We start from the raw sequence: 144,179 nt of genomic DNA on the forward strand, positions 1-144,179 counted from the left end.
AGTCAAAGCTGTAGAAGAGCTGTATGGTACTGAGCAAACTAATCAAAAGCACCATTTTAGCAGCTAAAGGGAGAGTTTTAACCTCAAAGCTGCAGACAGCGTTAGATAGTAGCCTTCTACTGACATTGGAGAGCTGTGTAATCATAGAAAACTTGAGCACTGAAGTAGTCTCCTCTCGCTGTTTTCTCTGAACTCTGTATTCAAAATTCTCAATACAGCCTCTCCCTCTGCTGTAATATCCAACCAGAAGCATGTTATTGCTCTTACAAAGAGCAGAGGGAATTTGCTGTGATGTTAGATATTGGCACCTAATTTCAGGGGGAAAAAAAATCATTCCTTATCATCCTTTCATTTACCTTTGGTTTGGATAGCGGACCAAATTGAAATCTAGGGGGAGATTTAGCAGTGGTTCATCTGCAGAAAACTGCAATATGTTCATGAGGTGTGATTGCAGGATTACACCACGTTCCAAATTATTATGCAAATTATATTTATCTCTGATTTTCCTAAATGATCATTACAAATGTATAATAAGTCATCACCCATTAGAGTATAAAATGAATTCTATTGAGCGAACTGCCCAATGATAACATAATAGTGTTCAAAATTTAGAAAAAAACCTTCATGGCATTTTATAGGTTGTAAAGAACTGAAAATGGTAATTTTTTGAATTTGTGTCACATTCACTGAAATCAAAAGTTATTTCATAACAGGCCAAGTTACATGGTAACATAGGAACCCTTCTTGGATATCACCGCCACAATTCTTGCATTTATTATACTTGTGTGAGTTTGGAGAGTTTCTGCTTGAATACTACAGTGTCCAAGAGCAAATTCCATCAGCTCATCCAGAAACCCTGACTGAGAACTCTGCCGAGTTCCTGAATATCATCCACGGTAGCCATCACAGTTGAAAGTCATAACATGCATTTGGCTGAAACTTGTCCAAAACCATCAGTTCCTACATCTTCACGATATACGCCATCTCTGCTGCTTACTTCCCTCTAGTCGGCCCAGAATCAGACCTCCACAGCCTCGGCACGACCCTCCTCACAGCCATAATATAGGGCCTCAAGAGGCCTTGTTTGACTCTATTATACGCCGCTGGGAACGAGAGAAGCGATATCTCTGGGCAACAGGGAGCCGTTATAGCTGCGAAGCGTTCATGCAGGGCAAAAACTGTCACCCAATGCACCCGGACCCCAGGATATTCCCAACAAATGTGTATCATTGATCCCCCCCCGATCCCACACCTCCAGCAAAGATTATGTACCAAGGGATAGAAACGATGCAGGGTCTCAGGTGTCCTGTACCATTGGGACAGAATCTTGTAACTTGTCTCTAGAAGCTGACAAGAGATAGAGCTCTTATGGGTAAAGATCTTCGCCCTTGACCACACCTGTTCCTCATATTCCCTTCCACACGCCCCCTCCACGGAGCCCAAAAACTGATCCTGGAGCCACGATAGTTGAAATTAGAAGACTGGGGGGAGGGTGTTCCACACACCACCCTTCAAAGGTAGTATGATTTTTGGAGACATTCAAAAGCTGCTTAGCGGCTGTTGAGTGAGCCATCTACGACCCTGTGGAACTCCTGGGTAAAACAGATCCCCAAGCGGGTGAAGGCTGGTATCAGACATCATATGCTGAGCCAGTATTATAGGGAACTCGGACACCATTAGGAAGTTAGGATCTGCGGGTCTGAGAGGGAACTCCGGGTTAAACGGGAGGGGGGGGGGGGGAGTGGACCTGGTGGGCAGAAGCCAAACCTCTACCCACGACCCTATCCCAAGTACGTAAGATAGCTTAATATATGGGGAGGATTGTGATCTGCAGAAGCGAGGGCCCAGGGGAATCAATAAAGATGCCTGGAGAGGAGCGTCATTACTGCCCACTTTGACCCCCGAGTCCCTTGTACAATATTCACTATACACGTCAACACTGTGGCAGCGTGATGCAGGAAAAAATCCGGGAGACCTACCCCCCCATCCCCGGAGCCCGGAGAAAACAGAGTAAGCCAAACAAGGTCTCGAGGTCCCCAAACAAAGTGAGTAGCCATAGATCTTAACCTGCACAGATAGGCCCCCGGTACCACCTAGGGCAGAGGTCCCCAACCTTTTTTGCACCAGGGACCGGCTTTAAGCTAGACCAGTTTTCCATGGCCCGGTGGGGGCGGGGCTTTGGTCATATGGGGTGGGGTTATGGAGGGGTGGAGCTTAGTGCATACTTATCATATAATTATGACATTTATAATGAGAATGTGATTCAACTTACCATAGGTTCAGAATGAGTGGGAGCACCAGGCTTGTTTCCCTGAATCAGTGGGAGCAGCATTGTACATTGAGCGTCAGTGTATACAGCACTGCTGCTTAGCAGCGCTACACACTGAACACCGGTACCGGGAGCCGTGTCACTGAAGCCAGTCTGCTGCCCCAGCACGCCCCACATAACATGTTCTGCCGGGGGCGTGTCAGTAAGGAGAGTCTGCCGCCCCACCCCGTCAGGAACACACCATGCTGAGCAGGAGGACCGCGTCACTAAGACCCACCCCGTGCCGTACAACAGGTACTGTGCTGTGGAGGGCTGCGTCATTAAGACCCGCCCGACGCCCCACCCCGTCCTGCATAATGTTCTCTGCCGGGACCTGCGAGCTGTCACGGCTATGGCAGAAAACATTATAAATCCACACAGCGAGCTCTGACCAGGCGCAGGGCCGCGGAGCTAGCTGTCAGCGGTGCCGCTGACCGGCTGATAAACTCCAACGGCCCGGTCCTGGTCCGCGGACCGGCGGTTGGGGACCTCTGACCTAGGGGACTGCCTGGAAAGTGTTTAAAAAATTTTGGCAGAATGTCCATTTTCCGGGCGTTTATTCTGCCCATGGGAAGCTTGCGCCAAGATCTTTTTCCACTGAGTGAAGGATGCAGAAGTGTCGGCAGGGATGGCGACATCCAGCATAGACCCCTTACACCATTTGAACGAGAGGGCCACAGACAAGGCAGGAAGCACTCGGTCTGGGAGGTTGACATTAAGGAGCTCCAATTTTAATAATTCTACTTTCCAGTCACTGATGATGACGTCTTCCCTACTTACCCAGTCCTGTCTATATATTTTCAGCGTGGATGGTCCATCACACACCTGATAAAGGCATTAGAGGTCCGGTGTCCAAGGGATGAAATCCTACAATCTTTGCCACTAATGGCCATGTGACCGGTCACAATACCAATTAATGCTTCTATGACCATCATTAAGGATTCCTCTGAAGTCATGGTTGCTTTGGCCATGGCAAAAAGAGCTGTATGGACAAAGCTCTTGAATACGGACGCTCCAGCAAAAGGATTATTGGAATTTTTCAATGTTTTTTGGCAGTCTAAAGTATTTATCGCACCATTAGGCAAGATCCTGGTTGCAGGCCCTGTCATTTTCAAGATATATAAACTCAAAAATCCAGGAAGAACAGGAAGAGTTTGTCGTTCCATCACAGGGACTTCGTAAACAGGGTCGGTTCAGACACAGGCAACACCTTCCATGAGTAGGTAAAAAGCCACTTAACTCAAAACCGTGGGATTGGTGCATCTGGCCTGGGGTAATATCAACAATAAGAATACGGAGGTCCTTCTCTTCAGATTGGACAAAGTCTTTATCAGACGCCTAGTGTCCTAAACAATACTTCTATAACCTTCCCACCTGACAGGTCCTCACCACCAATCTGCTAGTTGTACATCTCTGCCTCAGAGGTATCACTATGCGGTATCAACTGTCCTATCAGATCTTCATATACCCATCCTGCCTCCACATCAGGAGAACGGATCAGACTCCAGCGCGCTGCATTGCCAGTCACGTCATTAAACGTTCCATACCTGGAGACCTGGTTACTTCCATGGACTTCTGAATATTCAACTTCAAATTTGAAGAAGAATAATGAAAGTCTATAATGTATTTTTGGAAATATTTCCTCTGACTTCAGCTAACAAAAGTTAGTGAGTGACAAGAGCACTGGCCAAATGCCTGTTATCATAGATGTGATTCAGTGAGCAAATATCTAACTTGTAGGAACCAGTCCCAATAATTCATAGCAAGGAAATGCCGGATTCTTCATCCTCACACATTAACCAGAGGGATACCCTCTTTCTGAGGCTGGGGTCCCATGTAGGAGATGACCAGGATCATAAGTCATCGAACACTCGAGAAGATATTGTCCTCTATTCATCGGGAGCTGTGAGCCAATCAGACCAGTGTTACAATACTTCTGTCTTATTTTATCTCTTTATGTTATTATTCTAACACGTCTATCTCATCTGCAGCAATCACAAAATGCTGCTGCCTGCATAAGTAATTTACTTTCAAGAGGTTCTTGAAGTCCCCAACTTACAAGAGAAAGCAAAACCCTGCTCTAAGCAGAGGCGAATCTTCAGCTGTTGACATTTGATATCCTTCGTCATATTTCTGACATCCAGAATACTCGCTATCAGTGGCGTTACTACTGCCGTACCAACTGTAGCAGTAATGCTGATGGGCCAGCCTAGGACCCACGGCTGAACCATAAATTATGCGCATCGTGTACCCAGGCAGACTTGTCCCTGTTGACCATTGCTGACGCAGCTGCGATGCTAAGGGGGACCAGGAGGCGCTGTCGAGTCCTTCTATGTCCCTGCAGCTGCTGCCCGTCCCTAAGCCTGCCTCACCTGGCCAATCCACCTGTGTGTCCATGCGGCGGGTTGTCCTATCTTCTTCCTGCATGAAGACATGTGACGTCACATGACACATCCCGGCCAACCCTTAGTGGAGGTCCAGGGCGTCTGCTCACAAAGAAAACATCTTCAGCCTTTACTAAGGGCCTAAGGCCAGGAGAATCCTCAAACCAGCCTATCTGGTTCATGCTAGATGGCCACGATATCTTCCAGGATGACTGCAGAACTCCAAGCACAACCTTAACATTCTGCCAGAAAGCATCATGTTATTTTCCTGCTCAGCCTTCATCCAATGATTTCTACAGTCTTCAAAACTATTCTTTCAAACATTACAATTTCAAAGAACTTTAAAAAGGGGGCAAATTGTCCACATGGATCATGGACTCCATTAGATGCTGTTGAATCTCTCCGGTCAAGAAGCTCCAGACCAGCGGAGAGCCAACTCTACATCAGCTTTTTCAACTGAGCTCTGTCCCGTCTGACAGTTCTACAGAGCAGCCACGTGGTCTTCTCCATCCTCATCTATAAATCTCTGTAGGATGGACTTCTCTGCCTCCTAAGGTTTCAGCCTTCAACAAGGCGGTGCTGCAACAGGCAACTAAGAAACTTTATTGCTATATACGATACAAGGGTTGTGTGTGCGCTCCGGCCTTATATAGGTGGAGTCAGCCAAGACACTAATTGTTTAATTTTCTACTACTGCTTGTTACCTGTTCTCTTCTGAGTTGTACCTAGGGGAAGAATCCCATATGTGTGCTGCCTCACGGACTAAAGGAAATGGAAATTTCGGTAAGCAAATTTCTTCAATTTGTTGCCTCAAGGACACAAGATGAGCATGCTTATCCTTGGTTTGGTGATGCTTATTGGCCTCCTGCAACGGGGATCTTAGATTGGCCGATCTTTCCCTTCCAAGTCGCTTCCCGTGGCGCATAAATAGGCTCCACGATCTGCCATGAACTATGGAACAAAGGACAATATGACCTGCCTTATCTCCTCCCCATACACCATATGGCGGAGAAGATTATCATTTAGGCGCCAGGACTGCATCTGCTGCGGCGCACTGAACTGCAAAGACCCCAAAACCATTGCATGGCTCGACCATAGGATCCTGTCAATACAACATTGTGGAGAGAAGTTAAGCAGGCCATGCGTCACAAACAAGTAGTCCAGTCTACCATAGGACTCTCCAGAGGTCAACGAGCCGCAGATGAGAAAGCTCCTGTTGTAGTCTATTGGTTGTTGCAAACAATACAGATGACCTACCTGAGGTGCTGTCCAGATCAGAATATAATGGGGGACCTAGCTGCGAAAGCACGCAGCTTGCTCAATTCCGTAATTCGAAGGCAAACTGCACTGTATTTGGAAAATATAGATTAGCAAAGGTTAGTAATCTGCCAGCCCAATTTACTTTCACAAAAAGTGACCTGCCCTCCGATCCGGGCTCATGTTGATTAGTCGGGGAGAAAATGAGTGGTAAAAAGCAATGGACACCTCTTGTATAGGGCTAGTAGAGTGATGCCATGTACTATAGTACCGATTGCGTCCAGTAGGGACCGATCCAGTCTTATAATGTGTTTCCTGAAACTTTGCTACCATGACTCGCTGTCGGTGAAAATGATAGAGCATCTGACCACGTTTACCTGGACTATTGAGGCCTCTGGCTTTGAACAAGCAACAGTTCAAGGTGGACATATTTATGTTAGAGCAAGAACAACTGTGGACACTGAGAATTCAAGGATGGACACATTAGGGAACACTTACAAACACTCAATCAAACCTGATACACACCCCACACTCAGACATACACCCACAAACTAGCCCAACCGACACACAAACCCCTTACGCTGGTACGGTTTAACTAAGTGGACAACAGTCCAAGCGGATATAAGAAATAGCCAAACAAGTCGGCCGCCCCAGATGCTACCTCTAGCAGAAAATAACTAGAGGTAACTTTAGCAGAGCTGATTCCCTGTACGACCCGCAAATTAACATTGCAGAGTCTGACACAACCAAAACGAAATCCTAAAATAAGAATCTTCAATACTTTTACCAATTACCCACAAATGATGGAGGCATTCAGCCTACAGAGCTTAAACCGGCATGAACGGGAAAGGGAGTGCGTGTGGAAACGCTGATGCAGGGCCTCCTCTGTGAGTTTTCTGTGGATGTTGTTTCTGGGCCACCGACCATGCAGTCCGCCACAGAATAGGCGGTAAAACCCGGAGTGCAGGCCAGGCAAGCAAGGCAATTTGTGGCAATCCAAATGTCTCCAGAAATGCAGGCAAGTCCCCCAAATCTCTGAAAGAGGCAGCCTTGACATCCTTTCTAGTGTGTAGTTTTAAAGGAAACCCTTATTTTTAGGGCATCTCCTTGTCGCGCATAGCCAGTTCTTAAACGAAATAATTTGTTTTCCTCTAGCCTCTATTAAATAGGCCTTTATAAAAGTGGACCCTGCAAATGATATCTCTAGGCCGTACCTGATCCATCCCCTTAGGGCCCAGGGGCTCAACACATCTAAATCTTGGGCAGGAATCTCCTCCAACAGTCCCCTGATACATAGGTTGTTCTGTATCTCTTAAATCTGAGCTGTGTGTGACTCAGTGGCTTGCTCTAGATCAGGGGTCATAAGCCATAAGCGCCACATATTTTAAAAAATAAAGCCAGCCTCCCCCAGTATACCATCCAGCCCACCATTTAACAGACAGCCTGACCACCTGTATATAGCCAGACAACTCCCCCAGTAAACAACCAGCCCCCCTGTATATAGCCTGCCCCCCAGTATATAGTCAGCCTGCCCAGCCAGTATATAGTCATCCCCCCTCTATATAGCTAGATAGCCCCTCCCCAGTATATAGCCAGCCAGCCCCATACTTGTATACAGCCAGCCAGTCCCCCACCCCAGTTCATACAAATGAAAAAAACATTCACCTTACCGAAGCTCCCCTGCAGCTCTGGTATCTAAAGCAGTTTGGTCGGCGGTGACAGCTCCGTTCGAGCAAGCAGTTCAGACTATGACGTCAGCTGCTTGCCGACATCATGGTCTGTGTGATGACGGCGCAAACAAAGCTGTCGTGGCGGCCGGACTGCTTCAAGTAGCAAAGCTGTGGGGGAGCATCGGAAAGATTTTTTTAATTTTTCCATCCCCCCCTTCCCCCACCAGGAGCCTGGTCCGTGAAACAGATGTGGCCATGAAAAGACCCACATCTGGCTCACGGGCCATAGGTTCCCAACCCCTGCTATAGATCCTCCACCCGCCCTCCTACGTGTGCCACATCATGTCTCACCTCCTCCAGGGCCTTCTTGTGAGAGAGTACACTGTATGAAATCTTCCAGGTCCTGGTGTGTCATGATAGCTCTGAGGTGCTCCTTTAAGTCCCATGCTCCTTCTGTGGGGTATGAATTAGAGGGGTATGGGTGAGCGGCTTCCTCAGTGGTGCCGCCATGTTGCTTTGCACGGGGGACGATTGTGTGTGTTTGAGCTGGTCCGGGGTATCATAGGCACCGCTTGGTTGCTGGAGAGGCGTAGGATTCTGTTCTACCTCCGGGTCTTGCAGGACTTCCTTTTGTGTGCGTCCTACTGTGCCATGCGCTAGCCACCCCACCCCCCTGCCATGAAGATGATTATGCCCAAAAGGCACAACTCTTCTTTTTGTACCATGGAAGAAAGTGGTCAGTCAGAAACTCTATATACTTTGCCGAGGTCATTTTTATACCTAAAAGGGGCCTACCAGCTATCTCCCCATTAGTCCGACCCAAAACGTGACTCCGCCACCTCCTTACCAACATTGCAGCCTTATTGGGACATGGTGGCCAACCACAACCATCCACTACTCCATGCATCTGAACCATCCAGGGTTGCATGACACTCATCAGTAAACAAAACAATGTATGTCTTGGCCCACTAATCCTACCCCTAACCCCATCAAGAAAAAGATCTATGAGGGTGGGCGCGGCAGTTCACATCCCAACAGCAGCTCTGGGTGGCTATTCTGACATTATGCAAAGAATTTCTAGCAGAAACTCCAAAATCTCATCAGTTCAGTGGATTCAAGAATTGTGAAGGTGATATCAAAGAAGGGTTCCTAACATATAATTTGGCCTGTTAGTATGTTTTGGATTGAAATGGCTTTTAAATTCAGTGAATGTGATCTCCTGATGAGGCAAATTCAACAAATGACCATTTTTAGTTCTTTACAACCTATAAAATGTTTTGAAACTGCTGTGCATAATAATTTGGTAATGTGCATTTTGAGTTTTACATTTTGAATAATAAACGGTTATCTTTGGGACAATGACAATGTTTACCACAATTGAAGCTCTGCATCATAATTTGTGCATCTCTTTAAAATCATAACCTGAAAATGTGAGATTCTGACATCATGTAGCCACCACTAAAGGGAGCTTACAGCAATAGTGCCTTATGGTAGTTTTAGGGACATCTAAAATTACTTTATTCTCTAATATAATGCTATATATACATACATACACCATACACAATAAACGTTCCATTCAAAAGCTATTGGCATGAATAAGGACTTGGTCCACCTCCTCTGCAGCTGAATCTTCTGCTCTTCTGGGAATACTTTCAACAAAGCAACTTTACAAATTATGAGAGCTCCCAAATCATATATCATATTAAAACTCACAAAATGTATTGGATATGCATTAAAAATTCAGTTACCCGAGTGATGGGCATGTCAATGCCAAAGTGACTAAAACATTCCACTGACCAACAGGAATCTCACAATATAGATTGTATGAGGAAAGGAAAAAATTTATCTAACCACTCCTGACAGTTCAGTATATATCAAGGTGGGTAGTCCAGGATGTTACTCACGGGATATCAGGTACTCAGTTGGTGGTAGCTCCATTTTAAGTAAATGGATTATTGTCCCTAATATCCTCAAGATGTTGACTCCCGTCCTTACAAGGGCAGTACCGTGTACTGACACCTATAAAAACCCTTCCCGTCCTGACCCGTCTCTACCTTAGGCCGGATTCTTCAGAGGGTCACCAGACAAACAACAAACTTAGAATGTCAAGATGATCACAGATGTGTGAATCATCATGGGGTTTCTACACAGGGTCGGTGGTAGTGACACCTCACCCTTAAAGAGGACCTGTCACCCGAAATTTCGGCACTAGGAGCTGCTTACTAAAGTAAGCAGCTCCTAGTGCTTGAACAAACGCCACAGTGTTAGAAGGAAAGCGTTACCGGAAACCTCCGGTAACGCTAGCTAACACTGCGGCGGGGTACAATGTAATCACGGTGTAATACAGTGCTGCCTCTTCCCCGGACCACCTTGCTCCCTCCATAGGCCGGCAGTGACTGCCACGCCTCAGGCGGCAGTCACCGCTCCTAACCACACCCCCTCATGAATACGTCGGACATCTTTGTGAGTGGTCCGACGATTACACTGTACCCCGCTGCAGTCTATCCTTCTAACACTGCAGCGTTTGTTCAAGCACTAGGAGCTGCTTACTTTAGTAAGCAGCTCCTAGTGCTGAAATTTTGGGTGACAGGTCCTCTTTAAGGTGTACCTGGTGTTGGTCACCCTAAATAACTTAATCCATAGTATGGTCGCTATCTCAGTACAACATCTGAGTGCCGTGTTATAAAGTTAATACCACACCCCCTCTCCCTCTTCTCGCATTACCTGAAAGCCAATTGAGTCCATGCTGCTTACCACGTGTGGTCGCACCAGAATGACGCAAGCAGAGGTGCAGTATGACGTGTGACCGGGAGGCGGCTTTACTGGGGGGGGGTGGTGGTTTATATCGTGGTTGCCTCAGCAACCAGTCCGTGATCTAGTCATGCACAGACCGCAGATTATAAGACAGCGTTTGTATCGGCTGGATGCTCAACTAAGTCCATACAGGGCAGTGTTCCAACATGATTGTGCCTTATACTGAATCTCGTATTAATTAAAATATGTGCAGGAAATATGTGCCTTAAGTCATATGTACAGGATGTCTGGGACACAAATATAGGATATAAGTTGGATATATTGGAGATAATTATCTCATACTTCTTTTGTTAACCAGCTCCCAAGACCAGTGGCGTAACTAGGAATGAGTGGGCCCCATAGCAAAGTTTTGGCTGGGGCCCCCTCCAACCAAACGTCCTCAGTGTTACATGCGTTTCCACTATCTTTTTCTATAATAGAGGGGAATAACAGAGACCGGCAGTAGATGAAGCTCTGCAGAAGGTTTCCTTATAACCCGTCTCCTGTATTAATAGCTGTAATAATAATGCTGATTGCTGCACATGTTTTTCTGTTATAAGTAACGGTATCAGTTCTGGCGCTGGGGGAGGGGCTTCTATTTACTGCCGGTCTCTGTTATTCTCCATAATGGAAGAAGATAATGGAAACCCTTGATGGTGGTGAAAACCCTTCAGTATGGCCGCTCCTGCTCAGTACCAGTGTATGGGCCATGTGTCCTCATCCCCGGCTAGTCAGGAGGTTTAACCCTTACACTGCTTGTCTGAGTAGCCATTAGCCGCAAGAAAGCAGGGTAACAGTTACATCTCTGGACTTCTTGCATCATTTTACTAAAGTCACTAAGAAGCAGGAACAGGAGCAGCAGAACCTTCCAATAGACGCGCCATCTGCTGCAGAACCCCCCGATACATGCGCCACCTGCTGCAGAACCTCCCAATACAAGCTTCAGCCGCTGCAGAACCTCCCAATACAAGCGCCAGCCGCTGCAGAACCTTCCAATACAAGCGCCAGCCGCTGCAGAACCTTCCAATACAAGCGCCAGCCGCTGCAGAACCTCCCAATCCAAGCGCCAGCCGCTGCAGAACCTCCAAATACTAGCGCCAGCCGCTGCAGAACCTTCCAATACAAGCGCCAGCCACTGCAGAACCTTCCAATACAAGCGCCAGCCACTGCAGAACCTTCCAATACAAGCGCCAGCCGCTGCAGAACCTCCCAATACAAGCGCCAGCCGCTGCAGAACCTCCCAATCCAAGCGCCAGTTGCTGTAGAACCTCCCAATACCCTGGCCAACTGTCACATTGGTGGCTGCTCTGTGTCCGACAAGATAGAAAAATGTCACATGAAGGGGCTGTTACTGCTTAGTCTGAACATGCATCAAGTTTCTTCCTGACTGCTCCACATTTATCACTGACTGCACCACATTTATTACTGACTGCACCACATTTATTACTGACTGTACCACATTTATCACTGACTGCACCACATTTATCACTGACTGCACCACATTTATCACTGACTGCACCACATTTATTACTGACTGCACCACATTTATCACTGACTGTACCACATTTATCACTGACTGCACCACATTTATCACTGACTGCACCACATTTATCACTGACTGCACCACATTTATTACTGACTGCACAACATTTATTACTGACTGCACCACATTTATCACTGACTGCACCACATTTATTACTGACTACATCACATTTATCACTGACTGCACCACATTTATCACTGACTGCACCACATTTATTACTGACTGCACCACATTTATTACTGACTGCATCACATTTATTACTGACTGCATCACATTTATTACTGGCTGCTTCACATTTATTACTGGCTGCTTCACATTTATTACTGGCTGCTTCACATTTATTACTGACTGCTCCACATTTATTACTGACTACTTCACATTTATTACTGACTGTACCACATTTATCACTGACTGCACCACATTCATCACTGACTGCACCACATTTATTACTGACTGCACCACATTTATTACTGACTGCACCACATTTATTACTGACTGCACCACATTTATTACTGACCGTGTCACATTTATTACTGACCGTGTCACATTTATTACTGACTGTACCACATTTATTACTGACTGTACCACATTTATTACTGACTGTACCACATTTATTACTGACTGCACAACATTTATTACTGACTGCACCACATTTATTACTGACTGCACAACATTTATTACTGACTGCACCACATTTATCACTGACTGCACCACATTTATCACTGACTGCACCACATTTATTACTGACTGCACCACATTTATTACTGACTGCACCACATTTATTACTGACTGCATCACATTTATTACTGACTGAACCACATTTATTACAGACCGCTCCACATTTATTACTGACTGTACCACATTTATTACTGACTGAACCACATTTATTACTGACTGAACCACATTTATTACTGACCGCTCCACATTTATTACTGACTGTACCACATTTATTACTGACTGAACCACATTTATTACAGACCGCTCCACATTTATTACTGACTGAACCACATTTATTACTGACTGAACCACATTTATTACTGACTGAACCACATTTATTACTGACCGCTCCACATTTATTACTGACCGCTCCACATTTATTACTGACTGTACCACATTTATTACTGACTGAACCACATTTATTACTGACCGCTCCACATTTATCACTGACTGAACCACATTTATTACTGACCGCTCCACATTTATTACTAACCGCTCCACATTTATTACTGACTGTGTCGCATTTATTATTGGCTGCTCCACATTTATTACTGACCGTGTCACATTTATTACTGACTGTACTGCATTTATTACTGACCGTGTCACATTTATTACTGACTGTACTGCATTTATTACTGGCTGCTCCGCATTTATTACTGACCGTGTCGCATTTATTACTGACTGTACCACATTTATTACTGTCCGTACCACATTTATTACTGACTGTACCACATTTATTACTGTCCGTACCACATTTATTACTGACTGTGTCGCATTTATTACTGACCGCTCCACATTTATTACTGACTGTACCACATTTACTACTGACTGTACCACATTTATTACTGACTGTACCACATTTATTACTGACAGTGTCACATTTATCACTGACTGCACTACATTTATTACTGACTGCTCCACATTTATTACTGACTGTACCACATTTATTACTGACCGTGTCACATTTATTACTGACCGTGTCACATTTATTACTGACTGCTCCACATTTATTACTGACTGTACCACATTTATTACTGACAGTGTCACATTTATTACTGACCGTGTCACATTTATTACTGACTGTACCACATTTATTATTGACCGTGTCACATTAATTATTGACTGCGTCACAGATGATGCAAAACATCATATTAATGTAGAAAAGGTAGAAATGTAGTGGTGGGGGAAGGTATGAGGGGATGATGCAGGGGGTGTCTGTATGTGCTGTAAGGCAGTGATTTTCAACCAGTGTGCCGCGACACATGGTCGGGTGTGCCGTGGGGAAAGTTCCCCAAACTATGGTGCCCCCTGTGTTTTGTTTCCCTGCGATGTGCAGTCACGGCTTCTTACAATGTAGGAGACGTGTACAATAACACATGCACAAGCTTTGAACCTCGCGCAACAAAATTACGTCTCCAAGGCCGGCGATTCATCCTGAGAGCGGAGAGACTCTCGCATTTGCCCACCACCAAGGTAATGCCCACCAATAATGCTGACTATATGAGCTTTTGCCTGAGTATATGAACTGTTGGCAGCATATGAGCTGGTACTTTTGCATACTGCATATAACAATGAGAAATGTAAAATGAGAAATACTATAGTCATGAGGCTGGAGTACTACAAGTACCAGCTCATATGCTGAGTATATGAGCTGGCACTCGTACTCTGGCCTCATGGCCATAGTACTTCTCATTGTACCCCTTTATTTTGCAGTATATGAGCCACATAATAATCAGCACCATATACTAAAAACAGGGAGAAACTGAGAACTGTTGAGGAAGAGCTTCGTGTGTGTCTTTCCACCATTCCTGCCAGGATATCCCTTTTGTGTTTATCAAAACAGGTCCAGGTTTCACACTGAGTGAGTAAAATAAATTTAGAATCTATATTATTAACTATATGTATAATATGACTGTTTTAGTGTCATTTTGTGCTGTTTCGGTTGGTGGCGTGCCCCAGGATTTTCTAAGTATAAAAAGTGTGCCGCGGCTCAAAAAAGGTTGAAAATCACTGCTGTAAGGGACACGCAGGAGCTTCTTAGCTGCTCCAGCACACAGGACACTAAGGGGTTAGGCAGAATGTGAGAAGACACTGGAGGGAGGGAGGACTTATCTCTGGCTGATTCCCAGCTGCTATGGAGGAGGCTGCTGCTTCTCTTCAGGTGCTGACTTCTCCCTCAAGTTGAGTCTCCCACCCTGCTGAGAGGCAGCGCAGGGATTGGCTGAAGGCAGTCCCCTCCCCTACCTTTCTCCCTCCTGATGCTACACGGAGCAGAAGGATGGTGCCCGCCCCTAAATCCAGCGCTGCATCTCCGCGGTACCGCTGCGCTGCCCATTACAGGGGCGTAACTACAGCCAGGGGGAAAGAGGAGCCCTGGACATACGACCAAGTATGGGCCCCTGACCCTGCCAGGCCCGTAGCAACTGCTACATCTGCTACGGCAGTAGTTACGCCCCTGACATCACGAAATGACCATGAGGTACATTATAGGGAAAGGTGTGACACATTCATATTAACGGACTCAAATGTTGTCAATGGCCACAATGTTAAAGAAAACAGGTAAATTGTAACTGCTCATTAAGGCCATTTGGTGACATTGTTCCTAGTCTGTAGATCCGCCAGTCCTCTCCCCTTTAAGGGATGGGTACCATCGCAATCCCCACGAATCTGATGACCTCTGCATTGCCAGCATGATGCATATATATATGTCTGGTCACTGGCTTGTCTCTGTTATTGCGAATGTCCCCAAGGTGGTCGCCTATTCTCCGTAATTCTCTTGTGGTCATGCCAACCTACTCTAAACCACAGATAGAAGTGGCTTTATAAATTACCCCTACAGTGAGACGGTTGAGAAAATCCTTTACTTAAAAGACTTCCCCAGTCACATTACTCTTGAATGTCTTAGATGTATGTATGTATGGACATGACACACAGTTAACCCCACATTTAAAGCAAGTTTTTGGCTTGCAATCCAGCTATGTGCCTTTGATGCTTGAAGGCACAAAGTGACTGCTTACCTGTCTGCTTAATCTGTCTCTCAGTGAACGTTTGCGTCTGTATGTTACGAGAGGTCTAGGGCCCATCATTTTCCTTATATCATCATCCTGCAATATATGCCAGTGTTGTTGTAAAATATCTCTGGCTCTATCCGCCCCATTATCATATATTGCAATGATCCAACATAACCCCTCAACCGGTTATTTGTTCAAAACCTGCTGCATATTGGAAGGCTGTCTTAAGGACCCTATCTGGATATGCCCTCTGCTTAAACCTTAGGTCCCTGGATTGTGCTTTAAACTCTTCTTGGGTGCTACTATTCCTCCTTATTCTAAGAAACTGCCCCCTTCAGGATCCCTCTATGGCAGGGGTTGGGAACCTATGGCTTGCGGGCCAGATGTGGCTCTTTTGATGGCCGCATCTGGCTCACGGACCGGGTTCCTGGTGGGACCGGTGGGAAAATAAAAAACCACAGATTATGACGCCGGCAAGCGGCTGACGTCATAGTCTGTGAAGCACCGACCGGACTGCTTCAAGTAGCGGAGCTGCGGGTGAGTGTCGGAAAGGTGAGTTCATGGTTTTTTATTTGTATGTACTGGGGTGGGAGACTGACTGGCTGTATACAGAGGGATGACTGTCTGTATACTAGGGGGAGGTGACTCTGTACTGGGGGGACTGGCTGGCTGTATACTCGGGGGCAGGGTATATACAGGGGGGCTGGTTGTTTACTGGAGAGTTGTCTGGCTATGTACAGGGGGGTCAGGCTGGCTGTATACTGTATAAATATACTGTACGGCTGTCGCAGAATTATATATCTTAAAATATGTGGCACTTATGGCTCTCTCAGCCAAAAAGGTTCCTGACCCCTGCTCTACGGAGTGGCTGGGGATGGTGACTCTCCCATCTCAGTAGTGCATTTGTCATAGTCGATTTGCGGTATATTGACATATTTAGAGACCCATTTTCTGTTTTTACTAAAAGCACATCCAGAATGACGTTTACTGAGAGACAGATTGGTAAGCAGTCACTTTGTGCCTCCAAGCATCAAAGGCACATAGCTGGATTGCAAGCCAAAAGGTTGCTTTAAACGTGGGGGTAACTGTGTGGCATGTGCATACATTCATTCATTTATAAAGCCACTTCTATCTGTGATTTAGAGTAGGTTGGCATGACCACAAGAGAATTACGGAGAAGAATAGACGACCATCATGGGGACATTCGCAATAACAGAGACAAGCCAGTGGCCAGACCTATACATATGCATCATGCTGGCAATGCGGTGGTCATCAGGTTCATGGGGATTGCAACAGTACCCGTCCCGGAAAGGAGAGGGGACTGGAAGCACAGGATATTGCAAACTGAGGCCCGGTGGATCTACAGACTAGGAACAATATCACCAAAAGGCCTAAATGAGCAGTTACTGTTTACCTGTTTTCTTTAACATTGTGGCCTCTGACAACATTTGTGTCAGTTAATGTGAATGTGTCACACCTTTCTCTATAATGTACCTCATGGTCATTTCATGATGTACATCCTTCTTGGGTCCTGGTTCACGACGTAGTATGCAAGTATGCGATAATTATCTTACGATATATCCAACTTATATCCTATATTTGTGTCCCAGACATCCTGTACATATGACTTAAGGCACATATTGCCTGCACATATTTTAATTAATCCGAGATTCAGTAAAAGGCACAATCATGTTGGAACACTGAGCTGTATGGACTTGAGAATCCAGCCGATGCAAACGCTGTCTTATAATCCGTGGTCTGCGCATGACTACATCACGGACTGGCCACCCTCCCAGTAGAACCCGCCTCCCGGTCACACGCCATACCGCGCCTCCGCTCGTGTCATTGTGGCACGACCACACGTGGGAAGAGGCGTGGACTCAATTGGTGTTCAGGAAATGCAGTGAGTAGGAGGGCGAAGAGGCGTGGTATTCATTTTAGAACAGGCACGGGTGTTGTACTGAGATAGTGACCAATGTCGATTAAGTTATTTAGCGTGACCGACACCAGGTACGCCTTAAGGGTGAGATGTCACTACCACACACCCTGTGTAGATACCCTGTGATGATTCACACATCTGTGATCATCTTGCTTTTCTAAATTTGTTGCATCCTTTCATCTGGTGACCCTCTAAAGAATCTGGTCTAAAGAAGAAACACCTCAGAGCGGGGAGGGGGGGATGCGGGGTCTTTACTGGTGTCAGTAAGGGCGGGAGTCAACATTTTGGGGATATTAGGGACAGTGGGCCATTTACAAAGAACATGAAATGGAGATACCACCAACTGAGTACCTGATATCCCATGAGTAACAGCCTAACAGGTTTAGGTAGGCTCTGTATGGGACAGTCAAGTTTATTCGCACCTAACTACCCAAATCACAATACTTTTTAAAAAAATTTTAAACGGGGGAAGGCCACTCCTAGTATACTAAATTGTTGTGACCGATTCATGCCTTGTAGGCCACAAAACTATTGTAGGCATGAAAAATATGCCTCAGTTACTTCAGTACTGGTCTGTATGACTCTCTGGGACTTGAGTAAATTAAGGTAAGCACATATAGTAGAAGTACAAATGCAATACACATACAAATAACTAGATGACCCTAATCTGTATCCAGGGCCTTGAATTTCTGCAATAGGAACCTTTGAACATGGACAGAGAAACAGAGTCACTTTAATGTAGGCTTCAACAGCTACTGTTCATACAAAATGTGCCCACATTACAGCAAATGTTTGGTCAGATTACATAAACAGGCAATAGTCATGTATAGAATGTTTTATCAATATATAAAAGGTCTGTTGAGATCAGTTATAGCCATGTTATATCAGTGTGCATGTACTGTATCAATACTCAAACAGGTGAAGGCATTTATAGTATGCACTAGTTATGTGTCAAAGTGGTCCCAAATATGATTTAGAAACGGATGTCTCACCCGTCTTTGACATCTACAGGTAGGCCTCACCTGTCTTGCCAATGGTTCTTGTGCTGCCGTCAGTCCCGGGTCAGTGAATGTGCATGCACTGGGTGGTGGTGGTCAGCTGTATGGATCTGTGGATACCTATGTTTCCTGGCCCCCTGATTCTCCTCATATTTACTCTAGAACACGATACTAATAGTGGTTATGCTGAGCACACATGTATAGAATATAACCACTGGGCAGGTGGCACCTGGTGACAAAGTGGTCCTGTGTAGTATATCTGTCTGGCTATAGACATTTCAGAGCACTGAGCTCCTTCTTCAGTAACACTTGACGTGTGAACCCCATATGGTCCGATTTTATAACCTGGCCTGGATGTTTCTCAAAACAAGAAATGGTCTTTCTATTCCTTCTATATTTGTTTTTACATATTATTCATGTATCTTCTCTTACATGTTAAAATCTTAGTAGATACAGGCACATGTGATTCAGAAATAACAGTATTTTGTATTGTTTTGAATGCCTTAAATATAGAAGGAATAGCAAGTCCATACCTTGTTTTGAGACAACATCCAGGTCGAGTCTTATGCATTACAATATATAGGTTTTGGCCATATGAGGTTAAAATTTCAAGTACTTCTGAAGGAGCTAAGCACCATATAGACAGAACGTCATACTATACAGGACTACTGTGTCACCAAGTGCCACCTGCCCAAACCATATATTCTGTTCATATGGGCTCGCCATTACCAGCACCATGTTCTAGAGTCAATCTGAGGAGAATGGGTGACCAGGAAACATAAGCAGCCGCATCTCTCTACTGCAGCCATCCATATAACTGTTCAATGATTTGGGTTGCAAAGTGAATGTGTTGCACAGAGACCATTAGCAAGACAGGCGAGACCTACCTTTTGGTCTCGAAGACAAATGGGACATGCTTCTAAATGTTATTTGGTGGAATATTGGCTAGAGAGTACTATATGTGCTTACACCTGTTTGAGTATCAACACGGTACATACCATTTACCATCAACATCCATCATGATAAACCAGAGACACTTCCTCATAGATCCATACACTGTCACTGTGGTAATCTTCTTATATTTGTTATCCATGGCCTCCTCTTCCTTCTAACTTTTTAAATTATGCTAATGAGCCTGAGGGGCTACCCTAGCCGCTCTGTTATCTGACTTTACAGGTTGTTACACTTCCTCACCCTCCCTTCTGCTGCCTCACCACTGTGCTCACTGTAAGGGGGGAGAGCGGGGGTGGAGAGTTTCCAGATTTCCTTTAAACTAATAGAACTCTACTATTATCAGACTATAACTGATCTCCATAGACTTTAGAGCTATTCCAAAATGGAACTAATATCTGGCAATAAAACTTAAATGGGTTGTCCAAGTTTTGAAAAAAAACTATATGTGGCCGGGAGCAGGCTGCTTAAAACAATAACGATGTAAGTACATCTTTATTGTTTTAGGCAGCCCGCTCCCGGCCACATATAGTTTTTTTTCAAAACTTGGACAACAGCTTCAGACTATTGCTGGATTATGTAATGTGGAGAAGGTAGAGGATGCTCTTTCTTTCCCTGTGTTTACAGCCAGGTTCCATGATTTTCTTTGGAGAGGGGCAGGGTCGAACTGGGACAGCGGAGGACCGAAGTCACTGCCCCCTCTGGCAAGGAGAAAATGTTTTTATTAAAAAAAATGTCAGCAATGACCACTCGTGCAGGGTGACGTGGATGATATGCGGGGAAGGGGTGGTAGGGTACATGGATGTGATGCGGGGGGAGGGGGGGGCAGGGTGACGTGGATGTGATGTGGGTGGCATATAGGAGAATAATTATGATCTCCAGGGGAATAATCTCAATGGGAGATGATGATAAAATGAGGAACTTAACTTTTTGTGTTTCTAAACCTTTAGAGCAGAGTTTTGGCTGCTAAAAGCTGATGGATCCTCCTGATAGAAGTATAGAGAAAGACCAGAGAATTCCTCCAACTATAGACGTCGTGTGTGAGTTGTTGGATTTACAGTAATTGCTGGTATTACACATTAGGGCTCATTTACTAAGGGTCGCGGAGCGCACTTTTGTCAGACTTTGCAGCTTTTTCGAGATGAAAATGGGGGGTAAGTACAACTGATTTTTTTTGTTCTTACACCCCCAAACCCCTTGAATGATGGAGGGCACAGTATATGTTAGTGGGTCAGTAACTAAGGGTTAGTGGGGCTGGGTATATTTGGCTTATTGGGTTACTTACTGGGTTATTGGCGACATTTAGCTTCCTGATGGTTGCGTTCACACACTGCATTTGAATTGCATTTAGAAACACAATTCGGAGTGGAGTCTCTCCCTATTGCATGTGTACAATCCACATTCCTGATCGCAAGTGTTTCACTGTAAACGCAAATGTGATTGGGAAAATCTCCTCCGCACTGCGCTGGAATTGCCTTCTTAATGTAATTCAAGCACAGTGTGTGAACAGTCAGAGGCCACATTCTGATGATACGTTTGCAATTCAAATTCTATGGACATCAAACACATCTGTGTTCTGCAAGTAGTAACATGTGCTTTATCTTTTAATATGACTCATGGCAACCAATCAGAGCTCAGATTTTATTTCATAAGCTGCTGTGGGAAAATGAAAGCTGAGCTCCGATTGCTTCCCTTGAGCACAGTTATGCTCTTACATTTTTTTTTATAAATCTTCCCCAATGTGTTTAATACTGTTCAACGTTATCTGTGTGTTATACACTTCCATTAGTATTCTTTCTAGCAAAAACATAGGGTCGGTCCAAGCTACTCCAGTCTGATCCATCAGTATTGCAGAGTATTATCATGAACATCAGATGATTACTTGTTCATGTCCCATGGTGGAACTAGTAAAAAAGTGTAAAGAAATGTTATTCAATAAAAAATAAATCAATAAAAATGTCCATAAGCCCCATAACATATAAAGAGACATATAATGTGCAAAAAAAGTCTAAATCATAACACAAACCCCACATATATAGTATCACCGCGTCCATAACAACCCGTAGAATAAAAGTGAATAATTATTGAACCCGCATAATGAACGCTGTAAAAAAAAAAAAAAACCTACCAAAAATTAGTTTTACCTTTTTAGTGATGCAATAAAGAGTGATAAAAAAAAATGTACTCCAGAATGATACTTTTGCACAATACAACATGTCCCGCAAAAAACAAGCCATCAACCAGCGCTGTGCCACAAAAGTAAAAACATTATGCCACTTGGAAGATGGCAGTGAACAAATGATAGATTTTTCCCCACATTAGGGTTTTATTTGGCAAATTTTGTAAAACGTAAGAAAAACGTAATTCTGGCTATACCAGTACAGAATGGATGCTTTTCTACTCCTGCCCTCAAAAAATAAGTTCATAACCACAAAATGGTAACACTGGAAAAATCATCTCATACCGCAAAAAAATGCCGTCACATGGCCCCAATAACGAAAAAGCTAAAATTTTATAGCCTACAAAAGGGGCCAATGAGAAAACTAAATTCCTGGCAGCTGCAGGGCGCTTCTTCCCTTCTGCGTCTAAATGTGCTTCCATAAAACAAGTAACGGCTACATGTGTGGGGTCCCTGTACTCGGGAGAAATTGCATAACAAATTTTAGGATGGGTTTTCTCTTTTTAGCTTTCGGAAATGTGTAAATTTTAGGGCTAAATGAACGTCACAATTTGACCATTCTAAATTTCACCTCTATTTTGATTTAATTACTATGATTCATAATTACTATGAAGATCTCAAGGGGTTAACAATCTTCCTAAAAGCTGTTTCTGATAACGATATTCGATTTTTAAGCCATGTGACACCCAAAACTCATCAGCCAAAACCACTAAAATTAAGTACATGTGGAGAAAAAACAAACAAACAATCTCAGAATCGCTTTGATAAGTAACAGTGTTCAAAAGTTATAACCATAAAGTTATAAAGAGCCGCAAGTCAGAATCCAAAAAATGGGGCTGAGCCTTAAGCTACAAAATGGCTGCGTCCTTAAGGGGTTAATAAATTAAAGAGTTACTGTATATTCATATAAAGTGACATCAGATTTGGAAAAATAAGGCTGTGCATTGAGCCTCTGTCTGTGTCCTTAAGGAGTTACAGAATGTTCCTTCATGAAGAGAGATCTTCCTGTGCTGCGGTTGTGCGGCCCCTGGAATACAATAGACACCTTGAGGTAGAATTGGAATATGACAGCAGTTCCGGCTTCTCTAGGTGCCATTCCCACTTCCCTTACACCTTACCATAATTTTACTTGGCCATAAGCTCTGACAATATTGTAAGTAAAATTCTTACAATAAATTACTAACGTAACCTCAAGTAACATTGAATGAAGAGGGAATATGGAATAAGCACGGTCACTCTGCATATAAAGGGTTACTGCCAAGTCTTGCAAAAAGACAGCTGTGGAAGCTTCTTCTGACTAGGACAACATGTTATGACTCCAAAGTTTTCATCTGAAAACATATTAGTAATGTTGGACATACCGTGAGTCCAGGCATCTATCACCAGTATCTGTACAACATGTGGAGGATTCTGCACCCAAGGCAGGCGGCATTGTGTGAGGTGACCTAGTTATCCTGACCACACTGGAATGGCACAGAGATGGCTCCCTACAGGTTCCTCATCCTCGTGTACGAGAAGTCTCACCTCTGAGGTTGGTTTGGATGAATGCATTATGCATAAGATAATTTCATATGGAGCTTCTCCATAAAGAAAACATTCCGCTTTATAATGCAGCCCCTAGAACAGCTCACTGAATATAGGTGATATCTAGAGATGAGTGAGCACTAAAATGCTCGAGTGCTCGTTACTCGAGTCAAACTTTTCCCGATTGAAGTCAATGGGAGACTCTAGCATTTTTCAAGGGACCAAGGCTCTGCAATAAAATGTGTCTGATAAGTTAGCAGATGTATGGAAACATCTGCAATGTGTTCTTCACCGTCTTCTTCACTTATGATCATTAAAGGGCACCTACCACCCCGAATCTACCTACAAAGGTAGAAGGGGGTGGTAGGTGGATGAATGGGACGTGAGGATAGCCCTTTTTTCGATGAATGGGACGTGAGGATAGCCCTACTCCACGCCCCAGTAGCCACGTTACTCCGCCTACCATTTAATCTTCGGCGCGCAGCTCCTCGTAGCTGGGCGCCCTCGTCCTGCACATGCGCAGAATGCAGGCCTTCGGCTGCGTGGCAGCGGCCGAAACTACTGCGCATGCACAGAAGGCCGCAGATGCCGGGCGACTCTGATGAGGGCGCGCAGCTACGAGGAGCTGCGTGCCGAAGATTAAATGGTAGGCGGAGTAACGTGGCTACTGGGGCGTGGAGTAGCCGCGACTAGTAGCCTCATGTCCGGCTACTCCACGCCCTAGTAGGCGCATAAAAAAAATTTACATATGCCTGCAATAAAGCTTTCTAAAAGACACCCGGGACGTGAGGATTAGCCCAAAAAAGGGCTATCCTCACGTCCCATTCATCCTCCTACCACCCCTTCTACCTTTATATAGGTAGAATCGGGGTGGTAGGTGCCCTTTAATGATCCTGTGTTCCTCACTGTTCTTCACTGTGTTTTGTTAAATGAAAGGTCGTTATCTAGCAGGCGAAATACTTGTCCGAGCAAAGAGCCGTTTCGAGTACGCTAATACTCGATCAAGTTCGGACGAGTATGCTCGCTCATCTCTAGTTATATCACAAGGAAATATTTCCATAGTGATGTATGGATGGGTTTCCACATATATTTAGAGCCGTAGCTTTCATTTTATAGTAGATCATCTTCTACACTTACCTCAACTTTAAAAGGGGTATTCCCACAAAGACAAGATTCTGAAATATAATCAGGACAAAATAACACATTGTCTAATTCACTCTTATTAACCCCTCAACGACCAGCCCTTTTTTTGTTTTTGCATTTTCATTCCCCACCATCAGAATTCTATACCTTTTTGTTTCTGCTAAACATATTGCACTTCATAGTTACAGTATTTAATATTCCATGCCATGTACTGGGAAGCGGGAAAGAAAATTCCAAATTCAGTGAAATTGGTGAAAAATGGCAAAAGTGGCATTTTCAACATTGGGTGCTATTTTCTGTTACAGGGTCAATCGCTGGGGAAAAAACTTTATTTTTATAGATGGGACATTTTGGGATGCGGCAATACCTAATATGTTTATGATTTTCACTTTTTATTTCTATCAGTTCTATGGAAAGGGGGCGATTTAATTTTTTTTTTAAAATTTACCTCAACCCTAGGTTGTCTTAATTTTCTTATCATTCATTACCATGTGCAAATCGTACACATTGTTGAGGGGTTAATAGAAATGCAGCATTTCACAGATATAAATTTAACCTGTCTCTATCAGCCCTGGTGTACACAATTTTGGTACAACTGTATATCTTCCACTGTTAGGGGTTGGGCATGGCAGATTCTTCTCATGAAAATCTACTTTCTACTCCCTGCATTCCAAGCTCACATAATCACTTCCTGCTGGGGCAAGTAGCACAAGGAAACTAAATCTACAAGCTACAGGCAAGTTAAGATCTTTATAACAGGGGGCTGTGTATTTTATAGCTTAGATGTAGTAGAGCTGAAGTGTGTTATTGTGTATAATATACATCTCATGGATCTCTCATCTGCCTCATCTCTCTATGTGTGAGATACTAGTACAATGTTCAGAAGCCAAATAAAAGTGTATATAAACCCTGGATAACCCTGATAATCTTACCACACTGTATCTCACAGCACTACAGGGATTATAATATGTCTGCTTAGAGTCCCCGTCCACACCCTGGGCTTTTACACTGACCATCACTGAACAATAGTTTTATTGGTATTTTAGCACTATTATAATAAAATTGTAAATTAAGGAGTTAAAAATTATCTTTATTGTGTAAACATCACTAAGGGATTGAAATTTGAGAACTTTCTTTCATGGGAAAACCCCTTAAAGAAAACTGGTACAGACTTAATCTCACTGGATGCAGTAGTTGTTGGTGAGTCAGCCATGCTGGGCTCTGGTTCTTAGCTTTGGAGGATGGCATAAATCTGCAGAGTCGGGAAAGGGGGGGTCGCTAAAGTTTATAACTCACAGTAAATATTCTTTCCCTAGGTGTTTGAAATATGAAGATTCCTATCCGGTGGTAGTAAGCGGATAAAGAAGATCTACATACAATTAAGATCTGGTTTTAACTGTAAAAAAAGAGAAAAAAACTACACTGCTCTTCTGATATTTTTATATTGTAACATAAAAGCCGCTGCAAGCAAATAGTTAACACTGATTAAACGTTTATTTTTATAAGAATAAAATTCAGTAATTGCAGTAGCCAAATCACAAGGCATCCTGTGATGGCAAAGGCATCTGAAATAAAATAAAAAAAATCCCTGTTCCTAGCAGCCAGGCTCAGCCTAAAACGCACTCCCATGTTCCATACACGTGAGCGAGGGCTCCATGCTGCGGCTATGTGCACACTAGTGTTTGGAGAATGTCAGTTTACAACTGTATTAAGGGATTTCGATAGGAAGAAGAGAACATAATTGACATAGTCCTTTTATTACAGTGATAGTATCAGTCTGTCCCTTTTTGGCCATTCTATTAAACATACCTTTGTAGCCCTGGAAGAAAGAAAACATGCCGTCAATAAATATATGAGGTCAACAGCTCATTGCCGGTCCTGTTTAGGCCTTTAGTAATCTCTGCCTCGAAGTTCATCCCGGGAGGTTTCAATATCAAACTTGGGTATTGGAATTGGTGCCCTACTGCACATGTGCAGTCCCAGTGCAGATTTCAGGGGAGGAAGCCATGATATTAAAGGGGTTGTCCAGAGGATGAAAAACATGGCTGCCTTCTTCCAAAAACAGTGCCACACATGGCTATGTTTTGTTTGGTATTGCAGCTGAATAGAAATGAATATAGAAAAGAATGTAACTTAGTTGCAATGTTTCAATCCTTCTAGTCACAGCTGGAGCATGCTGGATTTAGTGCATAGAGCTTGAGCAGAGGTTGGACTTAGGACTGTGCAATGAACTTTTGGACCTGATTTGACCAATAAAACAATGTTTTCTGTCCAGGGCTACAAAGTTAGATTTGCAAAACTGTCTTAATGCACTTCCCAGGTAAGTAGTTAGGTTAATGTGCAGAAAGGGACAGACTAAGTATCTGTTTCTCATTTTCATATATATTTTTTTTTTTTTAACTATCCTCACTTTCTTCATGAAAAATAGGTCAGCGATTCATGGAAAAACTGCTTTGGCCGGCAACACAACACACTGCTGGTGAAAAACTGGATCAACTTGAGATGCTACAAAGATACCAAACACAAACATGGGAGTAAATCCTTATCCACACACAGCATGAGTACAGGATGCTCTGCGCAAAACAGATATTCCTGCATTTTGTGGAGTAAAACATGACGCAGATCTCTTTGGTGTTATTTTACTTTCTAGGTCATGCCAACTACCTGCATTAAAGGGGTATTCCAGGAATCAGCATAATTCATATACAAGTGGGCACTCAAAATATAAGCCAATGTGTAATTTTGCTCCCCTTAGCAGAAAATGCTGGTGACATAGACTGTAATGAAGAATTAAAATGCTACCGGCCCTTTAATCAGTCCGTTAATTTCCTCCGCGCGGTCCGTCGCAGAAAAGAAGATGGCCGCTGGTCACATGTCCACATCACATGTCCTGTACCTGCCGGGGCAGGGTCATGTGATCATCACTATGTTTAGCTGTAGTCGGGTGGTTGCAGTGCAGCCAGTATGGCCAGTGTTGTGGTGACGGCAGTTACACATCATTACTATGGTAACAGAGCAAGAAAACCTGTTACATCATCACTGTTAGCAAAGCATAAGTGAAAGGAGGAGTTACTGAGAACTAAAGGATCATGGAACTTGTAGTTTCCAGTGGCGGCCATCTTAGTGATAACTCCACCTACTTTAGAGAGGCCATAAATTTTGTAAATCATAAAATCATATTATTTTAGCTCCGTTTTGTGACTAATGACATTGAGTATTGTTGTATTCATTTATTTATATCATGAAGGGTTTTTGTGTCAGACGTTCATATTCCCGGAATACCCCTTTAAGCTTATTCATAGTGTATCTAATTTGCTGATTGTATTATTCCAAGGACAAGTTACATGTCTTGTGTCTCCTGTAAGCGATACAACAACGTATAAAGCTTATTGGCAAAACTATAAAAACTAAATTTTTTGGACACACTGACAAATGTATTGTGTTCTGCAGTGATCCATGCAGAATACAAACAGCGATAAACAGAAAATAAGAAAGTCATTTTGTTCATATGACATTCCAGCTTACACCAGACAAATTACCAGAAGTGACCCAGCATGAGCATAGGGCCAGGTCCATGCACACAAACCAACTGCTCACTAGCTACTTACCTGCAATCTTAAACACCTCTGCTATCACTATTTTGCGCAAGTTGCCATACCCAATATGACTGAACATTGCAAGATATTGCCATAAAGCACAGAAACTCCTCAAACACTTGTAAACACAACAGAGTGGCAAATCATGATCCAGGACGTCTTCACTAGTGTCACATCTCCAATACTCCTGGTCAGGATCTAATGGACATGCCTGGCTCGCTTTTCTCACCAAAGCAGGACGTGACAGCTTATTAAACATATTTAATCTGAAAAAATTGTAAACACTATGCCATTGTTCTGGGACAGCCATGCGTACAGATGGCATAGTCCTCATCTACAAACACTGCCAAAATGTTAGTTGCTGCTGAGAAAATGCATAAGAGGACGGGAATTTTTCTTTTTGTTATGATCTAAAGTCCCAAGAGGCTTCTTCCTCTGTCTAAAATACTGTCAGGTTTCTCCCTCAGAGACTGGTCAGACGTTTTCTTGGTGGAGAGACCTATCAACCTTAGAGATCACCATAGCCCAATATTAGCCCCTGTTGTTCTAAAAACAAGCCCTGCGAGGAAGAAAAACAATAGACATTACAAAAGCAGAGTTCTGTCCATCGAGCTAGTGCAGCTCTTGAGGAAGGTGCTGGGTCAGAACAAGTCTGTGTGTGCATCATGAGCACAAGGGTCAAGGCCTAGTGATGGGTGCGCTCCAATCATTACTGAGGCGGCTGCAGCAACTGAATCCTGCGCTCAGCAGCCGCTGCCAGCATACGCCGTCGGAGGGTGACAGAGTCCGAAACTTCGCCTTCTGATGATGTAGAGGAACCATCGTCTGATGTTCTGTTCAGATAGCGCCTAACAAAACATCCCCAAAAGAAAGAGGAAGAAATTTATGTAGGTACCAAGTGTTTGTAATATTAGACTAGTTCTTTATGCTCATCATTGACATTCTAAGTAACAACACAAATATATAGCCCCTAAGACTTGCTTAACTTTAGAGGTTAGCTATAGATGATATAACTAGTATATAAAAATGTAATTTATCTCATTTTACCATCCAGCAAAGCAAGAAAAATCTCAACACAGCTTTACAATTTTCCTTTCTTTATCCAAACACTCATACGCCTATCTCATAAATCCTCACAGGGTGGTACCTCTATGGACAAGGACATAGGAGATACATCCTGAATTCTAGGAGCCATAACGAATTTTTGGGAGTTTAAATTAATTCTTGTTGAGGTATATTTAAATCTGCTCACTGATTTATTACACATGTTCATCTATTACATTTAGGTGATGTGAAGTTAATTATTTTCTGTTTGGGGCACAATTTGCATCATCAATTTTTGTGCATTTTCTATTTTAAAAAATTGCATGGAGGGGCCTTTGTCCAATGCAATTTTGAAAACGCGGTAAGTTTCTGCTTTCAGAAAATACATGGTGTTTTGGTGCGATTCAGTTTTATTTGTACATGTCAAAATTGTAAAAATTGGAAATAACAACATTTCCACAAATGCCTGGCAGGGAAATTGTTAAAAGTAACTGTAGGCCATCTACAAAAACACATGCATGCCTCGGCCACAAGGTGGAAGCTCTTGCATTTATGGATTTCCTGTCACTGCAGTGTAACATTTTGATTAATATAAATAACAGTTATGTTCCAATGCTACCCTCTACAGCAGTTGTGGTGAACCTATGGCACTGGTGCCAGAGATGGCACTCGGAGGCCTCTCTGTGGGCACACGGGCTGTCTCTGAGGCACAGAGTTTGCAGTCTCAGGCAGTCCAAGTAGTGCCCTGCTATTTTAAAGTGACCCATCCTGTGCTGCTTTGTCCTGTCCAAAGAGTAAAAAGGTGTGGACAGGGTCGGATTGGAGCTCAAAGATTCTGGTAGCAATAAGTTTGTTACTGCCTAAATTGCCATGTTGGCACTTTGGGAAAAGCTAGTGTTTTATGGATCTCATTTTGGGCACTTGATCTCTAAAAGGTTTGCCATCACTGCTCTACAGTATTCTGGGAAGAGGCTGATGTAGTGGACATAAATGACATATTAACAGATAATGTCTTCATAGTAAAGTGCAGTCCAAATTTTATTTAAAGGTTTCAGGGGGAAGTTTCAAATATTCTTCCCCAAACCCCAGTATGGACATTCTGCATCCTACCTTATAAATTCTTGTATTTAGTGGGCTAAGCTGACACCAATAAAATATTCCACATTTTGGTGCCCATTTGAACTAGCGTACATCCCTTTTATCATACCAGTTTAAAAACTGTGTAAAACCCTCGTACTTATGGTGCAAGGATTTGTAGAGAGTTTATTTAGCACGGAATACAGCATTATTTCTGTTGAAAAAAGGCCTCAATCTATAATATTTGAAAGTCTGTGGTTCTATTTTACCTTCTTGCTAGCTGCACCATATCCTCCTTCCTTTGGCTTAGCATTCGCTGCCTTTCTTCTGCAGATTTGGAGAATCGACTGCCTCTCGCCTCAAAGTCTTCTGCATCTGTAGGCTGTACCTCGGCTTCACCGAAGTCTCCATAATCCTCCACGCTAGGTGTCAAGTTCAATGGAACTCGCTCAGTCTAAGAGAAGACAATGGGTTCTAGTAGATGCCTAGCATGAATATACAGTCCCGGCAGTAAACCTGTCAGCATATCATCAAACCAGTTGATGCAGTTCACTATTACTTACTGGTACATCTCCATTAGTTTCTTGTTGTTCGTTAGCATCTGTCGAGCCATCAGATCTGGGTTCATCAGATCTCTACAGACAAACACATGAGGTTTATACCCATAGATTTACCATAAGCATCATATGGTAAAATATACCGATTAATACATCAGCTAAGCCACTGACCTGTGTGGGAAAAGGCACTTGAATGCGTCCCTCCAAAATATTGTCCGTAGTGATTTCCACAGAGCGAGTTATCTGAAGATCCTGCAAGACCAGGTGATAAGGTACTTGAGGAAACATGTCTAAAACCTGGCGGGCCTGTGGAGACAGGAGCACAGATTTTATATCCAACACCACATGACTGCTCATCAATTACACTGACTTTCTCAATGGGTTCTGATGAAGAACACAAATAATTGCAGCTATCTGACCTTTATACGTACCATGGCATTTAGCTGAGAGTTACTTGCTTGTGCAATTCCTAGAATATTTGTTGTGTGCATAACTTCAACCGAGAAACTTGGCAGCCAACTTGCAAACCTGGAACCTGATTTTGAAGAAAAAATTAGATTATTCAGGGATGGCATCATTTTCATATGTGTGTAACATCCTGGTTTATAAGTCCGATGGTTAAGCGATGGACAGGCACCAGTCCTGGCACTGTAAGGACCAGGTCATACATGTATTACTTATTATATGTAGATGGCCATTTACAAGATCAGATGCTGGTAGGACTGCAGCAGCCCAGCTGTCATACAAAGCTACAAAGATGCATCAAGGAAAGACCAAAAAAAAAAAAAAGCTAAATTATTTAAGCCTTTCTCTGCCATGGACGTATCTCATAGTCCTTATACATATGTAACTGTAACTTTTGATTGCTGGCACCTAGGACCACAGATTTAGTGTAATCTGAAATACTATTTGTGCTTCTAGACGCGACATAACCAGACATATACACAGATAAAGTTGCATATTCAAATACAGTTCCCAATCCCAAGTGTAAAAATAACAATCTTACAGATATGATTTTAAAGAAGATACAGATCTCTTTAAAATTATTCCAGACCTTTGGAAATAGGCGCCAACAATCAGAAGATTTGGCCATCTGAAGTGTGTCTCTTCAGTTTATAAAATAAGGGCAGCATGGAAGAAAAGGAGGGGCTGTGGAGGATAGGGGGAAGCTGTCTGCAGATGGTAAATATATGGACAGAAGTTGTGGTGTTGGTTGTTGTGCTCATAATACAATGGCTCAAATATTACACCCCTCTGATATCCACCCTAGTTATCTCTATAACAAACACCAGAAAAGATAGATGCATATACTGGACCAATGTACAAATATGAATTTTATTCATCAAATATGTGTAAAGGTGTGAAATACCTGCCCTACTGATACAGTACCCAGCTAAGTCAACCGCATGGGAGCGAGTGTTGAGGGTAATGGAGGTGGACAGAGAGCCAGGAGGGTGGAGACATATTTGTTTACCACAGGTTTTCATGCATCTGTTTTCTCTACTGTGCTAGTTTTGACATTCCAATATATTGTATTGGTGGGCAGTTTTGAATCAGGGGGGGTTTGGGTCATTCTCGGACCCGTGAGAGCTGGGTACATATCATTGATGTACCCTTTTAGTGTTTTTATTGTATTTTTTGTCTGGTCTTGCTTTGATTAATAAAATTCATATTTGTACATTGGTCCAGTATATGCATCTATCTTTTCTGGTGTTTGTTATACATGTTGCTTAGGATGCATGGACAATTTTTGATTCTGGCAGTGCCTGTCCTCTTCTGTGTATTATTCACCCTAGTTATCTCATTACACCTATAAACAGTATTGTTTATAGGTGGTTACCAAGGCCCAGTTATTGACCCTATGGGAGAGTTTGACCCCTTGTCGCAACGGATGTCTGTGGTGGGCGGTGCGGTCGCCAGCAAAACTATGTCAGGTCCGACATGGCGTTCTTTTACGTATAAAACAGCAAATGTTCTTTCAAAAGAAAACAGGCATGGAGTGGCAATGTAATGTGCCTGCACACTCCACTGACTGTAGCCCCCCCCCTCCATGCACACATGACATAAAGGCGACGTATTCACTATTTTAATCATGCACTGCAAGAATTTGTGATTATTTCACCGTTTCTAGGACAGAAAACTGGCGTAGGAGCAGTGATAAATCTCCCCTTATATGTCTAATTCTAAGCATCTCTAAAATCAAAAACTATGAGAGGAAAGTCTATCACATAAAAAGATATACAATGCAGTGCACTTTAAAATTCTTAATCTTTATTTAGACAATGTTAAAGGAAATCTACCACTTTCTTAATCGATCCCATCATTGTGAATGGAAATATGTGTTCTAGGAGCTGTGATCCTTTACTTTACTTAAAAAAACTTATGTAAACGACTCGCAAGTGTTTTATGGGGGCATCACCAGAGCCACTCAATCCAGCTATTACACGCCCACCAGAGCACTTCACCCCCACCTCCATGCTCTCTCGTTCCTAATCCTGCCATATGCCGATGTAATCGCTGCACACCAAAGGAGCACTAGGGACAGAAAAGTATGAGATGTTTTTATCATCTTACCAAATGACTGAACAGCTCTTACCATCAAAGTGGAAGAAGTGATTGTGATGATTGAGCCGGGGTCGTCCCTCTGTCAGTGGAATCATATTTTGATCTATGTTGTCTCTCGGCTGCTCACCACGAGGTCTTGTGCCATCGGCCATATTCAGTGACATTCTACAAGTTGGACATGATGTATCCTGTTCCAGCCAAGAGCGAAGGCAAGAGCTGAAGGGAGTGAGACATTTAGAGTTTGAATGTGGCCAAGGATGCTTATATATTGTGATAGGAGCTTGTTTACAAACGCTCATGCAAATTGAATGGAGAAGAAATGATCCTTTCTCCCTCATTCAACTGCACTGGTAAAACATCTAAGTTTATAAGGGATGAAGTGTCAGCCAGTGACAGCTTACTTGGTTGGTTGGCTTCACATAAGGATGGACAGTTATTCCTAGAAACACTTAATGGGGTATTCCCATTTCAGCAAATTAATGTTATTGTTTTTATTATAAAAAGTTAAACAAGTTTCCAATATACTTTCTGTATGAATTCCTCCCCATTAACTAGATCTCCACTTGCTGACCTTCAATTGAAAGCTTCTATGTTTACTTCCAGTGGACAGAGATCTGACCATGGTCACACAGGTGCATGGCTCGTTATATCACACAGCTCTGATTACTCTGTGTGATACTACCGAGCTGTGCACCTGTGTGACCATGGTCAGATCTCTGTCCACTGGAAGTAAACATAGAAGCTTTGTATAGAATGACAGCAAGCAGAGATCTAGAAAACCGTGAGGAATTGAAACATAAAAACGTATACAATTTTCTAATATACTTTCCAATTCAAACAATAACGTTAATTTGCTGAAAAGGGATAAAGCCCTTGCTGCTGATGCCCTTTTTTTTTTAATGTTGTACTTAAAATTAGTTTTAAAATTTAGATGATATCTTTTGTGTTGAGTTATGAAAAAAATGGAAATTTGCCAAAAATTTTTAAAAAATCTTAAATTTTCAAAGTTCTAATTCTCTACTTTTGAAGCAGATAGTCATAGCACCCAAATTAATTCATAACTTAAAATAGGTGTTTTTTTTGCCACAGTAGATGCACTTTTCTGGTACCTAATTTTGGGGCATCTATAGCTAATTGATAAGATTTTATGAACGCTTTGTTGGTGGAAAAACTGAAAATCATCCATTTTTGGTAAGATTTTTTTGTTTAGTTTTTTTGGCCGTTCATCATACCATAAAAGTAGTATATTCTTTTTATTCTATGGGTCGCCACGATTACAAATATACCTCATTTATATAGATTTTTTAAATAGATTATTAATTTGGAGAAAATGTTGTTAATTTTAGCATAATCGTAAATTCAGATGCACAATTTTTTTTATTTTTAGGCTGACAAATCTGGTTAAGGGCTTATTTTTTGCAAGAAGAGTTGTTTTTTTTTTAGTGGTCTCATTTTAGAGTGCGTAACATTTTTTAAATCACTTTTTAGAACATTTTTTAAGGGTATTAATTAATAATTATCTATTTTTGTAACTTTTTTTTTTTAAGGAGGGGGGGGGGGGCGTTCAGTCGGGTCCACTAACGATTCTGTTTTATTATAAAGATTGTCATGGACGCTGCGATACCAAATATGTGGGGTCTTTTGTGTATTTGTGTTTCTTTATAATTTATTAAGCATTTGTATGGGAAAGTGACATTTTAGGGGCTTACATTTTTATTTATTTTAATGTTTTAGACTTTTTTTTTTACTTATACAAACTTGAACCAGGGATGCTCTGATCACAATAGAGCAGTGTAAACTGTGTGGCTGCTCACTCATGCGCAGACAATTTACAGTCAGACCCGGAAGGGAAGCCCCGGGCACTGGGCAGACCTCAGGACTGCCCAGAAGAGGATCGGATCACCCGGTAAGCGGCACATGGCATCCGTTCATTAGGGAGAAGACCCTTACACACCGCGGTCATGTTAGAGCGCGGTGTCAACTGTAATATATAGCTGGCAGCTGGGAGTAAAAGAACGTCCCGGTGCATCACATTCTTGTGGGCTCAGTTTTTACCCACTTTCACTGTGCGCTCCAAATGATACGTCTACTTTATTCTTTGGTTCGGTACAATCACGGTGTTTTAATACATTTTCAAAAATTAAACAAAGGTGTACAAAAAAAAAAAAAAAAAAATGTTTCACCATCCTTCTCTCAGTTATAACTTTTGTTATGTACGGATTTGTGAGAGAAGTAATTTTTTGCCAAATGAGCTGACATTTTCATTGCTAGCATTTCGAGGACTGAGCAACCTTTTGATCACTTTTTGTTGCATTTTTTATGTGATGTAAAATGGTGTTAAAGTAGCATTTTGGACATTTGGGCGCTATTTTCTGTTGTGGATTCACTGCCGACAATAACAGTTTTTATATTTTGATGTGATTTGGGGTGATTCGAATTTTTTTTTTTTATTTCCCCATTTTTTTTTTTCTTTTAGACCCTCTAGGGTACTTTAACCCTAGATGGCCTGATCGCATTCTTACATACAATTCATTACAATGAGCTACTGGCTGGTTGTAACGAATCTGAATAGGCCATGCAGCCTCGGGTCCGACGAAGATCCACGGCTTTCATGGCAACCGCCGGCGCCCACGCAAAGATGGCTTTTAAAGGCTGCCAGCATCGGAGAACTGATCGCCGGTATTAACATGGCCATTTGCTGCAATATACAGCTAACCTCACCGTACGCCGCAGAGCGTGAAAGAGTTAAAAAGGGAGCCTCTGAGGAAATGCTTTATTTTATAGGACAAAATGGGAGAAATTGCATAAAAAATTTTTAAGATGTATTTTCTCCTTTTGGGACTGTAAATTTATGGCTAAATGTAATATATTACCAACAAAATAAGGCCATTCTAAATTGCACTTCCATTTTGTTTTCATTACTATGCAGCGGTCTGAAAAGCAGATAATTTCAAAATTTGAAAATGACAAATTTCTCTTTTTTTAAATAAATTAAACGCAAAACATTTCAACCAAAATTTACTACTAACATGAAGTACAATGTGTCACAAAATAAAAAAAAAACACTCAAAATCATTGAGTGCGAAAATCAACTTGAATTAAGTTAGTGTTCAAAAGATATAACCATGTGAAGCAACACATACCAGATAACAAAAAACAAAATATTTTCTCATTTCACCATACTCTGATGTCAATAACTTTTTCATGCCATCAGGAGAAGCTGTCTTTTTCATTGCTACCATTTTGTGGAGTGAACAACCTTTTGATCACTTTTTTAAAGTTTTTGATCAGTTTTTATTCACTTTTTTACAATATGATAGAGCGAGCATTTTGCATGAAAAGCTCAGCCTGCTAGTTCTTCATGCAACATAAAGATACAATGACATACTGTTCTATCATGCATTATGAAGGTGTTAAAATGGAATCTGTAAGAAGATTTGATCATAAAAACCTACATACAATTTTTGGTATGAACCCTGGAAAAGATGTAATCATCATACCTTTGTGTGTGTTGTTAGTAGCAGCAGGACTGTGAAGAATCCATATATACCAGGATTGTAGAAAAATCAATTTCTATTCCAGGATTGTAGATGGTAGAGATATGACTCACCAGTGCCCCAGCTATAATCCTGGAAGATTAATGCAATTTTCATAGGCCTGCTGCTGCTACTACCAACAACACGCACAAACGGTATGGTTACACAGATCTCTATCGTCAAAACTGATGAGTTACAAATTTAAAACTTACTTGTGAAACAGGTGCCCACAGGGTAGCTTGCGTGCGGCTTGCATGGAATCCCAGCATATGGCGCAATCATCATTATTGGCCTCTAGCTCTTCAGCAGTAGCTACGGCAAAGCTATCAGAATAAAAACAGCATTAAAAGGCAAAGTTTTAGTGACAGGTGCATTCCTATGACTTTCAGTGCACACAGAATTTAACGCTAACATACACAAAAACAAGGGAAAACTGAAATTGAACAAGCATTACATTAGAACCAAAACCAGCACCTAGATAAATTCAGGATTCCACAAACAGATCCAATTAGTGTTAGTCGAGCACAATACACGCGGCACTGACTGGAGCCTCTACTATACTTTCCCTTGCCACTTCTGCCATACATGTACAGCAGATGTCAGGAAAGGGGTTAATTATTTAAAGTTATTGTATCTAGAATGGAACACTCAAAAACACTTCTGTAAAGTCAGAAAATAACAGCATCCATTTCATCAGCCAATTCTAAAGTTACCCTGGATTTAAAATGCTTGGTCTCTGCTAATACAGCCCTCCCCACTGGTATTTACTATTGCTTCATGAGATTTTCATATCAATAGATATTGGATTAAAGCATGCATTGGGTAAAAAAAACAAACAACTCACTGAGCCTCCATGTTTCCAACAACCCGCAGATAATTTTTGTGCCTGCGGAGCCTGCGCTGGAGCTCATGGAAAAGGTGACGCAGTTGCATGAAGATAACAAGGCTAGCCATGGAAAGCCAAATGTTGCCAAATAACTAAAAAAATTAAAAGAAAAAAAAAATAAGAGCCATTATTTCTTTATAAAGACAGTACATAGAGAACATACATTATTTGAGACACTTTCTAAAACAGAAGAACACTAACCAACATATGAATATGATGCATCAAATCCATGGAAAGGTGACTGAGCTCCATTACAAAATCTGTGTAATATACATAAGTCCCTTTGCCTTCCCAAGTTCCTTCATGATTGAGATCCCAAAGGTGAATCACATAGCTGTAAGAAAAAAATAGCATCTTGTTTTATAGTATTTAACAGAGGGGAGAAAAAAAAAAAAGGATACCAGAGAAAATATCTTACAAATTGTAACAAGAATTTTGATTGCAACCCCCTTCCCCCAGAGAACCTGCACTGAAAAATCCATTAGTGTGTCAAGCTGCAGATTGGCTGCAGTAGTCACATGTCCAGGAATTTTAAATAAACTTCAGATGTCACTGTGTACACGTTAGAGAATGATTGGACAGATTTCTTCAATCTTTTGGATTTCCTCTACTCACATGCAGGTTTCTTTGGAACTTCTTTGAATAAAGTATGTATGGAAAGTTAACAAAGCTCACCCGACTAAGTGCATTTTGAGGAAGACTTCCACCTGGGCAGCTCGGATCCCAACGTGACCAACAGGCAACAATCCAAAAAAAGCAACGATCCAGCACACAAGGTTTGGAAATCCTCCAGATTTATTTATTTTGGAGTCAATAAAACATACATTGACACTTAAACCATAGCACTGCGTCCTGGATATAGGCTACAGGCTCCATATTACTCATAGGCTGGAGCCTGTATCCAGGACGCAGTGCTATGGTTTAAGTGACAATGTATTTTTTATTTTGAAGTCAAAACAATCTGGAGGATTTCCAAACCTTATGTGCTGGATCGTTGCTTTTTTGGATTCTTTTGAACCTACAGGACATGCATGACAGCAAAAACATTATAGCTAATACAGGCAAGTCCCTGAAATCTACCACCGATATATAGGTGAGGTGTGCATAATTATAATTCGGGGGACCGCCGAATGAAAGCTATGACGAGGAGGTAGTGCCTGATCTTCATTTGAATATCTAAAGTACATTTTTTGAATAAAGCAAAATTTTTTGTGCGTAACAACGATAAGTTCCAGGAACATCAGCCCACCTTTAGCTAAAAAAATTTCTATTAGAAGCCAGTGCAAGAGTATTATGCAGCTTCCCATGCTGATAACATTTTGGGTTTTTGATCTTTGGCCAAGTTGGTAAATCAGTAGAAAAGTTAGTCCAGAGACTTCCCATTTTCCGTTTAGACTGCTAGCATTCATGACGACAAAATGTTTGGCAAGTTAACTGATATTACTAGTTTCATTGTTGGTTGTGAGAAAATTGTTCTGTCTTACCGTAACACAACATGGGCCGTTCTTGTGGTCACAAGCAAACACTATGAGAAGAAAACAGGTATTAGAGTATGCTATGAACTAACAGGTCATGAGGTGCGTCCTGCTGCCTCTGAATAGAGCACTGCGAGAAAGTAGCAATCCATAATGAGAGCGCTGGGGTTCATGTGTCTGGAATGGAGATGGTAACACAAGAAAATTATTACTAGAGATGATAAACACTGAATAATGTAATTGGCACCAGCGTAAGGGAGTCATACTGCAATTGTTTTATAACACTATTACATACTCCCAGCACAGTCCACTTAGCAATAAAGGAATGATAAATTGGGTCATTCATCAAAATAACAATGCAATATGTGTAACATTATGTCCATACAGACTGGAAGCAGATGTCTAAGTTTATTACAAGAGAGGAAAGTGGAAGATAATAAATAGTATTAACATTAACGTGAATTAGTAAACTACTGATGTAAAACCCTCACATTAGGTGTGTAAGTAGGAAAGATTGGCCCCCATAACAAAATTATGGTTGGGTCCCCCACAACTTAAACATAAACATCACAGGCTGCATTGTATGACTCTGGCCTAAGGATAATTGTTTAGGCAGCAATACCAATATACAGTATAAGGGTATATTCACAACAATGTGCTGGACAAGGCCTGCGTCGTAACATGGCGCCATAGACGTCAGTGAGGACCAATATGCGGCTATTACGTTCGTGTGAATGAACCTTTAATATATATAAACAGAGGGGAAGACAGGTAAGTAATGGTAATTCAGGTGTTATTTTGATTTGTGTTAATTCACAAGAACACATGGACAAGTGTTTGCACCAGTTTTCTGTCTGACTTTGCACTAGAAATAACACGCAAACTGCTTGCACATGTATTTATAAAGTGTCTGTGCCAGTTATGTGTCACAGCTGCACTCTGTCCGACAAGACAGGGAAAATGTGCAGCAAAATGGACATATTACTGCTCAGTCGGTGACAATTCCGTCCGATGTGCCCCACAATTGTGTCTGAGACATAATTCTGCAGCACGAACAAAGTGCACCCAAACAAAAACAAAAATGGTGAATTCTGCAGGTTGCAGTACAGGAGGCGCCAGATTCATGGACAACGTAAACCCACAATTCATGAATCATTCTGTATTGGTACTGTAATGTAATGTAATATGTTAACCCCTTCCCGCCGCGGCCCTTTTTCGATTTTGCGGTTTCATTTTTCACTCCCCACATTCAAAAATCTGTAACTTTTTTATTTTTCCATGTACAGAGCTGTGTGATGGCTTATTTTCTGCGTAACAAATTACACTTCAAAATGTTGGTATTTAATATTTCATGCCATGTACCGGGAAAAAAAATTCCAAATGTCTACTTTATTCTTTGGGTCGGTACGATTACGGGGAAACCAAATTTGTATAGGTTTTATAATGTTTTCATACATTAAAAAAAATTAAAACCTCCTGTACAAAATTTTTTGGGGGAATTTTGCCATCTTCTGGGGCTAATAACTTTTTCATACTTTGGTGTATGGAGCTGTGGGTGGTGTCGTTTTTTGCGGATTTTGATGACGTTTACAATGTTATCATTTTTAGGACTGTACGACCGTTTGATCACTTTTTATAGAATTTTAAAAAAAAATTTAAATGGCAAAAAAGTGCCATTTTCGACTTTGGGCGCGATTTTCCGTTACTGGGTTAAACGCAGTGAAAAAACGTTATCATATTTTGATAGATCAGGCATTTTCGGACGCGGCAATACCTAATGTGTTTATGATTTTTACTGTTTATTTATATCAATCCTAGGGAAAGGGGGGTGATTTGAATTTTTAGGTTTTTTTATTATAATTTTTTTATTGTAACTTTTTTTTTATTTTTATTTTTACTATTTTTCAGACTCCCTAGGGTACTTTAACCCTAGGTTGTCTGATCGATCCTATCATATACTGCCATACTACAGTATGGCAGTATATGGGGATTTTACTACTCATACATTACCATGTGCTGACAGCACATGGTAATGAATGGGTTAACCCGAAGTAGCTTCGGGTCTTCGTGAGACCCGAAGTTACCATGGCGACGGATCGCCGCTCCCCAATGATGTCACGGGGAGCGACGATCCACAGAGCCCGCGAGCCCTCTCCATGTACCGGGACCACGACATGTGACGTACTATTACGTCACATGTCGGTAAGTGGTTAAAGGGTACTGATAAGGTCTTCTAATAAAATGTTTATTTGGGGGGAAATTGACAGACACAATATACGTAACCCTCCAAAGCAAACTTGTAATTGTTCAATAGGTTGTTTTGCATTGGGTCGGTTTTTACTGCACAAATGTACACTATTTTGCGAGGAGATCATTTGTATTTTGGAATTTGTAACAAGCGCTTTACTTTTCACAACAGCCCTGTGTACGAGACAACTGCCCAAGACGCAAAAGATATAGAAGGTCCTATTCCCGCGCTTCCATTTTTGCGCCCTAGGCATTCATTTTCAATAGTCACTGCTGTGTGTGCGGTGCTAATTGATGACAAACGGCAAACAAACAATGGTCCCCTCAACCCTTGTTTGAGTCCCTTATAACTACGCACATTTACTTACCCGGTCCTGTCGCGATTCCGCGGTGCGTTGTCCGACGAGGATTCTGGTCTGCCGCGATTCACTAAGATCGTGCGCCGAGTTCCTGCAGGTGTCGCTGCTGCGCAGAGGTCCGCCAGAGTTCACCACCTTCTTCCTTGTGCATGTGAGTGCTTGATCTTGCGATACAAATTTGTTTTTTAAATTCCGCTGCGTTTTTGAATCCGTCGGGTTGTCCGTCGGCAACGCCCCCGGCGTGCGTGCCGATGCACCACAATCCGATCACGTGCGCCAGAAACCCAGGGCAATTGGGCCCAAAACGGAAATATTCGGGAAACCCGACAAAAGTGCAGCATTCGGACCCTTAGTAAATGAGCCCCATTGTGTGCAGGTAGCCTAATAATGAAAAGAATTATTATTTTACTTGCCTCGGCAGCCATGAACGCCAGTGTGTGCATCCCGTGTGCATATCCAGCAAACACACACAGCACAGCCAAGCAACAGCACACCCCAAGCATGGCAGAGAGAAGAACTAACACACGAATATGACAGCTCATCGGGGTGGTGGGCGAGAATGACAGCTGCAAGAAAAAAGAAAAGTTTTTTTTTTTAATAAATGTGTCTTTATGGTTCTACATTCAGCTTCAGGCCTGTTATACGTACATATTCAAATCTGTCTCTACATAGCTGCACCATAAGATGGAGAAAGACCAAGCCTGCAAACCACAAGAACCACAGGACAACCTCCTCCACTGTCTGCACATTTAAGACTCCGAATATAAAGATGAACTTGTAAAAAATAAAATTCCAGAACTTGTCCTTCAGATGCTGCAAAGATAAGAAGAGAAGGTGAGAGGCAGAGTGGTAATCTACAAATGATGCTTAGTTAGAGCACTGAACGCAAGTAATTTACCCTGATAGGATTACTTTTAGGGCTCTTATGCATTAGGAGTATGATAAAGAACATATACAGTAGGTAAGTAAATATCCTAGTATTACGAAGAGCCCATTGGAAAGCAAGAGAGAGCAATGCGCTTCCTGATGCCACCCTTTGCTGGTGCAGGCTAGCGTACATATATTTCAGAAAATCTAGTTGAGCAACTCCTCTACATTCTGAAGTCATCCTCTGGTTTTCATTCTTATTCACCTCTATACTTAAAACTTATGCTACTACATTACTTGTACATTACTGCAATCCTGACTACCGACAGCTACTGGTGAGTGCTGGGGTCTATATTCAACCCTGCCATACGGCCCTGTGAGTTATGACAGCAGCCTTGGGGAGACCTGAATTTACACGGTACTCACCTGTCTCTCACTGACACGTAATGGACCGAACACCACATGCTGAATTAATTTAGCAACAAGCATCAGCAAGCAGCAAACAGTATTCACCAGGACCTACATGGGGAGAAAACAGATGTCATGTTCAGCCTGCGTGATGCTGACCTTATCTACAGAAGTCACATTTTACAAGTGGTCTCATGGCGACCCACAAATAAGGAGCCAAAGCATTTACAGGCAAACGTATATAGTTACATTGTTTTGGTCAAAACTGTAAATAACACAACATAAGTTTAAACATTTTCTCAATGTTATATACTGGGATTTCCAAGACATTTTAAAGGAAACCTACCATTTCAAATGGTAGGTGTAAGCTGTAAACACCGAGCACCAGCTCAGGGTGAGCTGGTGCCGGTGCTTAGTTTCGTTAGTGTTAAAACCGCGGTATCGCGGTTTTAACACTTTTTAAACTTTATAGCAGAAGCTGCTTCTGCTATAAAGTTTAAAAAGTGTTAAAACCGCGATACTGCGGTTTTAACACTAACGAAACTAAGCACCGGCACCAGCTCACCCTGAGCTGGTGCTCGGTGTTTACAGCTTACACCTACCATTTGAAATGGTAGGTTTCCTTTAAAGGAAATCTACCATGTGATTTGATGTATTATGAACCAAACATACCTTGAGAATGCTGTAGCTACACTGATGCAGAAGCATATCTTGTTTAATCCCTGAGCTGAGTAGTTTTGCTTAAAAAACAATTATAACATTCAGTGCCTTGGGAAAGCTGGGTTGGATTCAGCCTGCAATTCATAAACACATTACATGGAGCTTCCTGCACTTTCCAGCAGCTGGGGGATGGTGCAGCGATTGATTACTTCTGCCTGTCAGGCAGAACACAGTGATTACATCATTCTCTGAGTAGTGCTGAGCCCCAGCAAAGAAGCGAGAGAGTCTCATTATCATAATTTTATAATAGGTTTTTCAGCTACAGCATTCTCAAGGTATGTTTGGTTCATAATGTATGAAATCAAATGGTAGATTTCCTTTAAATCATAGTTACTCCCTCTCTCCTTGCAGTTTGTTTAAAAAAAAGTTTTATACAGAAAAAAAAATATTATATGCTCTTCTGGCAAATTCCGCCGTTTTGGTGGCTTATTTTGTAGCAGATTCTCATGATGTTGGGAGATCTTTGCTGCTTCAATTTGAGAATTGTGGAAATCTCTCCGTGTTTCATAATAAATCTACTAGTGTAAAACAAGCTATAATGTAGGACTCCAAGCATCATAGTTACATATGAGGGTAGGCATCACTACATTGCCATAGGACAGTGAAGGCCAACCTTTTGAGCTTGGTGTGTCAAAAAAAAAAAAAAACACGGAATAATTCAGGTGGTGTGTCACTTCTATTCTAGTGATATTTGTAGCTGTAGTAACAAATTTTTTTCTTGCTACACGGTGGTGGGTACACTGGCAGCAGGTGGAGATTTTGGTAGGGATGTAAGGGGCACATACGCCTGAGATGACTCCCATCTTCCTTGTAGTCACTAGAATGGACCCTGCCGCTGACAGGGATACTGTGCGACACATTTCTAGCGTTCCCAGTTGTCTGGGTGCAAGTCCACAATAAATTTAGTGCAGGCGGGAGGTCTGAAAACCGTACTGAGAACATGATTACAGTAAAGCATTGCAGTCCTGCAGGGATTCCTAGCATCATCCATAAAATGAAGCATACAGTCCAATCCCTGAATTAGTGTTTTTCGGTCTTTGAAATATGGACACCACAAATACAGACCAAACTCGCTCTTAAGAACCAAGTTTTATAATAAATATTTATTCATGTAACCCCATCCTATTCCACATCACTTTACAGATCAATCTTTTTTTTTTACTCTATACTCAATGTGCATAATGCAAAATATAGAGAATTATTACTGGATCACTGTAAATACACTGCAATTTGCAACAATTCAGTACCCCATCAGCATGACTCTCACAGCACATGTATGGGTAAAATCTGTGGTCAAATCCTTACTTGAATTGGACACTATAGTGTTCACTGGCACAGTGATGGAACTTATATAGGCTGGACTATAAAATAATAAATTAATTCAGACCAAATATACTCAAGCAATATAATGCATGCTACATATAGGAAAACACCATAGTAATATCCATATTAGGTAAATACTTGATGTAAAAACGATGAATGGGTTTTCCTCAATTTTGTGGGGGTATTCCACTGTGTCCTTACAATGTATGGTACGGACGTGTCATCCCCTCTGAATGCAGGGGGAGTGTTGAAAGGGGTATAGTGTTTAGACGGCGCTGTTACATTTTATATAGATTTATAGAATACACTAGTGAATCTACTCAAAAGTTAATGTCCAGTCTATACAGGTTCCATAGGTGTGCCAGTTTTCTGTCCAATTACAATAATTGACTAGCAACACCTTATTCTATTAAATTAAGCACGCCCTTTGTTGCACCTTATCAGATTGTGCCCCTATTAAATTCAAATCCCCTTTAACTCTGCATGTAAGATACATGGATTTCGCTGCCAGTTAATGGCCATGAAGGAGCCAGGAACCTGCACTGTGTTTCAATTGATTGTATAAAAATGTGTACATGAATGATGGCCACACTTTAATTTTCCATGCCATGTACTGGGGGAAAAAAAAATTCCAAATGCAATGAAATTGGTGAAAAACAGCATTTTTGCAGTTTTCTTGTGGGCTTGGATTTTACTGAGCGCCCCAAATGACATGTCGACTTTATTCCTTGGGTCAGTGCGATCACAGGGATAATAAATTTATATTTACCGTATTTTTTGGACTATAAGATGCACTTTTTAGCAGGAAAAAATCTTGCTAAAAAGTGCCTGCGTCTTATAGACCAGAGGTCAGGAGGATCCAGCACTGCCAGACCCTCCTGACCTCTGTAATGGAGATCGGGTGATGCCCTGATATAGAGCTGCACGCGATCTCCCAGAGAGGAGCCTTTGTACTGCTCTTCCTACAGGTACAGGAGCTGCGGTGATGTCAGAATCATGTGACTGATCACATGCTTCTTACATCACCACAGGTCTGATGCATGCTGGGGACAGGGTATGAAGAAGGGGAATGGGGGAAGTGTGTGTATGTGTATGTGTGTGTGTAGCCAAGCCTTGTGTGCAAATGTATGTCTGTGTGTGCTGTGCTTTAGTGCGACCAACAGAGATATTTTAATTGGCATAAAATATATTTTTCATTTTTTGGAAGCCTAAATCTGGGGTGTGTCCTATAGTAAGAAGCGTCTTATAGTCCAAAAAATACGGTATATTGGTTTTATAATGTTTTCATACATTTACAAAATTAAAACCTCCAGCAGACAAAAAAATCTATTTTGCCATCTTCTGGCACTAATAACTTTTTCATACTTCAGTGTATGGAGCTGTGGGTGGTGTCATTTTAGCGACTTTTGATGACGTTTTTAATGCTACCATTTTTAGGACTGTACGGCCTTTTGATCACTTTTTATTGAATTATTTTGAAGCCCCCCCCCTCCCCGATGCTGTGACAGGGAGCATCTATCCTAACCAAGATGGTGGTGGCCATGCAAAGCTGCCGGCGGCGATGGAAGAGTTAACACCGATCGCGGGTGTTACCAGTAAGTGTTTGATTCGACTATGGAGAGTGCTCAGCCTGTGAGCCCTCTCCATTCACCCACAGCCGATGCATGCCATACTATTACGTCATGCGTCGTTAAGGGGTTAAAGGAAATCTACCATCAAAATCAAGCATGATAAATCAAGGACACTTACACATAGATTCAGGCAATGTGGCTAATCCTAAAAACTATTTTTAAAATATGCTAATGAGTTAAGGAGCCCCTGCAGTCACAACTCTCTAAACCAATTTGGTCATTGGTGAAACAGATTACAAATGTAGTAAAGTTTCTTCAAACTATTTTAAGATGCCATAAAAATAGCCTTAAGCAAGACATGACCTGTGCTGCTGACCATCACTTTCAGAGCGTCCTAGTATAAATAGGATGGGGTAGAGGATTAGCTCTATACTTTGTATATTTTACTGTATGTGTTTTGTAACTTGTGCCGACCCTTGGTGTTGAAGAGAAGGTCCTCAGTCTGCCCCCTCCTCCCACACCCAATACAAGTTGTAGCCGCGTTGATCTGTTCAGGCTATGTTAGAATGTAAATCTAGATGCGGATTACTATGATGATAGAAGCTCTTCTTTGTACAAACCTCATCTTGTCATTATCTATAGTGTAAGGTATTACATGGAAACTCAAGACAATGTAGTGATGAAAATAATGTCTCACTGCACAAGTGCTGCGGATGCAGGGAGGAGGATATGACAGTATAACAGCCTGTAAAGCCAAAACACAGAGAACATAGGGTAAGCCCTTAGGCTCATTAGCATAATTTTAAAAGTTTTAGAAGGCCATGGATAACAAATATAGAAAGACTAGCACAGTCATGGTGCCTGGATCTACGAGCAAGTGTGTGTTTCTAATCGCACGCACTGCAAGCACCACATGCAACCGCACCCTAAATGTCCCTGGTTTATCATGATTTCCTTTAAATTTGTCAATTAATCTGAAAGAGCGCTCCCTAGTGGTTGCTATAGTAAGGCAAAATTACATTGAGAAATTATTTCAATTATACAATTTGGGAAACATAATAAACATGAGCTTTAGAACTGTAATAGATCCCTTTAATACCACATCCCCACAGTCAGAAACAGCAACATCCATTCGTCACACTGATTTCTTTTTACATGAACATTTACACAAACACAGAAAAAGCAAAAAAATTAGAGAAACTTGTGTGATCTTTGCTCTAGTTCCCCAGATATCATGTGGCCTGACTTCCAACACATTCTAGACAGATCACTAAAGCTCCAATCAGAGCACAGGCCTAATCTATGGAGTGACCCAACAATGGGGCGTGAAATATGATAATCTCCTGGGGCTCAGGGATAACTCAGGTGCCATGTAGATAAGCCCACAACTACCTCCATAACACACGCAAGTGCACGTACAGACACAAACTATACATAATAATTATACAAGGGGGGAGGGGGGACCCAGTGGTGGCAGAATTTGTTAATAAAAATAAACACTTCCCTAAAAGGTCCAACACACAGGTAACCATGTTAAATTATTCATTCTATTATTATTTATTTATGCTAAAGGCAACAAATATTGTGATTTGTATTATATGGGGTTCATAGACAAGCAACCCAATTACCAAGTTAAAAGGAAAGTCTAACAATGAAACACCAGAAAAATTGGAGAGGTTCTTCTTGGAAGAAATATGTTTTAGGCTGCATTCAGGAGCTGTTCAGGTCAGATCTGGGTAACATTTCCGTTATAACTTGCAGTGGTATTATGGCGCAGGTCATAGCAGAGGTCGCATTAACACCTGTATAAACTTCACAGACGCTTCTACAGGCAGTTTAACTTCACAGAAAGAGAGTTTTCTCTCGGCATCAGCCATAGTCGGGTTTGGGGGGATGGGGGTCGGCAGCATCATCCATAGTCTGGTTAATTATTTGTATTACTAAAAATTTGGAAAATTTTTGTGCAACCTCGGGGCCATAGTAAAAACCAGGCACTTTTACAACCATCTTGTCTAGCCCACTTTTCAGACACATGCTGTGGGGGGTGGAAAACATTGCAAATGTATCGGGCAAGCGATTCCCAAAGCACACAGTTTGTTTTTTCCTGATACTTTTGTATACTATTTCAGTCACATCATGACCACAGAAACAACACAGGCTTTAAACACCACAAAAATGCAGGACAATTTATTAAAAGAAATTGAAAAACACACACACACACACGACATTGCCTAAAGTCTATGCACCAGAATTCTGTTATACTCTGCTGTGCAATGAATTGAGTGACAATAATTAACCAATTTGGACACTTTTGTGTTTCATTTGACGTGGGAAAGAAGGATAATGGGAAAAGACTAAAAGTGAACCAATACGTGGTGTCTACAAACAAATTTGTAAGGGCACGTTTACACATGGCGCGAGCGTTACCAGACATTGGCCTGATCGCATTTGCGTTTCCAGTGAACTGCATACAATCGGTAACCAGCACACGGTTTCACTGAAAACGCATATGCAATTGTGCCAGGAACATGCGTTACAGACTGAAGCTTGCCGGAGGGCAGTATACTCGGTGAATAAGACCATGGTGGAGGAAATACAGGCCGGCATGTGTATACAGTGGCGTCACGTGCAGAGTATATACGTGACAGGCCGCCATGTGTATACAGTGGCGTCACGTGCAGAGTATATACGTGACAGGCCGCCATGTGTATACAGTGGCGTCACGTGCAGAGTATATACGTGACAGGCCGCCATGTGTATACAGTGGCGTCACGTGCAGAGTATATACGTGACAGGCCGCCATGTGTATACAGTGGCGTCACGTGCAGAGTATATACGTGACAGGCCGCCATGTGTATACAGTGGCGTCACGTGCAGAGTATATACGTGACAGGCCGCCATGTGTATACAGTGGCGTCACGTGCAGAGTATATACGTGACAGGCCGCCATGTGTATACAGTGGCGTCACGTGCAGAGTATATACGTGACAGGCCGCCATGTGTATACAGTGGCGTCACGTGCAGAGTATATACGTGACAGGCCGCCATGTGTATACAGTGGCGTCACGTGCAGAGTATATACGTGACAGGCCGGCACGTGTATACAGTGGCGTCACGTGCAGAGTATATACGTGACAGGCCGGCACGTGTATACAGTGGCGTCACGTGTAGAGTATATATGTGACAGGCCGGCATGTGTATACAGTGGTGTGGTGTGGTGTAGTGTATAGTATATATTTGACAGGCCCCATGTGTATACAGTGGTGTGGTGTAGTGTATAGTATATATGTGACAGGCCGGCATGTGTATACAGTGGTGTGGTGTGGTGTGGTGTAGTGTATAGTATATATGTGACAGGCCCCATGTGTATACAGTGGTGTGGTGTGGTGTGGTGTGGTGTAGTGTATAGTATATATGTGACAGGCCCCATGTGTATACAGTGGTGTGGTGTGGTGTAGTGTAGTGTATAGTATATATGTGACAGGCCCCATGTGTATACAGTGGTGTGGTGTAGTGTATAGTATATATGTGACAGGCCCCATGTGTATACAGTGGTGTGGTGTAGTGTATAGTATATATGTGACAGGCCCCATGTGTATACAGTGGTGTGGTGTAGTGTATAGTATATATGTGACAGGCCCCATGTGTATACAGTGGTGTGGTGTAGTGTATAGTATATATGTGACAGGCCCCATGTGTATACAGTGGTGTGGTGTGGTGTGGTGTGGTGTAGTGTATAGTATATATGTGACAGGCCCCATGTGTATACAGTGGTGTGGTGTGGTGTGGTGTAGTGTAGTGTATAGTATATATGTGACAGGCCCCATGTGTATACAGTGGTGTGGTGTAGTGTATAGTATATATGTGACAGGCCCCATGTGTATACAGTGGTGTGGTGTAGTGTATAGTATATATGTGACAGGCCCCATGTGTATACATTGGAGTCCTACATATACATAGCTCGTCCGTGTCTATACACAGGTGGACATGACACTCACCCATACCCCCAGGCTGTCTGACACCAGGTATCGGCCTAACTCTTCTGCCACCTCCCAGGGGTCTCCTGACAGCTGCCCCCTGCGCTGCTCCAGGCCTCCGTCCTCCTCCTCCTCTTCAATCTCCCCGCTCAGGCTTCGGTAGGCGCTCAGAAGACTGAGTCCCAGAAGTAGGCCGCTGAGGCCGGTGTATGTCCGTAGACTGGGCCACGGGAAGCGCTCCAGGAAGAGCAGAGGCATTTCTAGGAGAGCCCGAGGCCCCCCAGGGCCTGTTACAGGGAGCGGAGCGGAAAGAAGCGGCTCTCTAACGTTATGTCAGTCCGGCGCTGTGACAGTGAGCTGGGCCCCTCACTGTCTCCCGGGCGGCCTGTTCTCTGCTCTCACAGACTTCTTCCGTATGTTCCTCGGTGTGACAGCGCCCTCTGCTGGTGGCGGGACGCACTTACCCAGATATTTCTAGGGCAGAGGTAGTAGTGATCGATCCCTGTACTGAACGTCACTTAGTATTTTCATCGATAAACGCAATGATCACACGTGATATTTATGAAAAATATGTGAACGTATTTCATCACCCGGGCCGGCAGCGATACCCTCTGCCATATAAGTGCCCTCACAGCACAGCCCAAAAATCCCTGCCATAAAAGTGCTCTCACAGTACAGTACTAATATCCCTGTCATATAAGTACCCTCATAGTACAGTACTAATATCCTTGTCAGATAAGTACCCCCACAATACAGTACTAATATCCCTGGCATATAAATACCCTCACAGTACAGTACTAATATCCCCTGCAATATAAGTGCCCTCACAGTACAGCCCTAATATCCCTGTCATATAAGTATCTGCACAGTACAGTACTAATATCGTTATCATATAAGTACCCTCACAGTACGGCCCTAATATCCCTGCCATATACGTACCATCACAATACACTACTAATATCCTTATCATATAAGTACCCTCACAGTACAGCCCAAATATCCCTGCCATATAAGTACCCTCACAGTACAGTCCTAATATCCCTGCCATATACGTACCCTCACAGTACAGTACTAATATCCCCTGCAATATAAGTGCCCTCACAGTACAGCCCTAATATCCCTGTCATATAAGTATCTGCACAGTATAGTACTAATATCCTTATCATATAAGTACCCTCACAGTACAGCCCAAATATCCCTGCCATGTAAGTACCCTCACAGTACAGTACTAATATCCCCTGCAATATAAGTGCCCTCACAGTACAGCCCTAATATCCCTGTCATATAAGTATCTGCACAGTACAGTACTAATATCCTTATCATATAAGTACCCTCACAGTACAGCCCAAATATCCCTGCCATGTAAGTACCCTCACAGTACAGCCCTAATATCCCTGCCATATACGTACCCTCACAGTACAGTACTAATATCCCCTGCAATATAAGTGCCCTCACAGTACAGCCCTAATATCCCTGTCATATAAGTATCTGCACAGTACAGTACTAATATCCTTATCATATAAGTACCCTCACAGTACAGCCCAAATATCCCTGCCATATAAGTACCCTCACAGTACAGCCCTAATATCCCTGCCATATACGTACCCTCACAGTACAGCCCTAATATCCCCTGCAATATAAGTGCCCTCACAGTACAGCCCTAATATCCCTGCCATAGAAGTACCCTCACAGTACAGTACTAATATCCCTGCCATATAAGTATCTTTACAGTACAGTGCTAATATCCCTGTCATATAAGTATCTTCACAGTACAGTATTGAATGGGTTAACCCGAAATAGCTTCGGCTCTTCGTGAGACCCGAAGCTACCATGGCGATGGATCGCTGCTCCCGGATGACATCACGGGGAGCGACGATCCACGGTAAGATGGCGGTGCCCGCACCTTTGCCGGCGGCAATCAGCGGTAAAACACCCGCGATCAGTGCCGGCACCGATCGCGGGTGTTACCGGTAAGCCTTTGCTGCAATATGCAGCAAAGACTTACCGGCTATGGAGAGGGCTCGGCCCGCGAGCCCTCTCCATCTACCGGGACCCGACATGTGACGTACTATTACGTCACATGTTGGGAAGGGGTTAAAGTACCTAAACTCATTTTGCGCTTTTACTGTAAATCCTTTAAGACAGTAGCAGCCTCTCTAACAACCCCAAAAGCCTCTTTGATACTCTTCACTCCCTACTAACAACAAAGGTGCAGCCACCCGTCACAGACCCTGGGGCTGAAGATCTGGCCACTTACTTTAAAGATAATATTGATTGCATTTGTCAGGAAATAGTTGCTCAATCTGCTCACTCTATAAATCCCCTTCTCTCTGGTGCCTTACCTTGTTCATTCTCTTCCTTTGAGCCAGTCACAGAGGAAGAAGTGTCCAGGCTCCTTTCCTTTGCTCGCCCCACTACCTGCATCCCTTCACATCTGGTACAGTCTCTCTCCCCAGCAGTCACTTCTCACCTTCAACCTCTCTTCTGGTGTTGTCTTCTTTCAAGCAAGAGGTTGTTACCCCATTACTAAAGAAACCTTCCCTGGACCCAACCAGTGCTGCTAACTACAGACCAGTTTCTAATCTCCCTTTCATCTCCAAACTCCTGGAACGCCTGGTCTTTTTCAACTAACCCGCTCTCTCTCAACTAAATCCCTACTATCTGGTTTCCGCTCTATGTTTTCCACTGAAACTGGTCTCCAATGATCTCCTCACTGCTAAATCCAAAGGTGACTATTCGCCCCTCATTATTTTGGATCTATCGGCAGCATTCAAAACTGTGGACCACCAGCTCCTCCTTAGGAGGCTTCGTGCCATTGGCCTGAAGGACATTGTACTCTCATGGTTTTCTTCCTCTCTGACCGCACTTTCAGTGTCTCCTTCTCTGGATCTTTCTCTTCTCATCTCATCTCCCTCTCAGTGTCGGGGTTCCTCAGGGCTCAGTCCTAGGTCCTCTTCTCTTTTCCCTATATACTGCCCCCATTGGACAAACTATCAGTAGATTTGGTTTCCAGTATCATCTCTATGCTGATGATACCCAGCTATATACTTCTGCAAGTAACATCACCCCTGACTTAATCCAGAACACTAGTGACCGTCTATCTGGTGTCTCTAACATCATGTCCTCTCTCTTCTTGTTACTTAATTTTTCTAAGACAGAACTTCTTATCTTTCCACCATCTACTAACCGACCCAACCCTGACCTCTCCATCTCAGTCTGTGGGGTCACTATAGCACTGAGACAGCAGGCCCGATGTCTTGGGGTTGTGCTGGACTCTGATCTCTCCTTTTCACCATATATTCAATCTCTTGTTCGCTCTTGCTGCATGCATCTCAGAAACATCTCCAGAATCCGACCATTTTTGACAACTGAAACTTCTAAAATGCCAATTCACTCTCGACTAAATAATAACCCTTATCCACAAAGCTCTGAATAATGCTGCCCCTTCCTATCTCTCTTCTCTCATCCGAGTCTATCACCCTACCTGTGCTCTCCGATCTGCCAGTGATATTAGATTAATCTCTACCTTAATTCGAACCTCTCGTGCACGTCTCCAGGACTTCTCCCGAATTGCACCAATTCTCTGGAATGCCCTTCCCCGGACTCTCAGACAAATAGCCACCCTCCAAAGTTTCAAACGTGCTCTTAGGCAAGTCTATCACACTCGCTAACTGCATGAAATGTCAACTCTCCTTTTATGAATCCATCCTATGTCCTCCTCCTGTCTGTTATCCGGCAAACACCAGATATATACCAAGCTCCAGGCTTCTCTGCAGTCACTTTCACCTTGGACCTTATATATAAGATGGCGGCTGATGGCTGGTTCAAGCAGCAGAATTTTTATTTATTAAATTTTTATTTATTAAAATTATTTTATATTGTTCCCTTATAAAGAATGGCTGGACCAATCTCTTTTACCTCGTGTCACCCCCTCATCCTCATAGACTGTAAGCTCTTGCGAGCAGGGCGCTCACTGATATTGTTCCATATGACTGTTTGTAATGTAATATTATATTTGTATATGTCCCCTATGATTTGTAAAGTGCTATGGAATTTGATGGTGCTATATAAATAAACATTATTATTAATATAATAATCATCTTGTAAAATGCGAGTGTTGAAGAGCCGTATGAGCAATCGCTGGGTGTGGGGTGTAATACATTTTCATTAAGATGCCTGAGGGAGATGGGAACACACTAAATCCAGATATGAAACCTATCAACATTTTTACCTTGGCTGTAACACCCTGTTCTTCATAGTAATTACCTGTAGATGACACACTTGTAATTTACATTACAACATAAGGCTGTGGTCTGCCATGTTTTTGTATGGCAGTGCCACAAATATATTATGGTAAACTACATAGGGTCAGCGGTGATTCCACTCTAATCATAGCAAAAAAACAGCCTGGCTGGGAATACTGTAGTGGCATACTTGATCTACTTCGTATCTACTACCAGCTAAGCTTGCACACTGCAGGGTAAACTACACACCATCTGGGGCTTGGTGCGTTAACGTTTCACCTCTTCAGGACACACCACTCTTTTCCATTTATGTTTTTCACTCCCTGCCTTCCATAACTTTTTTTGGCAGATTAGGTTGTCACGTTTTAAAGGATGAGCTGATGTTTTCATGGATAACATCAACTGTGCAATCTTTAGATCACTTTTTATCAAAATTTGCAGAGTAAGATAAAGAAAAAGTGGCATTTGGCCTTTTTTTTCCAGTTACGGTATTCACCATATGGGATAATTATTTTTAGATTTGTATAGATCAGGCACATCTAACAGGTCTATGATTTTATTTATTCCTTTATATATGCGTTCTAGGGAAACAAAAGAGATTTTAACTTTGACCTTTATTTTTTTTTCTTTATAGTATTTTCTTTAATTTTACCATTATGAATTAGCAGTCAAAAACCATAAACTAGTGTACATACATATATATGCATATACAGTATATATATTTTATAGAAAAGCAATGTTTCTGAACAACCGTCCTTATGTAGGCAGCCATTTTGGGGCAAGTGTTGAGAAACCATACCATGTTAATTTTCTTTTTATTAAATTGCTGCGACCAAATGAAGTACCTGCTTAGGTAACTACCATATATAGAATTGTCTAAATACATTTGGGGAAAAAAAAAAAGAATTGACAAACGGAGAAAAAAAAAAACATTTAATTGTGTAAGAAAACCAAATGGTACATGAAAAAATAAAACCAGTAACACATCTTGCTGCTGTGTATTTTGGTACAGTCTATCCACTGTGACAGCATCAAGTTAGGTATATTTAACAAAAAAAAAATGATTACGCCAAGGTTCCCACACTATAAAGCTGTTCTCACAGAGACCGCTTTCCCACAAGTTGTATCCCAGAATTCACAGTTGTCCTCAGTTGTAAATAAAGTTAAACCTGTGGATGATACAAGACATTAATACAGTAAATATTATGGACCAATTGAGCCTTTTATGTCTACATATTGATATAAAAGTATATGTACATATACATATCTCTATAAAAGTAGGAAATCATATAACGTAGAGAGTGAGCTTACCTGCTAAGAAGTTGTGGAAGGCTGGAAATTATGGGTCCATAGCCAGGGGCATTGTCATACAATTCAAACAAAGGGGCAGCAACAAGCTTGTAATTTTTAGGAACAGCAAATAATGCTACAAAAACAGAGAGAGATAAAAAAGGTAATAAGACAATTTTTGTATCCAGTAGTAAGAGGTCAGAAGGAAATGGATAAGACTCAGTAATCAGACTTTATCGTTAATGTAACACAATTGGGATCTATGTAGAAAACATTCACCTAAACCCATATGACTCAAGAGGGACCCGTTCTAGATAACTGAGGGATTGCCTCTTCACTCAATACTAAGAGTGTGTAGATAATATCTGTGCAGAGTGCTGGGGTATCTCTGGCATTCCCATTCACCCATGCTCGACCTCCTGCTCCATCAGTCAGTGAGAACTAAACCTCCATTTTCATAATCGGTGGGGATACTAGCAATCGGACCTCCACCATTCAGATAGCTATCCCCTATCCACAGGGTTGGGGTTATCAAACTTGGTAAAACTCATGTGAGGAGTACATGAGATTACATAATCTGAAATGAAAGGAAGAGTGAAGTCTTATGTCTACTGGACGCTAATAGATCTACTAGCACTTACCTTTCTCCTGAAGTTGCACCAGGAACAACTTCTTGTGTTCTTTTGGCTTTGTAATATGTGCAGGAATATATGGATACTGTAGACACAAATAGATAAGATGAAGTACACTGATACACTGAGGGGAATTTATCAAAGTGTGGCTGGGTATGCAAGTCTAATGCTAGAAAACACCGGTCTTTTGCTGTGCCAGATTTATCCCTGTGATGAGAAATTGTGGAGCAGTGTAAGGGCTCATGCACATGACCGTCAGGGGGACGTATGTACGGCCGCAAGCTTGCATTCGTACATACGTCCACATAGACGGCTGGGTACGCAACAAGCGCTCACCGTAGCCGCAAAAAGATAGAGCCTGTTCCATCTTTGGCTGTATCGACATCCGGCTACTATTTGCTATGGAGGGGGGCGGGGGTGAGCAGCACTCACCCCCTCCTCCTCTGAGCGCCGACGTGTGGCCGCAGGGCTAAGGCATGGAGGACATACGTTAGTGTGAATGAGCCCAAAGACTGTTGAGTTCTTCTTTAGACCTTCTTTTAGTTTGTCTAAACACACACAGACTATTTTCCCTTAGTAGGGAAAAAAAGTTAAATAAAAGTTCTTGAAGCCTTTGTATATGTAGACCGTCTCAAGTGGATTAATAAATTGTCCCTATTGTGTTTTTCAGCCTCAGCAGCTAAGTTTAGCTTTAAAAGACAAACCTGTGGTGGTTCAAAGTTTGGTCTCCACCAGTTTCCAATGCAGTCATCGATGACCCAGTCCTGCTGCACCCCATCCTGACGGCCAAGGATCTGCAGAACACAAGATATCTGCTTGAGAGCTACATTCAATTACTAAGCTATTGCAAAGTAAAGACAGGTTTTCACTGGATGCATAATATACAGCTACATTAACAATAATTTTCCCAATTTGGTTTGATAAATTTGTCCGTATTTCTCATTTAAACTGAACTGTAATTACATAAAGTCTAACATGTCATAGAAGACCCTTTACTCCCAACCCCTATTTCTGGATCTTGAGCAGTACAGGGTTTATATAATGTATGTATCCCATAAATAATTCTCCAAGAAAAGATGGAAAGTACTGAAGGCATCCCAGCATTCACTCTGCAACTTAGACACATAACAGATGTCTTTAGAAGTAACCTCTCAGCACTGTAACACTGTATTTCTAAAAAGAAAATTCAATTTTGATTTTCTTGCACTAAAAAAAATAAAAATAAAATAAAATTAGACTAGATGTGTCTCATATATGATCCACTCACTTTGTGTGCGCCTAATATAGGAGTAGCTGATAGTACTCTAGCATGTCAATCCCTTTGTCTAAGAGAAATATTGCTTAGTCTTGGTCTAAAGCTAATTTAATACACTGCATTATTCTATTCATTCTGACCAAAGCTACAAACGTGTGCATTCACTGGCCGCAGCCCTTGTCCACTCATGTACCCATGACAGAAGAAATGTCTGCCACAGCCAAAAACATAAACACAGGCTGGAATAGAACCTGCTCCACAATTTGTGGCTTGAACAGTTGGCTCATACACGGGGCCAAGAAAACAATGCTTGACATTGATTGCGATGCAGTTTTAACTGCAACGTGTGACTGCACCCTCAAGCACCATCACATCACTTCCACACACGCATCCACTGGTAGGCAATACAGATATATACATACTTCAGTCATGAGGCGCTTTAACCCTTCTACCTCGTCCTCTCCAGGGTTCAGTTCTCCCCCAGGCCTAAAAAAAAAAAAGCTTTTAATTAATAACTAAACATAAAGACAAAAGGGAGTCATTTGATTTAACCCAGACAGTGGAAACTTACAAGCAACATCCCCTCCAACTGGTGCAGGAATGTGCAGATACACCAGTCAGTCATATGATTTATGGAAATGGAATTCATTGAAAATGTAAATGTAGACAGAAACTAAACAATATCTCTCCCAAATAGTAAGAGGTAGAGATTATCATGCCATCCTGTATGGGGCTGCTACACAGATTCAGGGGCACTTAGAATTTTCCTTCTAGCCCCCAGGTGCGGAGATAACATTCCCAGGTTCTGACCATTGTAATCTGTGTTTGGTCAGAGAGGAGGAGCTGGGGCTAATCCCCTGGAGGAGGAGTGTTATGCTAATCTTCTCTCATACTGTCCAATGTATGGCAGGGCATTTCAGAGAAGCTATTATGAATCTTGAGCTGTAAGTTTTTTTTTTATCTAATGGCTGTGTTCACACACATTCTGCTAATATTCTGTTGACCTTGGGGCTTATTTACTAAGGGTCCGCGAATCGCACTTTCGACGGCTTTTAGCCATTTTCGGTATTTGCGCCGCTGTGACAGGTATTTAGATGGGGATTTGTGTTGCACGCGATCAGAATTTGTCGCCAACTTTCATGCAACAGATATCGGGGGGAGGGCTGTGGAACGATCCGACAGATTCAGACTGAGCGCATTATGTAACTTTAAAATTGTGTTGCAAGACAATGCACTTACATACACCGGGAACAAGAAGGTGAACTCCGGCGAGCCTGAGCGGGGAAGAGACACATGCAGGAAATCGGACGCACAGCAGGGATCGCGCAGGACCGGGTAAGTAAACGTGCCCTACATAATCACAATGTTTCTGCAGTTTTGCTTATGGTTGTGCTTACGCAGCGCTTGTTTCCATTTTGCTCTTACGTCCCTTTCGCGCTTACGTTACGCTTATACAGTGTTTGCATTATGGTTATTCTTACACACCGTTTGCGTCACGGTAACGCTTTGCTGCATTTGCGGTACACTTTCACCTATATGCCGTTTGTCTCACATTTATGTTTGCGATTATGCGTACGCACCATTTGTGGCAGGTTTACGTGCATGCAGCATTTGAGGTGCATTTAAGCATATGCAGATTTTCCGTTTATGTTGAATTTGCGTTGTGTTTAAGCTTATGTGGTATTTGCCTTGCCGTCACCTTTATGCTTACATAGCATTTGCGTTTATGTCGAGTTTCACTTTGTTTTTGCTTATGTAAACGGCACTTGCTTTTATGGCAGATATAACTAATAACTCTGCAACCGCGGGGGCTAGAAGGAAAATTCAAAGTGCCCCACCGAATGGAATGCTAATCTCCATATAAGTGAGGTAGTGAAAGGTCCTCTTTAACATGCAGTGATAGTATAACATGAAAGTAGGGCATTTAGGTGAAACCATGCAAAGGTGATTACCTTATCTCAAACAATTTATTGAAATCTAAGCCAGCAACAGTGGTGGGCATACTCCCATAAAAATACAATAATGTCTCAATAACTTGTCCCATGCCTTAGGATGAAGACACACATGGCGTTTTTGGGCCGTTTTTACTAAGTGCGTTTTCAGATCGTTAAAAAACGCATGCGTTTTTAACGATCTGAAAACGCACTTAGTAAAAACGGCCCAAAAACGCCATGTGTGTCTTCACCCTTAAGCCTTAACTACAGCTTCACAAAAAAATATCTCATGTTGTTCACAAGACGACCAATTCTCTGCTGAGGCGGCATACCAATCTTATTGAAGGCAGCCATCAGGTTATTGACGCTCTACGATACAGATTTACAAGCCTGTACATAACAAATCAGCTGATCTATAACTGATAGTTGCATCTCACCAATAACTATATATGTGGTAGGAACACTGGAAAAAACACATACCAACCAAAAACAACCAGGCCAGTGTCATATACCAAGTACAATCATAATAACAGATAAAATCAGAAGAATTTTATTGGTGTGCATTAAAACATGTAAAAAGTCGTCCATGAAGATGAAATCTGTCACTGATATTTGTGTCACTCCCATACAACTGAATAGAGTGGCAGGACACAAGTTCAACCTGCTCTCAAAATGTCTGGGAGTCTGATTCTTGTAATTGGTGGGGGTGCCAGAAATCAGGCCTTCACTGATCAGCTTACTGTCCCCTATCCTATGGATGGGGGATAACTTGAAACAAACCTTTTAGGTTCCCCTGTAAAGGTTAGTATACCTTTTTTGATGTTTGAGAGTAGTTAAATTGTAGAAGGAATAACAAAACTCCACAAAACAAAGCCATAAAAAATATGATCAAATATAGGTATACAATTATATACTAACACAGACATATCAGAAGCTAAGACAGGTTCTCCAACTCCAAGACGTGGGAACGTGATGGAATGAATAGATTTTTCCATAGCATCCCACAGGTGTTCTACGGAATTTGGATCGGTGTCAGTTGGACGCCAAGACAATTTCTTTAACTCTGTTGTACCCCTAAAACAATTGAACTATTTCAGCAACCTGACATGTTGCCAATATGTTGATGAAAGAGAAGACCATTAACACTTAACTCTAAAGTTATAATGATTTTACCAATGCGAGTCCTCCTTTAAAAAGAAACAGAACGATGCCCATATTGTGCTTCTCATCCTTTTCTTTCCAAAATTATAGCATTTTCTGTTCTGAAAGTGTTTGACAAAACATTTTCAAACCAGAGATTAAGTGGGCTGAGACGAAGCACTTCCTGCATCTGCCCAGAAGCCAAGTCCAATTCACTTTGGCCACAGATGCCATGATGCCTTGTGTTCTCTCATTAAAGAGGACCTGTCACCGCGGAAAACCCACTGAACAAATGTGCCCCCCCATAATACTCCCCCCCAGCCCCTTTCTCCCTAGCAGTTTTTTTTTTAAATTTATGTGCAGTAAATTGATTTAAAACGATCCGACTTCTTACCAAATGAGAGGTCGGATCGTGACTGCTGGCAGCACGACAGATACACGATCCGAACTCTTATTTGGTAAGAGGTCAGATCGTTTTAAATCAATTTACTGCACATAAATTTAAAAAAAAACTGCTAGGGAGAAAGGGGCTGGGGGGAGTATTATGGGGGGGCACATTTGGTCTGTGGGTTTTCCGCGGTGACAGGTCCTCTTTAAGTAATATATCAGCAAATCCAGTGAGATTACTACAAGTAAATCCAATGAACTCTGCACAGTGCATGTAGTGTATAGCCTGTGCTGTATGAGTACTAAGAGATAACAGGTTCTCTAGACTGTGCAGAAAATGCTGAGTACAAGGTGGTGGAGCAGAATGAGTTGCAGAGAGAGAGAATAAAAGTGCTGTAGAATAACAGACTGGGATGGAGTTACTGATAAGGAAAAGGGGAGATCTTGTACCTCACAAATCTTTGTAGGAAAAATTTGCATCCACAGCACGGAAAACACTGAAATATGCCACATACACAGAGAGCACGGTCACATGACCTCCTCCTCTGTGAGCAGCAGACCCCCCACTTCTCCCCCACCTTGTACTCTACAGTTGTTTACAGGATGGTCTCCAGGGCTTGTCAGCACAGAGATAATAGGAAAAGTTTTTCTATATCCCAAGAGATGATTTGTGAGAAAAAAAACTTTACAGTGTAAAAAATAGAAGTCTGCTACAGCAGTGAAGGGATACCAGGGAACAGAGTCCAGGGCTGTTACCCAATAATGTGTGAAGCTTTGTATTATTGAAACCATGTATGTAGCAAAGTAACCCAGAAGGTCAGCAAAGTAATGAAGGTCCAACTTACAGTTTGAAAAATGTGGTTCCCAACTGCAACAACAGCACATGGGGTAATCTGTGTTCATGTACGATCAGGACACCCTCCACAGTGCGCCTCATTCCAATCTTATCAAACTCTTCCCGCATTCGCTGGAATCGTGCAGCCACAGAGCTGTCCTTCTCATACAGGGGCTCCTTAGTACCAAATGTGTAGTTTGTCAGAGGATACCTGAAGAAAAGTGGGTCATAAGTATTTATTAACAAATGTAACATTTAATGAGACAAAGCTCATCTCCTATCCTCTGCCGCAATGTGAACGCAGCCTTATAGTCAAGAACTGCACTCACAATTCTGAGTTAGAATTTCACTGCTTGTTCAGTGTCTGCACAAATCTTACTTTTTTATGAATACGACAGTTATATTAGTAACAATAATTTTGAATGTATACATTTAATGCATTACTGTATTAAAGGAGTCAAAGATTGATTCTCCTTTTTCAGTGGGCTAAACACAAAGATGTGTGCTGCCATATTCCTTTTACCTACACAAAACTAAAACCATAGCATGTGGTTCCACACTCACAAGCCTCATTGAATAGGGATAACAATGTGCACACCCATCCGTGTTTGGGTTCCAGGCTGCTGATATTTGTTTGATGTTCCTGATGAGTATCGGTCAATCAATATTACCCATTAGAGGTTTGTACACAGGATCCCCATCACCCTTCCTTATGACAATCAATTAGTAAGGACTGTGTCTAGCACCGCAGTTCCCAGCAATGAAGTCCTATTCAATGAATGGGACCGAGCTGCAATGGCCGACCACTGCCAGCAGATCAGCCCTGTCTATGTGATGGTCTGTAATGCAGGTTGTGTGTGTCACACAGAGCACAATGTGTAGCCCCAGCAGTCCCCAGCTCACAGGTTTATGGTCCTCTCCAGGGTCAGGGGCTTGGTTTGCGGCAGGTACTTGTTCCCAAACTGGTTGACACCCCTCGGCCACCCGGTCTGCGAGCGATTAGGAGGAATGACCGACATCCTTCCGCTTTCCTCCGGGATCAGTCCTACACCTGTGCGATCTCCCCTTCACCGATTCCGGAGCAGTACGGAGCAGGACAACGGGTGCGCGGGGACGATCGCGTCACTTCCGGTTACGAGAGGAAGCGTCGTCATAGCGCTGCGACGCTTTTCGGGAGCATCATGGGAATAGTAGTCCTAGTGTATAGTGTAAAGGCTGGTGGGGGGAATGAGCGGAAAGCGGCGGCAGGCAGGAGAGAAGGATGGGGACAGTAAGAAGGGCAGGCGGCAGGTGAAGGCTGAGCTGTCCGCCGCTCTGGGGCTGCAGGCTGGGCGTGAGGAGGCCACGAGAGCCTGGGAGAAGAGGGAGGTTGCACAGTGCGGTGAGTGGGGACACGTGTGATCCACAGCTAATCTCTGTGCACTACACCTTGTACAGCAGTATCCGATACTTAAAGGGGAATTATTGATAGAACTGCGCAGCATGCTGCTCACTGGCCACACATGAGCTAGTCATTGGCTCACAGCACGTCCCTGTCCCTGTGTCTGCCTGTCATTGCTGTGAACAGGAGAAGTGAGGAATTGGTAAAGATGGATGTAGGTGTTTTTTGCAGCAGATTACTCTGCAATTTTAAGTGTAATTTGCGTCAGTACACAGCTCTGAGGCCAAACACTCTTCAGGGTTGTAGATTGTGGTCTAATCTTTGTGGTGGACTTTTATGTTGCTATAAGCCCCTTTAATCAGCTGTTATATGTGTGATATATAGAGCAAGAGAAGATGTATGCTTGATGACCATCTGCTCTCTCTTAGGCTCTGTGGTCTTGGATCCTGTCCCCTTCCAGCATTGCATTATTCATTCCTTCATTGAAAACTCTGAGTTTCTTGATGGGTTAAAGGAAGAATTGCTGGCCTTAAGCTTCCATGAAAAATCTAATGATCTGTACAAATTCCAGCAGGTACAACAAACCGCAAGTGTACACTATGTCTATAAGATGTTATGACGGAAAATTTTAGGGAACGGGTCAAGCTAGGCGCTTGAGAGACGTGCACATATGAGGCATATAGTGTTTCAGGGAGGTGTTGCAGAGTCTAGCCCCGAAAGTGGATGGGCATCCAGTGAGAGTATGAGAGCAATTGGAAAATTACAGGGTAAATTCAAAGAGACGCTACATTGTTCCAACAATGTCTTCTATATGGATGTAGTGCGTCTTTGAATTTACCCCGTAATTTTTCCAATTGCTCTCATGTCTATGAGCTGTGTAGAGCAGGTGAAACCCAGAATACAAAGTTGTATTTATCAGGGAATACTGCCACCACATGGCCATGTCTGATATTGCATATGGCCTTGAGGCTGCTGTAAAGTACAGGCAGTCCCCGGATTACATACAAGATAGGGTCTGTAGGTTTGTTCTTAAGTTGAATTTGTATGTAAGTCAGAACTGTATATTTTATCATTGTAGCTCCAGCCCAAACTTTTTTGGTCTCTGTGACAATTGGATTTTAAAAATGTTGGGTTATCATAAGAATCAATATTAACACTAAAGCTTCATTACAGACACATGTGATAACTGTTACAGCTGTTCATTGTAGCCTAGGACTAAAGGACAATAAATTACCAATATCCAGAGGTCATATGTAAGTCGAGTGTTCTTAAGTAGGGTACCGCCTGTATATTGCTAATTGTTTCTATAGTTTAGGCAAAAAGGATCAGCAAAAAGTAATTTGTTTTCTCATGAGATTTTTACGTGCTTACAAAGAAAATTGGTGATTTATTCCCTTTAACCATGGCATGTAAATTTTTGGCTGTCTGATTTAGGAGAGATTGAGAACCACTGGCCTTTCAAGGCCTTAAAGGGAACCGATCACCTTGATATGCATTCCAATAATTCTATTGAGGTTTCTGAATGGTTGAACTGTGCCCCTTCTCCTTGCCCTCTTCTCTGCATCACTGCCCACCCATTCTTCACCGCGGTGCGCCTGTAGTTCTGGAGCCGGCCTGCTTGTCCTTGGCCTCCTCCTCACGTGCACCACGCATCTGCCTGTAATGTGCACCAACTGCACAGTGTGCCGCTGTGATAAAGAGCTAATGGTGCTGCACATTGTCATCTATAAGAGGAATGACACAATGCAAAGTTTTAGAAAGATGTTCCCACATTAAAACCAACAGTTATTACACAGTATTGTTTTATTGGTTATTTTTGTTTTATAGTCTGAAGATCTGAAAAGCAGGAAGGAGCCACACATTAGTGCATTACGGTGAGATCACCATTTATTTCTTTAGCCTTAAAGGTTTTCCTACTACTCACACTCTTCCCACTCATCCACAGGAGGGAGCAAGTGTCCCCTGGGTGTATGACTGATTGGGTCCCCTTTTATCACAGTGGGGTCTATGATTTCCATCACTTCATTCACTTATATAGGAGTGACTTAAAGTGACTCTTACAGTGACCACCACTTCAATGATCCGACTCCCAGTCTCATGATTGCTAGGAGTCACATCAGTCAAACCTATAGTGATCAGGAACTTCTCGTTGTCCTGTGGATATGTGTGCTCAGTTAACAGACCCTGAAGAAGGACCAATTGGAATACAAAAAAAAAAAAACTGTGGTATCCACTTATAGGTAGGGATGAAGTTAAAAGTGTTAGATGTTAGCTTTGTGTGTAGATCGCTATATATTGTAGTTCAGTGATTTTCAACCTGTGTGCCGCGGCACACTAGTGTGCCGCGACACATGGTTGAGTGTGCCGCGGGGAGCCCCTGTGTAGCGCTGCCGCCGTGCCATCGTGTTTTGGCCCCCATACTCACCAACAAGGCCCGCGTCGGCGATCCGCCCATCTTCCGTAGCTCATGCACCGCGCGGCCCATGTCACGTGACTGACGCGACCTGACGTCAGGTCGCGTAAGTCACGTGACATGGGCCGCGCGGTGCAGGAGCTACGGAAGATGGGCGGATCGCCATTAGGAGAGAAGTTACGCGGAAGAAGACATCAAGGGTAAGTGTATAAGGAAGGAAGCTAGGGTCTTTTTTTTTTTTTATTAGTAAAGGGAGGCTGGGGCTTTTGATTAGTAAAGGGAGGCCGCTAGGGCCTTTTGATTAGTAAAGGGAGGCCGCTAGGGGGCTCTTGATTAGTAAAGGGAGGCCGCTAGGGGGCTCTTGATTAGTAAAGGGAGGCCGCTAGGGGGCTCTTGATTAGTAAAGGGAGGCCGCTAGGGGGCTCTTGATTAGTAAAGGGAGGCCGCTAGGGGGCTCTTGATTAGTAAAGGGAGGCCGCTAGGGGGCTCTTGATTAGTAAAGGGAGGCCGCTAGGGGGCTCTTGATTAGTAAAGGGAGGCCGCTAGGGGGCTCTTGATTAGTAAAGGGAGGCCGCTAGGGGGCTCTTGATTAGTAAAGGGAGGCCGCTAGGGGGCTCTTGATTAGTAAAGGGAGGCCGCTAGGGGGCTCTTGATTAGTAAAGGGAGGCCGCTAGGGGGCTCTTGATTAGTAAAGGGAGGCCGCTAGGGGGCTCTTGATTAGTAAAGGGAGGCCGCTAGGGGGCTCTTGATTAGTAAAGGGGGCCTTTTATGACTGTTTTAGTGTCATTTTGTGCTATTTTGGTTGGTGGTGTGCCTCAGGATTTTCTAAGTATAAAAAGTGTGACGCAGCTCAAAAAAGGTTGAAAATCACTGTTGTAGTTTATGATAAAATCGCTAAGTAAGTGCTATCCCCTCGTGTGCCACTGATGTAGCATATACAATTGTGGGTGGTCAGGTAGCATATATGAATGTGCTAAAAATGTCTATATCCATAGTGCCACCTGATCTATGTGTCTTTCATACATCATCCCCTTAAACCTATTTCACAATTTTTTCACTCTAGGCACGTCCTGTTTGTAGATTTTCGTCAATGGCTTTCAGAGGTGACACATGTGGAACTGGACACAACCGTCGACATATCATGTGCTCAGTACAACTACACAGGTAAGTGAAGGACACATCCAGTCAGTGCAATGGTGCATCTATCATCAGTCCATATAATTTTATTATTTAAATATCTTTTTAAAATATAGTAAATGTAATTTGTATAGTGTCGTTTGAGAAATAAACCGCACTGTCTAGGTCAGTGAGGGCATATCTGAAACCTTAAAACTATTTATTTTTGGCAAAGTGCTAAACCAGTAGTTACCAATATCATTGAAATTAGGAGGGGACATTTAGATTATCATTTTAGCTTCCCTCCATGGCCATGTGAACAGGAACAATTATGGTACTTGATCTAATGATTCAACAGTGTTGACATTTTCTCACTTTTCCTGCTGTCCCAGGATGTTCAGGAAGTGACGCTAAGTATGGCACCTTCTGGGGCTGCAGGAGGAGTCCTTGAGTACTGACTGCTGAATCTGTGATGTGTCCGCAGAGAGGGCGCTAATTTACACCTCTCACAGCCGTTCCATAGGTTCGCCACCACTGGCCTCGACAATCTGCTTTAAATGGCACTTAAAAGTGTCTAAAATGCCAAGTGACGTGTTTATCAAAGGCCTTGTATAGTTACATGGCTTTGGAGAAATAGGCATTTCCTGACTTGCAATGATTATGGCACAATTTTCTGGCATAAATAAAACCAACAAATAGATGCTGCAGAGTTAATTCTGCTTCAGATCTACCACAAATTGGTGATGGGCGTCTATGGGGACGTATGTGAATATCCAACAGCACAACGGCTGTTTGAATGAGGCCTTACTTTTAGATAATGTGCCACAGAGTGCTCCAGATTATTGCACTGCACTGCTCGATAAGTGTGCACCTTTAACATACACAACACAATTCTGTCAAGTCACAATAATAAATGTGGTGCAAAGTCTGAATCGGCACAGGAAATGAAATTTTGTCGTGCAGCCACACCACATAATTGGCGCAAACAAATCTTATATATGTACAAGCTCCTTTTCAGTGCACAAGCAGTCAGAAACGTGGCGAAAACACTTTAATAAATGTGGGCCATTGTCTCTCATTTTTAGATACTCTGCTGTGCCATGATGATGAACTGGAAGGGAGAAGATTTGCCTTTATCTTGTATCTGGTTCCTGACTGGTGTGAGGCAGATGGAGGAACTCTTGACTTGTACAGCACAGATGGTACTATATGTCTTTCCTTCCTGTCAGATCTTCAAGACATGTATCTGTTATGTCACCTCTTCATAAGACCCCTAGGCCACGTTCAACGAACAGAAGATCTGCTTCATTTTAAAGTTATGTCTTATCGCATTTTTTTCCTTCATTGAAATGGATTGTTTCATCAGACACTTAACCACTATTCTTGATTCTATGATGTAAATGTTAGGTTTATGGTCCTCTAAAGGATCCCTATGAATAGTGCTCATGTGTGACTAGCACTCGATTTAGTTGCATAGGGATGCTGGAAAATGCAGTCTCAGCAGCCCTATGTAAGTGAATAGAGTATCAGCTACACATGAGCACTGAGGCTTCATTCAAAGGGACTTCCAGCTGGGGCTTCTCCTAACCTGATGGAAGTGGGTCCTATTGATCAGACTTCATGTGATCTGACACTACTCTATGGGTAGGGGATATGTTTTTGTGGTAGATTTCCTTTTAATGTGTTGTCCTATCACCAAATCAAGGATTGTAAACCAAGCACACTGACATATTGGTCTGTGCCCCCTCTTGCAGGATGTGCTTTTCTTTTAGCTTCTTATGCCCTTGTTTTTTAAGAAAAAAGGGCTTTAAAATTATGCATGGAACCCATGAGGCTCATTTGCATAATCTAAAATCCCCTTTTATTTAAAATCTACGGCATAAATAGCTAAAAGAACAGCAGATTCTGCCAGAAGAGGCGCATCTTTTAAGATGGATATATATGCTGAATGCAAAAAAGTGTCATCATAAAAATACATTACTAATAGTGACTATTTCATCGAATTCCTAACTCGATGTGCTAGAAACCCTTTTAAGGGCCAGTTTCTAAGTCAGTAAAGCGAAGGGCAACTGAATTGTTGTTCCCTGTGGTCTGCCTAGGCTAAAGCCTAAAGACAGCGGATCCACTTCAAATTGTCTAAAGAAAGGGTCTTGGAGTTGTTGCATAGGGTGTACAGGAGTTTGGAGGAGCGGAATGCCATGGTGCACATCATATTTTTTGATCTAACAAGTGCGTTCAACGCCATACAGCCATACATTTTATGTAAGAGATTAATGGACATTCATGTGAGTCAGGGTATGGTGAGGCTTAGGTCTGTACTTTCAGATCAGTTGATGAGCAGAGTTGGGGCCCCTCAGGGCACTGTTTTAACCCCTTTCCTTGTCAGTATTTATACTGCTGATATACGACATAATGACCATTGTCTCTTGCAGAAGTTTTCCAACGACACGGTTGTTGTCAGTTGTATACCAAAAGATAATGAACTGGAGTATAGGGAAACTCTGGCCAGATATGTGAGTTGGTGTTTGAGAAATGGGCTTTTGTTAAATATAGATAAAACAAAGGAAATAATTATTGATTGTAGAAAATCGTGGGTTGTGTAAAAATGCCAATGATAATTAACGGCACAATGGTGCAGGTGGCTCGTGAGTACAAGTATTTGGGGGTCAGTGTTGGCCAGAGATTGGACTGGCAGCGGCATATAAATTAACAGAAAAAGAAGGGAAATAGCAGGGCGTTTATGAGAGTAGCTCTTTATTACATAATTTTTACCAGTCAGGCTGAATAAGCTAATCGGGAGGGCAAGTTCTGTAGTTGAGCAGGAATTGGATGATTGTTGTGATGTGTTAGAAAAGAGTGTTGGCCATGTTCAGGAAAATTACTGAGAATTTGGAAAATCCAAATTATTATAAAAAAAATCCACAAACATGCAACTTGTCGATGCTAAATACAAAATTATGATATCAAGCAAATGCTTACCTGTGGGAGAAAATAAAGTGCTTGCAAATGTACATCCAGTCACTCCAAATAATTCCATGCACTCCTGTGTTAAGCTGTAGGGGTTTATGGAAAGACTACCTGTGTAGTAGATACTTCCCAAAAAGTATTGTTCAGTAACCTCCATCATAAAGAATGTATTTATGAGTACTAATATATTCTCTGGCTATTTCTTCTTCAGACCGAACACAACCTGGATCTATTGTGAAGTCTCTTGTCCCATCTTGGAATACATTGGTTTTCTTCGAGGTCTCTCCAATCTCTTTCCATCAGGTATTTGATGCAGGCTGTTACAACAATATTACAATTAGCTACTAATTTTTTGTAATCTATTGTGATTGTTTCACATCCGACAACAGGGGAACCTTAGACAGATTCTAAAACTCCTATTATTCTACATTGTTAAACCAACACAAAACTCCTGTGGTCCTGATCTATATTGCTCCATCTATTGTCCATTCTCTCATATTGAGGGAATTTTTCCAGCAGGTTAACATATTTTCCAAATTTTATTATACATGTGCTATTTGTTACAAGCATGTTACCTGAAATGACAGCATTTTATATCAAAATATAGCATATTGTAGGAGGATTTTTTTGCCATTTTTCACACAGGCTTTTCTAGAAGACATGAACATACATGTAATGAAATGGTAAACACCACAAAAATGCTTATTATCACTTTTAATTTCCAATGAAAAGCATTTATCAGCATATCGGCTGTCATTGTATGTCCTGTGCAATGTATGCAACCTGACCTCCATCCAATAAACCCAGGGACTAGTTTCATGCTAGTTTGACTGTTGCAGGTTTCAGAAGTGTTATCTGAGGATAAATGTCGCCTTTCAGTCAGTGGCTGGTTTCATGGATCCTCACTGGAGCGCCCTCCACGTTACCTGGACCCTCCACCTATCCGTAACCCCCACTTACCACGTGATGTATGATCAGAATATTTTTCCAGAAAGTTTTTGAGTTTACATATTATGTTGATTTTTTATTTATTTTTTTTCCCACTACTTTTCCACAGCATGAAATCCTATATGAGTGGATAAATCCAGTATACCTATCATTTGAGTATCAATCACAGATACAGGAAGAATTTGAAGACTCATCTGAAATTCTTCTGAAAGATTTCCTGAAGGTTTGTCTGATGACTGGTTATTGAGGGGTTAAGTAGGAAGTAAAGGAGAGGCTTTTGTAATTGACTGTGTAGAAAAAAAGTTCATTTCTGGTTTGCAGGAGGAGAAGTTCAGTGCCATTTGTGAAGCTTTGGAGACTCATAACATAAACTGGGAGCTGCTAGGTCCACCCAACCGAAGGTGAAAAATCTGGATTGTTGGAATCTGTTTATTTCCCCGTTTTGTAGTCCACTTACATTTTCGCTGTACAATAGATGTTATAAGAGGGCAAATGGAGAGTTACCTGAAGTGTTATCCGCTTGCATGGATCTCCTGCGTTCTGAGGCCTTTTTCCTGTTGCTCTCCAACCTCACTGGTCTGAAGCTGCATTTCTTGGCTCCAGACAATGACGATTCTGATGAAGGAGAAAGTTCCTCCAAAGACAATTCAAGGCCTTCTGCACAAGGAGTGGAGCAGGGGGCTTCTTCTGCTCAGTTGGAAGGTGAGTAGAGGAGCTACTTGTCTTTCGAGGCCTGTATTTTCATACAAACCCACTGCTACAGTATACACAACTACCTGAGCTCTGTAGCTACTCCATCTTTTATCTCCATCTCCATACGTCAGAGCCACATAATATCAGTTGAATATCCCTGCTATTACCCTCTCCCCTCTACATCTAGACAAAAATCGTCCCTGAGCGTGTCTAGTTGGTACAGGTTTGAATGTATTTTTAATCTATAACTTGGCTTGTGCCTGTGTCATTTGAACTCTATTAGAATGGGATTTTAGCCTCTGGATATATACTGATGGTTGACAAGAAAGGGATCATAAACACACATTTTATTGGTACAATTCTATCTGGAAAGAAGTTTCTAATCTATCCAATGGCAGTGTGTGCATGTATATAGTTGTCCCTATGTTACAGGTGACAAAGTCCCCACGTGCACTGGAGACCTGAGATTGTGGGAGCATGGACACTATACAATGATACACGACAATGATCCTGAGCGCCAGGAGTTTGCTCTAGACCTTTTCTTGTTCTGTGGATGTGAAGGTCAGTATATTCAGACACTTATGGCATTATGACAATGGCTAAATTTAATTGTTTCTACTTTCCTCCAAAATACAATATTTTGATTACTGCAAAAAGTTTTCAGCATAACATATCATTGGACTGGTCTCTGAGCGTGGTCAGCGTGTGGATAGATAACTGCCTGCTGTTTGGAGGGAGCTTATATTTACCTTTCTCTTTTCTGCTCCAGAATGGGAAACAGAATATGGGGGATTCACTTCTTATATCGCTAAGGAGGAAGATGAGGAGGTAATTATGGAAGCTTACTGGGGAATTTATTTATATTTTATATAAGTCTTGTTCTGTATTACCTGTGCAGGTTATACTATCTACTTTGAATGTATATAGATGAAATATGGGCAATTGCAGGTTGGCTCCATTGATATTTGGATAAATCTTTTGAGCAGCAAATCTGCATACAGCCACTGCATCTGCATAAAGGACAAAAGTCTAATCCAGTGCTGTTGTCCATAATAAACAATTGTTTATTTGGAAAAAGTTGAAATTTCCTGGCTTTTCACCAGAAAATATATAAATTTTTCATAATTTGTACATCAGAAAACGAGCAGGGCTGGTTTAACCATAGGGCAAAAGATGCAGATGGTTTAGGGCCCTGAAAGTATCCAATGTGTCGGCTTTGTATATCTACTCCTATCCTGCATATGGTCACAGCACAGTACTGTACTACTGCTCTTATTCTGCATATATGGAAGCAACAAAGTATTACAATTCCTATACTGCATATATCAGGGGTCCCCAAACTTTTTACACAGGGGGCCGTCACTGTCCTTCTCAGACCATTGGAGGGCCAGACTAAAGTGTAAAAATAAATGGCGGTACATGTGACTGCATCCTTAATTTACTGGGGGCCCCCCTCAATTAATTATTTAATATACTGCACCGCCTTGTGAACTGTTTTATATATATATATATATTGGCCCAATTAATTAATTGGGTCAATTAATTGTTAAATATTCTGGAACCCCTCTCCATTAATTATTGAATATGCTGCCCCCCCCATTAATTATAAGACTGCCCCTCATAATTATTTCCTATGCTGCCCCTGCACTATTAATTATTTCCTGTGCTGCCCATCCATCATTAATTCATGATGGGGGCATTATAGGAATTAATTATGTCATATATTGGGCCCTCTGCCCCAATCTTTTTACTGGCATTTTTTTTAAAAAAACAACAAAAAAGAAAAACCTTGTACTCCCCCCAGTCTCCTGCCGCGCGTCTTCTATTTTCGTGCCGCAGCCAGGAAGGAAGGGGTGTGCGGCCGCAAGATGACATTGTCACGTGGCTGCGCGGCCTAGTTCGTGGAGCGATGTGCACCGGCCACATCGCTCCAGTAATCCTGCTAGAGCGGCTGTTGTCGAACACAGTGGGGGCCCGGGCCCAAGCGACAGGGGCTGGATAGAAACAGGCCGCATGTGGCCTGCAGGCCGTAGTTTGGGGACCCCTGGTATATGGTTTTAAGGTATTAAAATTAGTTTCACATGGGATCAGGCACCTTGTGGTATGTATGAGACATAGCCTTACAAAATACTTGACACTTTACTGTTTATTTACCTTGCTTGATGTAGGTATATTCCAAGTGGTGGTGTTCTGTAAAACTGGTATAAGTGTTGGCATGGCCTTGACTATATTCTGCCATGCAGCCAACAAGACTTGCTACATGGAATTCCATATTTACCTAGCAGTGTGTACTATGTTCTCTCCCTCTCATGTCAATTATTTTCGCCCTGACTACCATCTTATCTTACTACTAAGCCCTTGTCTATTTGCAGCTCCTTACAGTGTACCCAGAGAACAACTGCCTGGCCTTGGTGTACAGAGACAAAGAAACAATGCGATTTGTGAAACATATAAACCACAGGAGTCTACAGAGAGCCAACAATCACACCAACTGCAGAGGATTCTGGGACTTTGCATTTGTGTACTATGAATGATCACAACTTAAACAGCAAGTGCTGCAGCCAAGAGTGCACCAGCCATGAGGCGAGTAAAAGGACACCTGTCATCAGGTTTCTGTCACCACTACCTGTTGCCTTTATCACATCACAGCCTTTATCTAGTCAATTTATACATTAATCATTGTAAAAATCATCTTTATTATGTAAATGAGGCTGGTCACATGGAGAGAGAGAGAAAGTGATGGCAGCCCTGTTCACCCTCCCCTCTCCTCCCCCTGCTCATGTCTGTGTGTAATGTATAGTAAAGAATTGATAGTGCATCCGGGGCACAGTCACCTCTTTACACCCAATTTCAGCATGGGTGTGAGACTCTCCATGAAGAACTAGCCTACAAAATAAAATATATTAATATTGAAGGGGGTGGGGGTGTTGTTTGCCTCAGGGAGTAGAGTTTCAGTTCACTCCTGGCTGCAGCACAATGTTTTGTACTGTCTCTTCTCCATGTGAATATAAAATCTAGGTTCTCTTGATGAAATCTTGTGTATTATTTAATGTTTATAGAAAGAAAGTGGGTTTTGAAAATACCATTATGAAAGGTGTGTATCCTGGTGAAAACGAACACTGCGCAATTGAAGATGGAAATTCTTTTTTTCAATAGAAACTTTTTTTTTTTTTTTTAAACCTTTCATTGAATAACATACAGACCTTTTATGAGAAAAATATATACAAGGACATGTACTAATACATGGTCTTTTGTTGTGCAGGGGCACAAAGTTATGCTTGGCATTTTCCCTTGTGCTGCTGGCAGGGTCCATTGCCAGTAAACTTCTAATGTGACAGTTTTGCAGAAGAGAAGAATTGGGCCCTTTTTCTAAGTGATACATACAAGAATGCTACAGCAGTTATTCCTACTGTTCTAATAAAGTGTATATGTGCCTTATACAGGTAACCAAATTGTGCAAAGTGAGAGAAATGCCATAAGTAATACAAATTCATATACTTTATTAAAAATTGTTAAATCAATATAATAAAATTGCTTAGGGGCCAGACAAGAACTCCTGAGAAAGGTTTTTCATACTCAAACATGGATTTTATAAGGTTTCAATAGGTTTTTATACAAAGTTTTTTAAAATCTATTCTTCAACATTTTGCCATATTCTGACACCAATAACTTTTTCATACTATGGTGTACAGAGCTGTGTAAAGTGTCATTTTTTTTTTCGGAATGAGCCAAAATGTTAATTTCCGCCATATTGGGGAAATGTAACTTTTTGACAATTTTTTTTTTTTTTAATACACTTTTTGTCTGTCTGCTGCACAATGGCAAAACATGACAATTTGGGCTCATTCTTCTGTTCACAGACAGGAATAATAATTTTTTAAATTAAGTTTCAATAGCAGGTGTTAGCCATTGGTGTGTGCTTCAATATTAATATGCATTAAACACTCGGTCTGCACAAAGAGGGCTCAGCCCGTGAGATCTCTCATACTTCCACCCACTAATGTACTGGCATTGGTGTAGGTGATGCCATCGTCCACCTTCTACATCAAACTCTCTCACATGGAGAAACCGGGGAACACTGAGAATAATGTTCTTTGATTTCTTCAGTGCTTTCAATACCATACAGCCAGGGTTACTAAGGGACAAACTGGATCTGGCTGGAGTGGACCACCATCTCTTTAGTTGGATCCTAGACTACCTCACAAACCGACCTCAGTATGTGAGAGCCCAGGACTGTGTGTCAGACACTGTACTGGTGCAACTCGAGGTACAGTTCTGGCTCCCTTCCTATTCACATTGTACACAGCAAACTACCTCCAGAAGTTCTCTGATGACTCTGCTTTAGCAGGCCTCATTACGGGCGAGAACGACGGAGTACAAAGAACTGATCCAGAAATTTGTGGTCTGGTGCCAGCAAAACCACCTTAGGATTAATGCTGGGAAGACCAAGGAGCTGGTGGTGGACTTCCGTAAGCACAGTCCTCCTTCATTGGACATCAAGGCAGTGAAGTACTTGGGTCTCCTCCTTAACAATAAACTGAGTGGGCAGAGAACATAAATGCACTTCATAGGAAGGGTCAGAGCAGGCTCTACCTGCTGAGGAGTCTGAGAGCATTCGGAGAGCATTCGGAGTGTAGGAGGCACTTCTTAAGACCTTCTTCAATGCTGTAGTGGCATCTGCCATCTTCTTTGGTGTAGTCTGTTGGGGAAGCAGCATCTCTGCTAAGTATAAGAGCAAACTGGACAAACTGATAGGAAAGCCAGCTCTGACCTAGGGGTCTTTTTCCACAGTGCAGGTGGTAACTGACAGGAGGACACTGTTTAAGGCACCTTCAGTGACCTATTGCTTCACCCCAAATGTGAGAGGGAACGTTATCGTAAATCATTCCTCCCTGATGTGATCAGGCTGCTCAACAAACAAGAAGTACAGAGGTAACCTGTGCTCAGCACCTAACCAGTCCCTGCAGGTCCCATCCACAGACTGATCACATATCTACCAAACTGCCGATCATTGCTCTGTCTTCTTTTTGTCCCATTGTTCTTTTTGTTCATTTATCCGTAATATTATTGTTCTACCGTGACTCTGAATTTCCCCACTGTCGGACTAACAATGGATTATTTTAATAAATTACAGCTTTTTGGGGCAAAGGGTTCACATAATTACCTTATGTTAATGTGTTGCCTTTATGTACTGTCTTGTGGCCTGAGCAATTTTTTTTTTTTTAATCTAAGTTTAGGCCCCGTCCTGTACAAGGACATTGTGTGCCGTACCTCTGCACTCCCCGTCCTGTACAAGGACATTGTGTGCCGTACCTCTGCACTCCCCGTCCTGTACAAGGACATTGTGTGCCGTATCTCTGGACTCCCCGTCCGGTACAAGGACATTGTGTGCCGTACCTCTGCACTTCCCGTCCTGTACAAGGACATTGTGTGCCGGACCTCTGCACTCCCCGTCCTGTACAAGGACATTGTGTGCCGTACCTCTGCACTCCCCGTCCTGTACAAGGACATTGTGTGCCGTACCTCTGCACTCCCCGTCCTGTACAAGGACATTGTGTGCCGTATCTCTGGACTCCCCGTCCTGTACAAGGACATTGTGTGCCGTACCTCTGCACTCCCCGTCCTGTACAAGGACATTGTGTGCCGTATCTCTGGACTCCCCGTCCGGTACAAGGACATTGTGTGCCGTACCTCTGCACTCCCCGTCCGGCACAAGGACACTGTGTGCCGTACCGCTGCACTCCCTGTCCTGTACAAGGACATTGTGTGCCGTACCTCTGCACTCCCCGTCCGGCACAAGGACATTGTGTGCCGTACCTCTGCACTCCCCGTCCTGTACAAGGACATTGTGTGCCGTATCTCTGGACTCCCCGTCCGGTACAAGGACATTGTGTGCCGTACCTCTGCACTTCCCGTCCTGTACAAGGACATTGTGTGCCGGACCTCTGCACTCCCCGTCCTGTACAAGGACATTGTGTGCCGTACCTCTGCACTCCCCGTCCTGTACAAGGACATTGTGTGCCGTACCTCTGCACTCCCCGTCCTGTACAAGGACATTGTGTGCCGTATCTCTGGACTCCCCGTCCTGTACAAGGACATTGTGTGCCGTACCTCTGCACTCCCCGTCCTGTACAAGGACATTGTGTGCCGTATCTCTGGACTCCCCGTCCGGTACAAGGACATTGTGTGCCGTACCTCTGCACTCCCCGTCCGGCACAAGGACACTGTGTGCCGTACCGCTGCACTCCCTGTCCTGTACAAGGACATTGTGTGCCGTACCGCTGCACTTCCCGTCCTGTACAAGGACATTGTGTGCCGTACCTCTGCACTTCCCGTCCTGTACAAGGACATTGTGTGCCGGACCTCTGCACTCCCCGTCCTGTACAAGGACATTGTGTGCCGTACCTCTGCACTCCCCGTCCTGTACAAGGACATTGTGTGCCGTATCTCTGGACTCCCCGTCCGGTACAAGGACATTGTGTGCCGTATCTCTGGACTCCCCGTCCGGTACAAGGACATTGTGTGCCGTACCTCTGCACTCCCCGTCCGGCACAAGGACACTGTGTGCCGTACCGCTGCACTCCCTGTCCTGTACAAGGACATTGTGTGCCGTACCTCTGCACTCCCCGTCCTGTACAAGGACATTGTGTGCCGTACCTCTGCACTTCCCGTCCTGTACAAGGACATTGTGTGCCGGACCTCTGCACTCCCCGTCCTGTACAAGGACATTGTGTGCCGGACCTCTGCACTCCCCCTCCGGCACAAGGACACTGTATGCCGTACCTTTGCACTCCCCGTCCTGTACAAGGACAGTGTGTGCCGTACCTCTGCACTCCCCGTCCTGTACAAGGACATTGTGTGCCGTACCTCTGCACTCCCCGTCCGGCACAAGGACACTGTGTGCCGTACCGCTGCACTCCCCGTCCTGTACAAGGACATTGTGTGCCGTACCTCTGCACTCCCCGTCCGGCACAAGGACACTGTGTGCCGTACCGCTGCACTCCCCGTCCTGTACAAGGACATTGTGTGCCGTACCTCTGCACTCCCCGTCCGGCACAAGGACACTGTGTGCCGTACCGCTGCACTCCCCGTCCTGTACAAGGACATTGTGTGCCGTACCTCTGCACTCCCCGTCCGGCACAAGGACACTGTGTGCCGTACCTCTGCACTCCCCGTCCGGCACAAGGACACTGTGTGCCGTACCTCTGCACTCCCCGTCCGGCACAAGGACATTGTGTGCCGTACCTCTGCACTCCCCGTCCTGTACAAGGACATTGTGTGCCGGACCTCTGCACTCCCCCTCCGGCACAAGGACACTGTATGCCGTACCTTTGCACTCCCCGTCCTGTACAAGGACATTGTGTGCCGTACCTCTGCACTCCCCGTCCTGTACAAGGACATTGTGTGCCATTCCTCTGCACTCCCCGTCCGGCACAAGGACACTGTGTGCCGTACCGCTGCACTCCCCGTCCTGTACAAGGACATTGTGTGCCGTACCTCTGCACTCCCCATCTGGCACAAGGACACTGTGTGCCGTACCGCTGCACTCCCCGTCCTGTACAAGGACATTGTGTGCCGTACCTCTGCACTCCCCGTCCTGTACAAGGACATTGTGTGCAACTTCGAGTCTCAGGGCAAAATGAAGAATTACACCTCTGTAACTGGGTTATAATGCTGCCGAAAATGTGACAAATTTTGTATGGAGAGTGTCTCAGGAGCAACAAAAATGTGCAAATGAAATGTAAAATGATTGTACAGGAACATACTACAGCATCACTGCATCGTTTGTACAATCTCTCCAACAGTTTTTGTGTTGTAATGCCAAAAGCATGTAATGTTTCTGTGTCTAGCTATGGAAGCCCGACCATTGCACAACTTCATCTTTGGTTGTATCTGTCCTAGGAATATCGGTAAAGATACCGGAACCAGACTTTAACAAGAGAGTCTCTGTCGTTCTGACCCTAGAAAGGTGCAGATGGCATATGGTAGATGCTATGTAACCATACCTTTGTGTGTGGTGTTTCTGCAGCAGGACTGTGAAAAATGCATTTATATTTCAGGATTGTAGCCGGACTTGGAAACATGGGTGGCAGTCCTGCATGAGAACACAGCACAGTCCCTGTCCTCTGGGTAAGAACAGTGAAACAGTGGAATGTAGGGATCTAAGAACGCAGCACTGTGATCAGTGATCCAAGTCCAGCTACAATCCTGGCATTGAAAAACATTTTTCAAAGTCCTGCTAACAACATACATAAATGAATGGTTACAAAGATATCCAAGACCAATACCTAACATTGGCTTTCACCTTCCAAGGTCAAAACTGCAGACTAATATTGTACTGATGACAAAAGCACATTTTAACATTTACCAGTCATTAAAACATTAAGTTAATCATTTCGGTAGTGCAGTTTGGACGTGTTGGGGACAGGTTCTGAATACTGTGGAAATTAATTCAGCACCTTCCCTGTTCATTCTTAGTGTTTTTGCAAATAAACTGATGATCTCTTATCTCCTGTTCATCTTTTATATTATTTCGGTAAAATTAAAGGGAAGCTCCTGAAGGGAACAGGAATTATATCTATAAACTGGAATATGTCTTTACAAGTAGTTTTAATCTTCCTTAAGTTGCTGGGTTCTCTGATCAAAAGAAAAATGAAGCAAATACAAGTATCTAAAAAGTTTTAATGCACAATATAGAACTATAAAAAAAAAGCTATAAATATTCCAAAAAATAAATATAGTATCCACTAAAGTTCTGTAGAACCCCGATGAATGATTGTCTAGTGCACAGATGTAGCCATGTAAAGGGAACCTATATGGCAAATGTGGGCACTAAACCAACAGCGTGTCTGCCCCAGTAATACTTACAGATTGTGTTATATTCAATGAAGCAGTACATTTTGGATCCTCTGCACATGGGCCCAATGTTCAGCAATGTGTCCTGTACTGAAGAAATGTGCAGGCACTGGGCAAATCATCTTAGCATACAAGGGACAATAACCCACTAGTCCACGAGAAAATGCTGAGGACCAGTGTCTGACATTTCCTGACAGGCTCCCTTTAAATGAGCAGTGTTGAAAAAAAGTTATACTTAGTGCAGGGCCATAAGGGCCAGTGCATGCATTCAACAAACAATAAAGACCTGTCAATCACTGCCCCTCTTGGCCTGCATTAGATATAACACATTCTAGAATGCTTCTTTAATTAGAACAATCCACAAAACACAAATAACACAAGAACCTTCCTTTATCCAGGATCCTGACTCCATCCTATTCATCTTCTACTGCCTGAAGGAAACAGATACTCCCAAGTAATCCTGTAATCCTTCAGCAAGGCTTCATATGTCAGAATTAAAAGCTTGTAAATAGACCGCTCACAGTCCTTTGGTTTTCATGTCTACTGTATCACAGCCGTCTCAAGTCCTAAGAGGCTTGGCTAGGATGGAGTAGCTCCCACACGCATGATTCTGAACAAGGCATTGATGTTATTGCTCCGGATTGCGTCCCGGCAAGCAGTGATCACCTGAGCTTTAGGTTTGCCAACTAGAAAAAAAAAAATAGTTGTGGGAATGTGCTTAAGTGATAATCATAATGTCTGGCAACTTTGTTTTTTTTTTTTCTTAGTAAAAGCCATATGGAGTGTTCAGTGTGTACAGCACACTGGTAAAGTAAATTGGTAAAGCCATACACAGCCAGCCACCTGCCAGGGATCACACATCCATCACCTATCCTAGCATAGCTACTTAGTCAAAGAAGAGGGTTTTCTTCCTACAGACATTAAGCTAAAACTTGCTTAACACATCATTTAAAATCTTTTGCTTTTGCCCACCTTCAAGCCTTTGATACAATGATACAAGAAATAAAAGGGTTTTTTTTACCACTGAGACAAGCAGACAATGCTACCCTCAGCTCAAAATTGTATATGTGGTTAAGCTGTTACAAACACGTTCTGGTACCTACCTTGCATTATATTTGAAACTAGGTTGCATTCATGTGCTATCATGAGGACTTTCACTCACAAGCCGTCACAAACGAGTTATCCAGCACAGTAATATTCTATTTCCTGGATGACAAATTACTAATGGCTTTTGGGCCAAAATCCTCATGACAGGTTCCCATAGTGGTATGAGAGGCTGCTGGACACTAACCTTCTCAGAGCACATTAGAAAGATGACAACTAAATATTAAAACTATGTAAATAGATCCCTTTCAAGATTGCCCAACATAAAGCTTTACTTTTCCAGTTACCACCCACATACCTCGCAAACGTCCGGCTCGCTGAATCGCCTGATTTACACATTTGAGATTGTTCAGTAATTCTGTATGGTTGTTACAACGAATTTTATAGCGATTGATGAGGTCCTTATTTAGGTCATAGAGTTCAGTGTAACGTTTTTTCATGTTCTTCCTGTATGATCAAAAGAAGATTTTAGTGGTCTTCAAAAAGGCATAACGGTTTCAAACAGTTTTAGGCCAGTTTCAAGGTGTTGACTAGGAATAATAAAAATTAAAATAGGGATATAGGGGCTGTAAAAGCAACAAACCACTTACACTCTCCTCTCTTTGTACTCCTGTTCAGCGCACTGCTGGGCTCTGTATACAGAGATTGTCAGGATTTTATATGCCATACTTTGTTTGGTTTTATGTCTTTTAACACTATGGGGCAGATTTACTTTCTCTGCGGTGGATTCGGGTCCGGCCGGGATTCACTAAGGTAGTTCCTCCGCAGTCCACCAGGTGGCGCTGCTGCGCTGAAGTTCCCCGGAGGCGCGCTGGAATGCCCTGAAATTCACCGGCCTATACCTGGTGAAGGTAAGTGTAATTTTCGCGACACATTTTTTTTTCTTAAATGCGGGGGTTTTTCCGAATCCGTCGGGTTTTCGTTCGGCCACGCCCCCGATTTCCGTCACGTGCATGGCAGCGCTGATGCGCCACAATCCGATCGCGTGCGCCAAAATCCCGGGGCAATTCAGGTACAATCGCCGCAAATCGGAAATATTCTGGTAACACGTCGGGAAAACTTAGTAAATGACAATAAATGTATTATTTTAATCGAACTTGACTACATTGGAATTATGTCAGTGGATCACTTCTGCTGACTCTCAATACCGGTGGTTAGCGCCCTTAAAGTTTAGCAGACAACTTTTTGTCTTTATATGCTGAACCATATTAATCTATGATTACACTGTGAGGCAACAGTCCTGAGGTGAGGCAGTGACTTACAACACTATAAATGACTAAGATGGTGTGTGTCTAGGGCCCCAATGTATTTGTTTAGGCCAGGAAGCCAACCTTGTAAGGATTGACTGGGAATTAAAACAAATCCTTTATAATTCACGAGATCTGTTCAAAATAGCGCTGCTGAGCTTCATTGCTGTCTCTGCTGTATTTTCTATTCCAAGACTACACAGCAAAAGCACGGCCTGATTCAATGAATGATGATGCTCCAGTGGTCACAGGCAGGGCCGGATTAAGGTTGGTGGGGGCTCCTGGGCGCAAAAAGTGCCCCCACTGAATGTAGTCCAGACAGGGAACAGCAATCGCTATGTACGCCCAGCGCCCAGTAATCACTATATACAGCTCCCAGTAATCGCTGTACACAGCTCCCCCAGAAATCACTATATACCGCCCCACCAGAAATAACAGTATACAGCCCCCCAGCAGTCTCTGTATACAGCCCCCCAATCACTATATACAGCTCCCACAGCAACCACTATATATAGCCCCCTATAATAACTGTATACACCCACATAATAACTATATACAGTCCCCTATAACTAACTATATACAACCCCCCCTATAATAACTAACTATATACAGTCCTAGGTAAAACAATAAAATTGTACTCACGTATCTCCGATGCGCGACGTCCTCATCTTCCCTCGCGGTGTCAGTCGGAGGTATACCAAGATGGCAGCGCCGGACATCACGGCGCTTTGATGTCACACACCGCACCAGGAAGTCATTTACCCATGAGGCAGTGACAAAACAAGAGGGGTCTGCCTCCCCCTACCCAGCATCTTTCTGCTTGCCATCCATCTATTTTCAATTGAGTATATATTTTTTATACATCTATTTACATCATCTCTCATTGTGTTATTACATGGTTGATCACATATGCATATTGGCTACACTGGAGGGCTCTGTTGTTCTGAACATTTTTCTTGCTGTTGATTTGATGGTTTGGCTAGGATTTGTTACAATATCATAATAATTCATTGTGGCAGGGAATGGGGAGTTTACATGTGGGACATTGCCTTGTACCCTTCTTTGTCCCCCTCTAGGTGCTTATGGGTGTGCACCTTTTTAAAGGTTTTTATAGTTTGCGTTGTTGTATTGTATGTACTTCATGATTTAATACATTTTCATATTCGTCATTTTTGTGCATCACTCCTTCTTATGAAGTTTTGGACACACCGCGCCACCAGCAGCAGGGAGCCACCATCTTTGTATACCTCCGACGATCGTCTATGGCAGAGCAGAGAACTTATAGTTCCCTCGCTCTGCCATAGAATGAAGTCGGAGCACATCTGCAGGACACAGCCCGGACCCAAATACAATCGCCCACATTTGGTGGGGGCCCAGTTAAGGGCAAAGTGGTGGGCCCCCCCTATAATCCAGCCCTGGTCACAGAACACAATTAAAGGGGTTTTCTGGGCCAAAACTATTAATGACCTATACCGATATCAAGAGTACTTGGAAACAGCTGGAAGAAAGGAAAGAGCTGCAAAGGAAGGAAAGATTTGGAAAAAGATGGTTCCATCCTTTGTCTTGCAGTACTTCAGACAGTCAGAATAGTCTGCACCTAGCTCCGTCTTGCGAGTAGGTGAGGTGCAAGCACTGCTTAATGGCATGGCCCGGCTTTGGATAACGTTTTGGCTTCAACTTTAACTTGGTTCTTCGAATTACATAGTCTGCTGTAGTTCCTGGGCAGGGAAAGATATTAAAGTTGCTCTCTAGCACATTCAAAGGTTTTAACAGTGAGAAGGACTGATCCAGTATGTCGCTTACAAACAACTCATACTATGAGAACTTTTAGAGTTTTACTCCCAGTAACAGTTTACTAAAGGCTACACACCAGATGAAAGGAAAAAAAATACTTACATGTCTCTCATGAGGCGGGCGTCCTCCGCCTGCACTAACATGCTGCGGATTAGGTTAGATTGATCTGCCATGTCTGCAGTAAGCTTCTGATGTACAGAGTGAGAGTCATCTACCTGGAAATATAGGATGAAGTATATTGCCTTATGATACAGTATTTTTTAGAGATGAGCATATGATATACACTGTTACAACTTCAGCAGGTTATCATGTCTGTTCTGCTACTTTATCTTATCTATCTTCAATTTAGTATTATGGTGGCTATATAATGACTGATGCCATGTTTAGGCCTAACATAAGTGCACTAAGCAAGATGAATGGGCTCCATGAATTTTCAATACTTGTATATTAGGAATTTATATACAGGTATGTTTTCCTATTGTATAAAAAAAGTTTAAAATTTTAAAAATATAAACTGGACACAAAGCACATCTCTTTATATTTGCATGCAGTTCCCTACTAAACTCCCCAACTAAATTTACATTAAAGCTAATGACAAATAGTTTTTCTATACACATGCTCCACGCATCTTCAGTTAACTTGACATGGAAAGTTCACAGAAAAACTGACCTGCACGAGAACTTTCCGTAGATGATCAAAATATTTGGGGAAATTGGCCTCTACTGGGAGGTCTTCTATAGCCAGAAAGGAGGCCATGGACTGAATTATATCTCCAGCAAGGTCAATGTCATCTGTTCTTAATGTGATCTGCCAGCATGGAACAACATGTTAGTAAAATAGAGGACAATTACAGCTGTAGATGAGACATAAGGAACAACATTCACCTCTCCATTAGGCTTCATGTTAAGGAGAAGAGTTCCTGAATCACGAAGTGAGGTAAAACAAATCTGAAATGGAGCGCTCTGTACCTCGGTGTCTTCTGGTAACAGGAAGTTTTGGTTCAACCAAAGAACCACCTTTTTCAAAGAAAAAAAAGCTTTTCAAGTTAACTTTAGTGTTTATATGACACATTCACATTGACAAACTCCAGGAAGGTTCGAGCCACTGTTAAAGGGACTCTGTTAGGTCCAAAATGCCTCCAAATTGTGCATTAACAGAACAAAATACATAACACTGTAACCATAAGCCAAGGAAGCAAAGCAGAGATAATCATCTTTTTATGGATATTCAAATTAGCCTGCAAGTGCTCCAGGGTTGGCCCTGATTTACCCAAAATACAGTCTGTTGATAAACTAGGGAAATCCAGTATTTCCTTGGTGCACTTACAGACTTGCACTTGCGATTGGCTGCAGCAGTCACCCAACAACTGGCACTGGAAATAAGAGTATCAAGGAGAGCAAAGTAAATGGCCCCTCTCTGCGTTCCCTCTTTGATCTAAAAAAGGAGGTTTAAAACGAAGACTATGGGGAACATTTACTAAGGGCTCTGCCCCGCACTTTTGTTGGACTGTGCACCTTCTTCTAGGCTAAAATGGCTTGCACAGGTGTTTAACAAATGTCTGCGCCAGTATTGTGTCGCATGTGACCCTCTATTGGCACTGCTGTGCTAGCCTCCGTGCGGAATTAGGGGGCGTGCTGTTGGTCGGTCCGACTGATCGGAGCGAGCACCGTACTTAACTTGAAAATTGTGTCGCACGGCCTATGTTAAAGGAGCACTACAAAAAAGATGGTGAACTCTGCCAGGCCAGTGCAGAGAAGCGACAGATTCATGATTTCTGGCTCACAATCTTAGTGAATCGCCACACGCAGCATTATAAATGGAAATAGCACTTTTAGTGCATTTTCTGAATTTCTAAATAAATGTGCCCGTATATACAACTCCCATTCTGCTGGAATGTACCCATAAGTCATGCAGTGCTAAATAAACTTGTACTGCTCTGGTCTGTGAACCCACTGTCTTTAGGTCACTAAGTCTAAGGTCAAGTGATTGTGGAGTTTGTCACTTTGTATTGTAAAAGTCACTCAGGTCATCAAACAGTAGGGATGGTTTGCTCTGCTTTCCCTTATATAAGTACACAGGACAGGAGTAAGCAGCTCTGTCCATCAGGCATCCCATATGTTCTTGGGATGCTGATGCCGTTAATGAAATTTGTATGCAAGTCAGAACTGGTATATTTTATAGTCCAGACAAACATTTTTGGTGCCAGTGATTTTCAAAATTCATTACAGACACCTTACAGCTGATCATTGCAGCCTGTGACTAATGTAAAGCCTCCAGAGAGCTTCAATAAGAGGTCAGAGTGGGCAGAGAGATCTGTATGTAACTAGGGGTCGTCTGTATGTGAGGGACTTACAGACAATATAAATTGCCCCCACACCCTAATTTTTGAAATAAAAAAAAACACTTATTCAGTATCACCGCTTACAATATTACAAAATTGTTAACATGGAATAACATGGAATGAAAGTATTTACAAACATAGATATCTTAGGATCTTATACTAAGGTCACTATTAGTTATGTGGTTCACCCTGATGGACATCCTCTTTCAGTGCACCCAAACACCTATTTTAAGTGCAACATGCAACACTTACCCTCTGGACACGCTCATTGATAGTGAAGGTGACATGGCTTACAGGCTCTGGTGCTGTGGCAGGGTTACTAAGCACATACATAGAAAAACGAGGAAGCTGCCTTGTAAGCTCAAAGACATGGAACTGTACACTGTTCAAGAGCGAAAATATTCATTTTAGAAACATATTGATACCAACAACTCATAGTGTTCTAAAACGCTAAACAAATTTTTCCAGAACCTCTGTATTATCTTACCTGCTTTTGTAACCTACAAAAGCTTTTATGTGCAGATCCACAGGGACATCTTTAGGAGGGCTGATGGGTACTCGAATCCGACCAGTGAGATGTTGGGCACTAGGATGTACAACATGGCTCTCTCCCTCAAATATTCCTTCAGCGAAGATTAGTATTGCACGTATGATAGTGTCTGAAAATATAATGACCACACAGTATATGACGCCAATATATAATAAAAAAAGTCTGTTCTAGCAGCATCATGGCTTCCATTTGTGAATAAAGCTTTATATGAACAAGACTAATGAAATGTTATATCTTTCACAACCCAAAGTTCCAAAATACCTAAAAATGTGTCCAGTCAAGAACTAGTTAAATGAATCTCTAATGGAAAGTTATAACTTACTTGCAGGTCAACTCCTGCTCATGTGATATGTAGAAGGTCAGGGAAAGCTGGGTGTGAAAGGACAATAGAAAAGACTATGATGTGCTTCGCTATCTTCCTGTATAATGGAGCCGGATAGAAGTTCTTAATCAATTAGAAGGATATACTAATAGGTCCAACAGGTTTCCTTCCTCTTATTTGCTGGGTTGTATAGCATAGCATGCTTACATTTCTGGCTTACAGAAATGGCTATAAAGCCAACATTGCAAAAATAAATATACAAGAGCCTTACATACACTATACTTTGCTGGCAAGCCCCAATTCATATCTTACACTGTTACATGCACATCGTTCTCACCATTGGATGTAGAAATGCTGAGCTCTACATGCGCAGCTTGAGTCTCTGAGCCCAGGGTGACTGACAGAGCGGTCTGCAGCTGGGTATTTGCAGGAATTACTCCCATCTGCCCATCCGGCTCGCTGACCTGGGGTCGTAGTTCTGCCTGCTATGAAGAAGAATCGTTTCAATAGTTCTGTGTACTGCACAACATAAACTGGATGTAAGAAAAAGGTCGGGACGGTGGATTATCTCGGATAGAAAAACTAAAATTATAAGTGTCCAATATTTTTAAAACTCTATACCATTATACCAAATTTGGCCTCCTAACCTCACTCCCTGAGGGTTGGTTTGGGGGGGGGGGTAACTTTAAAATATTAAATGGGAATCACCTTTTTTTGCAGATTCGGATTCCCCAGGAAAAATTTGATTTAATCTACGATTTAAGTCATTTTCATTGTCAGATGGCGCTGAGATCACCGAAAATTAAAATGGGTAAAAAATTGTTTAAAAATGGGGATGTCTAGAGAAATTCATACTGGATTGAAAAAGAAAAAAAAACCCAAAGAAATAGATGACAAATATTTCTCAAAAATCTATCCATTGATAATAAAGATGACCCTGTATTTTCAACCCCGTGGGTTAGGTGGGAGGAATCTAATTTTGGCGTAACTCAGGAACATAGATGTGGACGTGGTAGTTTTCTGTTCTTTTTTTTTTAGGTGCTGGTTTAATGTCAGTCTCCTTGCCTCTCACACATTAGAGAGCTTGATTAACTAAAGGGGGTTTTGCCCACAAAAGAAAATTCTCAAATTTCAATCCCCTAGTGATGTTAACACAATTAAGATTAAACCCTTTACTTTACAATTTTGATCCCTTTTTTTTACTGTTTTAGCTTCTATCACTCAGTGATGGTCATTTTTAAATTTTAGAGTGTGGATGAGGACTCTCTAACCAGATGCTTCATGATCCCTGTAGTGCTGTGAGATGCAGTTTGCTGACAATGTGGTTAGATTATCAGGGTCCAAGGTTTATATGCACTTTCATTTACCTTTTGAACATTATACTAGTATCTGACACCTAGAAAGAGAGATCAGAGATGATGAGATCCATGAGATGCACAATGACACAGGCTACATCTCTGCTCTCACACTATCAGATCTGCTGTGCATCCTTCCCCGGATAAAGACTTATCTGCCTGTAGCTTGTAGCTCTCCTCTCGCTGCTGCTTTTTGCCGGCAGGAAGTCAGTGTATGTGTATCAGTGTGAGCTCTGTCTTGGAATGCGAGGAGGGGTGGGGTGCAGGGAGCAGAGAAGACCTCAGCTACACCACGTCTGACAAGATAGCTGCCGACCCTAAAGTCAGAAGATACAGGGTCAGGCCAAGGGGCAACTGAAATTGTGTACACCATGACTAATAGAGACAGGATAGAATTATATCCGTGAAATGCTGTATTTTTGTTGATAACATTGAATTAGAGAATGTGTTATTTTGTTATCCTGAGTATATTTAAAGGGGTTATCCGGGTTTTAAAAATTTCTTATGGCCGGGCTGGGCTAGTTAAACATAATAAACAAGTACTTACCTCCTCTGGCGCCGCCGATGTCCCGCGCCGCGGTCCCTTCGATCCGTGCCCCTGTTTGTTTACAGGGGCACAGAAGCCGCATGTGGCCGGCTCCTCCCATCCATCCCTATCTCTCAGCGTTGTAAGCGCTGAGAGATGGTGTCGGATGGGAGCTTCCGGACGGCCGGAAGCTCCCTGTGCGCCCCTGTATACAAACCGGCACACAGAGGAGACCGGCCGTGGTGCGGGACATCGGCGGCGCCGGACGAGGCAAGTACATGTTTATTATGTTTAAATAGGCCTCCCCAGCCCGGCCCTTAGTAATTTTTAAGACCCGGATAACCCCTTTAAGAGACTTGTCTTTGTGGGAATACCCCTTAAAGTCTCCTCCCCTCTGAAGATGGAGATTATTTTTGTTGCCTACAAAGTTTTCAAATATGGAATGCTCTACATCAGGTGCTAGAATCTGGTAAGTTCAGATAGCTTTTAAAAACATACATCTATTTTCAGATTTTGGATCGCATGTGTATTTCTCAAAATAACCCCTCAATATAATTGTAACATTTCAATTTTTTGGCGAAATTGAAAAACCTTTGGTATCATTGGATAGAGTTTTGAAAAATATTTCAGAGGAATATTTTTAGTTTTTTGATTTGATGAGTACTTCGGGAGATATTCTACCGTCCCAACCTTTTTGTTACACCTTGTATATACACTTTATGGAGAACCTTTGAATTCTCTTGATAGTTTTTCAGTTCCAGCAACAGGTTCTGTTTCTTCTGGCTGAGCTCTCGGACAAGTTCCTGCTCCACACTTGTATCCATGAGGGTCCCTGCAGTTTCCTGACTGGAAGAAAGGTAGCCTCTGACTGCAAACAAAAAAAAACAACTTTTGAGTCATTTACCAAATCATTAGGTTTCCATGCTAAATGTTTTTCATATCTCAAAGGACATGGACATTTTCTTATAAAGTCAGGAAATTGAGGTCCATCTTATAAACTGTGTATGACCATTAACACTACTGCTTTGCCAAAGACCATGGTAAAAACAATGTGTTACATCGACAATTTTTGTGGCCTTTGTTCCCCAAATGGCGGATGTTTTTCAACAAACAAATATGCAACAATCTAATTTGCGGTATATATACTTGAGTATATGCCATCCTGATTATAAGACGAGGTACCTACTTTTCACACAAAAAAACTGGGAAAACCTATTGACTTGAGTATAAGCCTAGGGTGGGAAATGTATTGGTCACAGCCTCCACCCAATATATAGCTAGCCAGTCCCCTTATCCCCAGGATATATCCAGCCCACTGTCCCCTAATATATGGCTAGCCAGCCTGCTCATGCCCCCAGTATATAGCCAACCAGCCCATGCCATATAGTGTATACTGTAGCTAACCAGCCCCCTGACCCCCAGTACATAGCAGCCACCACATTCCCCAGTATATATGTCCCCGTTGTATAGCCATCCGGCCAATTTCCCCCAATACATAGCCAGCTAGCCCCTGTTCATGGTATTTAGCCAGCTAGCCCATGCCCCCTAGAACATAGCCAGCAGCCCATGCCCCCTAGTATATAGCCAGCAGTCCATGCCCGAGGTATGCCCAGCCTATAAAAACAAAACTCTGTCCTCACCTTTTCAACGCCCCTTCCCGCAGGCCCTCTTCTTTCCTGCAATGCTCCGGCTCTGTGGCATCGCAAGAAAGAGGAAGACCTGCTGGGAGTATCAGAAAAGGGAGTACATAATTATTTTTTTTAAGTCGAGTTAGGTTTTTTTTCAGCACATTTTGTGTGCTATAAAACTCGCCTTGTAATCGAGTATATATGGTACTTTGTGATTCAATTTCTGCTGAGATCTCAGTTTACTGTCAGTGAATATGCACAACCAGAGACTCAGACACTATACAAATCTAATAGTTCAATGAGGAATCAAAACAACATGAACAAGCGAGAGGTTAGTGCTGCTATTGTATTTAGCACATAAAGGATTATCTGGACCAGGTCTGTATAGGATTCTAGCTTCTTGACATAAACATAAACCCTTTCATGGCCAAAACAGATGCTAAAAAGTTCTACTTCTCTACATGCGTGGGGTGAAGCTTGTGCACACTGCATGCTTCAGGTACACCATCAAGAGAGTATTGTCTTTAGATAATTGGTTGATTTAGTAAAAGAACTTGTTTTTCTAACATTTTGTTTGTTTTAGGAGCTTGCCAACTATTGTTAGAAACCTATCATTTCCAGATCCCTCTCATTCACTGATCCTTTTATAATCCACAAGGATGTTGACATAACATTTATCCTGCCTTCCTGACCAGCTCTGCAAAGATAAGAATAATATAGGGATAAAGTCTAGCAAACAGATAAGAGGATTTAGAATGCATGTAATATTATATCATCTTTCAAAATTATACATTAGGTCAGTATCGGCTTCTGATACAATCAAGGCAAAGCTGATCAAGTGTGTTATTTAGTGCAGGAACTGAGTGGGAATTGCCTGATACAGGTACTCTGATAGTCACCGAATTCTGTGATAAGGTACTGTCCCCTTAGGCCCTGCATTAGGATTGACACAGGTACTCTCATAAGGTAGTCTGATAAATTGGGTATCTGTTCTTTCTGGAATAGATATATTGGTTTGGCTTTAACCCAACATTATGTCATTAGGAATGGTTTTCCTTGTCCCATCCTGGGAAATGTATTTGCATATTTCCCAGGTACTCTGATTTCTGCAGTCATGTATTGCCCCCAAGGCCCTGCACTAGCAATTTAGCAGGTAGTCCAAAACAGACAGAACCCTGCAGTCATGTACTGCCCCATTAGACTCAGCCCTAGGAATGATGAAGGTACTCCAATAGAGGAAATCTTGCAGTTATATACTGCCCCCTTAGGTCCTGTACTAGGAATCACACAGTAAAGTGTGATTGCCTAAACTGTCCTGCAATATTTTTTTTACAAACAATATGCTTTTACTCTAAATGCAATTATATGTTCACCTTCTCCATCTATGGAACAGCAGATAAGTTGGGTTTTCCCATCCATGCGGTAATCTCCTTCTACCACTCCAGCAATAGATGATGAAAAGTTATCCTTAAAGATCACTTCTCCTGTGCGATCACTGCGGGCATCCACCTGTAAAACATCAGTAGTAATATTTCTGCATTATTTTTGCTGTTATATAGAATGGAATCAGATGACAAATTATGTTCACAACTGAAGGCCTCTATAAGCATCCAAAAATACTTAATTGGAGAACAACTCAAGACACTCGTCCTTCGTCAAAAAGCTAAATGTGTCATGTCATGTTCATCAAAACCTACTGGTACAATATTTGCAGTGTTGTACAGCAGTGTCAGTGTTGAGATTAGACTACACTGACTAACATTCACCCCTGCCATGCATCAGTCGGTCTTGGGCATCTATGACACTGGGTTTGGATCTCCAGTTGCCCTAGTCATGCTATAGATGCTCTTCCCAAATCATGTATCACAAATCGTCCCTTGTAAAAGTTGCTGCTCTTAACACATAAAGTTTAAATTTGAGTGTTCACTTGCCAATATATCGTACCTTATACCCTACCCTATAACATATGTCATGGTTACAAGATATATAAAACAATTCTCTAGAATATTATGGCCAATTCCTCTTCTGTGATATAGACACAGAGATATGGGGTCTTAGGCAAACTTCTCCAACGTACCTTTCAGTGTTGTTTTAATATATAGAAGGAAAATGAAGAATACAGAACTACTTCATTCAAACAGAAGAGGGAGAAAGTGGGATTTGGTGTTCACTGGGGGTGGATCCTATTAGGCATTTTCAATAATACCAGATGATGGAACTTAAGAGTTATACATATACTTGAGAAAGTTCATTAACAATAAATAAATGGCCCTGGTTGCTTTTATAACTAAAATCCCTAGTCAGTGCAAATTCCCAACATATACATCCCTGGGAAAATGAAGAGTCACTCACCTTCCCATTGGACCATCCTGTGATCAACTCACAAACCCCGTCAGAGTTGAGGTCAAAGGCGTGAATGCTCATTGCCAGGTTTTTAGACTGTTGATGAAAGTCCACATGTTATTTATGGTATAAATATTTATAGATATTAATACCATAGAGAGGTTGAATGTCAGTTTTCAATTACTACATTTTTTTCATTTTTTAAATTCAAATAATAAATTAATGTTATGAAAGGTTTTATCAATAAATACATTTATTTCCTAGACACAAAAGTAATAAATATCTGATGGCTGTGAGATGAAGCGTGCAGGACACATCTTAGATCTGGTGGACCCACAACTTTCAAGATGATTTACAGGATGACCAGCCCCAAAAGTCTGGTCAAAGACTTGTGGTCCCCTATTGTGCTGATCACAAGGGGTCATAGCGGTGGAACCCTCAGCAAACAGACATTTAGCCCCTATCATGCGGATACAAGACACATGAGTTTGAAGGACATGTATGTGTTCTAAAAAGTTTGATGTTCCTAAAGACTTCATTTATTCTAACTACATATGCTGCAATTGTGGAAATATAGAGATATAAAAATTATGCTAATTGCCCTGGGGCGCTCAGACTACGTCACCCCATAGCACTAGCGGTTGCCCCCCCCACCTTGAGTGCATAGAGCAGGGGATGGGCAAGACCTCTAGTGCTCTAGGAGGACTGCATAAACTAAAATACGAGGCTCTCTGAGGAGCTCTGGTGATGTAGCATGAGCGCCCAAGGGTAATTAGCATAATTTTCATAACTCTATATTCCCACATCGGCATATAGAATTATAATAAAAGACGACTTTTTATTAAAACAAATCTGCCAGTTAACCGATGGTAGATGTCATTTAATAATGGTCGGGACATATACTTGCGATTTGAAAGAACTACAAGCATAGGTAACAAAATAAACATACAGGGGCGCTGCAGAAAGTCTTAGGGCTCTTTTACATTGGCCTTGGTGATCAGCTACAGTTGCGTTTGTCTCCTTTTTTCTTTTTCCGTATCGTCTCTGTGTCTGCAAAAAAACTGAAGGTTTAACATTGCTTTGAAAACATCACACCTCCTTTGTGGAAAAAAAACCGGATGTTTCATCAGTTTATTTTGCGGACCCATAGACTTCTATTGCCTTCTGTGATTCACATCCGTGAAAAAAAAGGACGTTTCATAATTTTTTCCACGGACAACAGCAAAATACAAGCCAATGTGAAAACACTGATAGAAATCAATGGCTTTGTGAGGCATCCAAGGAAATCATTGTGCAACAGTCACGCACATCGGTAACATTGAAACGTGCTGCCAATTACCCAAGGTAATGACAAAAACAGCCAAACAGGGGAAAGAGAATCTAACACCAAACAGACTTCTAAGTGAATATACCATGAATTTTGAAGCAACTTTACGTAGAACTTATGCGGTTTCTTAATTATGCAGTAATAAGAATTAAAAGTCCTTGTTGGGAGAACAAGTCTTTCACAAACACAATATCTTTATCTTAGTGCCTGAAAGACTTCTAAACATACCTTTATCCTCCAGTACCGTGACATCCTTTCATACACCCCTACTGTACCATTAGACAGTGCATATCCAAAGCGGCTGGAATACATGGGGCACATTGCTGTAATCGTCTGAAATTAAAAGGATGATTAAAAGTATTCGATGCGCAGTGTGACATCTACAGATGTTGAGGGTTGGACACAAGATTGTAAGCGTGTCTGATTACCAGTAAAAAAAGAATCTGTACATGGTGGCAAAGTGACTTGGCGCTCTTTTTAGACCACTGAAATGATCAGCTTTCACCAATGTAATTGGTAGCTGTGTTAAGGTAAACCTGCTGATAGATCAAATCCTGTCATTTCTACTTGTTCTATTTTCCTAAAATCATTGTAACAGAGACTTCATTATAAGATGGCGCCGGCATCGTGATCATAACGAAAACAATTAAAGCTAAAGTATGTCAACAAGACTTCAATCCTGACGTCAATAAGCAACAGCAGGGAAGTTCTCCAATCAAGAGACCACATGAGCTGGGAATTCTCCGCCCCTTCTGCTTCTTCCATAATTTCTATATAGTTTTGTGAAACCAAATAAAGTTCTAGCAGTGCAGATTTGCCATGGCCATGATCGCATGAGTGAGATTTAAATCAGCAAATGTGTCTGAATTAATTTCTTATGATGTGCACGCATGCTTATTGATTAGAAACACGCAGCCAACGCACACTAAAAGAGGATGTCTCCCTAACATTGGAGGCACTGCTGAGATTTCGCAATCAGGATGACCAGGGCGCCCCCTCGTTCCAGCACCGTTTGCAGCCTCGGGGTCACCACTTTCCGACTGGGTCTGATCAGCCCACGATCACGGTAAGTTTCAGATAACATATGTTAACCTGTGACTTGCCTGTGACTCGGGGAGTGGTGATACCTGTGGCTGTAGAGAGCTGGGATTGGAGGGTAAATATGTATAGCCACCTGGTGTCCTGCATCGGGGTCTGAATTGTTATATAGCTCTGTATGAGAAGTGCCTTGGCTGCTGTGTGTATGCGCTTTGCTGAGCCAGAACAGAAAGGGAGGGGGAGGACGTTCGAAGTTCATATAGAGAGGAGTGTAGCGAAGCCGCAGTGAAGATCAGACATATGGGCCGTTAGAATTAGGAGAAAAAGGACGGATGTCTGCACACCAGACATAGGCCGCCAGAATAAGGAGAAAAAGGACGGATGTTTGCCCGCCAAACATAGGCCGCCAGAATAGGAGAACGGGTAAAGAACGGGTGTCTGGGGATTTGACAGGAATTAGGAGAAAAAGGGAGATCGTTAAGCGGGGACCTTCTGATAAACCTCTAACCGACACGCAGTGAGCTAAGTCTCTATAACTGGTGATCGGGGAGCTTGAAGGTCAGACCTTCTGATAAACCTCTGTAACTGACACGCGGTGAGCTAAGTCTCTATAACTGGTGATCGGGGAGCTTGAAGGTCAGACCTTCTGATAAACCTCTGTAACTGACACGCGGTGAGCTAAGTCTCTATAACTGGTGATCGGGGAGCTTGAAGGTCAGCCCTCAAGGCGTGAGCAGCTGCACGGTAAGGGTCTCGGACAAATTATGCTGCGGTTTCGGAATAGAAAGGACGTCCTCCCAGAGGGAACCACTGGTGCGCTAGCGATAGTTCAGTGCAAAGAAGGGAAAAATGAGGTAGACAGAAGATTGGCTTGATGTAAGTAGAGAGAAGGTTGTTGAGTCAAGTAGGATAAATTAAGTAGGACTGCTGGAAAAGTGCAATTTGATTTAATGGAACAGGTTTGCGGTGAACTAAAAAGTAATAATGAAGGTTTGAGAGTTTTGGGATGTGTTAGAGGATCTGATGATTGTACAACTTGTAAACATGCAAACAGACTCTGAGAACCTCTAACTTTGACTGACGGACCAGGACAGAGTGACAGGGATCCTTCAGAGTGCCGTTTAAGAAATAGACAGGTGATAAGGGACATTTAAAAGTTTTTGATGTGGAAAGAATTTGAGAAAAAGAGATTTAATTATATTTTCCTTGGAGTGAAAAATGGCCCCTGTAATCCAGACTCCACCCCTGTATGGTGGTTAGAGAAGATGACACGCCCTACCATTCTTCAGTGGCGGCCATCTTAAGTCAGTTTATTTTTCAGTGGCGGCCATTTTAAGTTATATTCCCTTCAAGTCCCTGAAAGTTGATTGCTGTTGAACAGCCATAAAAGCTGTTGTAGGACAACATCTGACCATGCTTGGGGCGTCCTGCCAGACGTTTTTTTTTTTCATCTTTTCGGGCGTCTGCTAGGGGTCTTGGAGTGAGGGATGTTGTTTATTTGAGTATTATTAAAATTTATTGATCCCGACAATTAGAGAAAAATTACTATAAAAAATGTTGCAATGTCTCTGGTACCTGCTTTCTGGCGTTTAAGGGGTTAACAGAAGGGTGGGGGCTGTTGGAGCTGCGTTTTGTTTTGTGAAGACATGTACATGGCCTTGACGCTGAAGTTCTCCAAAAATCTAGGGCTCTGTCTGAGCTGTGTTATCACTTTGTGTTCTGTTCTGACCTTGACGCTACAGTAAGCTGAAGTTGATTACATAAGGGGGCAGATCGCTGCGTTTAGACTTCTCCCTGACAATCTAAAGAAAAGACTTGAAGGAATTTATTTTGTTGTGGAACAGGGATACAGTATGATGTGATGTCCTCCTGTGTACCCCCATGAACAGACTAAGCAAGAATGAGCCCCCCGACTGTATTACAGAGCCTATGACTGACTTTTGTTCCTTTTTGATTAAAAACCAACATAAGTGTACCTGGATTTTGTTGAAATGTTGGAGTCTGGCCAAAAGTTTATAGATAGTTAAGAGAATCCTAAATGTCTGGATGAGATAAAGCGGAGACGCACACGGTAATGGAAGAGTCCCATGGGAACGGTTTGCAGCTCTGGGACACATGGGGAATGACCTGACAGTGTAGTGTAGTGGGTTGTTACCAAAGGTGTTAACGGACTAGAGACATCTCTACCAGATTTGCGTATACAGGGATTGATAAGATTGTGACTGAAAGCCAGAGGGAAACAGAGACCAGTTTCACAGAGCACGGCAAAGTGACACTGACAACATTTCCAATAGTCTCAACCGACCGACCCAAGTGGGCGTGTTTTCGACGGTGGGGAGGAGACATTACTATAGTGAGTGGCAGAGACGCCCCCAACAGGGCAGGACAAGGGGTGGTGGTAATGGACAGGGATGTCAGCGAGAACAGTCCCCCTTCTGAACGGCCCCCCCAAACAGAGTTAGTGCCTTTCATTGTAAAACTGATGTGTGACTCTCCTCTGCTAGTCCGATGATGATTTTAGCCCATTCCCGGTCAAGGAAAAGACCCAGAAAGAACAGCTGGATACCTGTAGGATGGTCTATGACCTCCAAGCTGCCAATGAGTGGTCCCTAGCCCAAACTGGCAGCAGTCCCCAGGGTGATATATTATTCACGGTTATTGATTTGGCAAATGTTTTCCTCTCTGTGCCCCTGCATAAAGATTGCCAGGACCTATTTGCCTTTACCAGTTCAGTATTCCAGTATATCTGATGTAGATTCCCACAAGGGGGGTAAAACTCACCCAGCCAGTACCCCACGGCCCTACAGGGAGTAGACTGACAGACTGCCCCTTACTGGATGTTCTCCTTTCCAGTATGCGGAGGACCTACTGTTTTTGTTTGCCAGGATGCATTTATTGACCTTATGTGTTTTCTGTTCCAGAAGGGTTACAAAGTTTCCAGAGACAAACTCCAGTACTACCAGGAGAAGGTGGTCTTCCTAGGCCACTGCTTCTCAGCCACAGGCTGATACCTGACAGAGAAAGAAAGCTGGCAGTCCAGAATGTGCCCCTGCCCTGAGGCCCTAAGCCTCTTCACATGATTCTAGGACTGGCCAGCTCCTGCAGGCCTGGGATAAGGTCTGCTGCCTCCAGCCCAATGCTGCCCCTTTCTGACTGAATTGCCTCTTCCCCTTTTGCCCTTAGTCAGGAGGCAGTTGATGCATTCCATAGCCTTAAGCTGGCAAATCCTGTCTGCCCCGGCCCTAGGCACATGCCACTGAACCAGACCTTTTGTTTTATTTTGCACTGAGTATCTAGGAGACAGGTGTCCTAGCCCAGGAACGCGGTGGCCTCCCCAGTGGCCCACAATTAGACCCGGTTCGACTCAGTCGTGTGTGGGGCCCCTCATGTGTCAGTAGCTGCAGCCAGCAATCTGCTCACCAGGGCCAGTGAGCTGATCCTAGACCCTAGATCATTCAGATGCAGTGCAAACCCCACATACCTTGCACAGTGTCCTCACCCAAGTACAGCCCAAGCATCTGAGCAAAGGCCAGACAGCTCAGACTCCAGTGTGCACTCCTGATGCCCCAGGACACACTGATAAGGTGCACAGCTCTGAATCCTTCATTCTATCGTCAGTCTTCCAGGATTCAGAGGGGGGGAGAGAAGGGTGAGTAACGCAGATGTTGAGTTTTTTCTCATAGATGGCTCCAGGTCTGCAGGAGAAGATAGACGGTTCTACACTGGATATACAGTGGTCAGTGGCGCACATGAGGTAGTACAAGCAGAACCACTCCCTCCACACAGGTCAGCGCAGGAGGTGAAGTGATGGCACTCAGGGAAGCGCTACAGCTGGTGGAAGGTAAAAGGGCGAACGTCTATACTCAAGGTATAGTTCTGGGGTCTAAACACGACTATGAACCCTTATGGAAGGCTAGAGATTTCCTCACCTCTGCAGGGACCCCCTCTAAGCATGGCACGCTGGTTAAAGAGCTCATGGATGCTCTCTTACTTCCATAAGAGGTGGGGATAGTAAAACTAAAAGCACACACAATTTGGTAACTCCACAAGCCAAGGGCAAGTATGTGGCTGACGGGATGGCGAAGGCAGCTGCACAGATGGAGCCCAGAGACTGTCCTGAAGTCTCAGCTGTGATTTCTGAGCTAAAAGTTTGATCCACAGGTGTTCCAGTCCCTGGTGGCCCGAGTGTCATCAGAAGTGAAGGAAGAGTGGAGGAAAGCTGGAGCCCAGATGCCGATGAGACCTGGATGCTGGGAGAGAGGGTACGCCTGCCCAGAGCCCTGCACCCGACAGTAAGTCAAGTAGCCCACGGACACACACACATATTCCAAATGGCCATGCTAGTGCTCATAAACCACCAGTGGTTTGCCCCGGCATTACTACCCCTGTCACTAGACTAGTGAAAGCCTGTATAGTCTGTGCCCGCCACAACCCGGGTAAGGTGGAAAAGACCCCACAGAAGGTGACACCCAAGCTGCTGTATCCCTTCCAGAGACTGCAGATGGATTTTATCCAGCTACCAAAAAGTGGTACGTAGGAGTACGTGCTTGTGTGCATTGATCTCTTTCCAGGGTGGCCAGAAGCTTCTCCCATGACCAAGGCTACTGCCAGAGCTGCAGCCAAGAAGTTGGTGAGTGAGATTTTTCTGCAGGTTTGGACTTCCAGAAACCATAGAGTCCGGTCGCAGAACCCACTTCACTGGACAGGTAAAGACCTGAAACCTTGTCCCTCCTGGGTGTCGAACAGGCCCTGAACACCCCTTAGCATCCCCAAGTTAGTGGTGGGATTGAAAGACTAAACAGCACTCTTAAGTTAGAGATCCGGGAGGCCATGGAAGTAACAGGGAAACCATGGCGTGAGTGCTTTCCTGCTGCCCACCATTCAGTTAGGATCACACCCAACAGAAAGATGGGATTGTCCTCCTTTGAAGTACTTTTTGGCTGCGCACCCAGACTAAGCCCCTACTTCCCACACACCCTATAGCTGATGGCAGGAAACCAGGTGGAATGTGCCACACAGTTGAGCCAGGCCTTGGAAAAGGTCCGCAAAAGTGTTTCTGATTCCTTTTTCAGATGCAGACAGAGACCTCAGGACGCATAACCTGAAACCTGGAGACTACGTGGTGGTAAAGAGAGACACCAGAGAGAGAGAGTGAGAGTGAGAGTCTGGAGCCTCGCTACGACGGTCCTTTCCAAGTCCTGCTGACCAGTGCCACGTCTGAAGCTAGAGGGAAGTCAGCACGCTTCCACGCTTTCTATTGCAAACTTACTTCTTGCTAGCTGGTCTCTTCTGACTGACTGTAAGCTTAGGGACACCCCAACCATGACTATCACTGTAACTATAGGATGCCCCCAGGGTAGGAGACTTTACCTACGGTTGGTGCAACAAGACAATGACCTTTTTTAACACTGACAGCACAGGTAACCCTGTATTAGCAGTGTCTGATGTGTACTGGATTTGTGGGGATAGGAGAGTCAGGTCAGGCCTAGAGGCTGGGAAGGTGAGTGTACGGTGGTAACACTTGTACATTCCTTCCTCGTGATCCCCAGGGATAAGGTTGATCAGACACATAAGAAAAGGTAGAGAATCCCAAAGGATTCTGGAGGTCTGAGAGAGAAGCACCTAGATGACAACGTTTATATAGATACAGTGGGAGCACCAAGGGGGGTCCCAGATGAGTACAAGGCCCACAATGAGATATGGGCAGGTCTAGAGTCCATTATTCCCCAGAGAGCTATGAGCAAAGATGTTGGTTGGGTAACTGTTTTTTTATTGTAATCAACAAAGATTTGTGAATTATATCGGAGATGCTTCCCAGAACCGCATGGCTTTGGAACATGAACCTTGCTGAGAAGGGAGGAGTCTGTAAGATGGTGGGAGTGGATTGTTGCATGTACATCCCAGATGACATCGCCCCCTATGGATCCATTACCCATGCTCGTGAAAAGATTGAAGGACTGTCCAGGGAACTCAAGAGAAACTCGGAAGTGGACGCTATATCCTTCACTTTGTGGTTGGGGGATTGGAAGGGTTTCCTTTAAGTGCGGATGATATTGGGGATTGTGATTTTGCTCTTGTCACTTAGTGTGTGTTATGTGGTCCCCCCCATCAAGTCCGCCTAGTATCATGGGTATCAGTAGTTAGACAAGCCAAAGACCCCTTACTCAAGTTACCTAAATTTGCATAATGAAGATATCCCTCTAAGATCAACCACCCCTGAAACATATCAAACAGCCCCTGGAGTAGGGAGAGGTAGAGTAGAGATTTGATTCCCATATGTGAAAGTCCACTAAATGGGGGCACACCCAACAGGGGTCTGCTGTCATCCAACTGGTGAAGAGGAGAGCGAAGCACATATGGGCAGGTCTATAGGTCCTTCTAGACTAAGAGTAGCTGAGAGAAATTCCAGGATTTAGGGGGGACTGTTATGGTAAACCTGCTGATAGATCAAATCCTGTCATTTCTACTTGTTCTATTTTCCTAAAATCATTGTAACAGAGACTTCATTATAAGATGGCGCCGGCATCGTGATCATAACGAAAACAATTAAAGCTAAAGTATGTAAACAAGACTTCAATCCTGACGTTAATAAGCAACAGCAGGGAAGTTCTCCAATCAAGAGACCACATGAGCTGGGAATTCTCCGCCCCTTCTGCTTCTTCCATAATTTCTATATAGTTTTGTGAAACCAAATAAAGTTCTAGCAGTGCAGATTTGCCATGGCCATGATCGCATGAGTGAGATTTAAATCAGCAAATGTGTCTGAATTAATTTCTTATGATGTGCACGCATGCTTATTGATTAGAAACACGCAGCCAACGCACACTAAAAGAGGATGTCTTGAATCCTACCCTAACAGCTGTGACAATACTGAGTGGACTTCTACTCTACAGGCCGGCATTGTCTTTTTTTAATGTGTTTTCCATCATCACATACCAAGAGCCCTGACTGTGTTATAATGGTGTAACAGTAATTCTGATACATTCTAAATTTTGTGCTGTTAACCTCACAATTTAATTAATGTTATCACTTTATTCTCTGGCTGAAAAATAACAGCAACACTTACCGTATATAAATGCGTATAAGCAGAGTTTTTCAGCACAAAAAATGTGTTGAAAAAACCCAACTCGGCATACACACGAGTGTATAAAAAAATAAACTTACATACTTTCCTAGCGATGCTCCCAGCAGGGAAGAGAATCTGCGGGGAGCATCAGAAGGTAAGTCTATACGTTTATTTTTTATATAAGGAGCGTTGGAATGCATTTCATTACTCGGGATGGGGGGGGGGGGAGCTTAGAGTATCTCATTAATAGGGAGAGCTGCTACAGAGCATTTTATTACTGGGGGGCTGCTGCATGGGGCATTTCTTTACTCACACACACTGCATGGGGCATTTCATTACTAGGGAAGGCTGCTGCAGAGCATTTCATTACTGGAAGGGGGGCTGCTGCATGGGGCATTTCATTACTGAAGAAGGCGGCTGTAGAGCATTTTATTACATGGGGCAGCTGCTGGGGGAGCCTGCAGGAGAGAATTTCATTACTAGGGGAGGGTTATTTCTTACTGTAGAAAATATGAAACGCTAAAACATTTCTTTGCACAATACCGTTAAAGGTTATGTTTAGCGTTTTCATATGTATTTTAGTAAGATATTTTTTGTTTTGTGAGATGCATACTTTGTAATCCTTCCTTCAGTGCTAAATTTTGCATAGGATACTTCATTACCAGGAGAAGCTGCTGTGCATTACATTACTGGGAGAGGCTGCTGGGCATTACATTACTGGGAGAGGCTGCTGGGCATTACATTACTAGGAGAGGCTGCTGGGCATTACATTACTGGGAGAGGCTGCAGGGCATTACATTACTGGGAGAGGCTGCTGGGCATTACATTACTGGGAGAGGCTGCCGGGCATTACATTACTGGGAGAGGCTGCCGGGCATTACTATACTGGGAGAGGCTGCTGGGCATTACATTACTGGGAGAGGCTGCTGGGCATTACTATACTGGGAGAGGCTGCAGGGCATTACATTACTGGGAGAGGCTGCTGGGCATTACATTACTGGGAGAGGCTGCTGGGCATTACATTACTGGGAGAGGCTGCTGGGCATTACATTACTGGGAGAGGCTGCTGGGCATTACTATACTGGGAGAGGCTGCAGGGCATTACATTACTGGGAGAGGCTGCTGGGCATTACATTACTGGGAGAGGCTGCTGGGCATTACTATACTGGGAGAGGCTGCTGGGCATTACATTACTGGGAGAGGCTGCTGGGCATTACTATACTGGGAGAGGCTGCTGGGCATTACATTACTGGGAGAGGCTGCTGGGCATTACTATACTGGGAGAGGCTGCAGGGCATTACAATACTGGAGAGGCTGCAGGGAATTACAATACTGGAGAGGCTGCAGGGCATTGCTATACTGGGATAGGCTGCTGGGCATTACATTACTGGGAGAGGCTGCTGGGCATTACATTACTGGGAGAGGCTGCTGGGCATTACATTACTGGGAGAGGCTGCTGGGCATTACATTACTGGGAGAGGCTGCAGGGCATTACATTACTGGGAGAGGCTGCTGGGCATTACATTACTGGGAGAGGCTGCTGGGCATTACATTACTGGGAGAGGCTGCTGGGCATTACATTACTGGGAGAGGCTGCTGTGCATTACATTACTGGGAGAGGCTGCAGGGCATTACATTACTGGGAGAGGCTGCTGGGCATTACTATACTGGGAGAGGCTGCTGGGCATTACTATACTGGGAGAGGCTGCTGGGCATTACTATACTGGGAGAGGCTGCTGGGCATTACAATACTGGGAGAGGCTGCTGGGCATTACAATACTGGGAGAGGCTGCTGGGCATTGCTATACTGGGAGAGGCTGCTAGGCATTACTATACTGAGAGAGGCTGCAGGGCATTACTATACTGGGAGAGGCTGCTGGGCATTACATTACTGGGAGAGGCTAGTGGGCATTACAATACTGGGAGAGGCTGCAGGGCATTACAATACTGGAGACCCTGCAGGGAATTACAATACTGGAGAGGCTGCAGGGCATTGCTATACTGGGAGAGGCTGCAGGGCATTGCTATACTGGGAGAGGCTGCAGGGCATTACAACTAAAACTAAAATTTGCTACATTTGAGAATTTTGTCATTTTCAAAATTTGAAATAATATTCTTTTGAGACTGATAGTTTTACCACCCAAATTAGTTATTTACTAACATTTCCCATATCTCAACTTTATGTTTTCATAATTTTTTTCAAAGTCATTTCATTCTTATATCACGTTAAACAGCTTACAAATAGAATAGAGTTCATAATTTTTCTCCCCAAGATTTTTATATTGAAATTTTTTAGGATCATTTTTGTTATAAATAGGTTTGAAATATAAATTATTAGAATCCCCCTATGAATACCCCCATTTTCAAAAGTACACCCTTTCAACTATTAAAAACTGCTTTTAGAAAGTTTTTTTTCAACAGTTTTATTGGTTTTTCAAATAACTTCACAAAAAGGTAGGCAAACCAGCCTACAGCAAATCGAAACAGTCGGAATAATTAATCTGTTTCACAGAGTTTAAGCAGTACACTTAAGCACAATACATATTTTATTTAGAACCAATGGAGCGTACAGTGGTCATATCTAGAGCTCTGTTACGCTTAGGAGTGTAGGGTGTAAAGTTGGGTGATATTCCCTGTGTAAGCCATGAGTATCAAGAAGTGTAAAATCTCCAGTGGTGTTGTGCAATGAATTATATTAAACAATAAAGAGGAATTGAAGAACAAAAAAAATTCAACAAACAAATAGGATAACTGCACTTTGCACACAGTGGTATTATATAGTGAACATTCTATCTAGTCTTCTGTAGCAGAATTCTATGTCCAGCCGGACCTGGCGTAAATTAATCTGATCGCATGGTACACCAGAAGGCCGGAGCCTCTTAGTATATCGGGTGCATAGCGTGCCACTGGGAGGGAGTGTCACGACTGGCACACAATCTTTTGTGACAGCTGTTAAGTGTTGTAAATTTATCTATTGTTTTTTTTAATTTGCATCTTCAACAATTTTTCAGGGGATTTTTTTACTATTTATTTTTTGGTGCATATTGCAGCTATGGTACCTGACATCTAAAGAGATAAATAAACCATTCTTCCATTCCTCTCTGAGAGAAAAATATGTTTTTAACATTGTAACAAACTGATCAGACAACTGTAGTCCACTCTGTGTGGTTTCCAGGTAAAGCTACAATGATGCAGACACAAAGCTCTGTGAAAATTTCCTTGCAAACCTGTTTAGAAAATTGTATGACCACAGCCTATGCAGTCAATGGGCGGCGTCAAGACCAAGTATTTGGTAACACTTACAGGAAATCCTTTAAATTCAAAGGAACACCACAAGTATTTGAAGTGAAAAGCCTTCTGTTCTGACAAGTTGAAACTTTGATGAAAGTTGACCTATTATATTATTCCTTTTATATATAGCAACTTACTGAGCTATTAAGCCCTACAATCACTGGCTCATTAGATTACACAATAATTATACTAATCTGTTCCATTTTTCATCTGATGATTTCTAGAAGAGTTGTTGATCAGTTCAGCATGACTGTTCATGCTGCACTCACCTCTGTCTCTGTCATTTCAGCAACAATCTCATCTTCTTTGAAAACTCTTATATCAAAGTCTTCGGACCCAACAAGAAGCTGTAACATGTCATGAATGAAGAGGTATATTAATGTTACATGAAAGCACACGTAGAATAGTGTCTAAACCTTCTACATAGTGGGACATTTATCACAGTTTACATTTGTCTGGTGTTTATTTGTGTTTTTTTCCTGAGCCGTATTCATCAAAGATTATTTTTATATATGGGTATTAGATCCCATTTTATTTTTAACTTTTTGTCAAATGTCACTGAAATGTCTCAAGCTACTGGAAAATGTTGCAAAGCAGTCTCCAGAATGCAAGAGCAAAGAAAACTAAAACAAGAGTGAGATGTGAGAAACAAATCAATCATTCTGCACACCTATATAAAATGACAATGCTGCCAACATTCCAGGCTCCATGTACAAACATCTACAAAATTTCTAAGGGTGCGTTCACATGTTCAGTTTTTCAGATGCAGTTTTCAAAGGCAAAAGCAGGTGTGGATTATAATGTGTGAGAAAATATCATTGAGAGAGGTTACTCCTCCTCTTTTTCCACTCCTGGTTTAGACATCGAAAACTGCATCTGAAAAACTGAACGTGTGAAGGCACCCCGATGGTGATGCCACACATGGCGTTTTGAACCCTTTTTTTGTCCGTTTTTAAACAGTCCATTAAAAAATGCATGCGTTTTTTGAAAACGCATCAGTTTTTGACAGGATTTACCGACTATCTTAATTAAAACTGGTCAAAAACGGATGAGTTTTCAAAAAACACATGCGTTTTTGTATGGACTGCTTAAAAACGGACCAAAAACGCGTTCAAAATGCCACGTGTGCCATCAACCCTAAGGGTGATGCCACTCATGGCGTTTAGAACCTGTTCTGAATCAGTTTTTGGCCCGTTTTTTAGCGAAATACATGCTTTTTGCTTAAAAACGGGCCAAAATGGATTCAAAATGGTTTCAAAACGGATTCAAAACGCCATGTGTGGCATCACTCTAGGCCAGCCAAACAAATTCAAAGAAGAAATGTTATCATACAATAGATTCAGCAGCACTGCGGTACTAAATTACTGCTTCCTGGAATAAGTGGTCCACTGTTAAATAGGACCTGTCACCCATAATTTCGGCACTAGGAATTTATGTGCTTAAACAAACGTCGCAGTGTTAGAAGGATAGCGTTACCGGAAACCTCCGGTAACGCTATCTAACACTGCAGCGGGGTACATTGTAATCGTCGGGCCGCTCGCAAAGTGGTCTGATGTATTCATGATGGGGCGGGGTTGGGGAGTGGTTAGGGGCGATGACTGCAGCATGACGTGCGGCAGTCACCGCTGGCCTATAGAGCGAGCAGGGCGGTCCGGGGAAGAGGCAACGCCTCGGAACACCCCTTCATGAATACATCGGACCGCTTTGCGAGCGGTCCGACGATTACATTGTACTCCGACACAGTCGGAGGTTTCTGGTAACGCTATCCTTCTAACACTGCGGCGTTTGTTTAAGCACTAGGAGCTGCTTAGTTTAGTAAGAAGCACCTAATGCCGAAATTATGGGTGACAGGTCCTCTTTAAGTTTTGTTGAATTCTTTACCTTGGGAATCAAATAAAGCATAGAATCATCAAACAGTGCTAGCACCCAAGTGCCAACACGTAACACAGGCCGAGGTGCAAGTAATGAGGGCAAAATACCATTTCATGATAGCAATTGCTATGATACATAATATGCAAGCTTACCTCTTTTTTACCATCTCCATCAAAATCACAGAGTGCCAGGGAGCGAACATTGTCCCCTGTAACCTAAAATAAAATAGCCATGTCAATACATTGTATTACTATTATACTATACTATACAATTATATTATACTATACTAGAAGTATAAGGCCTCCCCTGAAAATAAGACCTAGCGGCAGTCATTGCAGCAGCACCCCCAGAAGGCTGTGACATGGGGAAGAATTCAAGGAATTAAATCACTGGTTGTTGTGCTGCAAATGTGATACCAGCAGCTACCAGGATAAGAAGGGATCAATTATGGAAAGTTCTTTTACTAAACACGAGAGACTAGGGCCAAAGATTCTAATAGAAATAGAGTCACAAGAAATACAGCATGAAATTCAGAGTTTGGAGAGTTATAAGGATGTTTAAGAAATAGATTTTTTGTTCAATCATAAATGTAAATTCTTGTTCATGGAAAAATAAGACATCCCCTGAAAATAAGACCTAGCGCCTCTTTAGGAGCAAAAAATAATATAAGACACTGGCTTATTTTCGGGGAAACCGGGTATTACACGTTCAGCGTTTGGAGAGTACCATAGTTAACATCACAATTTTAGGCTGCGTTCACACATGGCATTAACATTGCATTTTGAATTGCAATACAACAGCTTTACCATTTGCAATTACAATTTGTTAACATTGTATTTACAAAATGAATGTGTTCACACAATGTTAGCACATGAGTTAACATTGCGTTTTGGAAAACGTTTTCCCACCAAGCAAGTTAGGCCCTATACACGGAGCCTAACTTGCTGATGGGTGGGGATCTCAGTGATGAGACCCTCACAGATCACGAGAACGGTGGTCCAAATGGGTACCAAGGGTCGTCGCACCCCCAGATGAATGAAGCAGACGGAGCTGATGGAGACTCCCGAGCGCTTTTGTGAACTCCACCGATCAACAAGTGAGGCCCTATCCAGTGGATAGGGCCTAACTTGATTGGTGGGAAAACCCCATTTAACGACAATGTAATTAGGAAAATCTCCTCTCATCAGCAGTTTCAAGCAGCTTACATTAGCTCTTATACTATAGTAAGAAAGTAGTACTGTACTGATATTTTAGGTGTAGATTCAGCTTCCCTGAAGCCAAATCACTAGGTCAAGATCTCTACAGACACTGATCAAGTAGGGAATTCTGTGAGATTTCAGCCTTACAGGATTCAGATTGTAAATGTACATTTGTGATAAAACACAGGCAAATCAATCAAACTAATGGAATGCATTTGTAATGTTCCTGAACTTTTTACCTAGATTCATTTATAAGTGAAAGGTAAAATGTTTAAAGGACACCTGTCATCAGGTCTGTGTCACTACTACCTGTTGGAGCAGCTCACAAGGATCCCATCCCAGCCTTTATCTAGTTATTTCATACATTATTCATTGTAAAATCATCTATTTTTTATCATGTAAATGAGGCTGGTCACATGGTCAGAGGCAGTGATGTCACCCGTTACCCCTCCTCTCTCCTCCCCCTGCTCATGTCTGTGTGTAATGTATAGTAAAACATGGCTAGTGTGTGTGCGAGACACAGACATCAGCTACACACAGGGGTGTACCAGGCCTGTCTGCTGCCTGAGGCAAGCCATAGAGAGACCCCCCCCCCCCGCCCCCCGCTCATATATGTAAGATATCAGGCAGTGTCAGGACCGGATGCATCATATTGGTTTGGTGTGAAAATAAAGCAATGCAAAATACATACAGCATACCGCCATGCAGTATAAAATGCATACAGAGTGCCGCCATGTAGTATAAAATGCATACAGTGTGCTGCCATGTAGTATTAAATGCATAAAACATGCCGCCATGTAGTATAAAATGCGTACAGCGTCCCCTATGTAGTATAAAATACATACAGTGTCCCCCCATGTAGTATAACATACATACAGCATATCGCCATGTAGTATAAAATGCATACAGCCTACCGCCATGTAGTATAAAATGCATACAGAATATATATATATATATATATATATATATATATATATACACACACATATAAACACATACATATACACATCACATACATCAAATGCATACAGCCTACCGCCATGTAGTATAAGATGCATACAGAATATATATATATATATATATATATATTACACACATATAAACACATACATATACACATCACATACATATACACATTACATACACACATAACATACATGTACATATACACATCACATCACATACATATACACATACATATACACACACATATACACATTACATACACACATTAAATATATACATATACATACACATATACACATACATATGCATATACACACACTTATACACACATATACACATACAAACATACTTTATTTTCTTTTATTCTCCAGGAAGATTCTCCACGAGTGCATACAGCAGAGGAGGGGGGGGGAGCGGAGGAGGGGGGTAGCGGAATGGAGGAGAGGGGGGGGGGAGCGTAGGAAGGGGGGATGCGGAGCGGCGATGAACGCAACGGAGGGAGCGAGCGGAGATGAACGGGACGGAGGGAGCAAGCGGAGATGAACGGGACAGAGGGAGCAGAGGAGAGGGGGAGGGACGGAGCGGAAGAGGAGAGAGCGGAGCCGGTACGAAGGGAGCAGACAGGTGCTTAGGGAGATGTGGCGGCCAGCGGCTAAAAGGATGTGCCAGCTGGCTGGAAAGAGGATGCGCCATCCGGCATGCAGGGGGGTGTGTCAGCCTGGGCGGGCGGTAAGGCGGACGGCAGCACGGGCCGGCGAGCGAGCGCACAGCAACATGGGTGGGGGTCCCAGCGGCAGCATAGGCGGAGTGGCAGGCGGCAGCATAGGCGGAGTGGCAGGCGGCAGCATAGGCGGACTGGCGGGTGGCAGCATGGATGGGTGGGCGAACAACGCTGCCCCCTCGTCCAGCAGGTGGCGCGCCGCCTGAGGCGAGATTCTCAACTCGCCTCATGGCAGGTGCGCCCCTGGCTACACATGAATCTGACATGTTCTGCTGTAACATGGCTGCCTGGAGCTGCTGTATCTCTCCAATACACACACACACATGCACACACAGGCTGCAGGGGGCGTGGCCACCAGCACCAGGAAGCACATCATTATACAGCCTCACTCCATTATACAGGCTGTCAGTCATGCACTGGGGGTGTGGCTGTACCTCCCACTCATGAATAGAGTGGACAGCTTGAATATGCTAATGCTTCATTGGACATTTCACAGGTCATTTGCATACAGCTTTAGGACCTCATTGCTTAGGTTTACAGGCATGTAGAGGGACAATGAAGGGATAGAGGCAATGCTCTCTAATGGCAGTTTATGAAAATATATTTAGTTTAAGGGGGTTATTGTGCATGACTGGTTCTCTTTAAAAGGTGATTTATCCATGAATGGAACCCTGTGACACAGAAAATACAGTCTAATCTGGTTTTGAATAACTTTTCATTTTTTTATCTTAATTTTAGAAATAGTTATAAGCTTTATTACAAACTAATTCTGGTTAGAAACAAAACACTCACACATCTAGTTAGTGTTCCTTCAATCTTTTTCTGTACAGAGTAATTTCAGTATTTTTCCGGAGTATATTTTTGTTCTATTGTAAGAGATATATATTCTTCCTTATTGGCCATGCCGGCAGCCATGGGAGGATAGAGGAAAGGGGGAGGAGAGCTGGAGGACAGGAGGAGGATGTTGGAGGACACAGGAGGAGGATAGAGGACAGGAGGAGGATGCTAGAGGATAGAGGACTGGGGCGGCTGGAGGCTAGGAGGAAGATAGAGGACAGGGTTGGCTGGGGGACAGGAGGAGGAGGCTGGAGGAGACTGGGGGACCAGAGCAGGAGACTGTCGCAGGAGGAGGAGGCTGGGGGACAGGAGAAGTATAGAGGATAGGAGGAGGAGGCTGGGGGACAGGAGGCTGGAGGACATGAGGAGGAGGAGGAGGATGTAGGACAGGGGCCGCAGGAGGAGGATATAGGACAGGAGACCACAGGAAGAGGATGGAAGACAGGAGGCCACATGATTAGGATGGAGGACAGGCAGCCACAGGAGGAGGACAGGAGGCCACAGGAGGAGGATGGAGGACAGGAGCTACAAGAGGAGGCTGGAGGACAGGAGGCCAAAGGAACAGGATGGAGGACAGGAGGAGGCTTTAGGACAGGACGCCACGGGAGGAGGTTGGAGGACAGGAGGAGGCTTTAGGACAGGACGCCACAGGAGGAGGATGGAGGACAGGAGGAGGCTGGATGACAGGAGCTGCAGGAAGATGGAGAACAGGAGGAGGCTGCAGGATATGAGCTGCAGGAGGGGGACGGAGGACAGGAGGCCACAGGTGGAAGATGGAGGACATGAGCTACAGAAGGAGGATGGAGAACAGGGGATACAGGAGGAGGATGGAGGACAGGAGCTACAGGAGGAGGCTGGAGGAAAGTAGCTACAGGAAGATGATGAAGGACAAGGGGCCACAGAATGAGGAGGATAGAGAACAGGGACCACAGCGTGAGATGAGGGGTAGGCGTACAGATAGTATTATGTGCAAGTATAGGGAGATTAAATAAAAAGTGGAAAACTAAATGTAAAGTGAGGATAAAATTAAAGAGGGGTTTTATATGTTGCAGAGTTGTATTAGGGGTAATTATACGGGTCCATTTATTGCCAAAGTAAGGTGCATTTACATGACCTATTATATGGAATCCCAAATTTCTAATAAGTTGGTCCCCTGTTTGTATGTATGACGGAGACAGAGGAAGGAATGACACCAATCATATGTTACTTTTTTTATCTGTCACTGTATTCTTCTTTGTAAGCCCTTACATATATTGCAGGCCACAACAGACTGTTCACCAACAATGAGCCTGTTTTTGCTTACCTCCTTTTTTATATGCTGATTCTTTGTATGTTTAAAGAAAATATTCAATAAAAATGTAAATTGAGTGGGTTTTTTAAACTATTCATTAATCTGCTCAGCTCGCCATCGTCAAGTGAGTGATGGGTTTGGGATGTTCAGAAGCATGTTCTATAATCTAGTAGACCAAAAGTAGCACTACAAAGCCATGATAGGTGTGTAGCCTCCCAACATTTACCAACTGCAATAACATCAAAAATATATCTACCGTCCAAAACACATCGTTCCCCTTGCAGTCAAATCCTTGCAAAGCACAGTTTCCACCAATAATTGCAAGTGGATAAGTGATATCCCCTAAAGATCCCAGGACAACCGCATTGGCTCCATCTGCAACCTAAACAATTGTGAAAGAGACAAATTACAGACGTGGAGTTAGTATATGATATAGACCAGAATTGAAGCTATACACAAATGAAACTCATATGTTAACCATGTAAAAATGATTGTGATTTCCCATGTTTTAGGTCACTCAACCTATGTCCCTTACTATACAGAAGTTTACAGATGCTGTCATTACTTACTGTTGCGGCTCACAATCTAAATACCTTATTGGTATGTCTTTGGAAATACTGAACTATAAAACATATCAACAAACTGATTTAAGCAGAATATACAACTACACCCGCCCCACAGGTTTACACAAGGGTTATTTGAGGCCGATCCTATTCATAACATTATGGTATAGTAGAGGTTAAAGTTGAGGCAAAAATCCAGAAATATGTAATAGTCATTGATCAAATGAATGTGTTATACTTAATATCATTCGCTCAGAACGGGAAAACAGCATGAATAGCATGAGCAATCAACTGTTCAACTAGACCAGTGGTGGCTAACCTATGGCACTGGTGCCAGAGGTAGCACTCAGAGCCCTTTCTGTAAGCACTCAGGTCATCACCAGAGATGACTCCAGGTATCTTCCTGCGGTCCCAGACAGCCCAGGACTTGCTGTGCACAGAGGTATTTTGAAGTGACAGCTCTGCCTGGGACTATTTTCTGCTTTATTGATGTCCTCAGGGTGCCGGTATCAATGAAAGCTGTGACAGAGAAGGGACTATAAATCACAAATTAAATTTCTGTGTTGGCACTTTGCGATAAATAAGCGGGTCTTTGTTGTAGTTTGGGCACTCGGTCTCTAAAAGGTTTGCCATCACTGAACTAGACCATCCAAGCAGAGTGAATGTTTAAGATGTTCACATTGTGGGGCAGATTTATCAAGCGGTCTGAAAGTCAAAATATTCCTAGTTGCCCATGGCAACCAATTACAGCTCAGCTTTCATCTTACCCATGAATATTTTAAAGGGGAACTGTGATTGGTTGCAACTGAGAATATTCTGACTTTCAGGCAGCACAATAAATCTGCCCCTGTATGTCCTCAAGGAGAACTAAAATATATCTGTAAAAAATAAATTGCTAGAATGATAATTTTAAAATGCCTTTGTCCCAACTTTAAAAATTTAGGGAGAGATTTATTAAGCTGCCTAAGAGTAAGGATGTGCTAAGTTGTCCATGACAACCACACAACCATTACAGCTCAGCTTTCATTTTACCAGTGCTCATAAATATTTTAAAGGGGAGCTGTGATTGGTTGCCATGGGCAACTAAACACATTCTTACTCTTAGGGTAAATTTCAACAAGTATATTATTGGAAACCAGATCTCAATTTCTGTATGTTACCTCTTTAAAAAACAGGTCCGAGTTGTTATGGACATCATAAGCCAAGAGGTTGGTTTGGGTTCCCACTATGAGCGAGTCACAGCCCAGCTGAGGGTCCAGGACTCCAGCGGTTAGACAGCTGACACTTTGGTTAATGTTCAGCAGAGAGATATCCGAGTCTTGAGTGCTCTGCACTAAGCGGTTTGCAGAGAAACGTTGGCTACGAGCATGGGGGTTATGTATAAAAACCTGGAAGAAACATATACAGGAAGATACATATACGAGAGACTATGCAACCATTGTTCATGAATTCAATGCTAGGGCAGTTACCATTTTGGAGGTGGACCCTTCCAAGCTCTGGCCCTGCCCCACGGCACAGTTGATCTGGGGCAGTGGAGACAAAGTTTCCCATCACCCCAACAAAGAAGAATGAATAATAAAAACCCATAAACGCCACATCCTATGGCTCTGTTAAAATCCAATCCTTCCAATGTATATGGTCAGGTGTGAGTTTTGTAACGCCTTGTCCTCATGTGCACTTAGGACCCAGCTCTCTCTGGCCAGACATGACTTCTAGGCATTGTATGGCACCAGGTATAAGTACCAAGTAAACTACTAATACATGGTCCCCATTAACTCACCAAATGCTGTCCTCAGCCCTGAAGAAAAGCACTTAGACATATTGGGGCGCATTTACTTAGCCGCCCGGTCGCGATCTCCGCTGTGCGAGGATTCGGGTCTGCAGAGATTCACTAAGATCGTGCGGCCAATTTCCTGCATGTGTTGCTTCCCCAGCTGAGGTCCGCCGGAGCTCACCTTCTTCTTCCTGTTGCATGTGAGTGCTGATGTTGCGACACAATTTGGTTTTTAAATTCCACGGTTTGTCCAAATCAGTCGGGGTTTCCCACGCCCATGCCAACCCGATTTGTGTCACATGCAAGCCGGCCCCGATGCGCCACATTCCGATCGCGTGCACCAAAAACCCAGGGCAATTCAGCGCAAAACAGAAAAAAAAAACCACGAAAATGCGGCATTTGGACCCTTAGTAAATGTGCCCCACTGTATATTGTATATTACAGCAATATAATGGAAGGAATTTAAACTGATTGCTTAAAACCACATGAGACTGCAAATTAATTAATGAACATAGCAAAATAAGACTTGGAGAACACATAGGTTGATGCATACCTTTCCAGCTTGGGTAGCTGCAGTCAAACATGGGTGCGTCCCATCATATTTCCCAACGGTCACCATGCGGGGGTTGATTTTGTGATTCAACTTCAGGGTAAATATTGGAACAAGCATGATGACTCCTAGCAAACAGATAACAAGATGTGCACAAAATATCACAGAAGATTATTATGAAATTCTAAAACTTGATGACTTCAAACTGGGAAAGGTCTCCAGTGATAGCCGATGACTAAAGGCAGCAGTTTTGGTAACTGCACTCATTTTGGGAACTAAGAATGCTTTTTATTCCCACCAAAATAGCATCACTGTTGTTTAAAGGTTATGTCTGGTACTAACGTAAACCCTAAGGACTACAATTACACCAATCTTGTGTCAAAACCTTTTTCTCTCTCTCTTTCTCCCCCTGACCTCCTTCCCCACCCATTCTCCCTTACACTATATGGCTCAATTGATACAGTAGCTGGTTATGTATCTGAAGAGATTGTGTTATACTCCCCCCTGCGAGGGGCATTTGTTGTGCCGATTCTATTGTAAGGCGCCTCTATGCTTCCTAATCAATAAAGTTCCCATTTGACACCATCTCCCAGCGCTTATAATGCTGAGAGATAGGGAGGAGCCGTCCCCCATGCCGCTGTAAGCTCCCTCTGTGCAGCTTCTGTGGCCCTGTAAACAAACAGGGGCACGGATCAGACAGACCGCGGTGCGGGACATCAGCGGCGCCGGAGGAGGTAAGTACACATTTATTATATTTAAATGGCCTGCCCCAACCCGCCCCTAAGTAACACTTTAAACCCGGATAACCCCTTTAAGGGTTCATTCACATGGGCGTATGGGAGACGTATGTACGGCTGCATGCTTGCGGCAGTAAATACGTCCCCCATAGATAGCAATAGGCGTACAGGCGCCATGCATCTCTATGGAGACAAGAGGGGTCATCCCTCCTCCTCTCCAGCGTGCCAGACAGGCACACGTTCATATGAATGTAGCCTAAGAATAGAGGGGTCAATTCCCTGCAGAGTCACTTAAAGCAGCCACTACACAAAGAACGCTGCTGGAATTATTGACGGACAGGGACCCCTGTAACACCCTGATACTTTATACATTTTGCACAACTTTGCATACTTATTATACAATATTTATAGCATTGGTATATTTAGTTTCTATGTTCTATTATACTATAAAACTATTTACAATTGGCGCATGTTTAAAGCACAGGACCAAGAGCAGTAGAGATATGGCTTGTATCTGTCACCTATAGGCAATTATGGCTATTATTCCGTATATCGATCACTCCAACTATTAAATTGTCCATAATTAAAGTGAAATGTATGAGATTACTAGATTAAGGCTACCTGCATATGAACGTTGCAAAATTTAACTGTGAAAAATGGAGGCAACATTCTTTTTTTAAGGCTAATTTGCATTCAGTAGAAATTGACCAAATGAACCACTACTAGTATCCTGTCAAGAAGATTATCACCTTCTAGATCATGTTTCTGTCATGGCCCAGTGTGGTGTCATCATCCGGAAGGTCAACTTTAAAGTAAGATGTTAATTGGTTGCATGAAATCATGCAGGAGGAAAGTATAGAAACTGAAGTCAAGGTCTCCCCACCTCCAAACTCCTCTTCTGTTGTTCAGGAGAGCCGATTAGTGTTGGCCCTGAGGGCAGGGTTGTCAATTACAGTGAAGTGGACATTCTGAAGTAGGGAGAGCTTGACTTCAGTGCTAATCTCTCCTCTCCGGTGACTTTATATATAAATATTTCTTTCTACCTCCTCTGACTTTGCTCTGAAAAGGGGAGTGGTTTCCGTGGTGTGTCTTTTTAATTTCTTTTGGCTCTGGAAAGTGTCGGGAAGTAGAGCAAAAGAAACCTACAATCGGAAGTCTGTCGAGTCACAGCTCTCTGCCTGTGAAAGTTTGGGTGCTAATAATCTGCAGGACACAGTTGGCTCCGCCCTCTGGCTATTATTTTGCACACTCCTTGTAGATGGCTGTGGGGTTTCAGAAGACAATTGATCCCCACATTTAGATTTCTGCTGTTCTCCATTCTTGTGTCCAATTCCAACTGGACAAGCCATCGGACCAGGTCAGCCAGGATTGGTCGCGGTCACACGGTCAAGCGTCCGTTCATAACGTGACGCTAGTGCACAGGGGGCGGACCTCGGCTCGAACGCACATGCGTTTCCAGGGAAACGCATTCGATTGGCTCATCAATCGCATGCGTTTCCCTGGAAACGCATGTGTGTTCGCGCCGAGGACCACCCCCTGTGCTCTAGTGTCGCGTTATGAACGGACGCCTAGCAGAGCGTGTGACTGCGGCCATACATTTTTTTCTGGCTGCGGTATCTGTTGCTGCAGCTCCTCGGTAGCCTGTTCAGCAAATTCTCCAACTGCTGCACACAGAGAAAATGTCCCAGGGATAGGAATATTATTTTCCACATTGGCCACAAAATTACCTCATTACTAACAGCTAGTAGAAAACCAAACAGGCGGAGGTAACAACACTTTATAGAAATGTCCCTCTATGCATTTTCAAACCTAGTTAAATCATGAACTGCACATAGCGTAAACTTATAATTAGGAAGCGCCAGTGCATTTCAAAACGCCAAGTGTGAATGCAGCCACAATGTTGATTTTTTGGATGTTGCCACTACAATGGGCCACGAAGGAAAGGAAACATGAACTGGAAGAAACTGAAATGTAAGCACATTAGACAATATATTGGTAGTGGTTTATAAGTTACATTTCTGCTGACAGATCAGTCGCATGCTCCAATAAAAAAAATGGTTGCAGCTACTGATCCATTCAAAGATATTGCATTAAGTGCAGCCACGTGCCATCTGTTTGCCCCCATGTGTGAGCATTGCAGCTCAAGCGCATCACCTCCAGGAATGAATCCTGTCTTCATATCACATTCAAGAATGAATTAAAATATGCTGAGCAGGTTATTAATTTGTGGCACATACAGTATATTAAAAAAAAAACACTTCTAACAAATATGCAGGCATGGATTTTTCCACTTCTGCTGTTCTTAAGGTGTGTGGCTCAACTGGGTCACATTTTGCCAAAGAAAATATGGTTCCAACTCTAGGATAAATGTGTAAACAATACGTCCTTTCTGTATATGCCAAAGAATGAGTGACATTATGCCAGGCACAGTTGTGCAGCGTGGGCATACACATAGAGAAGGATTTCACAATAAACAGGCGTGAGCTTGGGGAAAGGAAAAAAAAGAAAACAAAATACCATTTAAGAGGAATGTGCTATAGATGGAATATCTGTATGTACATCGCTCCACTGAAAGACAACGCTTAGCCTTTTTTTTTTTTATAAGTGTCCAGTGATAATCTCTACTCAATATAAATCACATAACTTCTAGGAAGATCAGTTAGGGCGCTGTCCCACATTGCGTTTTGGCAGGGTTTGCAAACGCAAACACAGACCAAACCGGGCGGGCCGCAAAACACCGGCGGCTCGTTCCCGATCGCAGGCGTTTCCATAGAAACGCCTATGCAGTCAGGTTGCCCTGGTGGGTGCAGCTTGGTCTGCGTTTGCAAACGCAGTCAAAACGCAACGTGGGACAGCGCCCTTAACTTGTTTTGCCTCCAGAAGAGCAATTATTGTATTAGTTTTATCACGTATCATGTAATATGTATCATAGCTAGAAAGAGCAAGTTGCCTGTCAGAGAACATCTTCAGAGATTTGGAGATTAAAGGAGATCTCTGGACCAAACTGGACCGTAACTGTGTTATGTGGATCTGTTGTAATGACATGGCCATGTCAGTTTTATTAGCCAGGTACTTTGTGCTGAAACGCATTTTAAGTTTCAAATTGATACCTCAGTAGTAGGTAAATGAAGGCACATTAGCCACCAAAATGTGCCCAGCCAGTGACCTGTGGTGTGTGGTAGCAGCACTGCATACAAGAAAGTCCTACAAACCTCGTCTATAAGCTGGCATCTAACCTGCAGCACAATATGCCCTGCACCAGGGGCATAACTACAGTGGTAGACACCATAGCAGCCACTATGGGGCCCGCAGTGTCAGGGGGCTCGGTCATCTCACCTGACACTAAAGAATGGAGGATCTGTACCATTATATACAACCCCTTGTCTCTGGAGCCACTTAATAGCTTTTTGTCAGAGACACATTATTGGGGGGGGGCATCTAAGTTCTGTCTATGGCATATGTCCTTATGAGGATATAGGGGCTTCCAGGAACAGCTATGCCCCCTGGTACATGAGCACCACACCTATATTCTGGCTGTCTGTGGTATTGCAGCATGGCTCCATTGAAGTGAATGGGACGGAGTTGCAATACCATACATAAGCTGCAGGCAGATGTGGAGCAGCCATGTTGGTTAGGGTCAGGTATAACCCCGGGCAGCTGTGGCGCAGTCAGGCGCTCTATGCAAACTGCGCTGCGGCATGTTATGTGTCCTCCTGTCTCCATAGCAACCCAAACTGCCCGCTGCAGCGACTTTCTGTGTCCTGTCACTGTGTCCCCTGAAGCTTCCCTGCTAGTCCTGCTCCCACATCACACGTGACCCCCATCACCCTGCTCTGACTGTAACATCACCTCATACAGATAGATACACTTACCGGAGACAGATGAACGATTTTACCGGGCTATAGGACCTGTGGTGACGTCACGACCATGTGATAGGTCACATGTGTGGGAGGAGTCAGGCCCTGGTGGCTTATAAGAAGTGACAAGAGACAGTGGATGAGCAGAACTGATACAATGCACCATCTATGTGTATTGTCACTATAGGCAGTATAATGTGCGTGCACACCAGGGCTCGGGGTAGACCAGAAGATCTAGCTCTCTATACAAACACTGAGTGCTACTACATACATGGCAGACAACAGCGCATCCCAGACAAGTGATGTGAGAGGGAGGGCAGAGCCTCATAGAAAGACACACACCAGAGGGAGACGGGTTTAATCCTCTTATTCCTCATCAATGTCCTGGCTGTACCAGAGCTTATAGGCAACATGCAGCAAATACGTGAGCTCAGCCTATACACCCTTCCCAACGCCATGATGGAATAGTATGTCAGGAAGAGGTTAAACTCCCAGCCCACTCAGGCCAGGGGTGGCATTTCCTTTCTAGAATTACTTCATTTATGTGAAATCTCACCCATTTCTCCTCTAAAGCCATGTGAAAATGAAAGGAAGAGAGTCATATTTGCTTTACATGGAGGGCTCCAGGTTTCGGTAGTCTCCTGGGTGGCAGAGCCTCTGTGGGCCCTTTTGCAGTGACCTCACGTGACAGCATTAACATTTCTGAAACTAAAACAGTTTCCGGTTCCCTAAAATATTCCATAGTTTATTATACCAAACAGCCCCCTTATTTTATATACAGCCGACTTATGGTTGTTGTAGAATTTTTTATTTTATATAAAGCCCCCTTCAATCCCAAGGATTCCTTATGTACAGCCTTATGTGCCCCCCCCCCCATCAGCCGTTAGCTCCGGCACTTGCCCAGTGCTGCCACCGGCCCTAGCACGGGGAGTGTCATTTCAGAAGCCTCCATATTTGGTTCTTTAGTAACTAGAGGCATGCTTTTGCACTATAGAAAGATTAACAAAATGCACCTCCCTTTTTTCGAAACCACAACCATGTCCTTAAGGACATAGCCATTTTATAGCTTGAAGATGTTTTCCCACAAAGACAAGTTGGGCCCTATCCACAGGATAGGGCCAAACTTGCTGATCAGCGGGGGTCTCAGTGCTGAGACCCCCACAGATTGTGAAAATGAGGGGTCCGACCGACCCCTTGCTGCTCCTCAATGGAGCAGACGGCCGCGCATGACCGTTCTGCTCCATTAATCTCTATGGAGTTGACGGAGATCGGTGAGTGCATCGCTCGGCAATATCCATCAGCTCCATAGAAATTAATGGAGCAGAACGGTCATGTGCGGCTGTCAACTCCATTAGTCTGGAGCGGCAAATGGTCGGTCGGACCCCTTGTTTTCACAATCTGTGGAGGTTTTCACTGAGGATAGGACCTAACTTGTCTTCATAGAAAAACCTTTAAGGCTCAGCCCCATTTTTTGGATTCTGACATGCATCGCTTTATGTGGTTATAACTGTAAATTTTGGCTTATTCTTTTTGTAAATAAACGCAAAACTTAAAAAAACATGCTGAATTTTTTAAAATAAATAAGTTGCTGAATAACATTTCCCCATGCGTCTATTTTAAATTTTCATAATTTTTAAAATGTCTGGATAATTTATTTTGATGTGACGCGGCTTACAAATCGAATATCAGTTTTCTGTATTTTCAGAATTTACTATTTTGGGGATAATTACTGTTTTGAATGAAATTTTAAATATTTAGCATTAAAAAAAACCCTATATAATCAACCCATTTTCAAATCTGCACCCCTCAAACTATCAGAAACAGTTTTTAGGAATATTGTTAACCCCTTGAGATCTTCATAGTAATTAAATCAAAGTGGGGGTCAAATTTAGTAAGTTATACGTTCATTTAGCCCTAAAGTTTACACATTTCCAAAAGATAAAAAGAGAAACCCCATCTTACAATTTATTATGCAATGATGGCATTGTGATGGCATTTTTTTCCGGGTGAGATGCTTTTTCCAGTGTTAACATTTTGGGGTTGGTATACCCTATTGTTGAAAATTTATGAACTTTTTTTTGAGGGTAGGAGTAGAAAAGCATCAATTCTGTACTGGATTTTTTACTTTTCACACATTTTTTTGTGTTCACCGTATAGCCTAATAATCATGTTATCCTATGGGTCAATACGATTACGGGATACCATACTTGAATATTTTATCTTATGTTTTACTAAATTTGCCAGATCAAACCCTTATGTGGGGAACAATCTATCATTTTTGTATCTATACTGATGTTTTGCAGGGTATTAGCTGTGTCAGCCTTTGCATAGGTTGACACTGTGCCTTTACAGGCACTGCCTGCCTGTCACAGATGCCATCTCGCAGGCACGGCTGCCATAGGAACAATCGGCAGCCCTGAAGACATGACGGGGGGGGGGGGGGGGGGGCGCGGCGATCGTGGGGAAGAGACCCCTCTAAGGCAAGTTAAATGCTGTGGTCGTGCTGACTGCGACATTTAATGGGTTAAACACCCCTTGTTCGGAGCTTGCTTAGACCGCAGGTGTTACACTGGGATGTCGGCTGTTAGTTAGTTACAATCTTGACTCGGGAAGGGGTTAATGGCCCCCATATTGTATTATGCCCCTTCCTGCAGCCAACACCCTAAGGACCCATATAATACTCCTAAGGCAACTCATTAACATATAATACCTCCTCCTTTAACATGTTTCCCCACTTTAATTTATCTCCCCTTCACTTATATGTAATACTTTCTGCACTCCTATACCCCTCATCTCCTCATATTGTGGCCACCCTCACTCCCCTTCTGATTGTGGCCACCTGCCCTCAATCCCCCTCATATTGTGGCCCCCTGCCCTTCATTTGTTTTATATTGTGGCCTCCTTTCCTCCATCCTCCCTCATATTGTGGCCTGCTGCCCTACATCCTCCTTCATATTGTAGCCTCTGACCTCCTTCATATTATGGCCTCCTGTCCTCCATCCTCTGTCATACTGTGACCTTCCTTCTCCTTCCACTTCATATTGTGGCCTCCCTCACATTCTGGCCTCCTGTCTTCTATCCTTTTTCATATTGTGGCCTCTATCCTCTTCGTATTGTGGCCTCCTGTCCTCCATCCTCCCTCATATTGTGGCCTCAATCCTTCATCATATTGTGTTCTCCCTTCTTTATCAACCTCATATTGTGGCCTCCTGTCCTCCCTTATATTGTGGCCTCCATCCTCTTCATATTGTGGCCTCTCTTCTCCATCCACCTCATATTGTGGCCTCCCTCCTCCATCCACCTTACATTGTGGCCTGTCTCCTCCATTATATTGTGGCCTCTCTCATATTGTGGCCTCCTGACCTCCATCCCCACTCATATTGTGGCCTCCATCCTCCATTCTTTTCATTTTGTGGCCTCCATCCTCTTTGAATTGTTGCCTCCTGTCCACCATCCTCACTCATATTGTGTCCTCTTTCCTCCCTCCTCCATCATATTGTGGGCTCCACCCCCCTCATATTGTGGCCTTCTGTCCTTCCTTCACTGGCCTCATATTGTGGCCTCTCTCCTACATCCTCTGAATAGTGTGGCCCCCTGTCCTCCATCCTCACTTATATTGTGGCCTCTCTCCCCTCCTAGTTATTAAAAAAACAAACCAAAAACTTTACTTACCTTACCCACATAGTCTTGCTTCCTCCTCTTCCTGGGGATCTGAGATGACGAGGAGAGTGCAGGGCCAGACGAGGGTAGGAGCTACTCCAACTGGCCCCACTCTCTCCTCTTCGCCATCTCAGATCCCCAGGGAGAGAAGCAGGACTGCAGGGGAACGATGGAAACGTAAGTCACATTTTTGTTTAAACAGTGAGGCGGCAGCAGGAGTTGGTTCCACTTCTAAATGCTATCTCCTTTTCCCTGGAACAGTATAATTTGTTAGACTCTCCTATTATACAGGAAGACCTTCAAGCAGCTATTAAGGCACTTGTAGATGGGCATCACTCCTGTATTTGCATCCGTGAGAGCGAGTGTCAGTTATTAACCAACTTTCTCCTCCTTTTTCCCATCAAAGAGGCGCGACTGTCCTCTATCTCCCCTACTATTCGCTTATAGAACCTCTTGCCATACAGCTACATTCTGACTCTACATATGTGAGTATGCAGACTAGATAGACTAGGATTATATGCGGAGGACCTGCTTTTATTCATGTTGCAAACTGACACCACTCTTCCCTATGCTATTGATATTATCAACTCATATATTATATCTTCATATAAACTAGGATAAGTCCTATCTTATGTTATTCTCTTCCTGGCCGTACCCTGATCCTGTACACAGATCCTTATGCCCATTGGTCAACCTGTTGCATGACATGTTATGTCAAACAGTTTCCATAATGCTGGCAGAAAGCAGCAGATCTCAAACTCAAGATGTGTTGTTGACAGTTTTGGGCTGCCCCAAATTATGTTTCATCCTTTGACATATGGTAAGGAATTTTCAATATGAGATTCCTTTAAGATGTATTTCCCAGTCTATTTACTAGCTGTATAAAGTATAACTAGTTGTTTTGCTTTTAGTGCCAGCATGGCCATCTGTATTATTCCACACGTACTATTCTATTGGTCCATGCATTGCTCTTCCCCTTTTATTTGTAACTTTCTATTCAGCTTTGGAGGGTGGGAAAGTGTCTTGGTTTTCTTGGTCTATTTATCCCTGTGATTCAGTGTGCCATGATCTCAGCGTTGGACATTGTTCCTGCTTCCTCCTTGCTGCCTAGTTACACACAGCATAATGTGTCTGATTCATTGCACCGTGTGCAGAGACTGTAGAGGGCTGAGTGCAGAGAACTTGTCAGTAAGGATGTTTATTGTCACACATTTAAAGGACATCCTAGGCCAGTGATGGCAAACCTTTTAGACACTGAGTGCCCAAGCTACAACCAAAATCCACGTATTTTTTGCAAAGTGCCAATGCAACAATTTAAGCAGTAACTTATTACTCCCTGATCTTTCACAGGTTTAAGTTGTAATGGCACCTGAAGACACCAATGCGCTAGAAAGAATGAGAGGAATTTTGGCTTATCATTGTAGCTTCCTTTTAGGGTCCTGGGCTGCCTGGGACTGCAAGAAGCCTTGAGTCCTGTCTGCTGAGCTCTGCACTTGGGTGATGGTAAGGGTGCCCATAGACAGGGCTCCGAGTGCCACCTCTGGCACCCGTGCCATAGGTTCGCCACCACTGTCCTAGGCTAATACATGTGGTATATGAGCTATTATTATTACCCTGGAGGCAATATCATTGGAAAGTGGCAATCCACAGCTTCTTAATAACTAGGATCTATCTATATCATAACAAGGATCTGTAATAGACCCTGCCAGAGGAAAAACTGGACGTTATCACATTAGGCCCTAAGTAAATAATACAACTGTGTCAATAGGACTGCATTTGAATTTTTTTCCAGCATAAAATAGCACAAAATATTTAATAATTCTACACTAGGAAGTACAATTTTAATAAGCCCTCATATAGCTCTGAAAATACAAAACTAAGAATGGTTATTGCTTTTGGAAGGTAGAGAGTGAAAAACAGAAACGCAAAAACAGAAAAGGACCACACTTGTGCCACACTTGACAATTGGCTGTGTCCGGTATTGTGGCTCATACCCATGGACAAGATTCAAACTGTTTTGAGAAAAGCTGAAATGTGGAGAATTGACACTTTTTTCCAAGCTACAGTAACAACTACAGGCCACACTAGACAAAATCTAAAGAACTAAGCAGATTTTAGACTTTATTACTAGATACACAGATCATAGGCGGCAGTTGTGTTGAAGGAGCTCATGAACATTAGCATATATAGAAATAATATAGAGTTTCTGTATTTTTTGTTCATTGGGACATGAAATATTTTGTAGCCACAGTGATAAGCAAAATGGTGTGAGTTGCATTACTTCCAGCATCCAGAAGGTCTTACAAACAGCATTTGTTTACATCGCACAAAACCTACAGAATGCCCTTCATGTACCATCATTAAAGGGACCTACACAGTGACATAACTGTGGCTGTTACCTGTGCTGTAACTTCATGGTACACATTATCGTACATAACACCACTGTGTCCATTATCCTACAACTTGAACTGCTTTATCCCAGTACACAACTTTAACCCACAACTGTGACATTATTTTGTGCATTATACTACTACTTTAACAACAGTGAGGCACATTTACTAAGAACAGTGCTAACTGCACTATATGCAGTTTGCCTGTGTATTGTGCAGACGGCGCCAGATTCATGATTTGTGGCGCCCGTTCTTCATGAATCTGGTGCTCCCTGCACTGCTCCGACAGAGTGCACTATTTTTTTTGGTGCACCTTTCCGTTGGACTTTGCATATTAAAAGTGGCACATGGTTCGACTGAGTACCGGAACGCCCATTGCAGTGTAGAATTTGTATCACATCGGTTATAGTGCAACATGCGCCACAAAGTGTTGCATGCGCCAGAAACGTGTCTCGGACACTTCTTAAATACCTGTGCTAGCAGTTTGCACTGAAAAGATCGTACAAAGTCAGACAGAAAACTGGAGAACGTCCCTTAGTAAAGCCCTTAGCACGGCCTGTGTGTATTTTCCCAGTACTCTGATATCACTTTGGATATTGCCTGGGCTGTAACTATGCTTTGCATACAATCCCACTAATGTGTCATTAATCTGTGCAAGATTTCATGTTATGAACTTGGTTAGGTTGGTTGTCTCACCAAAGATATGTGTCAGATTGCTAAGGGTGTGATCAGAATAAGGTGGCCAAAAGTTGTGGAACATTGCATTTAATGCAATCTCAGAGAAGTAAATGGAGCCTTTGTCGTGCTTGTACGCTTGTACATAATTCAAGGGAAACCTTTAGGGTGATGTCAGACATTTGAAAACGCAGACAAAGCCACAACCACCGGGCCGGGCCTCGGCCCGATCGCATCAGTGTTTCTATGGAAACGCCTGCGATCGGGAACGAGACGCCGGTGTTTTGCGTTAAATTGACCCAAAACACCGGTGGCTCGTTCCCCGATCGCAGGCGTCTCCATAGAAACGGCAATGCGATTGGGCCGCGGCCCGCCTCGGTGGGCGCAGCTTTGTCTGCGTTTGCAAGCGCAGACAAAGCGCTACGTGTGGCACCAGCCTCAGCCTCCATTCTCCTGGTCAGAGGAGTCAGACCCGCAGAGAGCTGAGGGCGCGTTCACACGTTCCGCTAGCGCCGCGTTCATAACGCGACGCTAGCGCACAGGGGGCGGAGTTTTGTGTTATTAATCGCATGCGTTTCCCGGGAAACACATATGCGATCGGCCCGAGCCCCGCCCACTGTGCGCTAGCGTCGCGTTATGAACGCGACGATAGCGGAACGTGTGAACGCGCCCTCACATTTACCCTGAGGGCGCATTCACACGTTGCGTTTTCATTGCGTTTGAAACACATTAGAACAGCTGATGTTGCCTAATTACATTACCATTTACGTTTGTTAACGCTATGTTAACACATACGTTAGCGCAATGTTAAAGCGTATGTTAACATCGCGTTTACAATGCACTTTGTAAACGGAAATGTTAACAGTGATATAATTAGGCAAATCACCTCTCCTCAGCTGTTTATATGCGTTTCAAACGCGATGAAAACGCAGGTCAAAATGCGACGTGTGAACGCGCCCTCAGTCTATAGATAGAGAATAAGATGGTTTGGTGTCAGACCGGTTTCCGACTGTTGCCTGGCATGTCAACCCCTGATAATCCAAAACATGCTATTATATTGATTAGATTGTAAGCCCCAAGGGGACAGGGACTGATTTGGCAAGTTCTGTCTAGCGCTGTATTATCTATGTGTGCTATATAAATAAAGAATTATTATTATTATTATTATTATAAAAGTAGAGCAGCTACAAATCTCCCCATTTCAGTATCCCCAGTATCTCGCAGTCTCAGATGTCATGTCATTGAATCTGCTTTCTTAAAATGTAAAGTTAAGCCTCCTGTCTTTTACCTCATCAGCCAGACATTCCTGACCATAAAATGGCCACAGATGGAGGGTCATGTGATCTCCATCTGTCAATGAACAATCGAACCTGCCAGGACCTAAGGCCGGCGCCACACGTAGCGCTTTGTCTGCGCTTGCAAACGCGAAACACCGGCGGACGCGAAACACCATAGAAACGCCGATGCGATCGAGCCGAGGCCCGTCCCGGTGGGCGCGACTTTGTCTGCGTTTGCGTTTGCAAGCGCAGACAAAGCGCTACGTGTGGCACCAGCCTAAGGGCGCGTTCACACGTTCCGCTAGCGTCGCGTTATGAACATGGGGCGGAGTTTGGGGTGATCGCATATGCGTTTCCCGTTATGAACGCGACGATAGCGGAACGTGTGAACGCGCCCTCAGTCTGAGGGCGCGTTCACACGTTGCGTTTTGACCTGCGTTTTCATTGCGTTTGAAACGCATATACAACAGCTGAGGAGGGGTGATTTGCCTAATTACATCACTGTTAACGTTTCCGTTAACAAAACGCATCGTAAACGCGATGTTAACGCATGCGTTAACAAAGCGTTAACGCATGCGTTTTGTTAACGCATGCGTTAACATTGCGTTTACAAACGTAAACGGTAATGTAATTAGGCAAATTACCTCACATCAGCTGTTGTATATGCGTTTCAAATGCAATGAAAACGCAACCAAAACGCAACGTGTGAACGCGCCCTGATATTCATGAATACTATCATAAGGTCCTGGCAGAGTGGTTGCTCATGGACAAAGAGAGAGATCACACGACCCTCCATCTGCAGCCATTCTATGGCCAGGAATCTGTAGCTGATGAGATCACATATCAAGAAATTTGAGCTGAACTTTTAATAGATCTTTATTGATAAATTACAAAATATACTGCCTCCCCAACAATTACACATTACAAAAAAACACGATGTAAAGTGGCCAACCCCTTTAAGTCAGGTCATTGAAATGTTCCTCCTCCTCTTCTGATCTCTGTTCCAAGGACCTATCACAATGCTGACAACTTGGCCTACCCTGGTGTCCCTACAGTTCTGTGGTGCCATACAGACCTACTTCCAGATACTACATATTTATGATGGTCTTTTCAAAGCATTTCCCAATTAAATGTGCTCATAAAAATGGTCAGAATGGTGTTTATGTGTGTTTAGGGGGGGCTGTTTATAGTGGGGAAGCCTATGTATAGTATATAGTATTATCACTGGTGTGGTTTCTCTGTCACACACAAATATATGAAAGTAAATGATCTCAAAGTCTATATATTATTTAGTTATATAATTATTCAGTGGTGACTTAAATCTTCTGCACCCAAAATAGCTGTGCAGCATGATCTGACCTGTATTATAATTCCTATAGTGCTGTACAGCGGAGAGCACAAATACATGAATTACTATTAAATATCTGATCTGACTTATAATCATCATAGAAATTTCCACACCAAATAGATGCCAGCGATGCTAGCCGCATGTTCTCCTGGGATCTGTGCAGTCCTTGTTTACCACTTGCTGAGCCGTGTGCAGAAGCTTTGGCTCATTCACTGCAGTAGCCGTGTGCACACACTCCCCGCCTCTCATCCATTCACCTGCCTCATTACTGCTTCACCAATTGTCCATGCATTTACCAGTAGATTATTCATATCCTCTTATATACGGATGTTGTTGGATGTGAGAAAAGACAATAACAAGCTGTAGGATAATAATATACACATTAACCTTTTTGACTAATAATAATCACAAGTTTTTTTTATGAACTTGCTGCTGGTTTTACCACCAAAGATGATTGCATGTAAAAAATGCAAAACACGGTGGTTATTTCTTTGTTTATGAAATGCATTTATGCCAAGTCCAAACCTCCCAACTTTTGGGCTAGAGAAAGAGGGGCAAACAGCCCCCCCCCCTTTTCCATAAACCATGGCCATTGTCCCATTGACCTTAACTCCTGCACGCTCCGCGGAGTACATGTACAGCGCAGAGGTGCGGGGGGGGAGTGGTTAATGAAGAGGGCTCACGGGCTGAGCCCTCTTCATACACAGGTGGGGTTTGCTGCATATTGCTCTAATACCCGTGGTCGGTGCTAACAATCAGACCATTGAGGGCGCGTTCACACGTTCCGCTATCGTCGTGTTCATAACGCGACGATAGCGTACAGTGGGCGGGGCTCGGGCCGATCGCATATGCGTTTCCCGGGAAACGCATGCGATTAATAACCCGATCGCATGCGTTTCTCTGGAAACGCATATGCGATCGCCCCAAACTCCGCCCCCTGTGCGCTAGCGTCGCATTATGAACGCGGCGCTAGCGGAACGTGTGAACGCGCCCTTAGGGTTAATGTACCCCAGAGGGTCTAAGAAATAATAAAAAAAAAATTAATAATAATAAAAAAATTAAATTTAAAAACCCCCTAAAAGTTAAAATCTCCCCCCTTTCCCTAGAACTGATATAAAACGCAATAAATAGTAAAAATCACAAACACGTTAGGTACCATCGCGTCTCAAAATGCCAGATCTATCAAAATATAAAATGGTTATTGCAGCGGAGATCCCAAAAACGGAATATAGCGCCCAAATGTCCGAAATGCTACTCTTACACCACTTTACATCACATAAAAAATGTAATAAAAAGTGATCAAAATGTTCCACAGTCCTCAAAATGGTAGCAATGTAAACGTTAGCTCATTTTGCAAAAATGACATCTCATGCATCTCCGTACATCCTAGTATGAAAAAGTTATTAGCGTTAGAAGATGGCAACATTTTATTTTTCATAAACCTTTCATTTTTGAAAACGCATTAAAAGGCAATAAAACCTGTATAAATTTGGAATCACCGTGATCCTACCACACCAAAGAATAAAGCAGAGGTGTTATATGGAGTGTAGATTGAAAGTAGTAAAAACTGAGCCCAAAAGAAAGTGACGCAAATACGTTTTTTGCCAATTTCACCACATTTGTAATTTTTTCCCAGTACATGGCATAGAATAAGTAATAAGTATAAATTTGTTATGCAAAAAAAAGCCCTCACACAGCTTTGTGTGGATAGTTGGATAGTGAGAACTGAGAGAAAAAACCCTTTGTCCTTAAGGGGTTAATGGCCCCCACATAGTATAATACCCCCTTCCTGTGGCCAACCGCCCTATGGACCCATATAATACCCTAATAAAACTCAGCAACATGCCCCCTCTTTTATTCTCCCTTTACTTTTGTTCCCCCACTTTTATTTATCGCCCCAAACTTATAATGCTTTAATTTCTGTACTCCTGCTCCCTCTCCTCCTCATATTGTGGCCTCCTGCCTCCATTCCGTTCATATTGTGGCCTCCTGTCCTCCATCCTCCTTATATTGTAGCCCCCTGTCTTCCATCCCCCTTATATTATGGCCTCCTGCCCTCCATTCCCTTCATATTGTAGCCCCCTGTCCTCCACCCTCCCTCATTTTGTGGCCTCCTGTCCTCCATCCTCCCTCATTTTGTGGCCTCCTGTCCTCCATCCTCCCTCATTTTGTAACCTCCTGTCCTCCACGCCTCTCAAATTGTGTCCTCTATCCTACATCCTCCTCATATTGTGGCCTCCTGTCCCCCATCCCCCTCATATTGTGACCCCTGTCCTCCATATTCCTCATATTGTGGCCTCCCGTCCTTCATCCTCACTCATATTGTGGCCTCCTGTCCTCCACTCTCCCTCATATGTCGGCCTCCTGTCCTCCATCCCTTTCATATTGTGGCCCTTAGGGCGCGTTCACACGTTCCGCTATCGTCGCGTTCATAACGCGACGCTAGCACACAGTGGGCGGGGCTCGGGCCGATCGCATATGCGTTTCCCGGGAAACGCATGCGATTAATAACCCGATCGCATGCGTTTCTCTTGAAACGCATATGCGATCGCCCCAAACTCCGCCCCCTGTGCGCTAGTGTCGCGTTATGAACGCGGCGCTAGCGGAACGTGTGAACGCGCCCTCACCCTCCAGCCTCCTCATATTCTGTCCTCCTGTCCTCCATCCCTCTCTTATTGTGTCATCCTGCCCTCCATCACTCTCATATTGTGGCCTCTGCCTTCCATCTTCCTCATATTGTGGCGTCCTGTCCTCCATCCTCGCGCATATTGTAGCCCCCTGTTTTCCATCCTTCCTCATATTGTAACCCCCTGTCCTCTATATTCCCTCATATTGTGGCCTCTGTCCTCCATTCAACTTATATTGTGGCCCCTAGAAGAGGGGGACAGGGCCAGCCAGGCGAGGAGCTATCTCCTCACATTTCTGCTTGAGAGCAGAAACAGCGACAAGTCGAGGCAGCAGGAACTGATCCTGCCTCCAAGTCTCGGCTCTGCAGCTCTAGTGAGTCGGGGACCAGGAGGCGGGACATTGTGGGACATTCTCTGAACCCCCTCAAGATGGTGGGTCTGTGCTGCCAAATCCGGGACAGCCTTCCCATTCCAATGTTAACAGACTATTATGCAATGTAAATTTAGCCATTCACACGTGGCGTTAATGCATACATTTTAAAACGCAAGGCAACAGTTGAGAAGATGAGATTTGCCTAATTACATTGCTTTTAACGTTTGTGTCTACAAAACACAATATTTATATGATGTTAACATCCTAATAACTGTTGTGTTTTGAAATAACAAATGTTGACAGCAATGTAAACGCAACACTAGCTTCACGTGTGACTGCACCCTCAGGGCATGGTCACACATTCCACTAGTGTTGCGTCCATAACGCAATGCATGCGCACAGGGGTTGGGCCTCGGCCCCATCGCATGCGTTTCCATATAAACGCATACGCGATAGGGCCAAGGATCAACTCTGTACCCTTGTACAGAGTTTGTAAACACAGCACTATAGGACTGCACCCTCATACCAGCAAAATGCACGGTAACTTGTAAAAATACATCACAAACACCACGCATTTAAATCATGTTAACGCACCCTATATGTCCCCCATGAGGTCATAAAAGAACCATGGGGGACATTTCCACAGCTTTTTTTGTCCCAGGGTGTTGCCACACGTCACGTTCTTGGACTGTTTTAACTCCTGAGGGCGCGTTCACACTTTGCGTTTTGACCTGCGTTTTCATTGCGTTTGAAACGCATATACAACAGCTGAGGAGGGGCGATTTGCCTAATTACATCACTGATAACAAAACGTAAACGGTAATGTAATTAGGCAAATTACCTCTCATCAGCTGTATATGCGTTTCAAACGCAATGAAAACGCGACCAAAACGCAACGTGTGAACGCGCCTTTAAGGATGCAGCCATTTTGTAGCTTAAGGCTCAGCTCCATTTTTTGGATTCTGACTTGCGTCTCTTTATATGGTTATAACTTTTGAACACTGTTACTTATCAAAGCGATTCTGAGATTGTTTTTTCCTCACATGTTGTACTTCATTTTAGTGGTAAATTTTGGCTGATAAGTTTTGCGTTTATTTACAAAAAAAAAAGAAAAATTGAGAAATTTTTTAAAAGAATTTGCCATTTTAGAAATTCTAAATCATCAGCGCTTTCAGGCAGATAGATTTACCACCTAAATTATTTGCTGAATAACATTTCTCCTTTGTCTACTTTACATTTTCATAATTTTTGAAATGTCTGGATAATTAATTTTGATGTCGTACGGCCTACAAATTATTGGAATGAAATTTTACATATTTAGCATCAAAAACCCTGAATATAATTAACCCATTTTCAAATCTGCACCCCTCAAACTATCAGAAACAGCTTTTAGGAAGATTGTTAACCCCTTGAGCATTTCATAGTAATTACATCAAAATTGATGTCAAAAACCCCATTTGTTATGAAATTTCTCCCAGGTACAGAGACCCCCCCACATGTGGCCGTTGCTTGTTTTGTGGGCGCATAGCGGGAGGGAGGGACCTGCAGCTGCCAGGATTTTAGTTTTCTCATTGGCCGCTTTTGTAGGCTATAAAATCTTCGTTTTTTGTCGTTATTGGGGCCAAGTGATGGCATTTTTTTTTGCGGGATGAGATGCTTTTTCCAGTGTTACCATTTTGGGGTTGGTATCCCCTATTGTTGAAAATTTAGGAACTTTCTTTTGAGGGCAGGAGTAGAAAAGCATCAATTCTGTACTAGATTTTTTACTTTTTTTTTTTTTCATGTTCACCATTTAGCCTAATAATCCTGTTATCTTTATTCTATGGGTCAATATGATTACGGGGATACCAGACTTGAATATTTTTTATTACATTTTACTAAATTTGCCAAATAAAACCCTAATGTGGGGAAAAATCCATAATTTTTGCATTACCGTCTTCCAAGTGGCATAAGATTTTTTCTTTTTTGGCTTCGGAGCTGGTTGATGGCTTGTTTTTTGCTGGACATGTTGTTCTTTGCAACTGTATCATTCTGGAGTACAAATGTTTTTGATCACTTTTTCTAGCATTTTATGTGGGATTCAATAGGTAAAAATCATAATTTATGGTGTTTTTTTTTTACGGCGTTCATTGTGCGAGTTCAATAATTATTTACTTTTATTCTATGGGTCGTTACGGACGCGGTGATACTATACATGTGGGGTTTGTGTTATGATTTAGACTTGTTTTTTTAGCGTTATATTTCTCTTTATATGTTATGGGGCTCATGGGCATTTTTATTGTTTTATTGTTTCTATCGAAAACATTTTTTTTAACTTTTTCCCCATTTCCACAATGGGACATGAACAAGCAATCAAGTGCTTGTTCATGCTAATACTCTGTAAGGGTGAAGACACACATGGTGTTTTTGGGCCGTTTTTGGACCGTTTTTACTAAGTGCGTTTTCAGATCGTAAAAAACGCATGTGCAAAAAAACGCATGCGTTTTTTACGATCTGAAAACGCACTTAGTAAAAACGGCCCAAAAACGCCATGTGTGTCTTCACCCTTAGGCCGCGGTCACACGTACCGCTAGGAGTCCGTCATAACGCGACGCTAGCGCACAGGGGGAGGCCCTCGTCTGAACGCACATGCGTTTCCAGGGAAACGTATGTGATTGATAAGCCGATCACATGCGTTTCTCTGGAAAGGCATGTGCAGTCGGGCCGAGGACCGCCCCCTGTGCGCTAGCGTCGCGTTATGAACGGACGCCATTGCAGTACGTGTGACCGCGGCCTAATACTGATGTATTGTAGTGTATTAGCACTATACGCATGCATAGGCTGACAATGTGCCCTTAAGATGACGTCACTGACGCCATCTTTCAGGGCGCATTCAGACAATGCGTTGCGTCGCACTGTGCGTTGCGTTTTTGACGCATTACACTGGCTTCAGCCTTGATTTGCAATTTGGCCAAACCATCTCCCACTTGCTTTTTGGATGCATTTAAAAATGTGACAAAAACGCCATGTGGGAAACTGCCCTGAGGGTGATGGCACACGTGGTGTTTTGAACGTGTTTTGACCTGTTTTTAAAGGAAACCTACCACTTTAAAATGACCCTTCTGACCCACAAATACCTTAAGCTAGCTCAGGATGAGCTGATGCCGGACCATATTTTCAATTAAACCAGAAACCGCTGTATTTGTAGAAAAATTCTTTTCTTGTGGTAGTAAAATCTCCCTTCGGCGTTTCTGTAAGCGTCATACGGCGCGCACCCCGGACCCTGCTCCGCGATCACGCTCTCGTCAGCGCCGCTCCCGTCACTAATTTTGCTGTGCCCGAGAGCCGGTGACGTCACTGAGCTCTCGGGCACACTAGCGCATGCGCACCACCTCCTCCCGGCGCGCCGCGGCCGGATCCCATTGCGCATGGGTGAAGTCCCATTGCGCATGGGTGAAGTCCCGAAGCCTCGTAGTATCGCGATACTACGAGGCTTCGGGACTTCACCCATGCGCAATGGGATCCGGCCGCGGCGCGCCGGGAGGAGGTGGTGCGCATGCGCTAGTGTGCCCGAGAGCTCAGTGACGTCACCGGCTCTCGGGCACAGCAAAATTAGTGACGGGAGCGGCGCTGACGAGAGCGTGATCGCGGAGCAGGGTCCGGGGTGCGCGCCGTATGACGCTTACAGAAGCGCCGAAGGGAGATTTTACTACCACAAGAAAAGAATTTTTCTACAAATACAGCGGTTTCTGGTTTAATTGAAAATATGGTCCGGCATCAGCTCATCCTGAGCTAGCTTAAGGTATTTGTGGGTCAGAAGGGTCATTTTAAAGTGGTAGGTTTCCTTTAAGCATTCCATCAAAAACGCATGCATTTTTGACAGGTTTGACCAATTAACTTAATTCAAACTGGTCAAAAACGCATGTGGTTTTTGATGGACAGCTTAAAAACGGGCCAAAGGCCGGCGCCACACAGGGCGCTTTGTCTGCGCTTGCAAACGCAAACAAAGTCGCGCCCACCGGGGCGGGCCTCGGCCCGATCGCATCGGCGTTTCTATGGAAACGCCTGCGATCGGGAACGAGCCACCGGTGTTTCGCGTTTTAATTTAACGCGAAACACCGGCGGCTCGTTCCCGATCGCAGGCGTTTCCATAGAAACGCTGATGCGATCGGGCCGAGGCCCGCCCCGGTGGGCGCGACTTTGTCTGCGTTTGCGTTTGCAAGCACAGACAAAGCGCCCTGTGTGGCGCCGGCCAAAAACGTGTTCAAAACGCCACGTGTGCCATCACCCTGAGGGAGCGTTCACACGTTCCGCTAGCGCCGCGTTCATAACGCGACGCTAGCGCACAGGGGGCGAAGTGTGGGGCGATCGCATATGCGTTTCCAGAGAAACGCATGCGATCGGGTTATCAATCGCATGCGTTTCCCGGGAAACGCATATGCGATCGTCCCGAGCCCCGCCCACTGTGCGCTAGCGTCGCGTTATGAACGCAACGATAGCGGAACGTGTGAACGCGCCCTCAGGGTGAAGACACACATGGCGTTTTTGGGCCGTTTTTACTAAGTGCGTTTTCAGATCGTTAAAAATGCATCCGTTTTAAAAAAACGCATGCGTTTTTTGAAAACGCATGCGTTTTTGACAGTTTTTCCGAAATTGCGCAATGAAAAACGGACAAGACCGCATGCGTTTTCAAAAAAAGCATGCGTTTTTTTAAAAACGGGTGCGTTTTTTAACGATCTGAAAACACACTTAGTAAAAATGGCCCCAAAACGGCCCCAAAACGCCATGTGTGTCTTCACCCTAAAGATGTGTTCACGCATGCCTAATTAAATTACGTCTACAAACGCATCCTTCAACGCAATGTTAACGCTTGAGTTTTGTAAATGCAATGATAACTGCAATGTACTTTGGCAAATAGTCTCAGCTGTTGTATTGCGTTTTTAAACACATGCGTCAGCGCCACATGTGAACGCACTGTAACAAAATCAATTCTAATGTAAACACTGATGTGAATGTGTATTACATGTAAATGTCACTATGCACTAGTATTTCGTCCAGGACTGCTCTAGAACATGACCCATGAGGCCTCCTGATTAGCAGGCAGTGCACAGCTCGCCCTGTTTATGTTTGGTCTCTCACGTGTGGATGTAGGTCACATGGCTGGGGGGGCGGGTTGTGCACTTGCCTGTGTTTTGCACTCGGCTCAGAATCTTGTGTATATAAGGAAGCGTCAGAGGAGCCGTCATCACAACATTAGACACCTGGACACAGAGCACCAGCAGCAGATTCCTGAGAGAAGAGCAGCAGCCATGGACCCTCATGAATGCAACTGTGCCGCAGGTATGAAGGGGCTCGGAGCTCTACCAAGCAGTGAGGGGAAGTAATGGTAGTGCTCTGTCAGGGGCTGTCTAGTGTTTGTGTGTGCGGGCGCTTGTCTGGGTTTGCTTGTCTTGAAAGTTGTAAAATAAGGGTGTATTCAGATGGTGCAGCTGAGTTGATTTAAACAGATGTCACAGGCTTTCTGCAGTTGTTTTCACATACAATGCAATCTCTTGTTTTAAAGGTCATCTCTTAGACTTGTTTTATTGATTACATCTCTCTCCCCCTACTTAATACTTAGGTGGTTCCTGCACTTGTGGCGATTCCTGCAAATGTAAAGACTGCAAATGCAAGTCCTGCAAGAAAAGTAAGTACATTTCTTAGTGTAAACCTGAAAGAAAAAAAAAATCTGGTACCATACTATGCAAATTTTTTTATTAGGATGAGTGTAGTTAATTGCCCTCCAAACACTTGAAAAATAAACTTGAATTATGTTGCAGAACTTGGGATAATTTTTCTTTAAAGGGGTAGGCCACTTTAGGGTGATGTCAGATGTGCCGTTCAGTCTGCGTTTGCAAACGCAGACCGAACGGCACGTCTGACATTACCCTTGCCTCGTGTTTTTTGTAGGTGTGGGGTAGGATATTTGGTTATTTTACATCTATGATTTCAAAGGTTGAGGAGCTCATTCACACAACGGCTTGCAGCCGTACATATGTCTGCCATAGACGGCTATGGCCACAGACTGGGTGCAATGACAGGATTTAGGCTTTCATGCTGCCTCTTTTGGTGTCTGGTTGTTACTACAATGTAAACACACAAAATAATCTTTAATAAAAATGTAAATATGCATAAGTTAAGAACCAGTTGCACAGACATGATTCCATTCTTGTGAACCTATGGTATATTAGAATAATATTTCTGAAAGTAATTTTATTTTTCTCCTCTGCAGGTTGCTGTTCCTGCTGTCCAGCAGATTGCAGTAAATGCAGCCAAGGCTGTGAATGTGCAAAGGGATGTGACTCCTGCAGCTGCTGCAAGTGACCCGCTATTGAAATTCCCTCCCGTTACAACGTTGTGAATGTAGTTAGATTATTGATGCAGTATAAACATGTGGATACTTTATATGAGACTATGTATTAATATTTTGATAATAAAGATCTATAAATGACACTTTCTGAAGCATTCATGAGGGTCCATGGCTGCTGCTCTTCTCTCAGGAATCTGCTGCTGGTGCTCTGTGTTCAGGTGTCTAATGTTGTGATGACGGCTCCTCTGATGCTTCCTTATATACACAAGATGAATGTAGCACAAGGCACTGTGTACAAAAATGTACACAATAATTTCCCATCTGTACATAGTTTATATGTCTGTAGTTGAATATTAGCAGACGGTCCCTAAGTACAAGGAGAGAGAGCAGTGATTTGAAGAGACGCAAAGCTGTCAATCAGAATAAGGGGGCTTGTCACTGCCAGCCTGGGAGAGAGAAGTGTCACAGATATCAGACATGAGTCAGAAAAGCTCATTTGCATATCAGAAAACCGTGTGTAATTAAGGTACAGTGCCCCACTGGCAGCTAATTTTAGGTGATATGGGGAGGCTTGTTAGTCAGGGTGGTAAAATTCTGGTGACCGGTTTTCTTTAAACACCTGGTGAGTTTCAGTGAAACCACATATGAATTTATATAAATGTGGCCTCTGGTCTAAATCTCCTAATCTGCAGTTGGCAGAAGATCCCCATAGGGACAGCTGCAGGGATGTTTTTGTGTGGGTATCTGTCCTTAGGCTAAAAACGAATGGTGCTGACTGGAGAAAACTCCAGGGTGTGGGCGCAAGGATGCAGGCTTTGGCACAATTGCATATGCATTTTTCACACTCTGTATATTATGGATGTCTGCTTTCGAACCAGGGTCGGCTCCAGGTTTCAGTAGGCCCTGGGGCGACAGAGCCTCAGTGGGCCCCTTAGCAGTGAATTCATGCGGTGGTATTAATTTTGATTTAATTATATGCAACCATTTGTAGTTTTAGTGTATACGCAGGCTACATGAATTTATTATATATAGCCTAATACAGCCCTTCATAGTTTTAGCTGGGCAGTTTATATTCTAAAACTATGGAGGGCTGTATTATAATTAGGCTGTACATAATTTTTCCCCAGGGCTTGTGATGACTCGGAGGACGGGGGAGTGAATAGCCAGGCAGGGGAGGAGCTGTCTCCATAGATCTTTGCTGTAGAGCAGAGTGAGAAGTGTGCAGGCAGCAGGAGCTCATCCCGCCTCCTGCTCCTGGTCATGAAGCCTCTGTAAGGGTGATGCCACACATAGCGTTTTGAACCCGTTTCTGTTTAGTTTTTAAGCAGTCCCTCCAAAAACGCATGCGTATTTTGAGAATGCATCTGTTTTTGACCAGTTTTAATTAAGATAATTGGTAAAACCTGTCAAACGGATGCGTTTTCAAAAAACGCATGCATTTTTCAAAAAACGCAAGCACTTTTTAATGGACTGCTTAAAAACGGACCAAAAAGGGTTCAAAAAGCCATGTGTGGCATCACCCTAAGGTGTCGGAACTTGGAGCAGGAGGCGGGACAAACCAAGACACCATGAAATTTTCCCAGCCACCCGGGACAGCACCAAAAAAAAACGGGACTGTCCTGCCGAATCCGGGACAGTCGGGAGCTATGCTATTAGTACGTTAATGCTTTATGACATAAATGTACAGCATGGGGCTGTTTACTTCTAGTTTTCACCTGTAAGAGCCCCAGTTACAGGAGGGAAACTACCCGCTGTGGGAGCAGATGTTTGATCAGACCTAGCCTACAGACCCAGCAGTCACGTGACCAACAGCGCCGGTTCTCTTCTTTTCTGCATTGCACTGCATCTCCCTGGCTGTCTCTAAGGGCGCTTTCACACGATGCGTTGTCACTTTTTTTTATGTATAATCAACATTTATTAGGAAAAGCAAAATGGAACAATACAAGTAGGTGATGGCAGTACAAGACTTATCGCGCAGGATCAGGAACATCATAGATCATACATTCATTGGAACATGGGGAGAAGAGTCCCAGCATAAAATGTCAGGTATAGAACCCCCATATGCCATCCCAAACAAAGAGACTATTGTAGTATATGACAAATTAACAGAAGAATAGGCAAAACAAAGAAACAAACATTTAGAAGGGGGTGTGAGGGGGGACGGGGGGAAGGGAAGCGTAAGGGGAATGGGGAGCGGGGAGACCATAAGGTGTCACGTTTTTGATGCATTTTTGACACTTTCCAAAGGCTTCAACCTTGATCATATGTCAAAGTTAGGCTACATTCACACTAACGTATGGGGGACGTATATACGGCCGACGTATATACGGCCGATATACGTCCCCCATAGGCAGCAATGGGCGCACGGCACCCTACGGGAGCGGTACGGTGCCGCACACGTGCGGCACCGTACCATTCCGTACCCGGGAAAAAGATAGGACCTGTCCTATCTTTTCCCGTAATACGGCGCCGTGCGCCATAGGTTGCTATGGAGAGGGGCGGGGGTGAGCTGCGCTCACCTCCTCCTCCTCTCCCCGTACACTGCCGTTGCCCGCTACGGTACGGGCGGGCAACAGCAGTGTGAATATAGCCTTACATTGAATTTTAGCAGATGCAGTGGAAACGCAATGTAACCTCAGCATGTGATCAAGGCTGAAGCCTTTGAAATGCGTCAAAAAAGCATCAAAACCTGACACAACACATCATGTGAACGTGCCCTGAGATTCAGAAGAAAACTGCAGAAACGTTTAAAGACTCTGGACCCGTGCCTGCTGACGTCTATTGTCAAAGTATGAAAACGCTATTAATAGAATGTGGTGTTACTATGACCTTTTTTGTACAAATGATTTTACTTTTTAAAAAAAAATCTGTCAAAGCATAATAAAACCTATATAAATTTGGTATTCCCATGATCGTACCGACCCAAAGAATGAAAGGGAGGTGTCATATGTAGCGCACAGTAAAAGCCATAAAAATGTTGTCCAAGAGAAAACAAGACTATTTTTCCAACTTTCCAGTACACAAAATGGAATATTCAATGCTGTCACTTGGAAGCACAATCTGTAATGCAGAAAATAAGCCTTTATGCAGCTCTGTATACAGAAAAATTAAAAGAGTTATGGATTTTTGAAGGTGGGAGCAAAAAACTACAGGATGGATCGGGTTATACTTCGTACACAACTCTTGCTTGGAGAGCTACCTGTCACCCTTGATTTTGATGATGAGATGGCAGACCTTCTGTTGGGCAACACTGGGACATGGCCTTTATTTAGCCACTCCACTAACCTCAATATCAGATTAGCAGACTGCTCAGTACTGTTGCATCTTCACTTGGTATTCTGTTGTGTCTGCTGTTCCCTTTTAATCCAGGATTTTGTCAGATAAATGGTAATCCTATTTTGTGTCCTTCTCATCCAAAAAATAATTAGCGGTGGAAACCAACCAAGTTTATAACCTGTTTATATAATTTTAAAAAGAGTATTTCTGATCGAATATTGTCACTCAAGGTGTACACTACCAAATAACTGCTTGTATGTTGGGAAGGGGAAAATGTGCAAAGTTTACAATTGCATTAAACATTTTATGAATGAATAAAGAATACTATTCAAGAATACAATATATAATAGTATTAGTTTTTTGTACTTTTTATACACTAAATATATAACATAAACCCAGCACAGAGAAGTGGAAGGTATGTAGTGATAGGGAGAAAACACATGTACTCTTTAATGTAGCCTCAATAGAATCCCAGCTGATTTAAGCAGCTGATTAAATCATTAAATATTTCCCATGTGCCAGCAAATAGGATGGAATAACTATAATGCTGGAAACTAGGCTAGTAGTATTATTAGAAGATTCCTTATCACTTTGTGTTGCACATCGCCTGATCCCCCCACCTTACGTTGCTCACCCGGTCTGTTTAACAGCGGTCAAGTGAAGGTAGCGAGCAAGCGAGAGGGTAGGATATAGAAATCTGTCCCTGTGCTCTGCCTTTTCTTCCTTGCGTTTGGCCGAGGTGATTCAGTTTCTTCATGAGGGCCCCTCTCTGTTCTAATTGAATTGAGAGGAGATTTGCCTTATTACGTTGCTGTTAACATTTGCGTTTTGAAACGCAGTGTTAACATAATGACCTTAGCATTACAACAGAAATGCAGTTAAGCAAATCTCCTCTTCTCAGCTGTTGTATTGAATTTCAAAACTTTGAATTTCAAATGCCACGTGTGAAAGCAGGCTAAGGCCGGCGGCACACGTGGCGTTTTTGGGGCGAATAGCGAATAAGCCACCTCCATGCTATGTGGGATTGAAGGGGGTGTAGAGGTGCGCAGCGGGCAGTGGAGGGGGTGGGCCGGGGGAGAGGGTTCTCGCCTGTTGCCTGTGTTCTGCGTTCACTGATTTTTATACAAAGCTACGCCAGGTGGGACCTGCCGTAGTTTTGCTAGTCGCCTGCACCACCCTTCAAGGGCCTAGGCCAGTGGTGACAAACCTA

The 144,179-nt window shown here is 43.2% G+C and overlaps 5 protein-coding genes across 9 annotated transcripts; 2 read left to right on the forward strand and 3 right to left on the reverse strand.

The window, feature by feature from the left end:
• Positions 1 to 25,892: 25,892 nt before the first annotated feature.
• On the reverse strand, positions 25,893 to 50,883 carry AMFR (autocrine motility factor receptor). 2 transcript variants are annotated; one of them, XM_072117611.1, is made up of 14 exons: positions 50,647 to 50,883; positions 43,053 to 43,145; positions 42,408 to 42,572; positions 42,173 to 42,325; positions 39,163 to 39,203; positions 37,880 to 38,012; positions 37,637 to 37,770; positions 37,005 to 37,115; positions 33,288 to 33,472; positions 31,123 to 31,226; positions 30,863 to 30,943; positions 30,698 to 30,769; positions 30,404 to 30,588; positions 25,893 to 28,861 (listed from the first exon to the last, which is right to left on the reverse strand). In XM_072117611.1, the coding sequence occupies exons 1-14, from the start codon at positions 50,881 to 50,883 to the stop codon at positions 28,723 to 28,725; spliced, it is 1,833 nt and encodes a 610-aa protein (XP_071973712.1). In that variant the 3' UTR covers positions 25,893 to 28,722. The 2 variants fall into 2 exon arrangements, with proteins under 2 accessions (XP_071973712.1, XP_071973711.1); XM_072117610.1 differs by having other exon boundaries at positions 30,863 to 30,997.
• Positions 50,884 to 55,785: 4,902 nt separating this feature from the next.
• Positions 55,786 to 63,508, reverse strand: NUDT21 (nudix hydrolase 21). The gene is made up of 7 exons (XM_072117613.1): positions 63,246 to 63,508; positions 62,353 to 62,553; positions 58,469 to 58,532; positions 57,496 to 57,585; positions 56,801 to 56,876; positions 56,181 to 56,295; positions 55,786 to 56,038 (listed from the first exon to the last, which is right to left on the reverse strand). The coding sequence occupies exons 1-7, from the start codon at positions 63,359 to 63,361 to the stop codon at positions 56,017 to 56,019; spliced, it is 684 nt and encodes a 227-aa protein (XP_071973714.1). The 5' UTR covers positions 63,362 to 63,508; the 3' UTR covers positions 55,786 to 56,016.
• Positions 63,493 to 74,443, forward strand: OGFOD1 (2-oxoglutarate and iron dependent oxygenase domain containing 1). Its single transcript, XM_072117612.1, has 13 exons — positions 63,493 to 63,723; positions 64,152 to 64,297; positions 65,551 to 65,597; positions 67,200 to 67,300; positions 68,338 to 68,454; positions 70,431 to 70,522; positions 71,059 to 71,187; positions 71,277 to 71,390; positions 71,489 to 71,568; positions 71,643 to 71,869; positions 72,293 to 72,421; positions 72,630 to 72,688; positions 74,233 to 74,443. Exons 1-13 carry the CDS (start codon positions 63,570 to 63,572, stop codon positions 74,392 to 74,394), a joined length of 1,557 nt encoding a protein of 518 aa, XP_071973713.1. The 5' UTR covers positions 63,493 to 63,569; the 3' UTR covers positions 74,395 to 74,443.
• A 6,079-nt stretch (positions 74,444 to 80,522) lies between these two features.
• On the reverse strand, positions 80,523 to 121,159 carry BBS2 (Bardet-Biedl syndrome 2). Of its 4 annotated transcripts, none has more exons than XM_072117618.1 (18): positions 121,031 to 121,159; positions 116,425 to 116,549; positions 115,258 to 115,485; positions 113,791 to 113,916; positions 108,673 to 108,735; positions 106,918 to 106,995; positions 95,482 to 95,586; positions 93,936 to 94,022; positions 92,957 to 93,092; positions 90,684 to 90,823; positions 88,412 to 88,559; positions 87,690 to 87,861; positions 87,455 to 87,584; positions 85,746 to 85,877; positions 85,531 to 85,668; positions 84,964 to 85,076; positions 82,119 to 82,267; positions 80,523 to 81,402 (listed from the first exon to the last, which is right to left on the reverse strand). In XM_072117618.1, the coding sequence occupies exons 2-18, from the start codon at positions 116,539 to 116,541 to the stop codon at positions 81,296 to 81,298; spliced, it is 2,169 nt and encodes a 722-aa protein (XP_071973719.1). In that variant the 5' UTR covers positions 116,542 to 116,549; positions 121,031 to 121,159; the 3' UTR covers positions 80,523 to 81,295. The 4 variants fall into 4 exon arrangements, with proteins under 4 accessions (XP_071973719.1, XP_071973718.1, XP_071973717.1 ...); XM_072117617.1 differs by lacking the exon at positions 121,031 to 121,159 and adding an exon at positions 120,750 to 120,826; XM_072117616.1 differs by lacking the exon at positions 121,031 to 121,159 and adding an exon at positions 120,371 to 120,392.
• A 17,370-nt stretch (positions 121,160 to 138,529) lies between these two features.
• LOC140070753 (metallothionein-1-like) lies at positions 138,530 to 139,836 on the forward strand. Its single transcript, XM_072117619.1, has 3 exons — positions 138,530 to 138,684; positions 138,965 to 139,030; positions 139,616 to 139,836. The coding sequence occupies exons 1-3, from the start codon at positions 138,654 to 138,656 to the stop codon at positions 139,705 to 139,707; spliced, it is 189 nt and encodes a 62-aa protein (XP_071973720.1). The 5' UTR covers positions 138,530 to 138,653; the 3' UTR covers positions 139,708 to 139,836.
• The last annotated feature ends 4,343 nt before the right edge of the window (positions 139,837 to 144,179 follow it).

The sequence above is a fragment of the Engystomops pustulosus genome, chromosome 7 (genome assembly GCF_040894005.1).
Source record: "Engystomops pustulosus chromosome 7, aEngPut4.maternal, whole genome shotgun sequence".
NCBI lineage: Eukaryota > Metazoa > Chordata > Amphibia > Anura > Leptodactylidae > Engystomops > Engystomops pustulosus.

What these genes read in the sequence shown, in the direction of transcription:
- BBS2 (XM_072117616.1), bottom strand. An exon ending in CAGCTACCCAAGCTGGAAAG is followed by an intron (nt 115,486 to 116,424) that starts GTATGCATCAAC and finishes TGTTTCTTCCAG; the next exon opens with GTTTTTATACATAACCCCCA. An exon ending in TCAATGAGCGTGTCCAGAGG is followed by an intron (nt 85,878 to 87,454) that starts GTAAGTGTTGCA and finishes TCTTTGAAAAAG; the next exon opens with GTGGTTCTTTGGTTGAACCA.
- OGFOD1 (XM_072117612.1), top strand. Translation starts at nt 63,570, where the DNA reads ATGAGCGGAAAGCGGCGGCAGGCAGGAGAGAAGGATGGGGACAGTAAG. An exon ending in TGCTCAGTACAACTACACAG is followed by an intron (nt 67,301 to 68,337) that starts GTAAGTGAAGGA and finishes TCTCATTTTTAG; the next exon opens with ATACTCTGCTGTGCCATGAT. An exon ending in TGACTTGTACAGCACAGATG is followed by an intron (nt 68,455 to 70,430) that starts GTACTATATGTC and finishes TTTCTTCTTCAG; the next exon opens with ACCGAACACAACCTGGATCT.
- AMFR (XM_072117610.1), bottom strand. Translation starts at nt 50,883, where the DNA reads ATGCCTCTGCTCTTCCTGGAGCGCTTCCCGTGGCCCAGTCTACGGACA. An exon ending in CAGACAGCCTGGGGGTATGG is followed by an intron (nt 43,146 to 50,646) that starts GTGAGTGTCATG and finishes CTCCCCATGTAG; the next exon opens with GTCCTGGTGAATACTGTTTG. An exon ending in TGGCGTTCATGGCTGCCGAG is followed by an intron (nt 39,204 to 42,172) that starts GCAAGTAAAATA and finishes TTCTTCTCATAG; the next exon opens with TGTTTGCTTGTGACCACAAG.
- LOC140070753 (XM_072117619.1), top strand. Translation starts at nt 138,654, where the DNA reads ATGGACCCTCATGAATGCAACTGTGCCGCAG. An exon ending in TGAATGCAACTGTGCCGCAG is followed by an intron (nt 138,685 to 138,964) that starts GTATGAAGGGGC and finishes CTTAATACTTAG; the next exon opens with GTGGTTCCTGCACTTGTGGC. An exon ending in ATGCAAGTCCTGCAAGAAAA is followed by an intron (nt 139,031 to 139,615) that starts GTAAGTACATTT and finishes TCTCCTCTGCAG; the next exon opens with GTTGCTGTTCCTGCTGTCCA.
- NUDT21 (XM_072117613.1), bottom strand. Translation starts at nt 63,361, where the DNA reads ATGTCGGTCATTCCTCCTAATCGCTCGCAGACCGGGTGGCCGAGGGGT. An exon ending in TAAAGCGCCTCATGACTGAA is followed by an intron (nt 57,586 to 58,468) that starts GTATGTATATAT and finishes TGTGTTCTGCAG; the next exon opens with ATCCTTGGCCGTCAGGATGG. An exon ending in GGTGCAACTTCAGGAGAAAG is followed by an intron (nt 56,296 to 56,800) that starts GTAAGTGCTAGT and finishes CTGTTTTTGTAG; the next exon opens with CATTATTTGCTGTTCCTAAA.